Raw genomic sequence first — 144,179 nt, 5'->3', positions numbered from 1 at the left:
ATGATGAATTTAACATTCTGGAAACATTTCCATGGATATGTCTAGATTTTATAAGCATCATGGTTTTGATTATAGGGAAAATAAGTGGCAGGTAATCTACCTTTCCCAGCTATTTGTCTGTCTGCTTTTCCAGTAATCAAGAATTCATCTATGTGTCATGGTAAAAGGTCAAGGTCATGGGCTGCTGGTCAAGAACTGGAGAAAATGCCAGCTTGGTCCACTGCAGGAGAATTTCAGGCTCTTTTGCATTTTGCCTCTTCAAGACCCAAATTCCTTCCCAAGTCTTGGCCTTGAAAGAACACCTGACAGGTCTCAGAATTTACTAACATGGACACGTAAAAGAGGGATTTCCCTTTTCTGCTGTATAGCTCTTCAGTGAAGAGGTCCTGAGAAATGAGTATAGACAAATGGTTCTTGCTATATCAACTTGGAAATCAAAAGGCATTTTTCTACAGAAACATACTAAATAATGCTTCTGATCTAGGGTTAACAAAATGATAATGTAATATTGATTAAACAGCAGTTATTTATACCTGTTTGTATAATCATCAATTTTAATACTTTTCTAAGGGAAAATATAAGTCAAGGTACAATCAAATAACTTGAAGATGGACTTTTGCAACCCAACACATTTAAAAAGGAAGTATCCTTTAATGGGATAATGAATATCCCACAGGGAAAATATTTTATACTTTATATTAACTCTTCATTTATTTCAAAATACTATTCACATTTTTAAAAGGAATTTGAATCACATTTCCACAAAAGGATGAAGACTTGCAGATAAATAAAGGAAGAAAGACAAAGAAGCAAATAGAAAAAAAAGCTTAGAATTTTACGTGAAAGGGACATGATCTCTGTAGTCAGACAATAATAATGAATTTGATGTTGCAAATTCATCTTGTTCCATTTATCAGCTATGTGATTAAAGTATTTTATTTTACTACTGTGTTTCTTCATCTATAACTTGAAGATAATACTGATATCAAAAGGCAGCCATGGGAGTGCAAGGGTAGTTCAGTGGTAGAATTCTCACCTGCCATGTGGGAGACCCGGGTTCAATTCCTGGCCCACGCACTTCCAAAACAAACAAGCAAACAAACAAAAAAACAACCAAACAAAACTTCAACAATGGTGCTGCAATAAGGGGATATGCACATGGAAAAATAATGAAATGTGACCCTGCCATACAGTACACACACACACACACACACACACACATGAAAAAGGCAGCCATTAGATTCAAAGAGAACATGTAAAAATTTTAGCATATTACTTGATATAGAGTTATTAAGAAATTTGAATTCCCTACATCTTACTTTCCCCATGGCTCTTTGAGAGTATCCTCCAAATTCAGTTATTTTGGGGTTTAGCCAGCTTTCTGTTATATTGATGTTTTATTTAGGCACCATTATTGCTTAGTTGTGCTATTCCAATTAAGCATTCTTGATTATTAGATGGAAGACTTACATATGTTTTGCCCTGTTAGCTCAGTTGGCTCACTTACAGAAAACTGACCAAAAACCAACAGAAGACTTACTCATGGGCCAAGCAACAGACTGTTGATAACATATCTCAACTATCTAATATTTTGAGTGACTCAGTATGTATTTGCATCCCAGGAACTTAGTGTTTTATATGAGTAGCAGTTTAGCTGATATCATCACCAAGAAAGATTACAGAAGTAGATCTTTTATCAGAGTCCCTCAAATCTGTGATATTAATATCCATGTAACTTCAGATGGTATAATTTTTGAAAATATGTGTCTTAATATATATTGTCTTCTCTAATATCCTTTTTATGTACGTGGGTATTCTTAATCTTACAAGAAGCAAATCATAGCAATATGGGATAACTCAAGGTCAACCATGTTACAAAGGCTTTTTGTTTGGATTCACAGCAATTCATGAATCTGATATCATGTGATGATCATGACACCATTTGTTTCATTCCAAGGTAAAGGAAAACCATTAGCCTTTCATGGCTCTGCAGAGAACCCCAGAAAGAGCTTTGAGGAGAATAGTGAATATTTGAAAGACTTTTACTCTGAAATATTGGAAAGAAAGTTGCCATGCGCAAGGTAAAATTGCTGGTAATAATTACTGACCAGCCTGTAATAGAGACCCTGAATTTGAAGTAGCTCCAATTTATATGGTCTCAATGGTGCTCAGCAGTCCAGGTGTAAAATGAAAAGTGTTGAATGGATGGATTGATCCAACGAAAAAGTTATAACAACAAGTGTAGTAGTAAAGGGCAAGGAACAAAGCAATTGATTATGTGACAACTGAATAGTTGGGTTGCAACCTGTGATCGGTATTAGACAGGAAAGAAAAGGAGAGATAATAGGTAGGGACAAAAGAGAAACAGAGTTTGAGAAAATCCAGGCTTCAGAGAAATCAGAGCTTTATTTAAAAATATGAATCAAAAGAGATGAAGATAAAGCAAACAGTCATCGCAGAGTTTATGTCCAAGTTTAAACTCACAGAGTTGGAGCAGTTTAGGTTGCTGACAATGTACAGAGTTTCCCATAGTCTGGGATGAAGGGACTGGATGGATATATTTCTGATAAGGAAATTTTGCATGGAGGATTAGATTGTTTATTTTTATTCTGATAACTCAAGGCCTTGAAGTAAATGATGTGAGTTAGATGGCAACAGTCTTTATGAATAAGGGATGAAAGTCTGTATATGGAGTAACATGTAGCAACAGAAGACACTGTACTCTAATGTTGTAACCTCAGGAGCAAAGGGTGTATATGGGAGAATAGTGGAATAACTATCTGAAATGGGAAATAGGAAGCTAGGAGAATGCCAATGTCATCTTGGTCTCCGGTATTCTCTGTAGTCAGTTAGGGTGAAAAGAATGACAAGTTCCTTTTAGGAGAACTGCAGGGGATACTAGGGTGCTGAGGCTAAGAATCAGTCAAATTATGTCAACTCTGTTCAGAGTAAATCTTGCACAGAGGCTTAGGATTTAAGGTGAAGATTATAATGAAAGATGGATATTAGAGGACAGGGTAAAAATTTTTGGAGAGAGAATGGCAGTCTAAAAAAGAAAGAGAGGGCAGTGAGGTGGTGGTGCTGGAGAAAGCTGGGCTAGAACAAAAGGGGAGAAGATAGGTTGTTATTTTGGACTTAGTTGTATTTAAGAAAAACTGCAGTTCAAGGATGTAAGGAGAAGAAACTGGTGGAAAACTTGGGTGGTATTAGAGACTTGAGAAGTTTAGCAATTCTGAAGTCCTGGTTTACCAGTCTGAAGCCTCTAAGCTTTCCCAAGCATGTATCTGCAGTGGTACCAGTAAAATTCTGTGCATGTATGTTCAGCAAGCCAGGAGCAAACAACTGATCCTAGAACACACTGTCCCACCCCCTGGAGACTTCTGGGCTGGCAATCAAAAAAAGTGCCCGTCTATCCCTGGTGGATGAAGCTAAGAAGCTGTGTTCAAGAGCTTGTAGCAAACATAGATTCTGTCACAGGAGCTATTTTACAACTCTGTAAATCTGCAGATAGCTGATAGCAAAGTCAAAACAATTCTTGTCTATAGATTTGCAAAATCTGTCTTCTTCTGTAGAGATTCAATTGACTTCCTTCCCCCAGCTGTGGAAAACCAGTTTTGCCTTCATGTGCCCGTGCATTTCAGTATTCCTGGTCTATAAATGTGTCTGTTCTTCAGACTATCTTTGAAATATTTGCAACATCTGCCTGGTCCCCTCATTGATTAATGGTTTAAATAAAATCTTTAACATGTTTCAATTTTACATCTTGTATGAGAGACAGGATTTCACCTTTTTTTGAAAATTGTCATTGAATTATACAAACATACACACACAATATAGATAGACTTTATGATCTGGCATATTATACTTTCTTTTTTAAACTATAATTTGCAAAGTCTTTAATTTCAGTTCCATATCTAATTGAATGCAGACTCACTATCAGTATATTAAACACTTTCCTCTTTGAACATACAGCATTTTTGTCCCCCCTTTCCCCAAAGAAGTACTGACGTATGTAATAGTCCATAAGTGCTTGAATGTTTGAAATGCTTGTTACCTTAAGGAAAAACACGGATGGGTTTAATTTTCTGGTGGTTCATAGTCTTTCCCTCAGAATGGTTTTAACATCTCTTATTGTCTTCTGTATTTGAGAATGAGACCATTTAGAATCCTCCCCCATTCAATCACTTTCTTAATCCTTTAAGATTAAAAATGTGCAAAGGATGGGTCTCAATTTTTAAAATCTGCACCAATATTTTTGGTTTGCATATTCAGACTTTCTTACACCCAAGGAACTTTTTAAAAATTTAATCTTAGAATGTTTTTGAATAATATGGTTCTGTACTCTGTACCACAAAAGTTAATAATGTGTTACCTTTCTGACACATTTGTATATTTTCTCTAATTACTTTAATCATTTTTTTGCCCTCTGATTTCAATTTGAATTACCTCAAGGCTTTCTTCTCTGAAAGCAATTTGATTTTCAGCTGGGTCTCTTGGTTTCTTCCTCATTCTAATTGAATATCAGTTCTAGTTATGGTGTCAATTTGGTTCATATTCTGTTTCACATACTTTTTCCTCATTCTGTTGTTTTATCATCTTATCTAGGAACTATGATGCATTTTAACTCATGCTTTTATCATGCTTTCTTGGTTTCTTGATATATGTACGCTTCCAGACTGCAATCTTTTTCAGTCAGTTTTAATGGCATGTTCCCTTCTCTTCTTCTATTTTACATTTTCCCTTCTTATACTTTTATGTAAATAGAAATTGATCTTATTTGAGCTAGTAAAATTCAGTTTCATTCTCCTTGACTTTCCTACCTTAGAATTTTTTCATTTTTTTTCTTGAGCTGTAATTGAAGTCTGTACTACTCGCTTTTCTAAAATCTGAGGGTAAGGAGGACAGGGATGCCTTGGAAATTGGTGAATTGATGCTAGGTACAAGCTTTCGATTTATTATGTTTTTAGAACTTAAGCTCTGATATCTCTTTGGGGATACTGTTAATATCCTGAAAGAGAGTTAAATAAATGTACTTAGAGTGCCTCCTATCTCTAAAGAAGATACCCCAGAACCTGGATTATTTTCACCTTGGAGCCCTGGAGATGACAAGCTCCCAGTACTTTCCCCTGCATTTACAGAGATACTGAAAGTCCTGGCAATTGGTAGAAGACTCTTCTTTTTAAGTATTTGTCCATCTATTTATCTAGTTGGTTTTTCTAACAGATTATCTGTAAGTATGTGGGGGGGAGGGGGGTGTTGTTGAGGAAAGGAATATATTAGTGAATATTTTAAGTATGTCTTTTTCTTATCTAATTTCTATAATATGTTTCTGGAATATTTGGGACAAAGACCATTCTTTGGTGAATAAAAGTTGTTTTTTATTTTCCTTTTTCTTTGTTCAGCCACAATTTTAACTAAAACAACTTCATTTTCATATAGAATTTTTGCTGTTCTCACTCTCATATGTTCATATATATCAGAATTTTGTGAAAGAGATTTTGTGATTTGGTTTTATTCTCCTGGCTTCACCAAGAATAATAATAAATAAAAAAACCCACACATTTTAAAATACAGAAAAAACTGAGGCCTAAAGGATCACCCACGTTCACCCAAATTATTCCGCAAGTAACAGAGTACTATTAATTTACAGAAATTATAGAGTTCCTCAGATCAAGTTGGTCTCTTCTAGTGAAACTCTTTAGTGACTACATTTAAGAAAAACATTTCCAGGGTCACTTTGAAAACTATATAAGTTCAGTAGTAAAAATCACTTAAAACTTCTTGAGAGGTACTTTCTTATATTTCTGTGATTTTTTTTACAAATAAGAAATTGAATTCAGTATGAACCTACATATTAAAAGTTTATTTAATTTATTAAATTTGTGTCAAGTGAAATGTAAAAGCTCTAAACAGTTTCTGTTTTTATACCATCACTTAGGCAAATATGCACAAGCTTTACATAGTCTTTACCTGAACTGAGTAACAATTTAAAATAATTACTAGCTGTATTAGTTAGGGTTCTCTAGAGAAACAGAATCAACAGCGAACACTTGAAAATATAAAATTTATAAAAGTGTCTCACGTGACCGCAGGAACGCAGAGTCCAAATCCACAGGGCAGCCTGTGAAGCCGACAACTCCGATGGAGGGTCTGGATGAACTCCGCAGGAGAGGCTCATCAGCCGAAGAAGGAATGGGACCTGTCTCCTCTGAGTCCTCCTTAAAAGGCTTCCCGTGATTAGATTTAGCATCACTAATAGTAGAAGACGCTCCCCTTTGGCTGATTAAAAATGGAATCAGCTGTGGAGGCAGCTGACGTGATCATGACCTAATCCTATGAAATGTCCTCATTGCAACAGACAGGCCAGTACTTGCCCAATCAGATAAACAGCTACCACAACTGGGCCAAGTTGACACATGTCCCTAACCATGACAGTCCACCCCTTGTCAACTTGGCACCTATATATATGTATATTACCTTAAACCATACTTAATTTCCAAATGAAAACAAATAAGCACACATTTTTTTTTCTTTTACCTGACAATACTCAACTGTTCTGCATATAACTGGAAACACATTAAATCTCTCCAGAATAGGGTCCAAATCCTTAGGCAACATTCATTCTTAAACTTGATATCTTACAACTTAAACAGTATAACATGAACAAAACAGTTTACAGTCCTCGTTTCTGTAACAGATCACATGGTCGAAGTTCATATTTCTCACTACCTTCTTCCACTACCCATTCCATGTTCCCTTTCCCCTCAGCAAGCACTTCAGCTGGCCGTGGTTCTTTGCCTGGTGGGGTGACCAAAACCTTCATTCCTGAAGTTTCAGAGCCATTAGTAGTCCTGCCTGGATTGTGTTGCTGCAGTTTTCCATTGATTTTAATCACAGGGCATGGTAGTACTAATAGACGCCCTAAGGGATCTCCTATATTCCAGGAAAACTCTTCTTTACCTCCATTATGTAGTTGCAGTCCTACTTCCTTCTGATAGTCAGGGTCAATTACCCCAGACAATAATATAATCCCCTTCTTGGCTTGTTGATGCAGAGGCATAAGTAGCCCAAAGTGGCCAGGTGGCAATCTTAACTTCCAGTTCAGTGGTATCATTGTTGTTTCTCTTGGAGGAAGCACACCCCATTTGGGAACTAAAACCTGTAGACCAGCAGAACTCAGGGTAGCAGGGACAGGAAGCAAAAACTTTCCTAGTGGATCACTAGGGGTAATAGTGAATGGTACCACACCCATTTCCACCCCTTGGTTCCTGGATCCATGGATCCTGGCTATGGAAGAAACAGCACCATATAGTGGATGCTGATTCAGAGCATACACAGCTTCCTGGAGAACATTATCCCAGCCTTTCAAGTTTTTGCCACCTAGTTGGCATGGTAATTGAGTTTTCAAAATGCCATTCCACCGTTCTAGCAATCTAGCTGCTTCCGGATGATGGGGAACATGGTAAGACCAGAGAATTCCATGAGCATGCACCCATTCCCGCACTTCATTTGCTATGAAGTGTGTTCCTTGATCCGAAGCAATGCTATGCAGAGTACCATGATGATGGATAAGGCATTCTGTAAGCACACAGATGGTAGTTTTGGCAGGAGCATTGCGCGCAAGGAAAGCAAACCCATACCCAGAGTACGTGTCTATTCCAGTTAGAACAAATTGCTGCCCCTTCCATGAAGGGAGTGCTCCAATGTAATCAACCTGCCACCATGTAGCTGGCTGGTCATCTCGGGGAATGGTGCCATATCGGGGGCTGAATGTGGGTCTCTGCTGCTGGCAGATTGAGCACTAAGCAGTGGCTGTAGCAAGATCAGCCTTGGTAAGTGAAAGTCCATGTTGCTGAGCCCATGCATAACCTCCATCCCTACCACCATGACCACTTTGTTCATGAGCCCATTGGGCAATGACAGGAGTTTCTGGGGAAAGAGGCTGACTGGTATCCACAGAACGGGTCAACTTATCCACCTGATTATTAAAATCTTCCTCTGCTGAAGTCACCCTCTGGTGTGCATTCACATGGGACACAAATATCTTCATGTTTTTAGCCCGCTCAGAAAGGTCTATCCACATACTTCTTCCCCAGACCTCTTTGTCACCAATTTTCCAATTATGGTCTTTCCAACTCCCTGACCATCCAGCCAAACCATTAGCAACAGCCCATGAGTCAGTATACAAACGCACCTCTGGCCAGTTTTCCTTCCAAGCAAAATGAACAACCAGGTGCACTGATCGAAGTTCTGCCCACTGGGAGGATTTCCCCTCACCACTTTCCTTCAAGGACACCCCAGAAAGGGGTTGTAATGCTGCAGCTGTCCACTTTCGGGTGGTACCTACATATCGTGCTGAACCATCTGTAAAACAGGCCCGAGTGTTCTGTTCCTCAGTCAATTCACTGTAAGGAACTCCCCAAGAGGCCATAGCTCTGGTCTGGGAAAGAGAAGGTAATGTGGCAGCAGGAGTGGAAACCATGGGCATTTGTGCCACTTCTTCATGTAACTTACTTGTGCCTTCAGGACCTGCTCTGGCTCTATCTCGTATATACCATTTCCATTTTACAATAGAGTGCTGCTGTGCACGCCCAACTTTATGGCTTGGTGGGTCAGACAACACCCACCTCATGATAGACAACTCAGATCTCATGGTAACTTGGTGGCCCATGGTTAAGCGTTCAGTCTCTACTAAGGCCCAGTAGCAGGCCAAAAGCTGTTTCTCAAAAGGAGAGTAGTTATCTGCAGCAGACGGTAAGGCTTTGCTCCAAAATCCTAAGGGTCTGCGTTGTGATTCTCCTATAGGGGCCTGCCAGAGGCTCCAGACAGCATCTCTATTTACCACTGACACTTCCAGCACCATTGGATCTGCTGGATCATACGGCCCAAGTGGCAGAGCAGCTTGCACAGCAGCCTGAACATGTCGAGAGCCTCTTCTTGTTCAGGTCCCCACTCAAAATTAGCAGCTTTTCTGGTCACTCGATAAATGGGCTGGAGTAGCACACCCAAATGAGGAATCTGTTGTCACCAAAATCCAAAAAGACCAAGTAGGCATTGTGCCTCTTTTTTGGTTGTGTGAGGGGCCAGATGCAACAACTTATTCTTCACCTTAGAAGGGATATCTCGACAGGCTCCACACCACTGGCCAGCTAGAAATTTCACTGAGGTGGAAGGCCCCTGTATTTTTGTTGGATTTATCTCCCATCCTCTGACACGCAAATGCCTTACCATAAATCTAGAGTAGTTGCTACTTCTTGCTCACTAGGTCCAATCAACATGATATCATCAATATAATGGACCAGTGTGATGTCTTGTGGGAGGGAGAAATGATCAAGGTCTCTGCGAACAAGATTATGACATAGGCCTGGAGAGTTGATATACCCCTGAGCTAGGACAGTGAAAGTATATTGCTGACCTTGCCAGCTGAAAGCAAACTGTTTCTGGTGATCCTTACTAATAGCTATTGAGAAAAAAGCATTTGCCAGATCAATAGCTGCATACCAGGTACCAGGGGATGTATTGATTTGCTCAAGCAATGATACTACATCTGGAACAGCAGCTGCAATTGGAGTTACCACCTGGTTGAGCTTACGATAATCCACTGTCATTCTCCAAGACCCATCTGTTTTCTGCACAGGCCAAATAGGAGAGTTGAACAGGGATGTGGTGGGGCTCACCACCCCTGCATCTGTCAAGTTCTTAAGAGTGGCAGTAATCTCTGCAATCCCTCCAGGAATACAGTATTGCTTCTGATGTACTATTTTGCTTGGTAGGGGCAGTTCTAGTGGCTTCCACTTGGCCTTTCCCACCATAATAGCCTTCACTGCACGAGTTAGAGAACCAATGTGGGGATTCTGCCAGTTGCTCAGTATGTCTATGCCAATTATACATTCTGGAACTGGGAAAATAACTACAGGATGGGTCCAGGGACCCACTGGACCCACTGTGAGACAAACCAGAGCTAAAACTCCATTGATCGCCTGTCCTCCATAAACCCCCACTCTGACTGGTGGTCCAGAGTGACATGTTGGGTCCCCTGGAATTAATGTCACTTCTGAACCAGTGTCTAATAATCCCCAAAATATCTGGTCATTTCCTTTTCCCCAATGCACAATTACCCTGGTAAAAGGCCGTCGGTCTCCTTGGGGAAGACTTGGAGGAAGATTAACACTATAAATTTGTGGCAGTGTAACAGGTTTCTCTCCCAAAGGGACCTGGCCTCCCCTTCATTCAAGGGGCTCTGAGTCTGTAAACTGTTTCAAGACTGGAAACTGATTAAGGGGCCATGACTCTGTGTTTTTGTAATTCAGGTTAGACTTCTGTTCACTTGACCTAGAACTCTTTTGTTTATACAGCTCCAACAAGAATTTAGTAGACTGCCCTTCTATTGTATTTCTCGGCACCCCATGATTTACCAGCCAATGCCACAAATCTCTGCGTGTCATATAATTTTGATGCCTCCTTTGAGTTTGTTGTCTATTGTAATAGCCGCGTCTACCCTGTCTTTGGTGATTAAGTGCTGCCACCTGGCTTCTGCCAACTCGGGATCCTCTCATCCCCATTGTGTTTAAGGATTCCAGCTCAGTGACAGCAGTTCCTACAGTAATATCTGACCTACAGAGAAGTACAACCACAGAGCTCTTCAGGGATGATGGTTCTAGTCTCACAAATTTATTTCTCACTGTTCTGGTAAAAGGTGCATCCTCTGGACATTCCTGGGGTGTAAGAGCAGGCTTTACATGATAAATCCACTCTAACATCCCAATCTCTCTAAGCCTCTGGATCCCCTCATCTACATTATACTAGGGCAGTTCTGGCATTTCAACCTCAGGTGATGTTGGCTACCTTTTGATCCATGTTTCAACTAACCACACAAACAAGCTGTTAACACCTTTTCTAACCACTTGAGCTATAACATTGAATGCAGAATCTCTGCTTAGTGGGCCCATATCAATAAATTCAGCCTGATCCAGCCTTATATTCCTCCCACAATTATCTCACAGTCTTAAAATCCATTGCCGCACATATTCCCTTGATTTCTGTCTATATAAATTGGAAAACTCACACAGTTCTTTTGGAGTATAATGTACCTCCTCATGTGTGATACTTTGTACCTCACCTTTAGGGGTCTGTTGGGACTTTAGTCTAGTTATAGGTCTGGAGGAAATGAGGGGTGGTGGGGGTGGGTCATGAAAAGAATTAGAAGTATCTTCCAAACCATTTGCTTTAGGGCCTTTATTTGCAGTTTCATCTGGTGAAATAGGATTAATCACTCAAGGGCTAATCCCTTCAGGAGGAGGTTGGGTGGCCAACTCCTCAAGGCAGGCTGGAGGTGGGGCGGCTATGTCCTCAGGGCAGACTATTACAGGGTTATCTAGAGAAGATTCAGCATGGCCTAGGGTTTCAACCTCACCCCCAACATCATTATCAATCCATATGTCACCATCCCATTTTTCAGGGTCCGACTCCTTTCCAATCAATGCCCTCACTTTAACGGTAGACACCATGCAAGACTGAGATTTCAGTTTATGCTGTAAAGTTGCTACTCTAACAACAAGATTCTGAGTCTGATTTTCAAAGATCTCAAGTCTACGGCTGCAGGAAATAAGATATTCCTTCAGGATACTCATAGAAATGTCTACATCTTTCACACAGCGCTTAAGCCTCTCGTTTGAAGCCTTAGGCCCATCCCTTTCACCCTTTAAAGTAGCCAGTGTATCTAACAACAACCAACCAACATCTCTGTACCTCTTATTTCTACAAAACTCTGTAAAGGTGTCAAAAACATTATCCCCCAGAGTCTGGCTTCATACAAGCAAAGCATTAGGAGAATCGAATGATGATATTTTGACTATCTCCTTTGCCAACTCACTCAATGGATTGGGAGTGTCATTCTGATTACAGGAATCAGAGTCCTTAGTGTCTCTGAGTCCAGTCAGAGTAGAAAACCATTCATAAAAACCCATTTTTAAGATTCTGTTTAAGAACCACCCCATTCTCAGTATGATGATGTATTAGTTAGTGTTCTCTAGAGAAACAGAATCAACAGGGAACACTTGAAAATATAAAATTTATAAAAGTGTCTCACGTGACCGCGGGAATGCAGAGTCCAAATCCACAGGGCAGCCTGTGAAGCCGACGACTCTGATGGAGGGTCTGGATGAACTCCGCAGGAGAGGCTCATCAGCCGAAGCAGGAATGGGACCTGTCTCCTCTGAGTCCTCCTTAAAAGGCTTCCTGTGATTAGATTCAGCATCACTAATTGTAGAAGACACTCCCCTTTGGCTGATTGCAAATGGAATCAGCTGTGAATGCTGCTGACGTGATCATGACCTAATCCTATGAAATGTCCTCATTGCAACAGACAGGCCAGCACTTGCCCAATCATATAAACAACTACCACAACTGGGCCAAGTTGACACATGTCTCTAGCCATGACACTAGTACTTTACATAATATTGCTTAAGCTAAGGCCTTGTAAACCCCAAAAAAGAAAGTTAAAGTAAATTATGCTACGACTTCTAGATTTATCAATTTTCTAGATGACTGTCTGGAGCCTTTCATTTTACAGATTATACCAAATTTGTAATGAGTGTGTGTGTTTACTAAAGCAGTTCAAGGTTTACAGAAAAACTATGGAGAAAGCAGAGTTCCCATATACCCCCTTGTTTTCGTTTGCTGAAGCTGCTGAAACACAATATGCTAGAAATGGGTTTACAATGGTGATATATTAACTTATAATTTACTGTTCTTAGGCCTTTAAAATGTCCAAATTAAGCTATAACAGGACAATACCTTCTCTGAAGAAAGGCTGCTGTCATCTGGGACACCTCTGTCAAATGGGGAGGCACATGGCCACGTCTGCTGGTCCTTCACTCCTGGGTTTTGTTGCTTTCAACTTTCAGCTTCAGTGACTCCATCTCTCAGCTTCTCTGGTGCTCTTCTCTGTGGGTTTCTCTTCATTTCATCTCTTATATAGGGCCCCAGTAAGGGGATTAAGACCCACCAGGGGCAAGCCTCAACTGAAATAACCTAATCAAAAGTTCCCACTTATAATAGGGCTACACCCACAGGAATGAATTAAAAGAATCTGGGCTTCATCAAGGGATTGAGAGAGACTTCTTGACCAAAAGGGAGAAGAGAGAAATGAGACAAAATAAAGTGTCAGTGGCTGAGAGATTTCAAAGAGTTGGGAAGTTATCCTGGAGGTTTCTATGCCTTATATAGATATCTGTTTTTAGTTTATGGTGCACTGGGGTGGCTGGAGGGGAGTACCTGAAACTGTGGAGCTGCGTTCCAGTAACCTGAATTCTTGAAGATGATTGTATAACTATATAGCTTTTAAAATGTGACTGTGTGATTGTGAAAACCTTATATATGGACAGATGAGTAAACAAATATAGATAAAAATAAACAAATAATAGGGGGGACATGGTTAAAATGGGTAGATTGGAATACTAGTGGTCAATGAGAGGGAGGGGTAAGGGTTATGGTATGTATGAGTTTTTTCTTTTTTATTTCTCTTTCTGGAGTGAAGCAAAAGTTCTAAAAAATGATCATGATGATGAATACACGACTATTGGATGATATTGTCAGCAACTGCCTGTATACCATGCGTGAAATGTTTGCATGTTAAGAATGTTTGTATAGGGTTCCAAGATGGCGGCTTAGTAAGGTATGTGCGTCTTAGTTCCTCCCCCTCCAAAGCAACTAGTAGGTGAACTGAAACAGTGCAGAACAGCTCCCGGGGCTACGGCAGGGAATGGACACACAGCATACCCCAGTCTGGACTGGCTAGTCTGACTGCGAGACTCGGCTGCGGTGAGATCCCCGAGTGGCGCACGATTTCCCGAGCAGCGGCAGCTGCGGCGGTCAGAGCTACTCCCTCCCTGCTTCCCGGACCGGCTGAGAGTCTCGGAGAGGCAAGTTTCCCAAGCCGAGGCGGCCGGCACCCCTCTTTTGCAGGCGGCTTCGTGTCTCGGCTTCAAGTCCACAGCTACGAGTCTCGAATCAGAGGGCTATCCAAGCCGCGGTGCCCCCCCCACCGCGGGCAGCTTCCTGGTCCGGTGGGGAATTCCCCAGGCCGCGGCAGCCAGTGACCGACGCCCCTCCCCCGCGGGTGACTTCCTGGTCCAGTGGCGAATTCCCCAGGCCCACTGTGGCCGGCAACCAGCCACAGGGTCCCCTCAAGCCGCAGCGGCTGACACCCCCACCACACGCGGCCCCTGAACCAATGGAGAGAATTGGATCGGAAATCCCCAGGTCGCGGAGATCAGTGACTGGGGGGATCCTTTCCAAACACTTGAGACAAACGTGTGCCACGAGAGCCACCTACTGGGCAGGATAAGAAAAACAGAACCCAGAGATTGCACAGAAAAATCTTACAAGCTTGTTGGGTCCGATACCCAGGGAAATCTGACTAAATGCCCAGACGCCAGCAGCAGAAGATAACTGTCCACGCTCAGAAGATTGAGAATATGGCCCAGTCAAAGGAAGAAACCAATAGTTCAAATGAGATACAAGAGCTGAAACAACTAATGCTGAATATACGAACAGAAATGGAAAACCTCTTCAAAAATGAAATCGATAAATTGAGGGAAGACATGCAGAGGACATGGGCTGAACATAAAGAAGAAATAGAAAAACTGAAAAAACAAATCACAGAACTTATGGAAGTGAAGGATAAAGTAGAAAAGATGGAAAAAACAATGGATACCTACAATGATAGATTTAAAGAGACAGAAGATAGAATTAGTGATTTGGAGGATGGAAAATCTGAATTCCAAAAAGAAACAGAAACTATAGGGAAAAGAATGGAAAAATTTGAACAGGGTATCAGGGAACTCAAGGACAATATGAACCGTACAAATATACGTGTTGTGGGTATCCCAGAAGGAGAAGAGAAGGGAAAAGGAGGAGAAAAACTAATGGAAGAAATTATCACTGAAAATTTCCCAACTCTTATGAAAGACATAAATTACAGATCCAAGAGTGCAGCGCACCCCAAAGAGATTAGACCCAAATAGGCGTTCTCCAAGACACTTACTAGTTAGAATGTCAGAGGTCAAAGAGAAAGAGAGGATCTTGAAAGCAGCAAGAGAAAAACAATCCATCACATACAAGGGAAACCCAATAAGGCTATGTGTAGATTTCTCAGCAGAAACCATGGAAGCTAGAAGACAGTGGGATGATATATTTAAATTATTAAAAGAGAAAAACTGCCAACCAAGACTCCTATATCCAGCAAAATTATCCTTCAAAAATGAGGGAGAAATTAAAACATTCTCAGACAAAAAGTCACTGAGAGAATTTGTGACCAAGAGACCAGCTCTGCAAGAAATACTAAAGGGAGCACTAGAGTCAGAACTGAAAAGACAGAAGAGAGAGGTATGGAGAAGAGTGTAGAAAGAAGGAAAATCAGATATGATATATATAATACAAAAGGCAAAATGTTAGAGGAAAATATTATCCAAACAGTAATAACACTAAATGTCAACAGACTGAATTCCCCAATCAAAAGACATAGATTGGCAGAATGGATTAAAATACAGGATCCTTCTATATGCTGTCTACAGGAAACACATCTTAGACCCAAAGATAAACATAGGTTGAAAGTGAAAGGTTGGGAAAAGATATTTCATGCAAATAACAGCCAGAAAAGAGCAGGAGTGGCTATACTAATATCCAACAAATTAGACTTCAAATGTAAAACAGTTAAAAGAGACAAAGAAGAACACTATATACTAATAAAAGGAACAATTAAACAAGAAGACATAACAATCATAAATATTTACACACCAAACCAGAATGCCCCAAAATATGTGAGGAATACACTGCAAACACTGAAAAGGGAAATAGACACATATACCATAACAGTTGGAGACTTCAATTCCCCACTCTCATCAATGGACAGGACATCTAGACAGAGGATCAATAAAGAAATAGAGAATCTGAATATTACTATAAAGGAGCTAGACTTAACAGACATTTATAGGACATTACATCCCACAACAGCAGGATACACCTTTTTCTCAAGTGCTCATGGATCATTCTCAAAGATAGACCATATGCTGGGTCACAAAGCAAGTCTTAACAAATTTAAAAAGATTGAAATCATACACAACACTTTCTCGGATCATAAAGGAATGAAGTTGGAAATCAATAATAGGCAGAGTGCCAGAAAATTCGCAAATACGTGGAGGCTCAACAACACACTCCTAAACAACGAGTGGGTCAAAGAAGAAATCGCTAGAGAAATTAGCAAATACCTCGAGGCGAATGAAAATGAAAATGCAACATATCAAAACTTATGGGACGCAGCAAAGGCACTGCTAAGAGGGAAATTTATTGCCCTAAATGCCTATATCAGAAAAGAAGAAAAGGCAAAAATTTAGGAATTAACTATCCATTTGGAAGAACTGGAGAAGGAACAGCAAACTAACCCCAAAGCAAGCAAAAGGAAAGAAATAACAAAGATTAGAGCAGAAATAAATGAAATTGAAAACATGAAAACAATAGAGAAAATCAATAAGGCCAAAAGTTGGTTCTATGAGAAAATCAATAAGATTGATGGGCCCTTAGCAAGATTGACAAAAAGAAGAAGAGAGAGGATGCAAATAAATAAGATCAGAAATGGAAGAGGAGACATAACTACTGACCTCACAGAAATAAAGGAGGTAATAACAGGATACTATGAACAACTTTACGCTAATAAATACAACAATTTAGAGGAAATGGGCGGGTTCCTGGAAAGACATGAACAACCAACTTTGACTCAAGAAGACATAGATGACCTCAACAAATCAATCACAAGTAAAGAAATTGAATCAGTCATTCAAAAGCTTCCTAAAAAGAAAAGTCCAGGACCAGACGGCTTCACATCTGAATTCTATCAAACATTCCAGAAAGAATTAGTACCAACTCTCCTCAAACTCTTCAAAATAATCGAAGCGGAGGGAAAACTACCTAATTCATTCTATGAAGCCAACATCACCCTCATACCAAAACCAGGCAAAGATATTACAAAAAAAGAAAACTACAGACCAATCTCTCTAATGAATATAGATGCAAAAATCCTCAATAAAATTCTAGCAAATCATATCCAACCACACATTAAAAGAATTATACATCATGACCAAGTAGGATTCATCCCAGATATGCAAGGATGGTTCAACATAAGAAAATCAATTAATGTAATACACCATATCAACAAATCAAAGCAGAAAAATCACATGATCATCTCAATTGATGCAGAGAAGGCATTTGACAAGATTCAACATCCTTTCCTGTTGAAAACACTTCAAAGGATAGGAATACAAGGGAACTTCCTTAAAATGATAGACGGAATATATGAAAAACCCACAGCTAATATCATCCTCAATGGGGAAAAATTGAAAACTTTCCCCCTAAGATCAGGAACAAGACAAGGATGTCCACTATCACCACTATTATTCAACATTGTGTTGGAGGTTCTAGCCAGAGCAATTAGACAAGAAAAAGAAATACAAGGCATCAAAATTGGAAAGGAAGAAGTAAAACTATCACTGTTTGCAGACGATATGATACTATACGTCGAAAACCCGGAAAAATCCACAACAAAACTACTAGAGCTAATAAATGAGTACAGCAAAGTAGCAGGTTACAAGATCAACATTCAAAAATCTGTAGCATTTCTATACACTAGCAATGAACAAGCGGAGGGGGAAATCAAGAAACGAATCCCATTTACAATTGCAACTAAAAGAATAAAATGCCTAGGAATAAATTTAACTAAAGAGACAAAAAACCTATATAAAGAAAACTACAAAAAACTGCTAAAAGAAATCACAGAAGACCTAAATAGATGGAAGGGCATACCGTGTTCATGGATTGGAAGACTAAATATAGTTAAGATGTCAATCCTACCTAAATTGATTAACAGATTCAATGCAATACCAATCAAAATCCCAACAACTTATTTTTCAGAAATAGAAAAACCAATAAGCAAATTTATCTGGAAGGGCAGGGTGCCCTGAATTGCTAAAAACATCTTGAGGAAAAAAAAACGAAACTGGAGGTCTTGCACTGCCTGACTTTAAGGCATATTATGAAGCCACAGTGGTCAAAACAGCATGGTATTGGCATAAAGATAGATATATCGACGAATGGAATCAAATAGAGTGCTCAGATATAGACCCTCTCATCTATGTACATTTGATCTTTGATAAGGCAGTCAAGCCAACTCACCTGGGACAGAACAGTCTCTTCAATAAATGGTGCCTAGAGAACTGGATATCCATATGCAAAAGAATGAAAGAAGACCCATATCTCACACCCTACACAAAAGTTAACTCAAAATGGATCAAAGATCTAACCATTAGTTCTAAGACCATAAAACAGTTAGAGGAAAATGTAGGGAGATATCTTATGAATCTTACAATTGGAGGCAGTTTTATGGACCTTAAACCTAAAGCAAGAGCACTGAAGAAGGAAATAAATAAATGGGAACTCCTCAAAATTAAACACTTTTGTGCATCAAAGAACTTCATCAAGAAAGTAGAAAGACAACCTACACAATGGGAATCAATATTTGGAAACGACATATCAGATAAAGGTCTAGTATCCAGAATTTATAATGAGATTGTTCAACTCAACAACAAAAAGACAGCCAACCCAATTACAAAATGGGAAAAAGACTTGAATAGACACCTCTCAGAGGAGGAAATACAAATGACCAAAAGGCACATGAAGAGATGCTCAATGTCCCTGGCCATTAGAGAAATGCAAATCAAAACCACAATGAGATATCATCTCACACCCACCAGAATGGCCATTATCAACAAAACAGAAAATGACAAGTGCTGGAGAGGATGCGGTGAAAGAGGCACACTTATCCACTGTTGGTGGGAATGTCAAATGGTGCAACCACTGTGGAAGGCAGTTTGGCGGTTCCTCAAAAAGCTGAATATAGAATTGCCATGCGACCCAGCAATACCATTGCTGGGAATCTACTCAAAGGAATTAAGGGCAAAACTCAAACGGACATTTGCACACCAATGTTTATAGCAGCGTTATTTACAATTGCAAAGAGATGGAAACAGCCAAAATGTCCATCAACAGACGAGTGGCTAAACAAACTGTGGTATATACATACGATGGAATATTATGCAGCTTTAAGGCAGGATAAACTTATGAAGCATGTAATAACATGGATGGACCTAGAGAACATTATGCTGAGTGAGTCTAGCCAAAAACTAAAAGACAAATACTGTATGGTCCCAATGATGTGAATCGACACTCGAGAATAAACTTGGAATATGTCATTGGTAACAGTGTTCAGCAGGAGTTAGAAACAGGGTAAGATAATGGGTAATTGGAGCTAATGGGATACAGACTGTGCAATAGGACTAGATACAAAAACTCAAAAATGGACAGCACAATAATACCTAATTGTAAAGTAAACATATTAAAACCCTGAATGAAGCTGCATCCAAGCTATAGGTTTTTGTTTTGTTTTGTTTTGTTCTTACTATTATTACTTTTATTTTTTTTCTCTATATTAACATTCTATATCTTTTTCGGTTATATTGCTAGTTCTTCTAAACCAATGCAAATGTACTAAGAAACGATGATCATGCATCTATGTGATGATGTTAAGAATTACTGATTGCATATGTAGAATGGTATGATTTCTAAAAAAAAAAAAAATGGACAGCACAATACTACCTAATTGTAATGTAATTATGTTAAAACACTGAATGAAGTTGCATCTGAGCTATAGTTTTTTTATTTTATTTTTTTTTATTTTTTTTCTTATATATTTTTGTATTTTTTATTTTTATTTTTATTTTTTCTCTATATTATCATTTTATTTCTTTTTCTGTTGTCTTGCTATTTCTTTTTCTAAATCGATGCATATGTACTAAGAAATGATGATCATACATCTATGTGATGATATTAAAAATTACTGATTGTATATGTAGAATGGAATGATTTCTAAATGTTGTGTTAGTTAATTTTTTTTAATTAATAAAAAAAAAGGGAAAAAACATTTAGTTTGAAATGCTAGTGGTAAATGAAAGCGAGGGGTAAGGGGTATGGTATGCATAATCTTTTTTTTTCTCTATTATCGTTTTATTTCTTTTTCTGTTGTCTTTTTATTTCTTTTTCTAAATCAATGCAAATGTTCTAAGAAATGATGAATATGCAACTATGTGATGATATTAAGAATTACTGATTGTATATGTAGAATGGAATGATATCTTAATGTTTTGTTTGTTAATTTTTTTAATTAATAAAAAAAAGTTAAAAAAAAAAAAGAATGCTTGTATATTTGTATATTAAGTTTTACCAAGAAAAGTGCTTAAAGAAGAGCATGGCCTTTTCTGGAGTAAGTAACACCTTCAAACTACCAAACCTTGTCCCCTAGCCCAACTTTTTTTTAATTGTTAATTATTTCTCAATCAAATGTTTTTTTATTCTTTTCTCAAATATCAAATGAAGGCTCACTAAATCTAACCACAAGACCCAATTATTTAATGTTTTCTTTGGAAAAGTTTTGATGCAAAAGCTTCTCAGAAGAGAGCCATAGATGTTTCAGAAAGGTGTCTAAATAAATTTTCAGTATTTGATTTAAAAAAATATATAATAACCTGACTGTTATGGAAAGAGTTCAAAGATCATCTTTCATGAAAAAACCCTTTAACCCTGAGAAGCTGTATCTCCATGTAGGGTTTTAGGTAGGTTCTCACCTCTCTTCCTCAGTTTTTGGTTTCACTTTTTTTGTTGACTTAATTTTTTTGTTTCTTGTTTTTCTGTTCTTTTTTTTTTCCTCTGCTAGGACCATTGAACCAGTGCTAGCTAATATGCTTGCTATTTAGCTCCCACGGGAAACTTTTGTTCTTAATCGGTGTGTTGGCTGGTCCCCAATATCTTTTTGTTTTGGAAGAAAAAAATGTTCTTTTCCTTTTATTTCCTTGGCTCAGCTGGTCTGCTGTCAGCCAGCCTTTAGACATGACTGTCTTCATTATTATTTTATGTGTATTGGATTTGGCAGATATTGTGACTACAACTGTTGCCTGTTTTGAGTTCCTCTATTTCCCTGACAAGAAGCTGTTGTATCATCCACAGTTGAAAAATGAAGCTCACAATATCTATTTACTGCCTGTTAATTTTCTGAAAAATACTAAATAAAACAAAACTGTGGCCACAATGCTTTCCAATGTTTCCTACATGGTTGCTACTTTATTAAATGGAATACTAACTCATTTTTCTAATTTTAAATAATTTCCATGGATTCTTAGTCATCTCTATCTGACGGTCTCTAAACAGGCAGGTAAATTAAAATGGGATAAACTTGAGATATAAGAATATAGTGAGCATAGCACATTGGAGAAAGTGCTGGGACAGTTTGCTGGCAATTAACAAAGTCATATAAGCCATGTGTATTAGTTAGGGTTCTCCAGAGAAACAGAACTGCCAGGATATATATTTATATATATATATATATCACAAATTGTTTCTTTTACATGCCTTTAGTATGTATGTAGCTTTTACAGTTTACCTTTGCTGTCACCCTACCTGAATTACAGATTTGAAGTCTTGGATTATACGTTACACTGACTCCAATGTATGAACCTCCACTCCTCCCAACAAGAATTTAAGATCTAACCTGACATTGTGAAAACATATAGTACAGTATCAAGATGCTTTATCTGCAATTTTTAAATCAAAACTCTAGAAAAATGAGATGTTTCTCCCTCTCCACCCCCTTTTGCCTAGTGGTGGTGAGGACGGTGTTTGCTGTCGTTGCTATTTTTAATGAAATCGCATTTGGCAGTTGTATTAGTCAGGCTCTCTAGAGAAACAGAACCAACCAAATATGAGATTTATAAAGGTGTCTTATGCAATGGTGGGAATGAAAGAGTCCAAATTCCACAGGGCAGGCTGTGAAGCTGACAGCTCTGATGAAGGGTCGGGGTGGAATTTTGGTTTGGACACCAAAACTTAACCATCACAGCAGTACAGCTAATTTGACAGGAACTCATGTGCCGACAAAACCTAACCAAAAGTGGTATATGGCTAATTTCAGTCTTTATTTATTATATGGTATTTGAAAAGTCATCTGTTATGTGAAAAATGTGTTTAAATATGGGCTGCTGTGGGATATTGGCCCAGTCTCTACCAAAATGTTATGCATCATACAGTATATTCTTCATATTACCTTGCTAAAATCTAAATATTCTAAATTTCCATTTGCATCTACTCCAGGTGGTTTATGTAAGGAATTGTGGATCTGTAGATGTTTAAACAATTTCTGTTAAATTGATTAATTCTATGCATATTCACATTGAAATCAAAAATATTTTGTGCACTAAACAATGTTGTCTATAGCATGCAAACATCAATCTGAATCTCTTCTTCACCTCCCCTTCCTTCTCTTCCTCCTGCTTCCTCTCACTTATTGCCTGACATGCCCAATTATTTTGAAACCATATAATACCCTCTAGGAATAAGTGTCTGCTTTCACTTCTTTCTGTGGCTCCCATTTAAATTGCATGAGGTGATTTTTAATGTATAAAATTGACTGGGTATAATTAAATTTCTCTAGGAATCTGAAATAGAAATGGGAATATTTTTATAAGCTGCTCATAGATTCTCTATAGCAGCACCAGTAAGTTGCCTTAATATTGATAGTTTTATGTAAATTATCACAACATGCCATAAATTTTTTAAAAGGAAATCTTCTAAGAACACATATTGCTTAATCTCCCTTTCACAGAATTTCATCAAGCAGGATCTCTTCTAAAAGCAATTAACTAAATTGTGCATGGATATTTCAATAACTTAATGCCTACCTATTTTCACTAAAACAATTTGTTTCTGTGTATCTTTTAAAAAGTGCTTTTAGGATTTGCAAAAGCAAATAGTTAAAATAATTATTTTTGCAATCAACATACTTAAAATAGCCATTTCACAATTAAAACATTAAAAGAGAATTTATGTTAAGTAATAATCACCTCTGCTATTACCTACTCTGCATTAGATGAGCAATGATGTTTAAATGACAGAAGTTTAAAATATTAAATTATCTATAAGTAAATACAAAATGAATGCAAGGAAAAGTAACTTTGATAATTAGTCAATTCCCTTTGACTAATTCCTCATGTTATCTTGCTAAAATATGAAATATCCTAAATTTCTATTTGCATTCTGCTCCAGGTAGTTTATGCAAAGAATTTTGGACATATAGATGTAAAATCAACTTTTTGTTAAATTGATTAATTTATTAATCAATGTTGTTTATTTTATTTCATTCTGTTTTGGAGTACTAAGTTATTTAGAATTGATATTAATTGTGACACATAAATCCTTTTTTAAAAAGATAGAATGTGCCAATAAATAACCTACACAGATATAAATTTAATGGCTGCTTTAAAGTGAAGAATTAATTTAGTCCTTGGGTCTTTAAGAAAAAGTTGAGCAGCTCCTTTGACCTTTAAGAGAAAAGTCGAGCAGTAAACTCATAAAATATATTTATTCAATTATTTATTCACTAATAAAAATTAATGAGTATTACTATGCACTAGACATTTTTCTAGGAACACCAGATGTGGAAATGAATTAGACATGGCCTCTGGTATTGAAAATCAAAACCAAGTATAGTTAGATTGGCATATAAATTATAAAATGAAATAAAACGTTCTAGATAGAAAATTGTAAAGAGGCTGAAGCAATGAGTTGGAGGTGGAAAGGGGTGGAGAGTAGAAGAAAAGCTTTAGGGAGGTGGTTTGTTGGACTGTTTGATGAAAAACACTTGGTGGACTGAAGGGTGTATGTATGCATGGTGGAGGTGGCTGCTGGTCTGAGGCAGGACATGAATATTTAATTCTGAAGCAAGTGTGAGCACACACTAAGGGCCATAAGACATTGAATGTGGGTTGCTCTGTTAGAACAGAATGTAGAAGTTTGGGATGGAAGCTGATAGGACTAGAAAGGTGGCTGAGGACCACAAGACCATGGAAGCTTTTATGGCCTGCTAAAGAGTTTTGGCTTCGTTCGGTGGAAATGTGGGGCCATTTAAGCCTTATTAGACCAAAGAGAATTAGGATCAAATTTTATTATAAAATGATCAATCCATTAGGATTATACATCAAATTATATAAGACTAGAATGAGAAAAGACCACCCCTGGAGTTCATGTGAGATATAGAGAAAGTCTAAACACAGGTAGTAGCAGTGGGTATGTAGGATATTGTGTATATTTAGGACACTGGATTAAGAAGTCAACAGAATGATTAGAGATATTTGATTTAGGTCTCAGAAAACCCTATGCTTGAGTCCTGGCTTTGTTTCCTACTCACAGTGTGCCATTTGGAAAATGATTTAATTGCTCTACTTTCAGTTCTCTACTTGTAAAATGAAGACAATCATAGCGCATATTCATAAGGTCATTGTGAGGATTAGGTGAAATAATTCTTGTAAAATAGGACAAACTGGTACCTTATAATAATGTCAATAATGTTAACAATTGCTGTTATACTTCAGTAGTAATCAAAACAATGCAAAATAATCACCACCAAGGGATACTTGGCACCTATCAGATTAACACTCAAAGAATGGTAATACTCAGTATGGGCAGAGGGGTAAGACTTTGAACATTCAAGTTTCAGAGGGAAACAGTGTGGTCTTTCTGAAGGGTAAGTTAATCAAAGGCCTTGAAAATGCATATCTTTTGACCCAGCTATTCCACATCTGGAATTTCATATTATGGAGCTATTCAGAGCACACAGAACGATAAATAAAGAAGGACCTCATGTGGGGCATTGTTTATAGTAGCGAAATGTTGGAAACAACCTAAATATTCAACAACTAGGAAAGGTTTAAATAATTTATGTTGTCATTTACAGTGTGGGATAGTTTTCCGCCTTTAAAATGAACTAAATGAATATTTATCGCTGTATAAATATCTAGATGAAGATTAAGCTTTGAAAAAAACAAGTACCAGTGTAAGCTAATTTTGGGTTGTTCTCATAAACATACAATCACATATAGTAAATTGGATAGATCTGACTAAATTTATAGACTTATTAAAAGTTGTTAGAGTGAGAAAATGAGTGCAACATGCAGAGAAATAAGAAGGAAAAACTGATTAATGAAATTCCCTCTGGAAACAAGAGCTCATTTCATGGCATTAGCCTTATGAAAAAGTATCAGTTTTTCTCACAAATTGAAGTAAAGTAGGTGAAGATATATCATCTTATCCAACACTTTTCCTGATGCCAGAGAAAACAACTTCAGTCCTTTGTTTGATTTTACTGTACAGCCTAGACTTCTCCTTTTCCTCTCAAATATTCCAGTATCCTTGCTTTCTTTTTTTTTCTTTCTGCCACTCATACTCTGAAAGACATAAATATGCATGTTTTTATTACATGTTTGGGTAAATAGATGAGAGGCAGGTAACTTTCTATCCTCAACCATCTCTGTTACAGTGTTGGTAAGACCATTTTCTAAGAGAAGGGGACACAGCAGTGAAGGAGTGTTTTGAAAGCATGGTAAAGAGATGTAAAACATACTTCACTGCACATAAATCTATCCAACACCCTTTTCTTGTGGGTCTTCTCCTTTCTTGTTCCCTACAATATTTCTCAGCCTATTTGGTTCAAGTGAGGGTAAATCCTCCCAGGTGATTTCTCAATATTTTCTTACTTGTGGGAAAAGAAAGTAAGGGTAGGACTCTTTTTCCCTCTGAGGGTAGGACTTCAAAAAAGGATATTTAATCCTGGAACTGGTGCCATTTTTTTTTTTCTGTCAAGGATGTCAACAGAGAGGAAGTGTGTGTATGTGTGAGCTTGTGGGTGTGGGTGTGTGTGTGTGTGCTTGTGTGTGTGAAAGAAGAGAGAAAATAGGTATGTTCTGATGATATCTTTGAGCACCTGTATCCAAATTCGTTCAAAGAGCAGTCTACTCTTAGCCCAGTGGGTCTCAAAGTGTGGCACCCACACCAAGGAATATGCTGGAAATGCAAATTATCAGGCCTTACCCTAGACACACTGAATCAAAAATTTTCAAGTAGAGGGCAGTAACTTATATTTTCACATGCTCTGCAGGGGATTCTCATGAATGCTAAAGGTTGAGAATCCTTCCCAGTCTTTTCAAATACATAAGCCACTTAATACCTATTTCTGCCACTTTCAACCGAAGGACCCTCACTATACAGCTACTGTTGTAAAAGATGTGGGTTGGCTAGCAATGGTTGAGCAGTATTGTGGATCCAAGGGCAATGAGTTATTTTTTAGTGTGTGGCACCAAAACATACTGTTGTGATTTCAGGGGGCAACTTTCAGTTGCCTAGACGTATGACTAGGCTTGGGTAATTGTGAGAGTTTTCAGAACAACTGTCCCAGTAAAGCAAGGAGGCAAGGTAATGGGAGTTTAGCTGGCTGACTGGGAAGGAAATGGAGCTGTAAAGGAGGTGATCAGTGGAGATGGAAAGTTGAGATTCAGTGACATCAGTGAATGCGTATAGCAGAGGAAGGAAATGAAAAAGACAGAATTCAAGTTAGAGCAGCTCTAAGGGCCAAAAGTGTCCAAGCTTAGGCTGTAGGAACAGATAGCTGAAGTGAGACTTACTGGTGTGGCAGAGGTCAAAGAACTTTTTTTTTTTTTTAACTTTTTTATTGTATAGTATAGCATATAAACAAAGCAAAGAAATAAAAAACAATAGTTTTCAAAGCATTCCTCAATAAGTAGTTACAGGACAGATCCCAGAGTTTGTCATGGGCCACCATTCGATCCCCTCAGGTTTTTCCTTCTAGATGCTCCAGAATATAGGTGGCTAGAAGGCTAAAATATTCTTTTATCACAACAATCTCTTTATTTCTTTTTTTTTTGTGAAAAATAACATATATACAAAAAAAGTAATAAATTTCAAAGTACAGCATCACAATTAGTTATAGAACAAATAACTTTAAATTTTTGGATTAAATACATGAGTATCCACAGGAGTTTAGCCAGGTAATGTCATGAACAAGAGGATAATCAGGATACCAGTAAAAAGTAGCAATAAGATATGTTGTAAAGTGCAGCAGTTAGATCAAATGAGTCTCAATAATGGAAGCAGTTGTGTGTGAGTAGGAAGTTTTGATCAAGAAGCCAAAGGGTCTGTTATAAGAACTGTACTGTGGTCTGTAGAACAGGGCATGTAGGATTCTGGATCATAAACTGCCTCTACCAGGGAGAACTGAGCAAAAGCAATGCTTGGGAAGTGATTGTAGGGAGACAATTGTCAGTGAAGGCACAGATTTGGGTAGCAGCATCTTGACACGTATTAAGAAATGATGCATCCATTGTTGGGGCAAAGTGCTGTGGTGTTAAAAGATGACAAAGAAGCAGAAATAAGCAGGCTCTGTTTAGCTTCCATTTCTCCACTAATGAGAGTAATATTCTGAATGGAACCAAGTTAAAGAGGAAATTGAAGTTGAAAATCATTTTATGTTCTGTTATTATCCATTAACGTTTACCTTGGTCAATCTAAGATTGTAGTTGATCTATTCCAATAAATAACTTTGCAGAAACTCTTCACAAGAGGCTCATTTTTATGAATAATCAGGCATATTTACTTGCTGTTTAGACAAATTAGCCTTGGCATTTTTCCGTGTGTAGAAAATGCAGCCAGAAAATTCTAACAGTTCTCCCTTTCTCTGCTTGCAGAGGCTGTAGTCTCATGGCTGCTTGGCACCTATGCTTTCCTATGGAGTGCTAAGTTGACCTTCAGCAGGGCACTTGGTTTGTAAACAGAGCTAATCCTGATTGACATTAGAGAATCACTATTTAGTGTTGAGAAACTGGGTTCATGTTGTGAAGGAGAGACTCATTCGAGCAATGTGTAGGTGCCAGAAGTATATAAATTTGTAAGTGTGTCAAGCCATTCTGTGGGTTCATAGTTAGCAATCATTTCTCTAGTCCTTGCCCCAGCAAGGAGAGTATTTTTAAAAACATCCTCAATCAATGATGCAACAACTTAGCCAAAATTTGTACTTTATTTGTACGAATTGATCATTCCCAAATTTAAAAATTACAGTAGAAAATGAAAATAAATAGAAGTTGATGATAGTGCAAAAATATGGCTTTCCATTTTCCCCCCAATGTTAAATAAATTTTTGTACTTGTTTTTGACAGTAATGAATAGTTCCATACTGTGGTGTTATTTTCACAGACTAGGCCAAGAGGATAAATAAAAGAAACAATAAAGAGCATTTTATACTGAAATTGTATTTAAGATTGATTCACTTCTACTACATATTCATGGAAATTGCTTGCCGTTGAACCTCATATTTTCCTTTCCATTTAGGCAAGCACTACATATGTGAGTCTAGTCCCAGCATATTACACATATATTAAGCATGTTAAACATTCTCTTTACATAAAAAAATAATTGTGAGTGGGTCCCAGCAGAGCAAGTCTAGCTCCAGCTAATGAGTTTTAATGTATGATTTTCTTGTACCTCTCATTTCTTTACACATCAATCTGTTCATGGCATCTGTCATGCAAGCAGTTACAGGGAAACCACTGGGGCTGTCAAGGAAATGACACCTTTCTCCTTTACCGGAGTTTAAAAATGGTGCCCAGATTTCGCTGACATTCTCTAGGCAAACTATGTCTTTTAAAACCAACACCATCTGCCCAGGCAGGCATTTGTGAGCCAATTGTCACATAAAAGATTTTAGATAATTTCAGATGTTCAACTTTGTTACACAAGGTTATCATGCTTTCATGTAAGTATATGGCTTACCTCATGCATTCCAAACTTAAGATAGATAAAAAAAAGAATGTAATTCAAGGGTTAATTTTAATCTAACTACAGAATGGGAGCAGAAAAAGTCACTCAATATGTGTTGCAATTATATATATATATATATATATATATGAATTTTTAAGAATTTTACTCAAAATGAAAGTTTAAAGCATATAAAAACATATAAATGGGTACAAATGAAAGTATTCACATTCATGTTTCTTGATGAATTTTAATTCAGATACAAATCTATCCAATATAATATAAGTATAATCTCAATAAAATTCTGAGCAGCAATCAAATGATCTCTTTTATAATAATTTCTAGCTACATAGCTATAGTGGATAGAATTATGTCCCTCAAGATAGACATTTTCTTGATCTTTGTGTTAGTTTAAATGCTGTTAGAATGCAATATACCAGAAATGCAACGGCTTTTAAAAAGGGAATTTTATTAAATTGCAAGTTTACAGTTGCAAGGCCATAAAAATGTCCAAACTAAGGCATCCAAAGAGAGATAACTTAACTCAAGAAAGGCTGATGTCTGTCATATGGGAGGGCACCTGGCCGGCATCTGTTGGTCCTTGATCTGGGTTCCATTGCTTCCAGTTTCTGAATCTAGTAGCCCCCTCTCTAAGTATCTTTGGGCCCTCACTTAGCTGCTGTGGGGCAAAACTCTGGACTTTATTTCTTAGTTTCCCTTCATTCTCTCTAGGTTCTGACTTGCTTAGCAACTCACTGGAAGATACTTAATGATGTTTGCTGGGCTCTGTATCTCCAAACATCTGTGTCTATGCGTCTGCTCTCTCTGTCAGCTCTCCAAACATCTCCAAATCTCTGCATCTATGTCAGGTCTGAAGCAACTGTGTTTTCTCCAAAATGCCTCCCTTTTAAAGGACTCCAATAACCTAATCAAGACCCACCATGAATGGGTGGAGTCACAGCTCTATCTAATCAAAAGGCCACACCCACAATTGGATCTGCCACATTTCCATGGAAGCAATTGAATAAAAAGGTCATGTCCACAACTGAGTGAGTTAATCTCCATGGAAACAATCTAATAACAGGCTTCCAACCTACAATACTTAATCATGATTAAAGGACACATCTTTTTCGGGGCTATGTAACACTTTGAAACCAGCACAGTCTTGATTTTCATTCCTCTATGAGTGCACCCATTGTAAATAGGACCTCTCGAAAGTGTTATTTTGGTTAAGTGTGGTCCAACCGAATGAGACTGGCCCTTAATCCAGATTATTAGAATCCTTTACAAACTGAAGAAATTCAGATTTAGAGAAATAAAGCCATGGGGAGAAGCTGGAAGCCATATGCTACCAAGAGGAAGGAGAGGACTTCACTATGTACAGAGAAATCCAAGGAACCCAAAGATTCTTAGATGACCAGAATACTTTTACCAGGAAGGAAGCAATCACTCCAGCCAATGCCTTGATTTGGACTTCTGGCCTTTGGAAACGTGATCCAATAAATTCCTGTTGTTTAAGCCAACCCATTGTGTGGTATTTGTGATTATCAGCTAAGGCAGAGTTAAGACAATTGCTAATTATTTTCAGCAGATAATTTATTCACAGGAATATTCTAATTCAACTAGTTAATTAGATGAGCGTCATTATTTTTCCATAATCCACAAACTTCCTTAAATATATATATCTTAGAAAAATGTGTATGTGTTTTATATACATATATATTTATTTATGTGTATATATGTGTATGTCCATGTGTGTATATATTTATGGACACACATGTGGAGTACATATGGTGTTGTAAACTTTTCCATTAAAAAATCCTTAGCAGAATTCTGTACAAATTAATATACATGTATAGTATAAATTAGTTTCCCATGATTCCACTGCATGCATGGATCACATATTTTTCCTCTTTCAAGAACTGTTAGAAGTTACTATTGTAAAAGCAGCCTTATGACTACTCTTACACATGTTCATGAAAAAATGCATAATTCTGTTCATTTCATAAGTCTCCAAGATCTATAATTGCTATTTTAAGGATTTTGATATATATTAGGATGTTTTTATACATAAAAATTGTAAAATTAAGGACACTTCAGCAGTACATGTATGTTTTCATTTTAGCATAAAGTTTCTAATATCAGATATCTTAATTATTATCCCCCTTAGTTCAAAAATGATTGTTGTTTTAATAGTTTCTTCCATAACTAGTAAAATTTAACATTTTTTTGCATAGGTTTCTAGAACATTCTATTTAATATTGTGTGATCTGTCTCATCTTCTAGGATATTGTTTCATAAAAGTGTTGATCTCTTTCTTACTCATTTGCAATAACTGTGTATTCTGTACCAATCCTTTATATATTATATAAGTTTTACATTTTTGCCAGCTTCCAATTTGCATTTTAATAAGGTTTGTCACGATATGTTTAGCTTCAAAAATTGTCAATTACTTATATCAGTATTATCTTCTGTGGTTCCTATCTTTGTTACCATCCTTAGAAAATTTCTCCCTTTTCAATGAGCACACAAAACTATTCAACTATATATTATTCTGGAACTTTTACAGTTTTATACTGTATGTTTAATTTTTAAATAGATATTATTTAATAAAACATGCTTCCACCATTGATTTGAAATATCATTATCATATGCTGTATTTGTCTATTTTTGTATCAGCATCAGCAACATACTTTTAAAATTATTTCTTATATCTAAATATATATTCAGGACAAATTCTTTTCCTGGTACTTTTTGCAAATTTATAACTATTTGTTTTCAGGAATTCTATAATTATCCTCACATGTTTATCATTCCAGGTCAATTTGAGAATAGGTTGGTTAAGTTCTCAAAAAATAAATTACATTAATTTTTTTTTTTTTTTTTTTTGCCTGGATGTTCTGGAAACTTCTAATAATCTCGTATTATCTAATCTCCTTCTCTTCCTTTTCTAAAGGAAGACCCAGGATTTTATCTGGATACATGGCTATCTAGCCTTTGCAGTTTTTGTTGTGTCTAATCTATGTGATTAAGGCAATGGTGTAAGTAGTGGGTAACCTTCTAAATCATCTCCTTAAAACCTGTTTCCCTAGACCATTCATCTTTGAATTGATAGTTGAGAGAGAATCAATCATCTCTTTTATTTCAGGCAGTGTTATAGGATTTTTAAAATAGTAGCTTAGTTCAAAACCTTGTATTTTGGAATGCAGAATACTGATAAAAAAAAACTGAGATATGAGGTATTGCCTTAGCAGTTGCTTTATAAATGGAATGGACAGATATTATCATCATGCTGGAATAAGGTGGCCCTTTGCAAACTAAGGTGAAGAATTTGGAAATACTGACTCATTAGAACCCAGAAGGCAGATTTATTTCATGATAATGAGTACAGGGACTGGTAGGGGCCACACAGAATGGTAGTGAGGGTTGTGCCTTGTTGCTTTTAGTCAACTCCCATGAAAGACACATTCAGACAAAAATTTGCTAGTTTCAAACAGAAGTAGAAGAGAAACATGCTCTGATAAGGGAGGGTCTTTCTAGCAGTGGCCTGGAATTTAAATTGATTGAATGTCCAGCATTGTTGAGGTCTCACCAGGTTGGCAGTGCCAGCTATTTCTCTATCAAAAGGGCAGGAAGTAAGATGGCAGCTCGAGGCAGGCCTGGAGCAAAAATCAGATTAAGGGGTTTGCTTTTCCACAGCAACACATGGTTACAGGTGACTCAGGGAGTCCCACTTGTGGAAGAGTGAGGGATGACGGATTAAGCTCAGAAGTCATCCAATTAAAGAAGGAGAGTCAGCAATTTTAGGAACTGTAGCCTAAAGAGATCTTCAACAATGGCTATGCCACATATAACTGACTGGAAGCAATAGAGGAGATTGATTGTTGGTGAGAATGAAAGGCACCTGTGATGATTAGGTTCTGGTGCCAATTTGGCCAGGTGATCATGCCCAGTTGTCTAGCCAGGCAAGCACTAGCTTAACCATTACTGCAGGGATATTTTAGGGCTGGTTAATAAACCAGAAGAATGGTTTATTACATCATCAGTCAGTTGACTGCATCTGTGACTGATTACATCTATGATCAACTAAGGGTACACCTCTACAGTGTGAGAATCCAAGCAGCTGGATTTAATCCAAGTGGTTTTAAGACTTGTAAGGGAAAAGAGAGAATTTTCACTTCTTCTTAAGCTGGCCAGACTCTCCTGTATAGTAGTTGAAGAACTTCATTAGAGTTGCCAGCCTTGAGGCTTGCCCTATAGATTTTGGACTTGTGGATTTCCATAGTTGCATGAGACACTTTTATAAATCTCATTTATAGATATCTCTTGTTGGTTCTGTTTCTGTACAGAACCTTCACTAATAACAATACCTAAAGAGAGGCCAGCCAATCCCAATACAGGAGTCTGGGTCATCAAAAAAGATACAGCACTGAATGGAGCAATGTTTTTCCCATAAAGAGAAGAAACAGAAGAAAGCTTCACTCATGGACTTTGTTCCCATAGCCAGCAGATCTCAGTCTGTGGCCAATGCAGGTAGCAATTCTACATGCCACACTCCTCTCTTGTGTGTATGTGTGGTGTAGTAGAGGAACCCCACTCCCTTCCCACAGGGACAGGTATATGAATAATGTGACATGTCCTGTATAATCAGTCAGAATCCAGTGACCTATATATGCTCAGAACAACAGAGGAAGGAAGGTACCCTACTGGAAGTTCCCTAATCTCCTATAAGATTGCAGTTTTTTCTCTAAGGGCTGACACATCTGGTCTTGAGTATAGGACGTATTTCTGGCTTCCAGAGAGAGGCAGCAGGACACTCTAATATTGTCTCCTACAACAACTGAAATTTGGAGGAAATCATATTGCCAAATAAATTGCAACCTATCCAAAAAAGCCAATATGTAACCAATACTACTGACACCAGAGTCTGCTGATCCCCATTCCAGGTTCGGGGCTGTCATTATGAAAAGAACTCAGAGATGAGAGGGGCCACTAGTAGTAAGTAGTAAAGTTTATTAAAGAGATAGAGAGTGAACATTAAAGAAATTAATGCAGATGTGCTCAAGGTAGAAACACCTGCTGAGTGAAGTGGGTTAGCTTGTTTTATAGGGAGGTCTTTTCAAAGATTTTCCATCTCAACCTTTAAACACCAGGTGTCCTCTTTGTTCCAGAAGGAGATCGCTACCAGTGCTTGTGGTGCCCTGTCACGTACTTAAAATTTGTCTTTGGGAAGATGCTTGACAATCTTTATGACCCCATGCTTTTTGTTATTAACTAAGAATCCATTTTGGGCCCATGATTGCGCAAATTTTACAGTTTGGGGAGGTTTCAGGGCTTTAGGGGAAATTCTTGCTCTAGGGATATAGCAGTCTAACTTAATTCTTTCAGAGCTGAATAGGAAACCAGGGACCTGCAGTTGTCCAATTAACTCTTTCAGAGCTGAATAGGAAACTAGGACCGGCAGTTGTCCTGTTCCATCCTGCTTCACTATCACAACTAAAATTTGGAGAAAGCTATATTGCCAAATACATTGCAACCTAAACCAATAAAGCCTATGATTGTTCCTGCTCCAACGTGATTCTCAGGTCATTAAACCTGCATGTACTGTAATTCCCATTGAAAGAGGGACACGAGGCCCGAAGAATGAGGGAGAACCTGCAAAGGGACTGAACAAGGTTGATAAGGGACAGTGGAAAAGCAGTTTCTTCTAAAGAGAAGATCCAGGTAGAGAGAAGAGGCAATTTGATAAGAATGACTTAACCAAGGACTTCCTCCCTCCCAAGACAAAGAGACTTCTTCCAAGCAGGCTTCACCTGTGATGGACAATTGAATGTTTCCAAATAATAGCTTATCTATTGACGCTTTCTTGTTCCTAAACTTCCATGAATTTTGGTGTGTGTCTTTGATTTAATAGGTTCCCCAGTCCTCAGATTTCATCTGAAGAATTATTGCTGAGGCAAAGGCATTTACTCAGAGATGTCTGAGCTTTGAGCTGGAGGCAGAAAATTAGTGGGACCTTGGGTTAATTTTCTGAAGTATGTGCGTTCACCTTGTGTGTTTTCTGTGTGTCTATGTGTATTTGGGGGGACAGCGTGCTTGAGTAATTAGGAGGCTGGAGGTGTCCTGATACAACAAAAAGTATTTCCCATCTTCTTATCAATCTTCCTTTTAGTAAGCATGACAATTTTAAAATATGGCCCTCAACTTTTTTTTTAACTTTTTTTATTAATTAAAAAAATTAACAAACAAAACATTTAGATATCATTCCATTCTACATATACAATCAGTAATTCTTAATATCATCACACAGTTGCATATTCATCATTTCTTAGTACATTTGCATCGATTTAGAAAAAGAAATAAAAAGACAACAGAAAAAGAAATAAAATGATAATAGAGAAAAAAAAAGACTATACATACCATACCCCTTACCCCTCGCTTTCATTTACCACTATTTCAAACTGAATTTATTTTAACATTTGTTCCCCCTATTATTTATTTTTATTCCATATGTTCTACTCTTCTGTTGATATAGTAGCTAAAGGGAGCATCAGACACAAGGTTTTCACATTCACAGGGTCTCATTGTGAAAGTTATATCATTGTTCAATTATCATCAAGAATCATGGCTACTGGAACACAGCTCTACATTTTCAGGCAGTTCCCTCCAGCCTCTCGGCTATATCTTGAACAACAAGGTGATATCTACTTAATACTTAAGAATAACCTCCAGGATAACCTCTCACTCTGTTTGGAATCTCTCAGCCATTGACACTTAGCCTCATTTCACTCTTCCCCCTTTTGGTTGAGAAGGTTCTCTCAATCCCTTGATGTTAATTCTCAGCTCATTCTAGGGTTTTTCTCAGTCCCTTGATGCTGAGTCTCAGCCCATTCCAGGATCTCTGTCCCATGTTGCCAGGAAGGTCCACACCCCTGGGAGTCATGTCCCACGCAGATGGCCCTCAACTTTTGACACTTCTCCAACTCCATGAATCCATGAATAGTTATGTTTTATGTCCTCTTCCTTGGAATATGGTAGGCCTTGGCTGCATTAACCAATGGAGTACAATAGAAATGGCTCTGAGTGACTTCTTTTAAGGCTTAAGGTAACTTTGACTTCTTAAGGCAATGCAGTTTCTGTGTCACTCACTGGGAAACTCCCCTTAGAAGCCTTTATTTACAAAATGAGAAGTGCAACTTCCCAGAAACCATTAGGCCATGAAAAAAACCAAACTGGCCCATGTGAAGAGAATGCATGAAAAAGTTCCTGGATAACAAGAGCAGAAAATGTCTGATCAGCCACCAATTGCTCCACTGTCCCCATACATTTGCTACAGCTCCAGATACCTTCTGACTGAGAGATGTTTAGTCAAAACCACTCAGCTGAGCCCTTCCTAAATTCTTGATCCACAGAAAGTATGAGCAAAGATGATATGATTTTGTTGTTTTAAGCAAGCAAGTTTTGAGTCAATATATTACTAGGCATATAGAAATCCCACTGTGTGTTTGACTACCCACTGATTTCCTTTCCTAGTTTTCTTTGTAGCTACATGTTACAATGTAAGTAAGTTCCTACAAATGATATCTGTGCAAATTCTGGGACGTCTCATTAAAGATTACTTTCTTTACCCTCTCTATTTCCTCATTCTGCCTTGCTTACAAGTAGGGAAAACTGGAGATGACAGAAGCACCCTGACAGCTCTGGACCTCTCACCTTTGAACTGTTAGATTAGAAAGAAATAAACCTCTTTCTTACCTAAGTCATTATGTTTTGATGCTTGGAAGAGCATCTTAGTCTGCATTGAAATCAATACAAAAAAAATGCAATAACTGTAGGGATGTCTTTTCAATATTGATAAAAGTCATGGATACATATTTTCTCAGAAGCATATTTCACACTCCATTAATCCCATTTATCTCATTTCCCAGCAAAGTGCTAGTGGGTTTTTTTTCCTATGTTGTTGTTGTTAATATATAGTCTTTATGCTTATCTTGACGTGTTTATCCTAGAATCATTTTCTATTTTTTGGTGCTATTATGAATGGGATCTTGCATTTTTCATTATATTTCTAACTAGTTATTGTTATGCTATAGGAACAATTGCTTTTATTTGCTTTTCCTACATGATGAGATAATGCTCATTCTTGATCTCTGGCTCCCCTTGTTATTGAAATGTATGGTTATATAAGATAAGACTTTACTGTGATTATGATAGTGAATGCGTCTCAGGTGTGGGTGTCTCTAGGATGACCGAAAGAGTAGAGAGCACGTGAAATGAGCATGTTTATAGCAAAGATTGGTTTGAAGATAACTAGTCCAAATTAGCTCAGGAAAGGAAGAGTTTCAGAGATGTTTTCATGATTCCATGGTCTGAATTGAGGTTTGAAATTTAGGCATCAATAAATGAATTGCTACATAGTTATTATTCCTTCCCTAGACCACAATGGAAACCTTTGGGATAAAGGCTGAATCAACTATCCTTTGGATGTTTCTCCGGATTTTCATATATGCTTTAGATTTGATTAACATCTTACTTTGAATTTTTGCTTTGTCATTCATGTGATATATGTCCCTAGTAATCCCTTATATATTTTTTTATCTCATTTCTGTTAAGTTTGGTTCAAAGTTAGGGCAGTATTATAAAGAGAATTCTTTCTTTCTTTTGATGCCAGGATATTCTGAATGTCAAATTTCTAATAGCTAGGCAAATTACAAGCTTATTCATTTTCTATTTGCCACATCCCTCTGAGTTCTTCAATATCTGCACAACCTCAACCCAAATGTTAACCTTATATACTGTCTCAATTTATTATCATAGGCTGTTTTATAAACAAACATAAGGGAGGTAATCCATCATGCTGTCTTCTACTGTATCCTTGACAAATGTATGACCAAAGCCTTGGTTTTACTAGTTTAAAAAATAAATCATAAAATAAATCAGTCAATCATAGACCATGAAGCTACTCAAAAGCAGAGAGTACAGAATGGCCACAAAGTTCTTGTGTATATTTGTTTAACATTATCTGAGTGTTTCTTTTGATTCTTCCCTCAAATTTGAAATCTCCATGTTCTTCTGTATGTCTTTCTTGCTAATAGCCATAAATTATTAGAGAGGTACTCATAACTCTTCCATATTTCCAACCATTGTTAAGAAACAATCTTATGCATAGGCACTTTTGATACAGTACATAGTATTAACCACACAAATCCCCAATCCTTCTAATCCTATTTAACTTCATGCACTAAATTTATGTACAGAAATAGGAGAGATATCAGTACCATAATTACAAGGAAAAATTTTACCTAAAGAAAAATATACAACTTTTCTCTGATTATTTCAAGCAATTCTCACAACAATAAAAATTCAGGATCTAGTCAGCCCCTATGGAGATTTTTTTTCCAGCCAAACATTGATTAACTAGTATGAGATATTTAATGAACAGTAATTTTCCTGCAATCAGCTTCTAAGAATCAGACCTATATTATCAGAAAACAAGCTGAAATGTGGAAGTAAGTAGAGAGGAAACACCCTCTGGTGTATTTTCCGGGATAAATATAGATTAATCCTTGCCATCACCTGTAGTCTATGTGATACCTTGCTCACGGTCCTTGGTGCTATACCATCTTTGCAACTGTCAGACAGTGCTTTTGAGAGCTGATTTTGTAGTCCTTGTGCTTTATCTTTTAGCCAAGATAGAAAAGAAAAAGAGAAAGGAGGAAAGGACGGGAGCAAGGGAAGAAGGGAAGGATGGATGGGAGAGAGAGAGGGAGGGAGGAAGAAAGAAGAGAAAAATATAAAAAAAAAAGCAAAAGGAGGTAAGCGTGAAAGTAGTATCTGTTTCAATCCTATTGTACAGTTGAAATCACAAAACATGTACGTATTTCTTGAAAGGGGGAGTCTGTTTCTCATACACTTCTCAATTCTCTAATTAAAATAATGTGCTCATTTTTGAACTAGAACTCAGCAGTTAAAACACTTAGTTTTGTATAGCAAAGTAAAAGAGCCCATATTAAATTCATTATTTGCTTTTTTTAATTTTTTTCTTCATTTTTACTTTAAACATATTCAGGAGAATTTTATTTTATTCCCCTAGATTTGTTTTCATGGGAACATTTGCTTTACATATGCAAAAGTGCCTGCCTATAGCATTCATATGGCTTATTAATCTTCAAAGAAACTGTGTTTTGTTTTTTTTTAATACACTGTTACAACCAAGACTAAAATGAAAAGCTTTCAAGTTTGTTGACTCTGGAGCTGTTTTGATTTTTATTTTCCCACACTTCAGTAAATGCCCTTTTTCTGATTTGACACTGGAAATAAAAAAGCAAATTCTGTCAGCATAAGTCACCTCAAGAACAACATCTGCGCTTGTCTTGTTCACAGTTTTCTAGTACCCTGGATATTCAGAATAACTGAACTCATTGGACCCCTACCAAGTTATCTATCTCTGACGGCTGCTATGCTGTAAATTCATACTGAAAACTATTATATTCTTCTGAATTGCTGCAGCTCCCCAGATAACATGGCAACTTCTCCACAGATTTTTCTGTCAGCTTCCACCTGGAGGTAGGATTTAGGAAGGTTACACGTCTTAGTCCACTGGCAGACAGCTATTTTTTCACCATCTTCTGAGCACCCTTCTCAAGCCCAGAGTTAAAAAATAACACACACATATTTTGATAATCAGCCTTTGCTGTAACAAGTTCTGAAAGGCTGACTTTGGGCACTGTCATTTTTAAAAGTCCCGAGAAGTTGGCTCAGTGAAGACTCAGAGTAGTTTCTCGCTAAGCAGCCTTCTAGCATGCCGTCCCACAACTTGGCACTTCTCTTCTCTCAGCCTCATTAGGTTATGCTTCAAGTCATTCATTTGCAGATTTAATTTTGAGGTTCTGAGGGTGAAAAATAGCATAGATATTATACTTGAGAAAAACCTACAGCTCTTGGAATTGACACTTCATAGGGTCCTGAGGATTGGTTATCACAACGTGTTCTCAAAGCATCCCACAGAGGCGCTCAGAACACTAAAGTCCCATCCGATCAAATACTTATTGATTGATCGAAATGGAAGGTTTTTATATAAAGTATTAAGAACTACATAAGAAAAGAGAAATGCAGATAGAAGAAAAGAAAAGAAGAATGGGTGACTAGCCCTCCCAGCTTGTCTGGGGTCTGAGGGGGGTCCCTGGGTTGGGACTTTAGTGCTAAAACAGGGAAAGTCCTGGGCAAACCAGACTGAGCTGATTATCTCATTCTTAAACACCCTCAATATTAGCTCTAACTCTACTATCTAGATTATACACTTATAGGGGAAATTACTATTGGGTCCTTTAGCAAATAAACCCTCTAGAGTGAATAAAATAATGTTCTTTCTACCAGTTCTGCAAACTGACAAACATTTTATACCCTATTTGTCCCTATTTTAAAATTTACATGCTCTCAAAAAAATATTGCAAATAAAATTGTTGCTAAGCATGTAAAGAACATTGAGAATATGTGACACTCTAGACTTATTATACATCTCAATACATACTCATGTATCACAATCTAGGTTGACTAAGAAAACACTCATCATACCCTTTCCACGATGTCGATTTCCTAATTCAAAAGTAGAGAAGACACAAATTTATTTAAATGCCTCTTCAGGTGGAGGAAAAAAAAGTCTGGATATTTTATAGGCTATCAGTTTTGACAGTAAAAGGTAAAGATTTAACCCTCCCTGTTGCTATTGCCTCAAGCTACACTTGTATAAAATAAACAAAAATAGTGTCCCCAGGTAAAGCTTAGGCAATAAAAAAGAAAGCAACATCTGTGGCAAGAGAAACTCTAAGAAAGTTAAGCCTGGCATTGTTTGACCTGAGAACTACCACAGCTTGTTTGAATTGCATGGCCACCTGTCACAATGGTGCTTGAGATTCTTCTAAAACAGTAGGAGTTTGTCACATATATGGAATGTGCAGGTTTCAAATTATTGGAGACCAGGAGGCCACCCCAATGAATGTGAAACTTTTCAAAACAGAAATGATGGAATTCAGTGTCTCATAAATCCGAGTAACACTCCCCCATCTACAGCTGCCCAGAATTCTTATATAACGAGTAAATATCAAAATGGCAACTGGATTTCTGAGTTACCTTGTATAGATTCAGATTAACTTCTTAAATATCCACTGTGCAGAAAAGTACTTTGCCAAATAGGGTGCATAATCATTATTTTCCTAGAGTCAGATTTCAATGGTGCCATCTGAGAGTGTACTTCATGTTATTTCTTTTAAACTTATTAGCTGTCTTACCAAAACTACCAATGGAGGTTGCATTTCCACAACTAGGGAAACCATCCTTGGTTAAATATTCGCCTTGTCCTATGCTCCTCTTTCAAAATATACCCAAAAACTTGACAGTGGAAGTAACTCACACCCAAGAATGAAATGGAGAATTGGCTTAAGAGAGACCTTGCTTTTTTGTTATCCATTCCCCTTGTGGCCTTCCCAAATAGCACAGCAGCTGAGGATGATAGTACCTATAGGTTATGGCATGAGAAAGGAGGAAGAACTGTGTAATCAGGCGCCTCTAACTGAGACATCTTCTTGCCACACCTCCTGTCACTCTCCATGCCCAATGCCACTGCTTTTCAAAGTCCATTCAAAGTGAACGCACTCCAATTCACTTATCGATTCTCATCCTTGGCAACCTTCCACACGGGGATGTCTTCACTACTCTACAACGTGTCGCAAGTTGAACTTCTTGTCTTATCTACATACAGAGATTATTTCACATTTTATCTTGGCACAGGTTTTTATTTCCAAAAATGCTCTTTTTATTTCTTCACCCCAAAATCTAAAGTTTCTTTAAAGACCAAGATCGGTGTTACCTTACACAGTAACTGTTTTCTTAGCCCTTTCATTAGATTTCTTGCTTCATTCCAAATTTTTAAAAGCAATAAATTTTCAATTCAGAATACTTAGTAAACAATAAAATTGTTTATGTATGCATGTATATTCATACGTGCGCACACACACACACACACATATACTCTGAAGTCTCTCATAAATTCATCACACAAGGAAAATCCCTGTTGACATTTGGTTTGTATCCTCCCAACATATATATAATTTTTCTTTTATGCTCCTTGACAGGCCATGTTTGGGCTGACTGCAAACCTGTTGTCCCCACCATCTAATTCACCTGTGATTTCGGTCTCACAAGTTCGAGTTAGGAGCCTGGGAAATCCAAGACTCCCACTCACTTATTTTACAGGTGACTAAAATGATGACACCTCCCCCCAGATCATACAGCTTGTGGAGTAAGAGAGTCAGAGGTTGATTCAGACAATGCCGGTGTTTTCAGTTGCATTGCTGTGTAATTTACAGAGAGCTGATGTGCCCCATTTGCCATGCTGTGTACCAAGGCTTGGCACTGCATCGTCTGGAGAAGGAGACACAAAAGTACCATCCATCTGCCCGGTACGTGCAGGAGTTCAGGAGTGGGCCAGGGTCGGGGCTGGGAGGAGTTCTAGACTATGGGTGGGGGGCATGGTTCATATTTCAACTGAAATCACTCATCACATAGGCTGGCAAGGGGTCTGAATTTATGCTTGTTATTTCCAAAGATGATGCTTTTTCTGGCATCTATCTTTATTTCCCAATTCCTTATTCTTCCTAATCTGACATATTAGAGGACTGTTCCCAGTTGGCTATTACTCAGAATTCTTTAAGTATTTGTTTCAAACACATATAAAAAGCTCCCAAATCCCATAATTGTTAATTCCTCTAATCCTAGTCCAAATAGAGGGTATAAGCAACATGCAATGGATTGGACTGCTTGATTATTAGAGTACACACTTGGAGAGCAGACCTGGCAGCAAGTGAATAATGAGCTCCTCAAGTTATTAGCCATGATGTTGATCTTTGGGTCTCCTTAACACCCAGCAAATTGCCTTACATTAGTAAGTGCTATGCAAGTATTCATTCAAATTAATCCCTATATCACATAACAGGAGGTACCAGCGTTTGAGAAAAAATATAAAGTAACAGCCTAATTAGTTGCCTCTGGTAATAAAGAATAATTTTGAATAATCAAATTGCAATATGAGTGGCAGAAACGTTTATATTAAATAAAAATTATGGATTAGCATCAAAAGCACAGTTCTTGCAAATTGACAATTCTTGGTCCATTTCTGGACCCTGCTATTTACTAACTATGTGATCCTGATAAAATCCTTTCTCTGTTAACTAGAAATGATAACAGCATCTCAGAACTTGTGCAAGATTATAAAAAAAATAATGTATAGTCTGGTCTGTAATAAGCATTAAATAAATGTTAGCTACTATTCTTATTAAGTTTAGTATTCATAATCTAGGATAGAGTTTTTATTTTCCATATAAATTATGATTCTGTACTGAAAACTAGGAATTTGTTTAGGGAATCTCTTATAAATAACCAAGGAAAAATGGTCTCTTCCAAAGCTTTAGTCCAAGAAGCTTTCCTGGAGGTTTCCATTGACACAGGTATCAGAGTTAATTTTGGATCTTTGAAAGTTGTAAGCTGTTTATCAGAACATAAGGGAAACAGGCCTTTGTCTCCTAAAGTGAAACTAATTGTATAGTTTGAGATCATTTAAAGTGTTAAAATAGAAAGACCATCAGTAAAATGTTTCAATACATTTCTGTATCTGAAAATGGAGTCATCGACATATTCCAGAAAAACAGTATAGCCACGTGAAACTGCATTAGGTAACTTCCAAGGCAGGCAACAACTTGAAGAATTCTAGGTGAAAGAGTCCATTTGAATTTAGAGGCGCGTCAACAAACCACTTCAATGAGTTCAATTACTTTGTGACATCGACACAGTGAGATCCGAGTCAACATACAATAGTAGCCTGTTTCTGAAGTAATGAGATCAGAGCAGGATGGAGACTTCCTCTCTCCTCCTCATAGCTAGACCTTGGGGAAAAAATGATCCCCATATGGGCTAAGTATAGGACTGGCCTTTGAGGGCTGGTTACCAAATTAATTACTCATTCTCTTTTGGGAAGAAACATGTTGGAAGGTCAGAGAGAACTATCAGAAGTGTTCCGCTCATGGGGTAGATAAATTATTGTACATTCAGACATAGAATGTATACCCTTAAGAAAAGGAGAGGAAGCACTTTTGTAAAATTATAGAGTATTTCTTTCTTAGTGGAGAAAGCAAAGAGCAGACCAGTACTATGAAAGCTGCTGCCTATTGCCCCTTTTCTATTTTTTCAAAGTGTCTTACAAAATGGCATGTGTCTTACAGGCTTTCTGTTTCATTGATTTATATAATAGTAGATCCTTCTGAAAAATAAGGTCACATTTCATACTGAGGCCACTGGGAACTATATATAACTCAAGTATTAAAGTTGCATCAACATTTCATAGCAGATTCCTGCTATTTACTTATACCTGCTAGCCTGATGTTTTATGAAGCTTTCTCCCTTTCTGAAGAAACATAGCCAGGGTCTTCCTAGACCTTGAACTGTGATTTATTTCCTTTATCCTACTTTGGCCCACTTCTGCATTTTGGAGACTACTAACGCTATGCCCTTGAGTGTGCGAAAAAAATAAATCCCTGCAGGTTCTTGAATATAAATTACATGGAAGTGAGCAAGATGAGTTCAGTGCAGGAAATCGCCTTCCCTTTTCCTGATGTTAACTTTCAAAGTCTTCCCTTAGTTTTTCCTCTAATCCATGAATCAAAAAATTGAGGACAGAATCATCTTCTTAGCTACTGTGTTATCTGTTCATTTCCTAATATTTTAAAATATTTTAATTTTTTTCTTCAAAGTATTGTTTAGAACAGAAGACATTCAGACCCTAGGGTATCTTGGAATGTGAAAAAAATAGCAAATACTTTCACTTGAACATTTTTGGGAATTTTGCCATCTACATTACCAGGTATATCTGATGGCTCCCATGATCCCTGACACATCACCTTGCTCACATATGCCAGTTTGGAAAGTGGGTTATACATTGGAAAACAGCAGCTTCTGGCATACTACTCATCATGTTGCAAAGTCCTGAGACATAATTTTCTCATGTGATGAAACCACATGTAAGATAGGTAGAAATGGCAGTCATCATAAGTTAGTGGGCAGTTTCTAAGTACCTCCTCTATGTTAGTGATTTTCCATTTATCTTATTTACTCCTCACAAAGAATCTGACACATCATTGGTAGTACTCCAGTTTTGTAGATGAATGAATGAAAGCTACAGTAATTAAATTCCAACTCCAATTTGGGGGAGGGGAGTTTTATTGGCCCATTAACTAGCTTGGATAAGGGAGTTAATCCCTAGAGGGTTTGGGACAAGATCCTGTATTACTCACATGCCTGCTGCAATGGCACACCTTGGCAGATAGTTTGCATGAAAGGTGAGGGGCAGTGGGTTCAAGAGATCCACGAAATAAGTGTAGTACTTGATGATGGATCTCACAGCTGTGAAACTGGTCTCCAAAGCCCTACTCTTTCAATTCCACCCACAATGTAATTCTAGCCATAGCTTAACATGGACCCTCTGCCTGGGAATGAATAATAATGGAAAACTTTTCCCTTTAGAGTTAATGCTTCAGCTCACATTTTAAAAATGAAGGACAATTTAGACAAAAAGGAGAGCTCATACTGGAGAACAAAGAATACATCAAAGGTTTGGAGTTATTAGAGAATATGTTCAGTACATATCTGTTGAACAAATGAATGAACTATGGAAAAACAAGTGTGATTGGAAAAAGGATGATGTGGAGAACAAGTGGGAAATATAGGAAAGAGTTACTTGGCACAGGATTTTATATGGCTGTCAATTTTGGAATTGACAGTGAAGATGAGAGTCATTGTTGAACTTTAAACCCTGAAAGTAAATCATTCATATTTGTTCTTTAGGATTATTCTGAAGTCAGATTACAAAAGGCGAAGATAAGGGCAGAAAGACCATATAGGAAGTAATCAGGTAAGAAGACGTGAGGATGAGTTAAACCATGACAGTGGTAAAGAAGGAAGGTGGCTAAACCCACACAAAAGCAGAGTTAGCAAGGCTTGATCAATCATATCTTCAAGGATGGAAAACTATTTCTTGCCTAGAAAAGAATAGTCCTTCACTCTGTGAATGAGGCCAAGGGGCCAAATTATCCCCTTAATAGAAATATGAATTCCTGTGTGGTAGTTGGGCTCAGGTGTCAACTGGGCCAGGTGATGACACCCTGTTGTTCTGTTGTGTGGACTTGAATCATCAGCATGTGAAACTCATCTATGGCTGATTGCATCTGCAGGTGGCTATGGGGAGCGCCTTCCACCATGAGTGATGTTTAATTTAATAAGCTGGAAGCTTAAAAGAGAGAGGTCAGAAGAGAGATCAACACGGCATATCCCAAGCAGTTCAGCAAACCTCATCCCAGCACTCAAAGCTCAGCCCTGACATTTGGAAATGCAGAAAGGAATCGCCCCAGGGAAAGCTGTTGGAACCCAGAAGCCAGGAGAGAAGGCAACAGACATCACCATGTGCCTTCCCATGTAACAGAGAACCTCTGATGAAAGTTAGCTGCCTTTCCTCTGAAAAACTATAAATTTTTAACTAAATACTATCCTTTTATTAAAAGCTGATCTCTCTCTGGTGTGTTGCACTCCGGCAGCTCTAGCAGACTAAAACACCCTGACCTCACAAATAAATTATAACTTACACAGTTGCAGCACTGATATTTAAGAAAGATGTTTGGAATTTTAAATTTGATATCAATTTTTATCTAATTATAAGACTTGTATTTATCAATCCTGATCAATTTTAAACATGATGTATTATTCTTACTTTGCTCTCTCCAAAAGGTGCATCCAACATCAAGTCCATATCCATTTAAATCAAGAGTAAATTTTCCTAAGCTTACCATTGAAAATACTGTCAGTTAGCTACTTTTGTTCCAAAGAATAAATTAAAAAAGGGAGGGGGAAAGTCATTCCTAAGGTTGTCTGAGAGAAAAACAACTTCACAGATTAAATCATGCCTTCATTTAGATCTAAGAGGAGAGTTATGATAATTCATCTCCATGGAGGCAGACTGCAACTCTGGGACTTTGCTTTGTTAGTTTGTTTGCTGGACTTTTTTTTCCATCTGCTCATTTGCTTTCCTTATTTTATTTATCTATCTGTGAATGGATAATTATTCCCACCCCACCCATTTTGTCCCTTTACTGTTGATGTTCTGTTTTGTCAGATTTGTTTCTCCCTGATTGTTTTCTTACTGCAATCATCATGCAAGAGGCTGATACATTTTTCATTTAATTATAATTTTCTTTATCATGCAAATTTCAAGATAATACTGGCACAAGCAAATAAGTAAAAGTCTCTTTAGACTTTTTGCAGTTTTAACACATAATGACACATTATTTAGGCCAAATCACTCAGTTATTTTACTGATGGATATCAAAGTCATTTGAAAGAAGTTGAATTATCATTTTGGTTGAAAAAAACACAACAAAACATCACGAGGGGCAAGCAGTAAAGTTGGTGTCAAAATATTCACAGTGTTTCAATGAGATATAATTTTCCAGTGAATTTGGACTCTACAATAGTATTTAACTTGTATTTATCATGTCTGAAAAAAATGCACCTCCTGTTAAGATATCAGTTACCTTCAAATCAATTGATAATTCCTGAACCTACCTTTTCCTTTTAAATATTTCAGATATTAAAAATTTTAGCTCCCTAGAACCAACAAAATACTTTTAGGTTTTTTTCTGAAAAACCTAGTTTTTGTATATTCAAAAACAAGTGGAATAACTGAAATCTAGTGACAGAACAATCAATGGGCATTATCCTATAATTTTGGAGACTATCTAGAGATAATTGAAAAAGCCAGTTTTTCAACTATTAAGGAAGTTGATACAAAAAAGGTAATTTAGATATGAAAAGAAACTGTCTATGGAACTTACATATATGCCAGACTAGCCAGGGAAAACATATTATCATTTATGGTGATCCTCTTGATGTAGAAGAATATAAAAATTGCTGTATTTTATGAGGCATATTGTATTACTTTTGATGTAGCTGTAACAAATCACCACAAATTTAGTGGCTTCAGACAACAAATATATTTTGTCTTACATTTCCATTGATTGGAAGTCCAACAAGTATCTCTCTCACTAGACCAAAACAAAGGTTCCTTTATGGAGGTGCTAGGAGAGAATCCAGTCCGTTGCCTCTTCCAGTTTCTAGATATCACTTGCATTCTTTGGCTTGTGGCCCCTTCCTCCATTTTAAAGGCAACAGCAGTGAGTCAGGTCCTTCCTGCATTGCAACACATTGAATTACTGCATTCTCTTCTGCCTCTGCCCTCTACTTTTAACAACACTTGTCATTGCACTGGGCCCACCTGGATATATCATGCTAATACCAAAGCCAGATAAAGATACAAACAAATGAACAGAAAACTACTGACAAATATCCCTTATGAATATTAACACAAATATCCTCAAAAAATCATAGCAAACCAGATGTAGCAGCACATTAAAAGAATTACACAGCGTGATCAAGTGGTATTTATCTCAAGTCTGCAAGAGTGGGTCAACATAAATAAGAAAATCAATTAAAGTAATATACTACATTAATAGAGTGAAGAAATGATGACAAAAATATCTCAACTGATGCAGAAAAAGCATTTGACAAAATCTGGGACCAACCCTTTTTGATATAACACTTAGAAAACTGGTAACAAGAAGGAAAATTCCTCAACATGTTAAAGGATGTATATGAAAAGCTCACAACTAACATCAATCTCAATGGTAATAGACTGAAAGTTTTCCCTCTAAGATCAGGAACAAGATAAGGATAACCTGTCACTGCTGTTATAAAAAATTCTACTGGAAGTTCTACGCAGTGCAAAAGGAAAGAGAAAGAAAAAGAAATAAAAGGAATCCATATTTATAAGGAAAAAGTAAAACTTTCCATATTAGTAGATGGCATGTGCCTATACACCGAAAATCCAGAAAAATCCACAAAGAAGCTACCTGAGCCAATAGATAAATTCAGCAAAGTGGCAAGGTACAAAATCAAGATGCAAGAATCAGAAATCTTCCTATACATTAATAATGAAGAGGCTGAAGAGGAAATGAGGAAAAAGATCCATTTACAACAACTCATAAAATCAAATATCTAGGAATAAACATAACCAATGATAGCTAGGACTTGTACATAGAAAACAACAAAACATTAAAAAGAAATCTTCGGGGACCTCCAGGAAGATGGCAGAGTAGGGTAAGCTGGATTCTCCCCTGCTCTGTGAAACAACAAGGTGACAGAAAAATGACCAGGGCTGCCATTCTGGGATAGTGAGTGACTGGAGAAGGTCTTCACCATTTTAGAGGCAGGTTTTGGATGAGAGTAGTGGCAAGATTGGAATGGGAAGGTTGGGGTGAGTCTGTTTGGCTATAACCCCACTGGGGGTGGGCTGCAGCGCATGGGGAAATTTGGGTCCGAGGGAGCAGATGGTCCCTCCATTCCACCCTGCCTCAGGAGCTAGCCTACGAAAGGCGCCAGCACAGCTCTGCCACTGGCAGCACACTGGGGAGCCCCACAGTACACTTAGTTGCCCACTGTGAAAAGTTGCTCACCGCCAGGTGCCTGAGATCAGCCATCATGCTGATCATCATGTGATCATCCCACACAGCTATGGCCAAGTGATTTTTTTCTTTCATATTGAGATTTTATTGGTTGTTCTGAAGATGTGTGTGCACATATTATGAAGAATTTTTACACAAATCTTCATATTTGCACCAAAAATCTAAAAATCAACATAGCTGTAATTCTTTTCTAAAGTTATTCCAGTGACTTTCCAGCTTAAAATGTGGAGGCAGGTTTTCCCCATGAGGATATCAAGTACCACAGCAATGCTGTGGGTGTCAGTTGCTGTGATCAGCTAGATACTGCTAATTGCCTTTGCTTGCCAAATCCAACCAACATCATTCTTGTTAACTCTTACAAGCATCTAGTTAACTTTTAACTCAAACTCTTTAAAAGTTTCATGCACTGGGTTTACTTTCTTGAAACTTGGTTCCTCCAGGGAGCTCCTAGGCCAGATAAATCCTGAAACCCAGAGAGGACAGCCTCTCCAAGCCTATCAGCTAATTATATCTCCCTATCCTTTACTGTTGACCCCTCTTCTCAATATGAAAAAGTTAGAATGGGCATTCCCCAAAGGCCCCTATAGATTGGGAGTAGGATTAAAGGTGTAGAAGGAGCTATAACAGAGAAAAAAGGATTTAGCAAATGAGTTTGACTGCTGAATCCGTATATTGATATTTTGTTAAGCCTCCAGTGTTTTAGAGCAGCTAGAAGGAAAAAATCTAAAATAGTGGAATGGTAACACATAACAAAGTCTGAAATCTGTTTTGTAACTACTTGTTAGAATATATTTGAAAACATTGCTTTTTCTTTCTTTTTTCTGTATATATGCTATATTTTACAATTAAAAAAACATTTAAAAAGCATAGACCTGATAACCCAAAGAGTGAAACCTAATGTAAATTAAGGATAGTTAATAATATAATTATAATAGTGTTGTTTCATCAATTATAACAAAGTTCCACACTAATGCAATATGTCACTAAGAGGGAAAACTGCCTATATGTTGGGGGATATGTGGGAACTCTGTACTTCTTGCATGATCTTTCTGTAAATCTACAATTTCTCTAATAAAAAAAGAGTGAGGAAAAAAATCATAGAAGACCTAAAAATGAATGGACATTATGTGTTAATGGATTGGAAATCCAAATATTATAAGATGTCAATTCTACCAAAATTAATTTCCAGATTCAATGCAATTCCAAACAATACTCAAACTACCTTCAGTACAGAAATGGAAAAGTCAAACATGAAATTTACATGGAAAGTTAAGAGTCAATGGCTAGCTGAAACTATCTTGAAAATGAAGAATGATGTTGAAGGACTCACCTCCCAATTTTAAAAGTTTTATAAAGCTACAGTAATCACAACAGCATGGCACTGGCACAAGGACAGATATATAAAACAACAGAATTGACTTGAGTGTCATAAATCAACCCACACAGCTATGGCCAAGTGATTTTTTTCTTTCATATTGAGATTTTATTGGTTGTTCTGAAGATATGTATGCACATATTATGAAGAATTTTTACACAAATCTTCATATTTGCACCAAAAATCTAAAAATCAACATAGCTGTAATTCTTTTCGAAAGTTATTCCAGTGACTTTCCAGCTTAAAATTTGGAGGCAGGTTTTCCCCATGAGGATATCAAGTACCACTATCTTCGAATGTTGATAAACTGTCACAATGTAAGTGTCACTAGTTCACAATTAATATCATAGACACCACATACCTTTCCAATCTTTCCCAGCATATAACATAGTTATTAAGAAAATTTCCATGACCAAGGACGTTATGGCATGCACACACTTCAGACAGGGAATGCTGAGAGTAGGGAGCAGTTTTAAGAAACAATTCTACTAAAAATAAAAACATAGGAACAGAAGTAATTTTAAATGTTCAACCTGATGACTGTGACTCCAGATCATCATTTAGCATGCGTCATATTATAGGGTATAAAAACTGCCATCCCCCACATGGAAGCTTAAATTGACATCCAAGACAATCATTGCCTCCCATAAGTCAATATCCCACTACTTTCTGGTTGAATCAAAAATAAACCAGCAAATGATTTTCCCTCTTTAAAAAAAGGCATTTACACTTTAAAAATGGGATGAGGTGGGATTTCAATCTCCTCCTTGAAAATGTTTCTTCTAATGCTACTAAAGAACTTGCATTTACATAATAGTTGATAAAAATACTCCTCTGGATCGTACAGGATGGGAAAAACAGGGACCACTGATAAGACATGATATACGATATTAATCAGATTTGGCTTCTTCTCTCCTGCTTCATTAGAGACTGGACTCTCCTCATTTTTAGTTTCTCCAATTTATGTAGGCAGGTAATCTTTATTTCCTTGTAGCCACTTCAACTTATTTTCTCTTTGCTCCTCTTTACCCTTTAGGTTGCACTTTTTGTCTGAAGACTTATATTTTCCTGCTGCCTTTTTTGGCTCTGTTTCCACATTCCCAGGAGCAGAATTAGCTGACAGTCTTGCCCACCTCCTTTGGGCTCCTCTCTTCCCACACCAGCCGATCTTGGGCATGTTGACAGTAGAGCTGGCATGTGCCAGGTGCTGCAAGCCACAGAGCACAGACCACCTTTGCAAAGATGGGCTGCTGGCCTCTGCCCCTCCTCCTGCCACGAGAGCTGACCAATTGATTTTTTTTTGGTGGGGGTGGTGCATGGTTGGGGAATCGAACCCGTGTCTCCCACGTGGAAGGCAGACATTCTAATCACTAGACTACCTATGCAGCCCAAGACTGTTTGATTTTTGACAAAGCTTCCAAGCCCACTCAATTGGAAAAGAACTGTCTCTCCAGCAAATGATGCTGGAGAAACTAAATAACCCTATGCAAACGAATGGAGGTAGACTGCTACCTCATACCATATACAAAAATGGACCAAAGAACTGAATATTAGTGCCAAAACTATCAAACTCCTAGAAGAAACTACAGGAAACCATCTTCATGATCTTTTGTTAGGTAATGTTTTCACAGACTTTTCTCCAAAAGCATGAGTAACAAAAGAAAAAAAATTAGATGGGCCCTCGTCAAAATTAAAACTTTTGTGCATCAAAGAATTTCATAATGACAGTTAAAAAAAAAACACCTACAGAAAGGGGAAAATATTTGGAAACTACATATCTGGTAAGAGTTTGACATCCAAAATATACAAAGAAATCCTAAAACTTCATAACAGAAAGACAAACAACTCAGTTCAAAAATGGGCAAATGACTTGACATTTCTTCAAAGAAGACACATAAGTGGTCAAAAGCACGTGAAAGATGCTCAACATCGTTAGCTATAAGGGAAATGAAAAACAAAACCACAATTATATACCATTTTACACCACTAAAAGGGCTACTACTAAAAAAAAAGAGGAAAATAAGTTTTGGAGAAGATGTGGAGAGATAGAAAGTATATTCTTTTTTAGTATGAATGTAAAATGGTGGAGCCACTGTGGGAAGAATGTTTTGGCTCCTCTGAAAGTTAAGCATAGAATTATCATAAGACCTGGGCAATCCCACTGCTGCATATAGATCCAAGAATTGAAAGCAGAGACTTGAACAGATATCTGCATACTGATATGAATAGCGGCATTGTTCACAATTGTCAAGAGATTAAAACAACCCAAGTTTCTATCATTTGATGAATGGATAAGAAAATGTGGTATATACCTATAACAGAATACTATTCAGCTCTAAAAAAGAATGAGATTCTAATACACGCAACAGCATGGATAACGCTGGTAGACATCATGTTGAATGAAATAAGTCAGACACAGATGAACAAATATTGTATGATCTGACTGGTATGAAATGGTTAGACTAAGCACATTAATAAATTCAGAAATTATAATACAGATTTTATCAGGGACCAGGGTGTGGATAGGGAACGGGAAGTTAATGCATAATTGGGGCAGAATTTCTGTTTGGGGTGATGGAAAATATTTTGCTATTATTGGTGATGGTAGCACAACATTGTGAATGCAATCTTCACAATTTAATTATATATTTGGATGTGATTAAAGGAAACTTTAGGTTGTTATTATGTATTACCAGAATACATTTTCTGTAAAAGGCTTTAAGACCTTAAAACACAATGATTTGTCACTTCACATCTATTTGCATGCTTTTGTGGAAAAAAAAAGGAAAAAAAAAAAAAACACATGTCTATAAGGATGCAGAAAAATTGAGCCCTCCCACAGTGCTGGAAGGAGGAGAAAATGGTGTAGTCACTTTGGAAAACAGCTTGGCAGCATCTCAAGAAGTTGAATGTACAGCTACCATATGATCCAGCAATTCCACTCCTAGGTAGGTTTATACCCAAGAGAACTTAAAACATATGTTCACTCAAAAACTTGTACAAATGTTCATAACAGCATTAGTCATAAGTGCTAAAAAGTGGAAACAACCAAATGTCCACTAACTGAGGACTGGAAAAAATGTGGCATTATACAGATAATGGAATATTATTGAGCCATAAAAATGAAATACTGCTACAAACATGGATGAACTTTAAAATCATTATGCCAGGCAAAAGAAGCCTGTCATAAAAGGCCACATTACGTAAGATTCCATCTATATAAAATATCTAGATTAGGCAAATCCGTAAAGATAGAAGTAGCCTAGGGTTGGTGTGATAGGAGGAAGAGGAGTGACTACTAATGGTACGAGGTTTCTTTTAGGAATAATGAAATTTTCGGGAATTAGATAGTGGTAATGGTTGCATAATCTTGCAAATGTAATGCACTAAAAACCACTGAACTGTGCAATTAAACATGGTGAATCATATGGTATTTGAATTATCTCAATAAAATGCAAAAGAAAAAAAGTGAAGCATCCAAACATTAATTCATCAAGGGTTTTGCCTCACTAGTTACCCAGATTTCCTGAGCAATATATTTTGGAGAGATTTCACAGATCTAGCAGCAAATTATGTATGAAAAAGTAATCCTTAGCAAAACTGATTAGTGTAGGAATTTTCTTTCATATAGAATTTGAGAATTTGATGGTTGTGATAGAATAACTTAATATAGCTCATATAGAAAATCTTAATTATCTTAAATCAACACATTGAATGAAGTGCTCTGATGAATCAAAAGCATTCATCTTTCATTTATCATGACTCTTTATGGACCTTATATTATAATATTGGTGGAATATTTCACCAATTCTGGGAAAAATACATTTTATATTCTATTCCCAAACTATAACATTTTTGTTGACTCTCTAGCAATTTTTATACCTTTATGAAATAGTAAAATTTGCAACAGAAATAAGTGGAAATGAAAGTAACAGGCAATCTAAAAGATGCTGTCAGCTTCTTACATATGTATCCTCATTTACATAAATAATCATCCTAGAGGGTGATATTTGAAAATATGGTATGTAAAGGATGATGGTTAACCAAAAAGCACTATTTTTGTAGATAAAACTTTTCCTACTGGAAGACCCACGTCTTACTCTCAACCCCATTATTGACCAATGGGTCCAGTAATACCAATGAATCCTGAACACAGCTCCATCAGTCTTTTGTCTGGTCACCCACAGGGAAATCACTTCCCTCATCACAAGTGGACTACCTTAAATCTTTACTAGGTATTGGGTAGACACTTAAATGTATGGAGAGCTTCAAGTTTTTCAAAGAAAGACGTTCAGTAAGGGCAAAATGTGGTATTGAAAATATATTGATACTGCCATATGATGAGAATAAATATTTTTAAACCTCTCAGAGGACAAGCTTGTATGACTTTTTAAGGTCAATCAAAGTCGCATATGCTGTCCCTTCATTAGCTTTTCTCCATCACTGATCAGGTTTTAAGAACATTGTATTTGCCTAACTTTTCTTTATTTGATTTTCTTTAATTGTATTTTTATCAAAATTCATAAGAACGTTGTAAATTATTTTATCATATTCATGGAGCTGTCTATGAGAGTTTAACCAATTACCGACTCCAAAAATTTAAAGCCTTAACACAATAAAACACGAAACAGAAAGTCTTGCTTAGCACATTTTTCTCTTTTAATGTAAAATGAGTGGGCCAAATTTTATGGTCTAATTTGATTTTTCCACGCTCTTATAGACACAGTCACAGTCTCAAAGGGGTTTCATCATATTGAATTAGTGCAAACCAAAGTGCATTAAATGATAGGTATTGCCGAAGTCCTACTTCAGATAAAAACACAGCATTTTCAATAAAAGGCTATCTACTTTCCTGCTCAGTAGGTTCACAGAGAGACAACTAGTAAGCTTCTGGCATTACACCTTAAGGTCTCAACGTCAAAGGCTCTACTCTTGCTCGGCGACATGTTTTAAAATGAAAGAAGAGGGTTTGGGCTTTCAGTAACAATTGTCATAGCATGTTAGAAGTGTTTGAAAATCTAGGGGTAGGCATTCTCACTTGTCTTGTAACAGAATGCAAACTAGACTCTGAGCTTATACTCAAGGTCTTCTGAGTATTGTCACAAGGAGTTTAATTCATATATTTAGAGCAAGAATAACTACAACCTACTTAGGACATGGTAGATTTTTTTTTAATTCAAAAAAATTAAAATAATATGAAGAATTGGGTTTGAAAGGCAGAGTCAGGTATCAGGGAGACAGGGACAAATGGCTGAGTGAAGTTGATGGCAGACATGGAAGAGGTCAGTCCAGGACAGAAAAACCACATGACTTTTTCATTAAAATATATTCTATCTATCTCATGACATTGCCTCTCTTCATTTTTTTTGGGGGGGGGGGGGCGAGTATATGGTTTAGGAATCGAATCTTCATGTTTAGTCCCTTATTCTACCATCATGAAAGTAGAAGTTACCTAAAAAGGATTTTCTATTCTTCCCCAGAACTTTGTCTTTCCACCCGTCACCCACCCCCTGCCTCCCACCCCATTAGATACCTTCAGTGGATTATTGACAGATATCAGATTTACTCTGGTCAGGAATTTATAACATACTACTCTTTACACAGGTAAGATTATGTAGATCAATATCACAAGTGCTCCATGGTTTGACTGTCATAAACCCAGATATTTTATGAATAAACAAAGAGAATACTGGACCCTGTTTTTAGACAGAATAATCTCCCCACCCCCACCCCAAAGATGCAAGTATCATACTCTTTGGTAACTTGGAGTATGCCAAGTTTCATGGCAAATGGAAATTAATGATGCAGATGGAATTGAGGTTGTAATCAACTCGCTTTTAAGTAGGATCATCCTGGATTATCTGGGTGGACCCCAATGTAATCAGTGTCCTTATATGTGGGTAAGAAAGATAGAAGAGTCAGTGTCAGAATAATATAATGTGGGAAAGTCTCGACCAGCATAACTGGCTTTCAAGATGGATGTGGGCCACTAGCCAAGGAATGCAGAAGCCTCTAGAAGTATGAAACAGAAGGAAAATGTTATCTCCCCTAGAGATCCCAGCAGGAGCACAGCTTTGGTAACATAATAAGTTTATGTTGTTTTGAGCCATCAAGTATGTAGTAACTGGTTATAGCAGTAATAGGAAACTAAAGACATCCCAGGGGAAGAAAAACTCCAATCCTACCCAAATCTCATCAATGAGGAGAAAACTGGGAGTTTAATATTTTAAGACCAATTAGCAGGTAAGCAATAGTTAACCTGCCAAATTTGTATTGCCATTTACAAAAGTAATACTGAAACTTAAGATTGAGGGAGTTAGTTGTGGGCATCCAAGAAAACTGTTTTTCAGGAAGGTGATGCATACCTATTCCATGAAAAGTCTATCTTCTTTCTCAGTTTACTTTTCTGACCCTATAAACAAGTGTTCCACAGTATGGCTTTCGTTCTTCTCCTCTTTTTACTTCCTTGTCAATGTCAGGTATTTTAGTATTTCAATTCTCCCTTTAGTAACTGCTATCAAGTGAACACTTCTAGCACCATTTAACTTTTGAGTTTCTGGTGTATATTTCTAACTTTACTTGTTTTTCAAGTATTTACCCCAATTAACATAAAATCCATTCTGTCACAGAACAGGCTAATCCTTTCCCTAAAAAAAATACATTCAGTTGCTCGACTTTCTGTCTTTTCATTGAGTGTCATGCCATACTTCATTTATTAAGTCATTCACTTATTCATTCATTTAACAAATACATATTTAACATCTACCGTGGGACAGGCACTGGAGATGAAATAAACAATGACATAGGCAAAATTGCTGTACTCATGGAGCTAACGTTCATGTCTGATAGAACAATGCATTACATAATCCAGACCTTGAGTGTGTGTGTGTATGCTATGCAGAAATTGACAGGGGGCTGTGATAAAGATCACCAGGGGTAAAACAGGGATTGTCAGGGATGACTTCTCTGAGGGAACCATTTAAGCTAGCATCCAAGACCAGCATGAAACAAGCTCAGGAAACAGGTTTGAGGCATAAGAGACAGTACAAATGCTCTGAAATGGGTGAATGTGTCTTAACCTGTGCAAGGAATAGAAAGAAGGCCAGAATTTCTAGAGAACAGGGAGTGAGAGAAAGAAGACCATGACATAATTGAATGTTTGCAGAATTTAGTACATGAAAAACCTTTACAGATAGAGATTGGGTTCAATTCTACATGCTAACAATGTTCCCTGGAAAAATAAACTTGTGGAATTATCATCAACTAAAGCCTGGTAATAAGTGAAATTGCCTCGGGGGGGGGGGGGGGCATATGATAGAGAATAGCTTCCAGAACAGAGGCCCAATTTTCTCCAATATTTAGAAGTTGAAGTGGAGGAGTGCCCAGAAAAAAAAAAAAAAAAAAGGTTTTCAGTTAGATAGGATGGTAACAGGGAGAATTTTACTGGCAAAGTAAGAAGAATATTTCAAGAAAATGTCACCTGAATCTGATGCTTCTGAGAGCGTTAGCATAAAGCCAAAACGTTGTCTGTTGGATTTGATAAAGGGAGGTCACTGATGATCTTGGTAAAACAATACCTGGTAAAGGCTGAGGCTTTCATTTAAAGTGTCCTAAAGTTGATCTTACATAACTATTTATATGGAAGATGTCCCTATATGGGGCAATATTTTGTTGTTGCTGTTGAGGCAGTGGGTTGGTCAGTTTATTTTTTAATTTCATTTTGCTTTTGAAACTTTTTCATTATCCTTCTCAATGTTGGGCAATATTGTAGGACTTATTGTCTTTCTAGGCATGTTACATACTTATAAACTTGATAAAAAAAGAAATGGGGGCACATTTAAGTTTCAATGAATATGTGGATTACTTTGTGTGATTTTTTTGAAATAGGAGATTAAAACAAGTTGCCTCATTAATAAAAACTCTGCCCCATCTTTTCATAAAATGGTTGTGAGAAGCAAATAAGGTCAATGAAACCATCATTAATGACATAAAGCACCATGCAATTATAATCACTAGTATTAGACTGACTATTACTAATTTGAAAGCCTCATCTCTTTTAATAATTTATACTTTCTATTCTTCGCTGAGGTAGAAATTTCAGTAAACATTTTTAATATAATTAGTCTAAAATAGAAATAAATAATGTTAGGCCAGAGAGGCTCCATATGTTAATTCTTGAAGTCATTGGAAATTTATTTTTAGTAAGCCCCTCTTTCTTGACAGTGCCATAAACTATTGAAGTCTAATCTAACTTAGTCTGACCCCTAAATGACTTCTGGAAGTGGGGATTGCTTTGCTGGATGTTATGTAACAATAGTCACAAAACATTCAGAGCAAACTTACATTTCATTGAGCTATTTAATTCCCAAGACTAGTGAAATAATAAAGAAGTAAGCTAGATAAGTGTCATCTAGTGTGAAATCCTGCTTTTCTAATTCAAGGCATTCATTTCATGGGGGTAGGAGCTTCGTAGTACAGTTTGCTACCCCAGAAAATGTTTTTTTTCAATATTCTAAAAAGAGCAAAAACCCATAATCTAAGTAATTGTCTGAGTAGTGTATGTAATAGATTTTGATTCTCATATTGGTTTGTCAGCATAAAACTTTTTGCCAGAGTTCTTATGAAATGGATATTTTCAAGTATTAATATTTTATTGTAAAGCCAGTATTTGAATATGAATTTTAATATTCACTAACTGAGGAAAATAAACATCTGTTCAATGATTTCCTAAGCATGGAAATAACAATGTAGACCAGAGTTAATTCAAGTTGAGTTTCATGAGCTCAGTGTGCCTTCTTTCTCAGCTTGCATTGCCTCTCAACTTCCCAGTGTAAAATATCTTTAGAGAATTGTAATCCATACAAAAATAATCTAGGGCTTTTTTTGCCAAGAGTATTCAAATCAGTTGTTTACTGACAATGCTATCAGGACTGCAGAAAGATATCAAGCTACAAAATGTGATAACAATTTTGAAATTATTATAAGTAATATTGTTGGAGAGGACATGCATATGTGACATTTAAAACTTCTCCTTCATGTAGGCAAATATGAACGCATCGTCTGAATTTTACAAGGCATACAGTTATAACATTGCATTATTTATTAGCAACTGATAAGCACCCCTGAAGGAAAGTTTGGGTATGTTTGTTTTTTCCAACACCATCAGAGAACCACTCAAAATCAAGCTTTGGAAGCTTCTGCCAGAACTGAATTAACATTTAGAGACCGGCTAGAGTCCTAGGAAAATCTATGGAATCTAATCTAAGTTAAATATTTGTGAAGAAAACCGGAATTGTAGACGGTCTAATATTAACCCATTCCTAGAAATCACACCATAAAATAACTGTCTTATGTGTGAAAGATACTATCAAAATGACTGACCTAAAGGAACTGGACCTCTCACTTGCCTGATTTTTGTTTGTGTGTTTGTTTCAGCAAAGGAAAAAATATATAAAACTGCTGAGGAAAGAATAGACAAAGTCTTTGTTCTGAGCAAACCTAAGCTATCCACAAGTTAATAATACAGTTCTTTAGAAGAAAATGGAGAAGTCTGTGGAAAAGTTACAATAAATGTCGATTTTAAGTTCCAGTGTTAAATACTATGTCTATAATGCACTATGAATTTCTCCTACTCTTAATTATACCCTCTTAAGTTTGGGCATATTTTTCATCTTTATAAATGGGGATCAGAGACACCAATCTTTACAAGATTTCAGAAAAGAACCACACACAACAACTGATGCCTTTTTACCTTTAATTCGACGGCCTAGAAATATGTAAAATGTATTTATAGAACATCTGTTGTAACTCTCTTGTCTTCTTCCATCTGGATATGATTAAATAAATTTTCAGATATGGTTATTAACTTCCATATTTAATTTTTAATAATATCAGCTTTATATATAGATATAGTATACAATAATGTTTTAATAGAAATATGAATGTGCATTCGTACGAATGAATGAAATGGTGTTCAACAGATCTTGTCAGTTGTATGTCACTAATTTTCCGCATAATTCTGAAAAATTACCACCATAAGCAGCTTACTTACCCTCAGCTTATGGAAGGGGAGTAATGGTTAATTTTACAAAATCAGAGTGTGGCAGCTGGAAAATATTTGAAGGAAATTTTTAACATAATTTGTATGCAGCCACAGCTCTTCCGTTCTTATAATATTTGAGTGAAAATTTCCCGTAAGAACTATGTTTCTTCAAGGGGTGGAGAGAAACATTCTATAATACTGAAACAGGTTTGTAGTTATTTCCAAAATAGAAAATGAAATCAATATCCAACAAGGCTATTTAGGTTGAAGAAGAAAGACAATATTTCATAATCTGTGGTGTAATAAAAGAAGAAATAAACCTAACAAATTCCCTTCCAGTCTAAAAACTGGAATTTATAGATTTTAGAATCTATAAAATATGGTCAACAATCGAATTCAAATTTAATAACTACCAAATTAACAATGTAAAATGCTTCTCTATAAATTATTTTCTTTACTTCATTTACCGATTTAAAATATGATAAAGCACATATAGTCAAAATTTTAATGCATTACATATCATAGTAAAATAAATTTAAACCTTTACATAATTTACTTCCCACATTTAATTTTAGAACAAACACCTTAGCTAATGATAATATCACCAGATGAGAGAAAACAGAGCCTTTAAAAAGATTAAGTCATTTATTCAAGGTTGCAACTTGGCTAATAACATAATCAGCATAAAAATGTTCTGAGTAGAAAACAATAAAATAGAAAGCAGAAAAAAAGAGAGGTGGTCAATGAAATCAAAAGCTGGTTCTTTGAGAAAAATCAACAAAATTGATATAAATTTAGCTTGACAAGCCTAGGGGACAAAAGACATAGATTATCAAAACTATAAATAATAGAAAAGTAATAAAAGAAATCTAGAAGATTTTAAAGAAATATTATGATCTATTCTGTGCCAATAAAGTAGACCACTTAGATGAAATGGGCTCATTTCAACAAAGGTGCCAAGAATTTAGTGAAGGAAAAAATAGGCTTGTATAAAATTTTGCTGAGACAATTGGATATTTATATAGAAAAGATGTTGTTTCGTGGTTTCATTTCCTATGTGTTCACTGTAGAATTATAACTTTATGTCTCCAGCAGACTCTCCTGATTGCCAGCATTGCATTTACATCTCTCTAAGCCTCATCTCCTCTTCTCTCCCAATCTTGTTCAACACAACATGTCCAAAACTTTACTCAGCGTCTCCCATTCTTACCCTATCACCCATAAACCTGGCCTTCCTTGAGCTTCCTTTAAGTCACTAAATAACACTATGATCTACTCAATATCAGAACTTGAGAGATTTCTTAGAATACTCTCATACCCTCACTCGCCACATCCAGGCTAACTCCAGGCACATTAGCCTTTTTTAAGTCTCTTCAACGCTCCTTCCTACTGTAGGCTTTTGTACCTACTGTTTGATTAATGTCTTAGTTTGCCATTTACACCATAACAAGTACTGTCCACTAGAAGGCTTAAAAAGAAATTTAGTATCTCATGATGCTTGAGGCCGGAGGCCTGAAGTCAAGGTGTCCTTTTAAAGGGAAGAGTCCATCCCATTCCTCTCTGTTCTCTGGTGAATGGGCAGCAATCCACGGCTTTCCTTGGCGTGTGGCAGCACCACTCAATCTCTGTAACATCCCATCTCTCTCTCTGTCTCTGTCTCTCTTACTCACGTGTATCTGACTTTTCTCTACTTATAAGAACACTAGTCATATTGGATTAGTTTCCCCCATCTTTGCTGATATCTTCAAAGGTCTTATTTACAAATAAGTTCACATTCACAGGACTAGGAATTAGGACCTGAAGGTATCTTTTTGGGGGACACAATTCAATCCTTAACATGTAGCCTAGAATGTTCATTCCCACATTCACCTAACCACCTTCCAGATAATTTTCAGATCCCCAATGAGATGTCTTTTCCTTAGAGAAATTTTCCCAAATCCCCATCTCTGCTGTGTGCTCACCTCTCTTCTGGAGTGCTTATTATAGTCATACTTACCCAATTAATTGAATAACTTATTGGATAATATCTCTTTCTCCTTATAAAATGTGAACTTCAGGAAGCTGAAAGAAGTTTCCAGTTTCCATTCCCCTGTACAAGGAATTCCATGGTACTCTTGGCTGTGATGAGAACTTGCCAAGAGGTTTCACTTTGGGTGGAACGTTAGTTACATGTTGTTTGGTGTCAAGAGACCAGTTCATTGGTACCTTTCCTTATGTGCACTCCAGTTTGAATCCTGGAGCTTCTCACCTAAAGTGTATACATTTCTTAGGTGTTTGATTAGAAAAAGAGCATAATGTAAAAAGTATGTATCTCTATTTATAATGGGCTGCCTAATATTCAGGATGATTTTTATTGACACCAAATTAAAAATAACAGAGAAGACCAATTATTTTTATGCAGTAAATGCATATTAAAACTGATACTTTTATTAGACAAGGAATTTCAGAGATACACCTTACTTCCCATAACTAAAAATATGGTTTTTCAGCAATATAACATCCTGAAAAGTTACAGATTTGTAGAGAAAAAATTTGGCATCTATTTACTATATCCCCTCTGTAAAATGCCTTATCTATAAAAGGCCTTCCTCACAGGTTTATAGTGAAGATTAAATGGGATACCAGTTTCAAATCTCTTCTCTAAACTCTAAAACACCATACATATGTTGGTCATGTGTGTGTGTGTGTCTATGAAAGTGAGAGAGGGAGGAGATGGAATAATCCCACTTTATGTTCCCAGTGGCCATAGACTTGATATATGTTTATGAAACTGTCAACATCTTCCATTGGAGTTTTGTTAGCATAAGGAAATACTTTTCATATCATTCTTAAATATTACTAAACACCATGCATGCAACACCTATAATTGAGCTTGACCTCTCCTATGCACAAGCTGTGAATTTAAACATGTACAACATCGCATAGTCAACTATTTTAATTAAAAACTCAAATAAAAACCTGATGACACATTAAAATTTCATAGATAGATTATAGGTATAGATATAGATATAGATTCTCTTTAACTGACCTGAATCAAAGCATTTTATTTCCTCCTCAAGCTAGGTAGAGGGTGCTGATTGGCCTACACAGACACTTCAACCTCCAGTTGCCCTGTGGGGTATTTAAGCTGTCTGGTTAATGAGAGAGTACCAGCTATGACTGCAGAATCTAATGCTTCCAACTATGAATATCGAATGCTGCGTCATATTAGAGAGCATAGCAACAGCTAAATTAATCACCTATACCAAGTCCTCTGAGAACCAGAAAGATTTATTCTCCAGTCAACCCGAAGAGGATATTCCAGAGACGTGAAGAGAGGAATAAATTTGGGAGCATTATGTCCTCCTCCTCATAAATGCCTGAGCCACTTCAGTTTTATCTGAGTAATGATGCTAGACCAAAGCAGTGGCCAGTCCCACTGCATACAGAATCACTGCAGGAGAAATCTCTGTTTCATAGACCTGTGTCCTGCCTCTGATTTTTTATTGAAGAGGCATCCAGCCATTTTGTGTAAATGTTGATGATACGCTAAGCAGTTATTTTGGGGAGAGAAGCTGAAGGTTTAGAATAGCCCAGATGAATTTAATGAATATCTAGCAGTGAGCAGGGATTATAGAAGATGACAGCAGCAAAATTACAGAATCAGAGAAGCCAGAAACACTAAAGCAGAACTGGATGACATCGTTAGGACCGTGGTTTGAAAGGGAGGCACGGAATACTCTGCATATCAAATTAGTTATCAGGTCAAATTGCAAGTGAATTCACCTTCTATGTAAAACTTTGGAATTCCCACAGAGAGGACTTGGAAAGCAAACGTATCCCTAGGTGAGCAGTCAGAGCACCTGATTCCTGTATAATTACATGGAATGAGAATTTGATACATGACAGTAATTACCTAGCTGAAGGTGCAATTAGCCATTTGTGACCTCATTCTGAGTGGCAACTAATTAACCCTTAATGTCAAAAATGTCAACCTTCATCAAGACACCAAAGAGAAGTACTACACAATCAGCTAATACTTGTTCCAATCCATTAATGGTTGAATCTGTCATCAGAAATGTGAATATATCATTTGTGCATCAGCATTTATGTTAAGATGTGGCGTACACTCCATTTCTTTTCTTTTATGGCTGCAGTTCCCTGCCTTACCTTTGTAAAAATCCTTTCTACAGTAGAAATAAACTCCCATATGCATATATATTATCATCTCTTGGTGAGGGTAAAACACAGTCAGAGAGGTACACAGAGAACTGTAACATGTCAGTGGTACATGAGTTCTCATGGTTATGGAAACTACAGAATACGAAAAGATTTGAAACTATACCATCATTATCTTCATCAACACCCATCACGTATTGGTCTCCTTGGAAATGGATGCTGACACCTCCTTGTCATAATTGCTGAACACACAACAAATTTCCCTGGAATTCTATGATGAAGTAGAAAACCATCCTCCAACCACCAAAAAAGCAGCCTACAATTGTCAGATTCTTCTGTCTCTCTGTTATATACTGGTAGTAAAATATACAAGATTGGAAGATCTACCAAATATGTATGGGTTTGCTTCAGGAGAGGAAAACTGCTGTAGTTTTTTCTTCAAAACACAGATGGTCACAGCTGTAATATCAAACACAACCTTAAAATAATTAGTATGGACTTACAGACAATTGTGTTGAAATAAACCCAATTATGCAATTGGATCAGTGTGGTAACTATATTTATTAAAGATTGAAAACAAAATCTAGCACTGATATTTTATTGTTTTGGATTCATCACTAGAAAAGTATGATAGGTGCTCCTGAAATTTTTTAGGATGCTTGGTCCATCTACTCTCTCTTCAAGGTTGTTTCAAGTATCTAAAGTTAATCTAGATAATTACTTTTTTTTTTTCCAGGGGACCAAACCATTTTCTCAAGCACCTTACATACTTGTCTTTCTGGAACTGCAGGGGCAAGATAAACAAACAGTGCATACAAGTGTAATACCATATACTTTAACTTATGCATGTGGCACAAAGTTCAGATTGCTTTGCATAAAAGTTCAGAAAAGATAACTGTTTATTACGTAGTCAAACTAATACTGACAATTTTACACTTAGAATCATTCTAAAGTCCTATTTTCAGACTTACACTTACACATAAGAGCGAATATACAGCACTTCAATTTCCTTTAATGAACTTTAAGTATCTAAGTATTTTTCTATATTTACTATTTTTAGAAATCTATTTCATAGGGTAGATATTTCCCTGAAGCTGCCAGGGAAAACCACACACAGATATTTCAGTTCCTATTCTCGGTTCAGGAAGATAAGAAATATCACTATAAACTTTCATCTTGAAACCAGAAATAAGGTGAAGCTTTTTCTAAAGAGAGTAAAAACAAGAAGTGATACAACTCAAAATCAAACAAACAATACTAATTGAAAGGAACATAATCCTCTTACTTGACAATGAGATGCAAAGTCACATGCTGGCAGGAGATGCTCTGCTTAAAGGGGGTTATGGCATTCGCTCTGGTCTCTCAGTTGTTCACGTTAGAAATTGAAAGCTCCATGTCACAGATGGTAAACTCAGCAGCCATAGCTGCACAAAGAGCTAGTCATTTCCACAGCCTATTTTAGCTTTCATCTCCTGGCTTCAAGTCTACACAGAGCATACTGCTGCTGCCGGGCACTGACCCTTTTTGCTTTTATTCAGAGATGGATGCTAATTTGGGTTCTCTGTATGTAGACCAAACACCAACACTCAATGTGTAGGGCTAAACTTTTATTCTACATTTTAGTTGTTTATGCAAACCCATATATTTCCAGGTGAAGAGGGAATGGCCAAGGGAGAAATTCACATGCCAACACATATATCAAGGCAGTTGATTTAGGCTTTTCGGATTTAATTATACATGATAAAATCTGTGAAGTCTGTCCACAGTCACACGTTATAGGAGTGAATATAAGTCATTACCTCATCAACAAAACTTTCAATGTAGTGTATTTTATCTATACACTTTTTATAATTGTTTACTGAAAACATATTTTAATAATAAAATAGTTTTAAACATCTGGCTCGATATTTCAAAACACTAGCTTGAATCTGTTTCCTAGCTGAAAATATTTTAACAAGAACGTAGAAAACTTTGTCACTAAGAAATTATAGATTATATTTATGATGATATAAGTAGAGATTAGTGAGCTTAATACTACAAGAGCTTACAAATGAATTTTGCATTATTCCAATTTTCAAAATTCATAGCATCTATGTTGCTAATTGATAATTTAGCTGTCTCTATTGTTGTAGGTTTTTTTTCTTAAATAATGATCACACTTTCCTATGGAATTGAACATGCAAATGCTGGAAATATATTTTACATTATTACAAAACACATTTTAGTATGAAGGGAGCTAGATTTCAAATACAGTGGCTGCAAGTATCTCATTAGCAAATATTAGTAACAGGTAACATTTTTAAAGGACCCCAAATTTAATAAATATGAGACAAGTAACTACCATACTTGAAACATAGTATTTGTCATATTGTTTTCTTTCATGTGGAATCTTTTCCTGCAATCTTGTTTTTGTCTTAGTTATCAGACAAAGTACCAAAGAGCCATTTATATGCAAAAATGATGTAGAAATGTATGTGGTTACATATTTTCCCAATTGCTTTCTAAGACTTTATCATCTGTTACTATATAATTGCTGATATTCAGAAGAGTGAGAATATTTCCTATTGGAAAATAAATATGAAATATGTTATATGTATGTAATCGGACTCTGCTAGATTTTCAGAGAGAAATATTCAAGGAGAAAGTTGATTTTCAGAAAAATTGTGAAGGTCATTCAGATAGAAGCAGTTATGATTTGCAATAGAGGAATGCAAAACATATTCCTGAAGGAAAAATGGTGTGTGTATATGTGCATTGGCACAGAAAGAGTTGGAATACAGAGGGTGAGACACACATACAAAGAAAGAATATTTCCTTGTGGCACAAAAATAGGGAATATAGTGTGAGTTTTACTGTGAACAGATAGTCGTCTATTTGATATTTCTTTTGAGAATATGAGAGGACTATGTGAAATTTCTAGGTAATGAAAGGTAGAGGAAAGTATATATCTACTCTGGGACTTAGAAATCTTCCTTGATTTATACATTGTATCTATTTCATCTACCAGATTATTGGCTTCCAAAAATAAGGAACTATAAATGTTCATCACTGAGTTCTATACAGTACTTAGAACAATGACAGGATACCAAGATAATGGGGAATAGTTACGGGATGGAAGAAAAAAACACGCTTTAAAATTAATTTTATTTTTACAATATCTTTTTGAAATAATTTCAGATTTATAAGAAATTGCAATAATCATATAAAAATGTCCATATACCCTTCTTCCGGCTTCCCCAAATGTCAGCATCTTATAAAAACCACATAAAATTATTAAAACCAAGAAATTAAAAATGTTACTGTACCGATAACTAATCTGCAGACCTTATTCAAATAATGTCAGCTGACCCAATAATCTCCTTTTTCTGGCTCAGGATGCAATCCAGGGTTCATACATTGCATTTGATAATCATGTCTTGTTAGGCTGCTTTAATTTAGGCGCATTCTTCAGTATCATTTTGCCTCTAAAGATCTTAACGCTTCTGAAGGCTACTAACCAGTTATTTTTAGTATGTTCCTAAATCTGGGTTAGTTTCAGGTTTCTTTGTGATTAAATTCAAGTTATGCATTTTTGGCAATAGTAACTCAAAAGTGATGGTGTGCTCTCCATTCCCTTCAAAAGGTACATCACATTGATAAATATCACTAAAGGTGATGCTACATTATTTTGCTCAATTAAGGTGTTTTCTAGGAAAAACCATACTTTGTCCCTATACAATAATGCTAAAGAGATAAAAAATAATAATATTGTGCTTTACTTGTTGAATTTTTTCTTTATGGGGGGTGGGTTAACAATTCTAAAACTACTTCATGTATATTCTAGCACTGAAGAAATATTATGGAAAATGAGACGGGATTTTCAAGGATAGAGAAAGGAGTTACAAATAAGGAAAGATGGAAATTTAAATAAACCCTATGGTTTTGGATTAAAAGCACAGATGGGAGTATAAACTCATGGTTTTTAATATATATATATTAATACATAATTCTATACATATACATATATAATAAGTAATATATATATACTACAGATATTCTTATATGCTACATAGATATAGGAGTAGATAGATTTTTGTGTCTGTTCATATATATGTTATTCCTAGACCTGTCCATTGAGATGGCCTATAAGCAATTACAATTCATTAGCCATGAACATAACCAGGGCTCTGATATTGCTTTCAAAATACCATTTCCCAATAAATGAAACCAGGGATTCTTTGAGTAATAACTGAATTCAGAGTTTGGACAATTAAGACACAAGAGATGACTCTTTAACATATTGCGGTGCCACAAAGTAACAAAGTGATAAACAAATGAGGAGGGCAGGTCAAAAAAAAAGGAAAAAAAAACAAACAAAACAAAATTAGAATCCATCACTGCTGTCCATTAACAAAACTTTTTTAAAAATGAAACAAAGTAAGCAGTTCCATTTGTAATAGAATCAAAACTAATAAAATAATCAGGAAGAAATTTAAGAAAAAAGTCCAAAACTTGTACACTGAAAATTACAAAAAACATTATAGAAATAAATTTAACACCTAAATAAATGTAGAGATAATACTGTATTCATTGATTGAAAGACTTAATATTGTTAAGGTGGTATGCTGTTCTGAAAGGATTTACATGCCCTGGAAAAGCCATGTTTTAATCCTAATCCCATTTTGTAAAGGCAGCTGTTTTTTTCTCATCTCTGCTCAGTACTGTATATTGGAAACTTAAATTGGCTTATCTCCATGGAGGTGTGACTCCATCAAGTGTGGGTATTAAACTTGATTAGTTGGAACTGTGTCTCCACTCGTTCCAGGTGAGCCTTAACTGGAACCCTTTAAAAGAGGAAGCATTTTGGAAAAGGTTTGAGATTTTGAGCGAGCAGAGAATATCGACAGAGCTACAAGATGACAGACCACGAAGCAGAGAGCCCATGCCATCAGAGACCTTGGAGATGAAGAAGGGTAACACCCCTGGGGGAGCTTCGTGAAACAAGAAGCTGGAAGAGAAAGCTAGCAGACTTCACCGTATGCCCTTCCAGCTGAGAAAGAAGCCCTGAACTTCATCAGCCTTCTTGAACCAAGGTATCTTTCCCTGAATACCTTGGATTGGACAGTTCTATAGACTTTCTTTGATTGGCCTTAGAACTGTAAACTTGCAACTTATTAAATTCCTCTTTTTAAAAGCCATTCCATTTCTGGTATATTGCATTCCTGGATGTTAGCAAACTAGAACTGGCGGTATATTAGTTTCCTGTAGGTGACGTAGCAAATTACCACAAACTTAGTGCTTTAAAACAACAAAGATTTATCATCTTGTAGTTCTGGAGGACAGAAGTCCCAAATGAGCCACACTTGGCTAAAATCAAGGTATCAGCAGGACTGCTTTTTTCAAGAGACTCTAGGGAAAATCTGTTTTCTTTCCTTTTCCAGCTTCCAGAGGCTGTAAGCAATCCTTGGCTGAAGGTCCTATCCATCCTCAAGGCCAGCAATGTCCAGTGAGTATTTCCCATTTCCAATATCTAACACTGACCCTGCTGCCTCCCTCTCTACATCTGAACCTACCTTTGTATTTATACAGGGTCCCCATGCATAATCCAGCTTAAGTACCAAATTTTAGGGTCAGCTATTTAGCAATCTTAATTCTATCTGCAAACAGAGTAACTCTTACAACATGTATTGGTTTGCTAAAGCTTCTGGAATGCAATATACCAAAAATGGAATGGCTTTTAAAAAGGGAATTTATGAAGTGGCAAATTTATGGTTCTAAGGCTAAAAATGGCCAAACTAAGGCATCCAGAGATATATACTTTGACTCAGTGAAGGCTGATGGGTCCAGAACACCTCTGTAAGCTGGGAAGCACGTGGTTGGTGTCTGCTGGGGTGTTTGGCTTCTGGTTTCAAACAGCTTCCCTGGGGGCATTTGCTCTGCATCTCCAAACATCTGGGTCTCATGTTGACTCTATATGCTCTGTCACCTCTGAACTCTCCAAAATGTTTCCCCTTGTAAAGGACACCAGCAAACTAATGAAGACACACCTTAAATGGGTATAGTCATAGTGCCATCCAATCAAAAGGTCACACCCACAATTGAGTGTATTCTAGCTCTATGGAAGCAATCTAATCAAAAGTTTCCACCTTAAATGAAAGGTCTCCACACTGGATAAGTATTAAAACATGGCTTCTCTGGGGCACATAATATTTTCAAATTGGCATACCATGTAACAACATATTCACAGTTTCCAAGGCTTAGAACATTTGGGACCATTATTTTGCCTAGCACAAATTGCCATACTCTACAAATTCATCTATGAATTCAAAGAAAGCCAAGTTTTCTTGTCTATCTCCAGAAATTGGTAAATCCATGTATATATACATATACATATTTCCATGTATATATGGAAATGCAAGGTGCCAACATTTCTGAAATTATCTTAAAAATGAATAACTCAGCTGGAGGATCCACACTTATTGACTCCAAAAGTTACTGCAGATCTACAGTGATCAAGACTGAGTGGTCCTGGCATAAAGATAGGCATATTGATTAATGGAATATAATTGCGAACCCAGAACTAAACCTGTACACTTATCGTCAACGGATTTTTTTACAATAGTGCCAACCTAATTTAATGAAGAAAAGGATAGTCTCCTCAGCAAATGATGCTGAGACACTGTATATCTACATGCAAAATAATTAATTTGGACTTCTATATCACACCATATACAAAACTAATTAAAATGGATCTAAATGTCAGAGTTAAGACCTAAATGTCAGAGTTAAAACTACGAAACCATCAGAAATAATTCTAAGTGTAACTCATTGTGGCCTTGGCTTTGATAATGGTTTCTTTGACATGACGCAGAGTGCAAGCAACAAGAACAACAAAATAGCTGAATTAGACATCATCAACAATAATTTATGTTCAAAGTACAACATCACAAAAGTGAAAAGACAAATCGTGGATGAGGAGAAGATATTGGCAAATCATATATCTTATAAAGGTCTCATACAAAGAATATATAGAGAAGTGCTATGATTCAGCAACAAAATAACAAATAATCAAATTTAAAACTGAGCAGAGAATTTGAATAGACATTTCTACAAAGATGCGCAAATGACCAAAAAGTACATGAAAAGGTATCCAACAACATTAGATTTTTGAGGAAATGCAAATCCAAATCATGAGATACCACCATACACACACTTAGGACTACCATATTAAAAACCAAACAAACAAGCAAAAAAACCCAACAGAAAATAACAGGTCTTGGCAAGGATGTGGAGAAATTAGAACGTTCTAATAGAACCTTCTTATATAAAAATGCAACCTCATTGGAAGACAGTGTAGCAGAGCCTCAAAAATATAAACATAATTACATATGATGCAACAATTCCACTACGAGGAGTCTACCCAAGATATTGAAAATATATGCCTGCACTAAAACTTGTACAAAAATGCTTACAGCATTGTGTGTAATGACCAAAAGACAGAAACATCCCAAAAGTTTGGACTTTGATAAATGGATAAACAAATTAATGGTATATGTGCGATTGAACACTATTCAGCCTTAGAAAGAATAAAGCTCTGACACATGTTATAATATAAATAAGCACTCGAAACATTGAGGTATGTGAAAACAGCAAGAAACAAAAGGCTACTTACTGCATGACTCCATTTACTTGAAGACTACACAATAGGCAAATCCATACAGACTGTTCTAGTTTGCTGACTGCCATAATGCAACACACCAGAGATGGATTGGCTTTTAATAAAAGGGGATTTATTTCATTAGTTCTTCAGAGGAAAGGCAGCTAATGAAATACTGAGGTTCTTTCTTACGTGGGAAGGCACAGGGTGATCTCTGCTGGCATTCTCTCCAGGCCTCTGGGTTCCAAAAACTTGCCCGGGGTGATTTGTTTCTTACAGTGCTGAGATGAGGTATACCCAGCTGCTTGTGTTGTACTATTTTGAGCTCTCTCATATAAGCAGCAACCAATTAAATCAAACATCACTCATTGCAGCAGACATACCTCCTAGCTGACTTCAGATGTAATCATCAACAGATGAGGTTCACATGGCATCGGCTCATGTCCACAGCAATAGAACTAGATACCTTCACCTGACCAAATTGACACCTGAATCTAACTACCACACAGACTAAAGGTAGATTAGTGATTGTCAGGGGCTGGAGATTTATTGCTAATGAGTACAGATTCCTTTTGGCATGATGAAAATGTTCTGGAATTAGTGAAAATGGTTGCTCAGCCTTGTGAATATACAAAAACACTGAATTGCATACCTTAAAAGGGTGAATTATATGGTATGTGAATTATACCTCAAAATATTCATGATTACATATGAACACAGATAAAAATAAATACAAAAATGGAGGGGAATTGGAAGTTCCTCCTCACAATATAATTCTAATTAATAAGCATAGAAGGAAAGATAGAAAGAGACAAATCACCATTTGGCACAAATCACAGCAAATAACAATTTGAGGCAATATCATCAAAGGACACTAAAATTAATGATTAAAAATATGATCACAAGTGTGATATTTGCATTGCCTCAAGGTGTATCCCCACCAAAAACATCCAGAAACAAAACAAAACAAGCCCTTTTAAGAGTGCAGAACAAAGATCTACCTTCTTGTATATCTAAAAAAATATAAAAGAACCTCTTCATAAGATTATTGAAAACAACAAATTAATATTAAAATTGGGCCGCCATCATATATGAGAGCTCTAATGATAATGAAATTTTAAAATCAATCATATTCCATCAACTATTACAATGCTTTTACTCACATTATAATTTTTCCTGTTTTACTCTGTCATAGTCCAACTTAGACTTTTTGTTTCATGAGACTTAGTGGTATTTTTTCACATTTTGGAGTCATATTCTGGAATCACCATGGGCACAATTTTCTCTTGACTGATGCCTTTTCCTACAAATTATCTAACGAGATATTCTGCTTATATTGAAATGAAATCCAGTATCCTCACTCACCTTGTGTTTTTCTTTCTTTTTTATTTCTTTGTATGTATGGAATGGGTCACATTTCATTCTTTTTCCATGTGAGTACCCTATTATTGCAGCACCATTTGTTGAATTTTTTTGTGTGGTTTGGTTTTTTGTTTGTTTTCTTGTTTGTTTGCTCGTTTGTTGGGGAAGTCCATGGGCTGGGAATGGAACCCGGGTCTCCCGCATGGCAGGTGAGAATTCTACCACTGAACTACCCTCGCACCCCCTACTCAGTGTTCTTGAAATACATATGTCCTCATCACTAAGGTGGAAATACCACCACATTATCTTTTGCCTGGATAGTTTTTGCAATCTCTTTATAATGTAGGAATAACACACATTTAAAGTATCCTTTTATTTTCCAGAGTCTATATTATAATAAAATTAAAAGGATAGCAAAAGGAACAATCTTATTTTTACTTTTATCCCCAATGATTTTTATGGAGAAGGAAAAGAAAATCTCATGTATCAAATGAAGAAAATTATATGGCTATTAGATAGATTCTTTCTTTCCTTTGTGATCTTTTAAGTAGTTCATTCTAACTTTATTTCATTTTAAAAATAAACCAGCATACTAATATGAAGATAAGATTTAAATTATAAAATTATTTTATAGAATAAAAGTAATAGTAGCAAAATTTGAATACGATGATTGAAATATGTAGTATAGGTGGTGTTTTGACAATTCAATTTGATTGGATTTTATTAAAATGCTTATATAAAATGCACTTACACTTTATATTCTATTACTTAATAGAGATAAAAGAGGAATAAGATGTAGACATAAAGTTGAAGATTTTATAACCTAGTCAGGAGCAATGGAAAATAACTACACAACGTGGAATCACTGTGGCAGTGATGAGTCAGCCTTAACCCTATGCAATCACTAAATCTACTTTACATCTCTATAGATTTGCTTTCTCTGGACTTCTCATACTGATAGAATCATACAGTATGTGGTCTTTTATGACTGAAATTTCATGAACAATTTTTTTGTACAGATGTACACACAGAGTTAATTTGCCAGGTAATAAGGGTGGAGAAATAAGAAGTGATAATTGTATGAAACTCTGTGAATATATTAAAACTATTGAAAAACATACTTTAAATGGATGAATTTTCATGGTATATGAATTATATCTCAAATAATTTTTTAAAATAAATATTAAATGTGACATTAAATTTAAAAAATGACAAACAAAACTGCAAATGTTTTTCCATTTTTTCCAATAGAGAGGATCAATTAAGATTCATCTGAAATGAGAAATTAATAGCCACAACTAAAAATGTTTATTACTTCTGTGAGATAAAGTTCCTCAAAGCCAGGGTCAGATAAAAGTCATAAAACTCGCTTGCCCTTAGAATGCTCATGCATTCTTCCTTTAATGCCCCCCAAACTCCCAATCTTTGATTTATCTCTCCAATTTTTTTGACCACATGACAAATACATTTATTTTCATATCCTGGAATCATCTCTAAGGATGACAACTGACAGTTGTCTCTTTAATCATTGATCTTCTCTGGAAAAACTTAGATGTAGTTTTAATTATTTAGTACATTATATATACTCTCTATATAATGTTACTAAACATTAATGCTAGTGAACAATTATTTAATTTTTAAAGGTATGTGTGTCCTAAAATATATTTTAAACTCTCCAAAAATAGAGAAACTCAGCCAACACAGCAGAGAATAGAGACACACCTAATTTTTTGTGTATTCCATACAAGGGGCATACTAAGTAATAGACAGGTATTTGAAAAATGACTGAACATACGAATGAATGACAAGTGGGTTAAGTGTAGGATTAATGTCATTTGAAAGTTGATTGATTTTTTTGACATCAGATATTGAAGAGCCATTAAACCCTTACCAAACCACGAAGAGAGACCACAGCAGAAATTAGATTGAGACCTATAAATGCTCTATATTATCTCATGTGGCATATCAGTGCACTGGGGAATCTAATGATCTTAGGCAGAGTATGACAGACAACATGACTATAAAACATAAAAAGTGGGTTTTCAGGGCCGTTACTCATAACTTATTCAGGAATGCATTGGTCTTGATATTCATACATTTATCTTGAAGATGCATCCATCATCAGTAGTTGAATGTTAACAAAATAAGCTATGGTCAATCCAACACCTCTCCAACAGTGCTGGACACAGGTCTGGTGACCCCATCATTGAGTGTCATTTTGGCAATGATTGTGGTTACAATTTTAAGCCATCTGATGCTTTTTTGGGGGGTCATTTGTAGCTTAGTTTTGGGAATGAGAGAAGGAAAGTCAGTACCATGTTGAATGAATTTATGGTTTGTAGACCCAGCATTTTACAAGATAATGTAAATGTTCAACAATCAACAAACACATTATAAAGAAGAACTCTAACCTACTTATTCTCTTGTGTCTATTAAATATTTGGTCAACTTCAGCTTACAACAATGCAGTTTTAGAAATAAATGAAAGTAAAAGGATGTCAACAACATAGGATAGGGAGATGAAATTAGTTGATATTCTGGGAGAGCTTAGAGCCTCTGGGTTTCAGGACTTACCTGCCTAGGAACCATCTGGATATTATAAGTTTCAAGAAGGTTAAACTTAGAACATGGAATTTTTGTAGAGTCTCAGATTTAAAGAAGCTAGGTGTTTTTTAGGGTTAACAGGCATGATGTTGTTGGGGGTTTGGCAAACTGTGTCAATTAGAGTATCTAGCTGAAGATTGCATAAGAATAGCCTCTGAAATAGCCTCTTGACTTCATTCGAACTCTCTTAGCCACTGATACTTTATTTTGGTTACATTTATTTTCCTCCTTTTAGTCCAGAAGACATTGTCGAACACTTGTTGCCAGGGCCAAGCTCACCCTGAGAGTCATGTCTCACATTTTCGGGGAGACTTTCATGACTGAATGTCATATTTCACAAAAGTTAGAATAGACATAGCCCAAAGACCCTTATAGATTAAGAGGAGGATTAAAGGAGAAGGAGGAATTATAACACAGAAGATAGAATTTAACAAATAAGTATGTCAGCCGAATGACTATAATGATATTTCTTTTAGCTTCCAGTGTTTTAGAGCAGCTAGAAGGAAAAACCTGAAAATATGGATTTGTAACCCAACCAAACCCTGAAATCTGTTTTGTAATTACTTGTTAAAATGTACTTTGAAAATTATTGCTTTTTTTGTATATATATGATATTTCACAATAAAAAAAGTTCAAAAAAGTGAGAAGACGTCTTCTGAAATACCTGATAAGATTAACATAAAAATAAATTAAATAAATAAATGAAAGAGGTTAGAAAGCTAACGGAATTTAATTTATGATTTTTTCTTTTTTTAACAATGAAACAAAAATCTTAAACTTATTTTAAGACATATATAAGACTTACAGAAGAACGAATAAATGCCAATTCCATAAAACCGTTATATGAAAGTTTCTGTCATCAAGCTGAAACAATTGGTATCTAAGGTAGAAACAGGGTTGGGGATATTTTTCCCTCTTTTATGGATTGTCTATTAAAAGTTTCCATCTAGGCAACACTGCATGATGATAAAAAACACAGTCTCTAAAGCCACACTGCCTGGGATAAATCCTGGCTTTTCCACTGATAAGTGTGGGACTGTGTCAGTCTCTTCATCTGCTAAATGTGATAACAATACAACTTGTAACAAAATCTAAATGTTTCACAAAACCCTTTGCCCTTTCTTCCTTTTAATAGCAGGAACCTGTCAGTGTCAGCTGGTCACATAACCGTCCTACATAGTTAAATTCCCAGTTTCCTTTGCAAGTAGGTGTGGCTGTGTCTGAATTTTCATCCGTAGTATGTGAGAAGTAGTAAGTATTATTTCTAGGTCTTCTATTAAAGACAAATCTTTTGCCCTGTTTCATTGCCACCCCCTCACCCTTATCATTAGTAATTGGTAATAACTGAAGCAGTTGCATTGGAACTGGAGATGAAAGCCAGCTGTTGAGGATGGCAATGCCATTGAATTAGCCAGGATCTCTGGCAGATGTCATAGAGGTAAGGTTATCTACCCACTGTGAACTGTTATACAAGAAGAAAACAGATTTTTTTCCTCCATTAGCCACTGCAATTTTGTTCTCTTTCTTTTAGCAGCTTAGCCTGCGCCTGTACCATAACTAATAAACTACTTCATAGTGCTGTGATGAGAATTAAATTGAATATGTGTAAAGCACATGGCACAGTGTCTGGCAATACTAAGCTCTACAGAATTGCTTGCTATTATGATTTCCATTTTTAGTATCAATTTCTATTAATGATGAAGCAACTTGATAAATACTACTTAAGTAGGAAAGCAGAATGATTTATAAAATTACAAAGAATCCCAATCCCCATCATTACGTATTTATACTTTACTCATATTACATTGCACAGATTCATTTTGTACTCCAACATGGCACAAGTCAGAGAACATAAGATACGGCACTTAAAAATTAGCATTATATATGATTGCTTTTGTTATAACTTTTATCTAAATATTATATGAAATTGAAATAAATAATAATGACCTACTTGAAAGTGTGGTCTTTGGAGTCAGTTTCATGTCCCACCTCTGAAAAAAATACCTGAGTAAATCATTTATGTTTACTGAGCTTCAGATCCTCACCAGTAAAAGGATACTAACAATAGCACCTTGGACAGCTGTCTTTTCGATTGCTTCTCACATCCATGCAGTTTCTATTCCACGGGTTGTTGTCACACAGTATGGATTGGATTTACCATCTCTCACTCCAGCCATGGGGACTGAGTGTCGTAAACCGATCTGGGTTAATTTATAACCCCCTTGCATCAGTGAATGGTTAATGTAATCCAAGCCAATATGCACACAGCATCCCTAGGCCTCTGGGTTTATTTCTAGGGAAGATACAATCAGCATGAAACTCAGTTCTTTTGCATGATGAGGTGTAGAGCCCTATTGCCTTGCTCCCCTCATCTAGCCAAGAAGGTTAAGGCTCTAGCTGTTGCTTCAAGCAATCTCACAGAGACGGTGCAAGGTTCAAACCCACACAATTCAGAGAACAAAGAACAGTATACAAACAAGGCCAGGGTTCTTACTGAGCCAACCAACTTCTGGACTTTTCAATTGTGTAAATCAGCTGTGAGGTTTGAATTAGTTTGATCTTGACTTTTCTGTTACTTGAAATCAGAAGCCTCTTAACTGACTTACACCACATTATTGATAAGTAAAATGTTCAAAAAATATAGTGATTGGCATAATGTAGAAACCCAAGCACTACTAATCATTATAATTAAAAACAAGAATAGTAACAATTTCATGCAAAATATATATTTTTAATAATATTATTCCTTGAGATCATGTTCACCAAGCAGTTGTATAGAATGATGCTATATAACATACTTCTTTTTACAGTTTGTATGCATTCCATTATATTCAGTAAATGAGTTCTAAAGGGGATATCACATGCTGTGTAGAAATATACGAGGGCCTCACCCAACAATTATTTTTCTCTTTTATATATCCCACAACATTGAATCCTAAATCAAATGGACTAATTTTAGTCCATCCACTTTTAGCTGCTATTGGCAGTTATGCACATCTTAGGAACCTCTTGCCTAAACATGGAAGATTTGAAATGGCCAGTTATAAATGTTACTTCTGAAATCATTCAAAAAGAACTCAGACTTGGTAAGAAAAGCACAGAATAGCATTAAATGCATTCCATATTATGGTGAAATATAAGATGAAGAGCAGAAGAGTACTGGGAGAAAAGAAGCTTGGCTTTAATTAAAATGGAGTCTTGAGAGTTAAAATGTGTCTATTTCTGAAAGACAAAATGAGAGAGTGAAATTTCAATGAGGTAAAATCACAATCTTTGATTGAACAGCATGCTAGGAGAATGCTTGAGTAGACTTGACCTACATGGCTGACAGGTACCCATCACACATGGTACAAGTACATCTGCATCAAAAGTATTGTATTTCTGGCATCCCAGTAGAAAAATTCATATACCGTATTGGCTTACCTTTTCTCTTTTGATGAATTGACCAACTCAGTTGACTATCACGAACTACTCTACAAAAGTAGCATTACTTATAGATAAAAAGTACCCCTATTAAGGACAATACATGAAAACGGAAATATTACTTTGCTTAATGAGTTAAGAATTATAAATAATCTTAATAAATGCTGGGTGAGTCAATCATACAGGAAAAGAACATGAGTCCATGACACATTATATAGGATTGAAGTGATATAAGCAACATATTACTTTTGAAAGAAATGTAAAAAAGTGGAAATTATTTCAATTTCAATTTCTATTTGAACTTAATTTTTCCCACAATGAATTACAACCATGTTAAGAGCAGTACTGAAAGCATCAAGGTCTTTGAGGTTGGGGCACCCTGAATTCATAACTATAGGTTTGCCATTTTCTAGCTTAATGACATGACCTCTCTTAGTTTCACAATATTCATTGTAAAATGATTATCTCTTTGGCTAGTTATGAGGATTATATTAAAAAATGCAAGCAAAAAGGTGCACAGATTGTTCAATTGTTAGAATGCTCACCTTCCATGTAGGAGACCTAGGTTTGATTCCTGGACTGTGCAACCCCCAGCCCCCCCCAAAAAAAAAATGCAAGCAAAATCATCTGGATATAAAACACAGTCATGGAATACCTATGTAAAATCTCCATTCACTGAATAGAACAAAAAGTAGTGATTATGTTTGTATTTATCCTGGAAGGGCTGGCTCTAGTAGTCCACTAGTTTAACACAGTAGAATTTATTTCTTAGTCATATAACAGTCCAGAGTGTTGTTCAGGTTGACAGGGTAGTTCTTTTTTATTCAACTATTTAGAATCCAAGCTTGTAGCAGCTGTGTCATCTTCAACAACAGATTTACAAAGTTACTCAGGCATCCACAACTCAATAAGGAAGAAGAAGATAAAAAGCATGAAGAAGCGTCTCAGAACAAAAGTTTATGGGGTAGGCTATGCTCATTCCTTTGGGAGGGCCTACCTGCAAGGGAGCTGGGCTGAGCTTTAGCTATATGATATGAAAGAGGAACATGAAGTTGGCAGAAAGCTGGTGGTCTCTGCCACAGTCAGCCCTTCCAGCACCTTTCTTTCCACCCGGAGAGCACAATCCATCCTTTCCCAGAGGCTTGTCAAGTCCCATCATGTAGCTGCGTCCATATCAAAGTCTAGGGTCTCTAGGGGGCTCACAATTTTCTTTATCAGGTCTGGACTTGGTTCCTCATGGTCCATCAATTTACGAAATAAAATACAGGTTCATTGCTTGCCTCACCATGCCTAAAATATACAGTGCAAGGGGAGAAGCAAGAATGAGGAAATAACAGTATGTACTCCCATTGTGAGAAGGGAAGGTCAGAAGAATATAGCAGTTACTGGATTTAAGTTCTTGTGGACATCTACTGGTAAGCATTGTGGAGACCAATAGGGAAGATTCCTCAATTAGAACATGATTCTACTCCACTAAGACTGTTCTGTCCTTGGTTAAGTACTCTGGGGTATTTTTCATTGCCCATTTCCTAAAGAGACTGTAGGATACATTTTCTTCTTGGGAACGTTACAGATTTAGCTGTCCATTTCCTGATGGTGCATGTTTGTAGCTCAAGGGGTTGTATGTTTTTGGTGTTCAGGTATGTTTTTTCGTAAATTCAGGAATTATTGTTCTTTAGTTTGCTACAGGGTTAAAAGTCTTTTTTGTTTGTTTACTGAGAAGTCAAAGGGGCCTCTGTTTCTCAAAGCACTTTTTCCGTTTTACCTCCCAGTGTTTGAGATCCAATAGTCATTGGTTTTTCAACAATTTGATAGTCTCTAACTCAGAAAAGTTGCATTCCCCTCAATCTCTGGATAAAGATCAGCCAATTCTTGCCTGAGCTTAACTTTTTATACAATATCTTGCCCAAAGTTGCAAGTTGTCAACACACAGCAACAGCCTGGATATTTCCAACCTTCTTTCATAAAGCTATAAGGTTGACTTAGAATTAGACTTAGAATTCCTTTGAAGTTATCTATCACAGGAACAATTTTACAAATGTTTTGCCACTGTATTGCATGGAACACCAGTTTTCTAGCCTCCTATCTATGTTTGCTTACCACTAACTCTATGAACATTAAGTCATTGCAATGCAAGCTTATATTTTTTTCATTTCTTTTATGACAGCTGCACCCTACTACAAGTAATCAATTCTAATGCAGTAGTCAAGTTTTGCTTCAGTAGACTCTGAAATGTCAGTATCTTAGTAATACATAGATTTTTTTTTCTCAGTCCTGGTGGGTCTGTGGAAAATGGGGCATCTCTCTGTATAGACACTCTAGAAACCAGGTTTTTGGCCATTCTACCATCTTTAATACATCACTTCCAGGGTCACTCTGGAAAATCAACAGAAAGGGCAAACAGCATGTGTGAGATCAGCTGGGAGTTTTTCTTCACCTGCATCATATTTCATAAGGGAGAATTTATTAGCTTCTGATACCTAACTACAAAAGAAGTTGGGAAATGCGAAAAAAGTGATAGAATGGGATTGTGATAGCTTACATTCTATGCCACCAAAAAGAAAAGAAAAAGAAAAAAACTGTTAAAATATAGAATTTTTAAAATATTTTCTCACTCACAAAAAGCAGCATCCAAAGTAAGAAGCAGTGGAGGGGAGTGGAGGGAGCAGCAAAGTGAGGTAAAACCAGTAAGAATGACTGAGTGGGAGTAGATTTAACCACAATCACCAGGGCACATGAGGCAGCATGACCTTTATAGAAAAGAGACTTTAGAAGGGCATTGCAGGAATTGGCTGTCTTAATTTTCAGGAACGGAAACCAAGTGTAGTTAATTTAAGCACCAAAAAAGGCATTTTAAAATATTCATTAGCTCATTCAATCTGCAAAAAGATTAAGAAATAGACCAGGAGACTATGCAGTTAGGAACAATTCACTAATTCAAAGCAGAAATGGCCCTGAGAAGATACCTGTGCCTCAGCCAGTGATAGAGACCATAGGTTTCCTGATGAGTCCACCAATATTGGAAAAGGAGGACACCACGAGAGTAGTGTCACTACTAAATCTGGATATTGGATACAGTCGCTGTGACCTCATCCAAACATATTCTCTAGTGCTTGCTTCTTTGGGTCACTAGTGACTGATTCAAACTGTGGAGTGAATGCACCTAACTGTTGGAGAATAGATCACCACTTCATATTGTAGTTAAGAGAGTCTGAGAAAGAAAGTACCAGGTATTTCAAATCACATGAAAGGATATGGAATCTGCCTGAGAACAATAGATTTCACAAATAACACAAATGTGTTCAGATGTTGGATTGTCTAAAAATAAAAAATAAAATAAGGAAAACAAAGACAGTGGATATACCAGACCACATCATTATCCTGATTTAATGATCAATTCAAGACAAAAAACAAAACAAAAGAAAACCGTGTTTAGGAAATAATTTGTGTCTGGCAAAATTTTTTAGGTAGTACATAGAAATTTCCTTTTTATCTAAAAATACAATATTTAATTTAAAGAGACACATCTTTATTTAAGAAAATAAAATAAAATAAAAGACTTCTTCCAGAGAGATCTTAATCTAGAAATGACCCAATGTTTCTTATAAGGTCACTTGTCCATTACAGGGGAATCTGAATAAAAATTCAGAAGCAACTACAATATATTTTTATTCAAAAGAGGGTGCACGTAGTTCCATGGTAGAATGCCCACCTTCCATGTTGGGGACTGGGTTTGATTCCCAGACCATGCACCTCCCCCCCGCAAAAATAAATAAATAAATAAATACAGTTGTATCTCGATATTTACTTTGTCATTTTAATACAATAAAATTTCAACCATCAGATTGACAAATGCCAGTATTAATCTCAAAGTGTTGGGAAAAAAATAAACCTAGCACAGACACAGTTTGGATAAATCCAACAGCAGTTAATTTATCAGTAAAATGCAGAAGAAAGTATGGTCACAATGGCAGCCTTCTTGGAGACAGGAGAAGGTGTAGGGTTCGGGACCCTAGAATGCCGAGCAGTCAGCCTGCGGATGCAAATGGGGATATCTGAGCCAATGAGTGTCACCTCACACTTTCAGGAAGCACGAAGGCCACTCTCCAGGCCCCGACTCCTAACCCAAAGAACAAACCAATCCAGGCCAAGCTTTGCCTGGATGGCAACTGAGAGTCTCAGTCCTGGGCAGGAGCACCTTAGAATTACACAATGCTTGATATAATTACTAGTACTGCACACAGTAAAATTAGGCCTGAACAAATGTCCCATCCATCACTTTCAAGTTAAAGCAGTTTGATCTAGGAACCTCACCCAAACCTCACTTAGGCCCACACAGGAAAAGAGCCAATGAAAAGTGCAGCTCACAAATTCTCTGCATTCAGATCAGAACAAGAATGAGTTACTCAGACGTCTCTGGGAGTCATGGGAGTCATCAGCTATCTATTGATGGTGGGAGTGGGGGTGCCATACACGCTGGTAGGCAAATGAGCAGCTCAGAAATAGCAAGCATTTTAAATAACAAGGTGAGAAATTTACAAATTTATTAACATCTAAACATTAATCAAATACATAATATGTGTATTTGTGTAGTGGTTTAGGTTTCCAATTTGAGGCCCAGAGAGATTTACCAAGCATTAAAAAATAAATAAATAAAATTTTGAGCAAATACCAGAAATACGGTCTCTTAATCACTGACCTGATGTACATTGTACATAGGACACCTCACTTGACAAAGATTATAGGCTGGTAGTCAAAGGATTCTTTAAGGATTCTGAAAAAAATATTAGGATCTCAAATCTAAAAATAACTATTCATTAAAGTTGAATTTACCCCATGGTACAACAAGCGGAAATCTCATGGTCTCCAACTGTGAATTAGGGCAGAGTTAGAACTGTATCAGCTGAAAATAAAAATGTTTGCTATTAAGAGGATGATACATCTAAATTCAAAAGCTGTCATCCATCTGAGCAGAGTGGAGAGAAAATGTATGCTGGCTGATTTTTTTAAATGTAAATTTGAATAGATTTTAGTACAGCTAGGATTTCCTGACTAGAGTTCTTTCCTATGGAAACAACTGAGCATTGATTAAAAAGTAAAATTCCCCTAATAGCTTCTAAATAATTACTAAACAGTCTTCAAGTGAAGACCAAATGGAAGGACACAACAAGAAAGCTAGTTATTGCTCCATAACTCAAGATAATTCAGTTTATCCTTAGGGCCCCCACTTCTCCTATAAATGCCCCATCATCCTCTACCTCCCAAATTGTACCTGGGTCAATATTCCCAAGTGGCTCTAAATTAATCCATGGTCTAGTATTAATCCATAAAGATGTGAAATACCATCATTTTAGCATTATTTGCATTTTTACAATTGGAGACTCTGTAATACCTAAACAAACTGTTCCAAAATTTGAAAACTGAATCAGTGTAACGGAAGATAGTTTTGCTTGCAGGGTCATATAAAGCATGTCTCAAATTATACACCTGAATAGCTGACACTACCTCCATATAAAACTGTTTCCAATTTAGAAAAAGAAATAAAGAATGAACAAAAAGCAGAAATACATGAAAATATTAAGATTTAAATAACCAAATAAGTAGACTATCTTAACATTTTCAAGCTGGGTAAGTTGTTACATCTTTACTAATTATTTTTATGAAGAGTATTCTATTTAATCTTCATATAAACTCGGGAAGAGAAGAAAAAAGGAAGAAAACAGGTGCATCAAAGCAGATATTTGGCAGCTATAATTACCATGATTATTGTTATTATTATTTCCAATTACATTATCATTATTACTCCCAATGTATGGCTGATCAAACTGAGACTCAGACTCATATTCAACAAAAACCTACTGAAAATTTATTACATATTGCCTGTGAGTACTTTTCCATATATTATCAGTGTATACCTTAGGCTAACAGGTTAGATAGGGAAGGAGGGGGGAGAAGTGACCCTAAGAACCATAACAAAAAGTTCCTTTTGGTGCACACACACCAACACCCCACACACCCAGCCCTCACTTAGGTCCACACTGGAAAAGAACCAATGAAAAGTGCATCTCATCGATCTCTTATGAGCATAGCCTGAAGGGAAAGGGCTCCTCCAAATCTTTATAACATAAGGATCCAAGCCTCTGAGGGCTTCTCCTTTGGAGAACACGGGCTCGTCCCCCTTTGAGCATGTTCTTTCACTAGGTACACTGAAGTTTTGAAGGTGTCCACTGACTAGTCTTTGGATTCTTCACCTGTATCTACTGACTAATCCTTAAGTGCTTTCCTGCAGCTGAGACAAGAACCTTCACAGTGTCAGCTCCTGGTCGAGGTCTCACGAAGTCCCAAGGCTCTCCGGTACCCAGCAGAAAATTCCTGGAGCTTTCCAGCATCCAACCTAAAACTCCCTGGGCTCTCCGGCATCGAGTTAATTAAACAATTTGGCTGTACACACTGACTATTTCTTAAATTCTTTTCTGAGATTGAGTGGAGAACCTTCAGAGCAACAGCCTTTGATTGAGGTCTCAAGTTCCCCAAGAACTCCCGGGGCTGTCCGGAATCATACCTTCCAAAGAATTCTTGAGGTAGGTATCATTATCCCCATTTTATAGATGCAACCATTGAGACAGAGAGAAGAAAAAGCACTTCTTAGGGAACAGACCTAAAACTTCTTTAACAATGGAGCTGGAATGCTAGCTCTTACCCCTATTAATCCTCTACATACATCTGGATGCCATTTCTTGAACCTAGAATTAGGCAGTTTGCAAATGAATTAGCAAGGATCTTCAAATCCCCTGACCCTTCCAACAACACTCTTTCTACTACACTTTGTCAAAACAATGACAAACATCCCAGTGAGAAAGAGAAATGTAAATCAGGCTAGCTGTCTGCAAGAGGCCAAACATCTGGACATTTTAAATCACCTGAATGACTGATTTTAAAAAAGAATATTTTACTCTAATGTATTATTACATGTAGAATTGTAACAAAAAAGATGTGATCAGAGTAAACAGCAGAGTAAAGAGCCATTTTTAAGTTGTTCTAGCTATTCTTTATACCAACGAACTAATATATAATACTTTGGGCCAAAATGTTTAAGCTGTAAATAAATAAACTAAAGATACAGAAACATCTATTATGCAATGCAAAGCAAAATTAGAATTGGTAGACAATATTACAAACTCCAGCATCCTTTGCCCACAATATAATTTCTATCAAAAATAAAAGAGGCGCCTCATTGTAAGTACTGAGCCGCAAGGACAGAGAAATAAACAAGGGAAATAACCAGCCTTCACAAAGTAATCTGACTCAGTTCTCTCAAGGATTGTTTTTTCATTTTATTTTAATGACTACTTAATCAAGATGTATTAATTTTTCCCTGAAATGGTCCAAAAAATCAGTATTGAAATTAAAGCAATTTGAGATCAACTGGAGAATATTTTAAGGGTAGGAAATCTTAATAAATATGATTGATGAAACGACAAATACCGAAGTAGTTGAAGTAAAGCAGAATATGAGAACAATTTAAACAAAATAAGTGTTTAGAGCTTTGAAATTTCAACTCATCCACACATGCTTAATTGCATAATAGTCAACTGTTGAGTTTCTGACATCTTCTCATTGTAACTCTAGGGAATTCTAAGTTACCTCATGGGATGCAATGAAACCCCCATAAAATATTATTCAAATGAAATGAATTTCAGTAGATACAAGTGTTGCAATAATATGAAATCACAAAACAAAACAGAGACACCGTTAGTGATAGAATACAAATTTTATTACCTGGCAGAGCACAAAATAGATAACAGTTGTCAACTTAAATAATTATGGCTAAAAAGGATATATTAATTTAAAAAACTCTTGGGTGTATCCAGCTACTATTAGAAATATTACTTTTCATTTCTCTTAGTATTTATATGAAAACTGTATTGACTATTTAAATATAATTTTATTACAGTCTGTTTGCAATATAGTCTAATGTCAAAGAAATTAGCTCCCTTTTAGGAAACATGCTGACCATGAGCACTAAGCTAATGGAAAGGAAAAGATCTACTGAGCATCACAGGTGGACAGAAATGTAACATAGAGGTCCTGGGTTCTGATATCAGACAGATCTGGCTGCAAATCATGAATATGCCACATGTCAATGCAAATTTTTTTAAAGTCAGTAAAAACAAGGTGTTTTCTTTTTCTTTTCTAAAATACATTTAATGACTAAACCTAATATGAACTGAGGTATCCCATTTACTGTTATTATTATTATTAGTGTGTTTGATTCCAAGGCCCTATTTCAACATACTGGGGTCATTGAATATTACAAAGCAAATGTACAGTCTCAGCTTTCTAAAGCGAGAATAATTTTGAATTGCCAAATACATTCATCCATAAGGTTTATAATAAAGGACAGGTTCTTTCTCTTGTTTACTTATGTTTCCTATCACCTTGACCTTGGACAAATGACATAATTTGCCTCCAACCTGTTTTCTGCACTTTATAAATAGGATAATGATCCCTTACAGGGCATTAGGGGGAGTAAATGAGATCATGTGGGTGGTGCCTGGTGCACCTCCTGTACCAGTCCATCATACATATTGCTAATAACTGAATGCCAGAAAGTATGGAGGCCAAGAGGACTACATTCCTGCAAGGATAGAAATTCTTTCCTTAATCCATGCAAACTCTATTTCTTGAGCTCCTGATGGAACCAGGCTCTGAGTTATGTTTGAGGATAACAGAAAAGACCTTAGAGTCAAGAGGTGATGATAGATACATACAATCTGCTATAGTTTGAATTGTGCCCTCCCCACTCCTCAAAACACATGCTCAAGTTCTACCCCTGGTCCTGCAAAAGTGATCTTATTTGTAAAAAGGGTCTTTGAAGATGTTATTAGTTAAGATAATGCTTAACTGGATTAAGCTGGGTCCTAATCTCATATGACTGGCATTTTATAAGAAGATGGAAATTTGGACACAGACAGACAGATGAGGTGAGATAACCATGCCCCTTCTGGGCAGAGGGGAACATGGTTTTCCAGAAACCACCAGAAGTTAGACGAGGCAGGGCAGGACTCTCCCCTACCCATTTAAGAGAAATTATGGCCTCCGCCATCTTGATTTTGGATTTCTAGCCTCCACATCAGTGAGACAACCACACTTTGTGGTTCTTTGTAATGGCACCCCTAGGGAATTAAGATACAATCTATGCTTGGAGAACACATGGGAGGAGCACATCATGCCAAGTGACTTGGGTGTGGAAAAATAAGTTCCTGGGAGTCTCCTGAGCTGAGTTTTGAAAGAAGTGTAGGATGAGAGAAGTAAACTAGGCAAAGAAAAGTCATGCAGTTTTTTAAGCATTGGGAAAATATTAGCAATTGTGCTGAGGGAGAGGGTTCAGCAGAAGTAGGGTTATCAAGAGTCCTGTTTTGCCTGGGAATGTCTTTGAAACCCCACTGTCCCAGGCAAACTGAGATGGCTGGAAGAAGCAAGATATAATTAGAAAAAGTGAAAGATTAGGGTGAAGAAGTTGGATAAATACAATATGTATACTTTTATTTGAGATTGGGTTTGTTCAATGAAAGAATATGTCTAGAGAAAGGACCTGGCTGGTCAGGGCGTAAAAGAAAAGAGCTTAAGTAGCATATTAAAATGAGAGGCTAATGTTAACATCTTTCTGAAAACATCATTTATGGGGAATCTGAAACAAAACTAAGTGGGAGTGGAACCACTGACTACAGACCCAGAGAGAAACAGCAAGAGAAAGTATTTCCTTGAGCTAAAGGAAAAATCTGAAAGGTTTAGTAAAAAAACCTGTTATGAAAAATAGAGGGTATTTTGGTTTGGTTTGGCTTGGTTTGGTTTGGTTTGGTGTTGGTGTTGGTTTCTTGTTAAGTTCACATTGGGCTGTGGATTCTTTTTAGGGGAAGATATTTTATATTGGATACTTGTTTCATATATTACTTTCAGTTATACCATGTGGAAATTTGATTGCTAACATTTAAGAAATAAAAACATTCTTCAGAAATACTATGAAAAATCAGAGGATGGAATGAGGAAATAAGCTAGCAGTTACATGCTACACCTGAGAAGACTACCACATGCCTCAGAAATATACTCTAAAACTTGATTTATTGCAAAAAGCTTTAATATCCAATCATAAGGTCACCTGACAGATGTCCGGAATGTACCTAGAAGATTTAATCTGTTTCACTATTGGCAATATCTTGGTGCCTACATATATTCAATATTATCGTGTAGAATTTACAATAGAAAATATTGTTGCTCTGGACTAGAGTCAAAGCAGCATGAAGTGGGGATGTTGAAGGGATGAAGATCTTCTTTAAAGAATTGCTTCACCCTCTCTCCTCCTGCGCTTGGGTGAAAGCCTACTCTTCTTTTATAAAACAACTTAAATAGATTACATTTTTCACCATAACCCCTACATAATTCCCAACAAGATATCTTCTGCTAATCCTTGCAAAACTCTAGGTTAAAAAAAAATCCATTTCGTTGGTGTGATGGGTGGCAGGACCAGTAGAAGACACAGCTAATGGAAACACTGGGCCCAAATAATTAAGGTTTCTTTCACCAAGGTAAAGGGTATAGATTTTCTCATCTGCAAAATCAGCTAAGGATTTAAACCAGGACCATAATGATTGCCTGAGTTAGGGCGGTAGTAGTGGAAAACAGAAAGGAAAGGCTTAATTTGGAAGACATTCGGATAATAGAATCAATAGACACAAGGGCTACCTGAATGCAGAAAGAGAGGAAAGCAAAGGATCATTCTAGGACCCACCTCTGCCCTAGAAAAATGTTTATCCTCTTCAAAAAAATGTAGAAATGAACATCTGGTTTACTTAAAAAGATACTGACTCAGCTTTTAAAATTGTTAATAGCTGTGGGACTCCATTCACGGTAATGAAAAGCAGTGGTTTTCAAACAGCCGTGGGTGAATCAGAAGTCCCTGTGGAACTCATGAAAAAAATACGGACTCTACTTCTCCAATCTTAGATACTCTAACACAGTAATGTGGTTAAAGTTCTGGTAATCTGTATGTTTTAAAAAAGCAAATCAAAACAAAAAATCTCTAGATTATATAGAAATGCAGCCAATGTATGAGAAAGAGCTATAGTGCCTCTGCCTTTTGCTAGTTAAGCATCTAAAAATTTAGGCAAATTTTGATAATAAATAAGGATGGTGCATAATGCAAAATGAAAAGCTGCAGGTGACAGTCAAAAAGCTTTAGCATGAGAGTATAGTTTTGAGAGAAAAACAAATGGATTTTCTTGGTGCACATAGAGGTCTAATTTAATTTTAGTTTCCATTACTTTTATTTTTTTCAATTTGGAGAAAGCATCTATTTATTTTTTTTCCTCTAAATTTCCTTTGTAGTCTTAAATACTTGCTCTGTAAATGAACTTAGGCTTTTTCTTTTTCAAGATTGTACAAAATAGCTGGGGGTAATTATTTTTTCTGCAGCATAAATATACTGGTTTATTAAATTGTCATTTTAGCAAATGGATTATTTAACATTTATTGAGTACAAGCATTGTGTTGGGTGCTGACAAACTATAGTCCTTTTACAGCAGATATACTATAGTTCTTTCATTTCTTATCTATTCTCCAATTTAAATGTCCTCATCCATTCTTTGGTAACCCAATCAATCCTTCTCTTCATGTTTACTCTAATTTTTTTGGTCATTTAATTCTACTTATCGTGCCATTCAGAACTTTATATTTAAAAATAAAAGGACACATGAAAATGGAAAAATAAACCTTTTACTTCCTTGGAACATGATAAAAATGCTAGGAAAAAGAGGGTAATTAGCAAAGACATTAAGAACAAATTATATTCATTAAATCCCCTGGAATTATTCCAAATAGGAATTATTTTTATAAAAGAAATCAAAGTAAATATTATCCCAGAATTTAAAATATTAGGATGAATCCAAGGGATATATTTAGAGTCAGATGCAGAGAAATAAATAAAATGGTTTACTTAGGACTGAGTATTAAGCTTTTATCCTCTGGCTGCATCCACTTTTGTTCTGGAAATTAAGCAGGTTTCTAACAAGCCACCACATCACCACCCACCTAATAGGAGTCTATGGAGCAGAGAACTTGGACACATTCAGAGCTTTCAGCAGAAATTCTGATAGAATCATGACAGGAGCAGCTAAATGCATGAAAGTGGAAAGTGACCCACACTCACCTCAGAGCTATTTCAAGTTTTCCTAGTATACATCCAAAATTACATCTATTGATCTTTATTTTCAGGGATAGAAGACACTGGCTTTTAGAAACTCTTTAAAATGTGTGGAGTAACTGTAAACAATGCCTTCTGGATAAGTCTTTTTTTAGAGAGTTTCTAAAATGGACAAGGAGGTCTTTTGCCCTCTGACAATATGGCTAAACAGATAGACACTGTGTTACCTGGTTGCCACTGGTCCTTAGTTTTCTCCATCAGGTTGACCAAGTGGACTGAGTCCAGTCTGAAGACAAAGTCACAGTCAGGTTTGAAACAAGCATTCCCTTTGACTTTTCTGTTAACCTCAGATCTGTACGTTAACTTTCAGCAGCAGGCTCCAGCTGAGCGCACAAAGCAGAAGCCCTACCCGATCCCAGAGAGGTGGAATGCTTGGAGCCTATTATTTTTTAACTGATGGAATGTCCAAGAAGATCCCAAAGTTGAATCAAAGGAACAGTATGGTGTGAGTTCACTAAATAACCCATAGAATCATATCTGAAGCTCTATGGGGAAGAAGGGGTGAAGATTAAAGCTGATTAAAGTTTTTATGGCCAGCAACAAAGAACAGCTTTGTCCTCCATTCCATGCAGACTGCCAGGGCAGTGAGGTGTGGGCACTCAGAGAACTAGCATCTCACAGAAGCCACATGGGTGGCAAGGGCAAAAGCAAGGACCCCCCTTCCAAATATTGGAGGGCAGCAGACTTACGAAGCTGCCAGAATACTATAACCTAAAGAAACTTTGTGCTTGATTGCTTGCAAGTCACTCCTGAGAATTTCTTGACACAACCGACTAGATTTAGTGGAAAAGAGTGGTCCTTACTAGCAGAGGTGGGGTTTAGAAATAGCAATATATCTCATTACTACTTAAGGCAGATAGGGCCCAGGACCATTCAGATTAGGGAATTTTGTGGCTGTCCTATAACAATGAAATCATAGTAATAAGTAATTCCCCATGTTGACTTCCAAATGACCTCTCTATTTTGCAATAATTTTAGATTATTCATGCAGTGTTCCCTAATTTTAGCATCTTACCTAAATATTATATTTATCAAAACTGAGAAAATAATAGTGGCAAGTCACTATGAACTAAACTACAGATTCTATTCAGATTCCTTCAGTGTCTCAATAAATATCCTCTTATTATTCCAGAACCCAATATAGAATAACTCATTGCAGTTAGTATGATTTCTAAAACTTACAGAGTAATGAATTAATTTTAAAAATACATACCATGTGTCTAAATAGTGTTCAAGACGTAATCTCCACCTGAAGGATATTTTAGTCTAATAGGGTTAATAAGCAAAACGCAGGCAATTTTAGTATCTTGTGAGAAATACTATGATAGAAGCAGGCACAATTGACCATAGAAGCACACACAGAAGGCTAAGCTGGCTGGGTGGAGATGACATTTACTCTGAGAACCCCAAAAGCAGATAAGCATTAGAAGGCAGTGATTGAAAGTGGGGAAGCTGGTTTCAGGCTGAGAAACACATTTTAGCTGAACAAATCTTTAAAATCAGTAAGCTGTGTACACATATGGACTCTTTGGTTCAGGTTTTCATAAAACGTTATCATTTTCATCCTCTTCTACTTCTGAAAACATTTACAAAGTCATTTATTAAATGTGCCACAGGTCAGCCTTGGTCAATCCATAGGCACTGATATTATTTAGCCCTAATTCATCTTATACATTCTTGGTGCTAGATACATAAACCTTAGTTTTAATTCTAGAAGTCTTGTTTTAATATATGTTGTATGTTCCTTTAACAGTAATATTTTATCACAACCATTTTAAATTGTAAACTCTTAAGAGACCTAATATATGTCTGCAGGTAACTTATTTAATTCTATATGTTGATGATCCTTTAATATATACTATTTAAGTGACAATTTTTCCCTTGGTAAATGTGGCAAACAGACAATCACTAAGCATATGTGTATGTGTGTCGTGGAAAGAGGGAGAAAGATTAATTTCCTTGATTTTTCTTTTGAGAATAATGACAAAATGGAAGAAGATAAAGTCCGAGCTCCTGAAACCATAATTGAATGTTCAATAGAACCATGAAAATTTTGTTTAATAAGGCAGCAAACTAACTCTACTTTAATTTCTTCCAACTTCTCAGTAAAGTGCCCGTGTACTCTTTATAAAGCTATAAGCCTAATCATTACTTGAATGAAATTATGATTGAAATAAACACGCACATACAATCCATTTCTCCAAATGTAGCCTCAAAATAACTCAAACCCTTTACTTTCATTCCTTGAAGACTGCCAGTTAAACACAAATTCCAGAATTTCTCATTTTTCTTAACTTTTGCCTTTCCATCTCACAGTTGCTTTTCTACCTATTTTTCAGAAATCCATCTTCTTAATCAAAACAATTTCACTCACCTGTTAAGAATGCAAAGCATCTGAGATTTGACCCTACTTGCAAGCTAAGAGGATAGACTCCACGATTTTATGGATTCTGGGAGAAGAAAGGAAACTTCTGGGTCACAGATGAAGAATAGTATATCATACATTCAATAGCTAGAGCACTTGCACTATTGCAATCTATTCCCAGAGGATGATGTCAAGAGGTCTATAGGCCAGGCCAGTGGGTCTCACAGTGGAAGAAGAACACTGAATTTGGAAACTAAAATCTTTTATAATGTATGTCTCTCCTTTGCTGTGGAGGGAGCCATTATCTTTATTTAACTGGACACTAGACAACGTTTCTTCACTGTGCTCCTGAGAGAGATAATATCTCTATCTAAGTTATTGACTATATAAATACCCTTGAAAAGATATTCCAGCACAAAGGACAGTTACTGCTTCACTCACACAACATGAAGAAACATGAGAGACCCATAGAGAATTGCCTTCCTGCACCAATCTTTGCCCTACTGTGGTTCTTTCTGTTCTTCCCTTCCACCTCCTTATTAATTATTGTGCAAAAAAAGCTCAGAGCCTTATCTAGCAAGGCCAGATGGTCTTTTTGAAGATTCATGGAGGAGAAGAAATGCAACTAGGCCAAAGATGACTGTGTATATATCTATTTGTGTTTTTGTGTGTGTATATGTTGGAGATGAGTCAGCAGGAGTTTAGGAAGACAGATAAATTAGAACAGTGCATGTATTATAAAGAAAGAAGACAAACTGGGCAATTATAAAGTAGACATGAGTCTTTACAACAATATCTAGGGAAAATTTTTATTAACTATTGTTTTGAAGAAAATATGCAAGTGTGTTTAGAAAGCATGTTTCTTAAAAACCCATAACTTCTGCTAAAAGGTAAAAATGAAGTGTTGGAAACACTTTGACTTATCCATAAGGGTCACTCTCACTCTAAGACCCAAGACAGTGGATCAGATGATGTACTGACCAACAAATCCAAACCACATTATCTTGATACTATGATCCAAGAGACAAAGGACGTCACGCTTAAGAACAAAGTTGTGAGTACAGATTGCTTTCTTTATTATAGGATCTGCCAGACATTGAAACATCCTGTGTCTTAGTGTCCAAACAATAAAATGTGTGTGCTCCCACAGGAAAAATAAGAGGAAATGGAATGGAAGCAATAGTCATTGGTACCGTAGGGAAAAAAAAGAAAAAGAAATATCTTAAATCAAAGAAGTTCAGGTTTGCAATAGAAAAGGTTTTCATGTGATTAAAGCCAAATGTGAAAAAAACAACCAACAAGGTAGAACATGGACATGGCCTTACCAAATTTCAAAATAGAAAAAAAAAAAAAAAACAAAAAAAAACATGGGAATACAATTTTTTTAAAGGAGAGAAATTAAATAAATCACTAGTATTTCAGTCAAGGATCTCCAAATAACCAGAAGCAACAAGATTTTATATATATAAATTAATTGGGTGCTAAATATGTGTCAAGCAATAGTTGTGGCACATTTTACAAAGCAGACAAAATCTCTCCCTTGATTTAGGGAAATGTTTCACATTATTGTAGGGATGAGCAAGTCTGGGATCTGCAGAGTAGACCACCAGGTTAGAGATTCTGGTAAGAATGATGTCACAGCCTAATAACTTAATCTCTTCTCACTAGAACCTTCATTTATTGGCCTTTAAGTCCTCCAAGGATTGAATGAGGGCCAGCAACATTATTCAGGGTCATATTTACTTAAAGCCAACTGATTGTAGATACCAATCCTATCTACAAAGCACCTTTGAACAAACAATGGAACACCATAACCTAGACAGTTTGACACAGAAAATTAACCATCACATGGAGGTAACAAAAATCAAGTGTTCCCCACTGTATTAGTTAGGGTTCTCTAGAGAAACAGAATCAGCATCAAATATTCATAAATATAAAATTTATGAAAGTGTCTCACATAACCGTGGGAATGTAAAATCCAAAATCTGTAGGGCAGGCTGTGAAGCTGATGATTCTGATGGAGAGTCTGGATGAACTCCACAGGACAGCCTCACGGGCCGAAGCAGGAAAAGAAACTGCCTCTACTGAATCCTTCTTAAAAGGCTTCCAGTGATTAGATTAAGCATCAGTCATTAAAGAAGACACTCTCCTTGGCTGATTACTAATAGAATCAACTGTGGATGTAGCTGACATAATCATGATTTAATTCTATGAAATGTCCTCATACAAAAGACGGGCCAGCACTTGCCCAACCAAACAAACAGGTACCACCACTTGGCCAAGTTGACACATGAACCTGACCATGACAGTCCACCCCTTGCCAACTTGGCAGCTATACTTATCACCTTAAACCATACCTAATCACTAAACAGGAAACAATAAGACATACTTTTTTTTTTCTCCTAACAATACTCAACTGTCCTGTACATAAACAGAAACACATTAAATCTCTCCAGAATAGGGTGCAAGTTCTTGGGTAATATTCATTCTTAAACTTGAATATTACAACTGAAATAGAATAACATGAGCAAAACAGCATTATATTCCTCATGTCTTTAACTGATTACATGGTTGTAGTTCATATTTATCATTACCTTCTTCCACTACCCATTCTATGTTCCCTTTACCCTCAGCAAGCACTTCAGCTGGCCATGGTTCTTTGCCTGGTGGGGTGACCCAGACATTCATTCCTGAAGTTTCAGAGCCATTGGTAATCCTGCTGGGATTGGGTTGTTGCAGTTTTCCATTGATTTTAATCACAGGGCCTGGTAGTACTAAAGATGCCCTAGAGGATCCCCTATATTCCAGGAAAACTCCTCTTTACCTCCATTGTGTAGTTGTAGTTGTATTTCCCCCTGATGCTCAGGTTCAATCACCCCAGCCAGTAATGTAATCCTCTTCTTGGCTTGTTGATCCAAGGGCATGAGTAGCCCAAAGTGGCCAGGTGGCAGTCTTAGATTCCAGTTCAATGAAATCATTGTTGTTTCTCCTGGCGGAAGCACTCCCCCTTTTGGAACTAAAACCTGTAGACCAGCAGAGCACAGGGTTGCAGGGACAGGAAGCAAAAATTTTCCAAGTGGATCACTAGGGGTAATAGTGAGTGGTGCCACTCCCATTTCCACCCCTTGATTCCTGGACTCATGGATGGATGCTGCCTATAGGAGAAACAGTACCATACAGTGGACACTGATTCAGAGCATACACAGCTTCCTGAAGAACATTACCCCAGCCCTTCAGGTATTGCCACCTAGTTGGCATCATAATTGAGTTTTCAAAAGCCATTCCACAACTGTATCAATCCAGTTGCTTCTGGATGATGGGGAACATGGTAAGACCAGAGAATTCCATGAGCATGTACCCATTCCCATACTTCATTTGCTGTAAAGTTTGTACACTGATCAGAAGCAATATTATGTGGAATACCATGACAATGGATAAGGTATTCTGTAAGCCCACAGATGGTAGTTTTGGCAAAGGATTTCATGCAGGGAAAGCAAACTCATATCCAGAATAGTGTCTATTCCAGTTAGAACAAATCACTGCCCTTTCCATGAAGGGAGTGGTCCAATGTAATCAACCTGCCACCATGTAGCTGGCTGGTCACCTCAGGGAACAGTGCCACATCGGGGGCTGAGTGTGGGTCTTTGCTGCTGGCAGATTGGGCACTCAGCAGTGGCTATAGCCAGGTCAGCCATGATGAGTGCAAGCCCACTGGATACCTAGAAATTTCATTGAGGGGGAACACCCCTATATTTTTGTTGGACTTATCCTGCATACTCTGACACACAAATGTCTCATCAGTAAGCCTAGAGTAGTTGCTACTTCTTCCTCACTAGGTCCAATCAATATGATATCATCAATATAATGGACCAGTGTGATGTCTTGTGGGAGGGAGAACGATCAAGGTCCCTGCGGAACAGATTATGAAACAGGGCTGGAGAGTTGATATACCCTTGAGATAGGACAGTGAATGTATATTGCTGACCCTGCCAGCTGAAAGCAAACTGCTTCTGGTGGTCCTTAGTAACAGCTATTGAGAAAAAAGCATTCACCAGATCAATAGCTGCATACCAGGTACTAGAGGATGTATTGATTTGCTCAAGCAATGATACCACATCTGGAATAGCAGCTGCAATTGGAGTTACCACCTGTTTGAGTTTATGATAATCCACTGTCATCCTCCAAGACCCATCTGTTTTTTTGCACACACCAAATAGGAGAGATGAATGGGGATGTGGAGGAAATCACCACCCCTGCATCCTTCAAGTCCTTAAGAGTGGCAGTAATCTCTGTAATCCCTCCAGGAATCTCATATTGCTTCTAATTTACTATTTTGATAGATAGGGGCAGTTCTAGTGGCTTCCACTTGGCTTTTCCCACCATAATGACCCTCACTGCATGAGATAAACAGCCAATGTGAGGATTCTGCCAGTTGCTCAGTAAGTCTATTCCAATTATGCATTCTGGAACTGGGAAAATAACTACAGAATGGGTCTGGGGCCTACTGGACCCACTGTGAGACGGACCTGAGCTAAAACTCCATTGATCACCTGCCCTCCATAAGCCTCCACTCTGACTGGAGGACCAGAGTGACACTTTGGGTCCCCTGGAATTAATGTCAATTCTGAACCAGAGTCTAATGACCCCTGAAATATCTGATCATTTCCTTTTCCCCAATGCACAGTTACCCTGGTAAAAGGTTGTTGGTCTCCTTGGGGAAGGCTTGGAGGAAGATTAACAGTATAGATTTGTGGCAGTATAACAGGGCTCTCCCAAAGGGACTTGGCCTCCCATTCATTCAAGGGGCTCTGGGTCTTTAAACTGTCTATCTAAGTCCAGAAATTAATTAAGGGGCTGTGACTCTGTGTTTTTGTAATTCAAGTTAGACTTCTGTTCACTTGGCCTAGAACACTTTTGTTTATACAGCTCAAATCATGGGACACCTAGAAATACAATAGAAGGGAAGTCTATTGTATTTCTAGGTGTCCCATGATTTACTAGCAAATGCCACAAATCTCTGTGAGTCAGATTATTTTGTCTCCTGCTTTGAGTTTGTTGTCTTTTATAATAGCCATGCCCACCCTGTCTTTAGCAATTAAGTACTGCCACCTGACTTCTGCCAACTTGGGACCTGGTCATTCCCATTATGTTTAAGGATTCCAGCTCAGTGACAGCAGTTCCCACATTAATATCTGACCTAGAGAAGTGCAACTATACAGCTCTTCAGGAACGATGGAGCTATTCTCACAAATTTGTTTCTCACTGTTCTGGTAAAAAGTGCATCCTCTGGACATTCCTGGGGTGTAAGAGCAGGCTTTGCATGATAAATCCACTCTAACATTCCAATCTCTCTAAGCCTCTTGATCCCTTCATCTACATTATGCCAGGGCAGTTCTTGTGTTTCAACCTCAGGTAATGTTGGCCACCTTTTGATCCATGTTTCAGCCAAGCATCCCAACAAACTTTTAATGTCTTTTCTAACCCCTTGAGCTATAACATTGAATGAAGAATCTCTGCTTAGTGGGCCCATATCAATAAATTCAACCTGATCTAGCTGAATTTATATTCCTCCCACCATTATTCCACACCCTTAAAATCCATTGCCATACATATTCCTCTGATTTCTGTCTATATAAATTGGAAAACTCACACAGTATTTTTTAGAGTATAACGTACCTCCTCATGTGTGATACTTTGTATATCATCTTTAGGGACCTGTTGGGACTTTAGTCTAGTTATAGGTCTGGAAGAAATGAGGGTGGTAAGGGTGGGTCATGAAAGTAATTAAAAGTCTCTTCCAAGCCATTTGCTTCAGGCCATTCATTTGCAGTTTCATCTGGTGAAACAGGATTATACACTCTAAGGCTAATTCCTTCAGGTGGAGTTTGGGTGGCCAACTCCTCAAGGCAGGCTGGAGGTGGTGCAGCCATTTTTCAGGGTCCCATTCCTTTCCAATCAATGCCCTCACTTTAATGGCTGACACCATCCAAGATTGAGATTTCAATTTATATTGTAAAGTTGCTACTCTAACAACGAGATTTTGAGTCTGATTTTCAGAGATCTCAAGTCTACAGCTATAGGAAATAAGATTTCCCTTCAGGACACTCGCAGAAATGTCTACATTTGTCAGACAACGCTTAAGCTTCTCGTTTGAAGCCTTAAGCTCATCCCTTCACTCATTAATGTGTACAGTGTATCTAACAACAACCAGTCAACATCTCTATACTTCCTATTTCCACAAAACTCTGTAAAGATGTCAAAAACATTATCCCTCAGAGCCTGGCTTCATATGAGCGAAGCATTAGAAGAATCAAATGATGATATTTTGACTATCTCTTTTGCCAACTCTGTCCATGGATTGGCAATGTCATTCTGATTATGCGAATCAGAGTCCTTAGTGCCTTTGAGTCCAGTCAGAGTAGAAAACCACTTATTAAACCCATTTTTAAGATTCTGTTTCTTAAGAACAACCCCACTTCTGGTACCAAGTTGTATTAGTTAGAGTTCTCTAGAGAAACAGAATCAACAGCAAATATTTATGAAAGTGTCTCACATAAACATGGGAACATAGAGTCCAAAATCTGTAGGGCAGGCTGTGAAGCTGATGATTCTGATGGAGAGTCTGGACAAACTCCACAGGAGAGCCTCACCGGCTGAAGCAGGAAGAGTACCTGTCTCTTCTGAATCCTTTTTAAAAGGCTTCCAGTGATTAGACTAAGCATCATTCATTAAAGAAGGTGCTTCCCTTGGCTGATTACAAATAGAATCAGCTGTGGATGTAGCTGACGTGATCATGATTTAATTCTATGAAATGTCCTCATACGAAAGACAGGCCAGCACTTGCCCAACCAAACAAACAGGTACCACCACTTGACCATGTTGACACACATGAACCTGACCATGATACCCACTATTATTTTCTGAAATATTAACATTTGAAAAGGATTCTAGAATTTGTTTTACATTTATTTTACATGTTTCAAGAACTGTTATATATAAGTAATACATGCATATGTTAAAAATTCATACTGGAAATTAAGAGATAAGATGAAAGTGATTTCACTCCTTTATTCTCTTCCCTCATCCCTGCCTTGACAGGAACCATTATTAGCAGTTCCTTGTGTACCTTTCACTAAAACCAGTACAGGACCATATATAAGAGGATCATGTTTATAATAGATAGACAGATAGATACAGATAGACATAATGCATTTTTTCTTAAATGCTTATATAACATTAACTATGTGCCAAGCACTGATCTAAGCTCTTTAAAAGTGTCATCTTAACTTGCATCATTCTATGAATACCACTTTGCAATGTTTTGCTTTTTAATTTCACTAAGATATGTTAGCATACCAGGCCATACAGTTTTGTTTCTTTCCTTTCAACAGTTGCATAATATTTTATGCCCACAGAATTTTTGAGGTCAAATGTTATAGCAAAAATTTTACAGCTAACAAACTTGTCATTTTTGTGTGAAGATAACGTGAAACTCTCTTAAATATGAAAGAACTCAAAAAATGTAGCAGTGGTATAAACTTCTTGGGGAAATTACTCAACAGTCTCCAGTGAAAATAAAGTCTTAAAATAAAAAATCCAGTAAGGGGATTTCATAGTTACAAGTAATAAAGTGAATATTGGGATCAATAATTTTATGAAGTGATTTACATAATCTACAAAGGATGTTATAAAATAATATAAGAAATTTTATAAATTAACACTTTTTAAATAAAATAATTTCATAGATTATGGAAATCTTAAATTAATACCCTTAAAGGACTAGACATGGACACATAAATTGTGTAAAATTATACATTACACCAAAAGGAAGAAAATATCTACCATTTTGCTTCTGCATTTGATAATAAAATACAAGTTTAAGAATGCAGTTGCAGACCTGAGAAAAAATATATAACACATACAACATTAAACCAAAAGTATGAGTTAAAGAAAGCAAGAAGCAATGGAAACAGAAAGCAAATGCAAAAAGTTAAATCATAAAAGAAGCTGACAATACTGAGGTTGAAAACTTATTTTGAAAGTTTAATACCATAATGTGAATGCATTAAATTTGTTTGTCTAAAGTGTGATCTTGGAATTGAATGTGAGAAAGTCTCCCACATATTTCATAAGAGACATGTACAATACAAATTATTTATATGCGTGCCTATAAAACTAAGCCCTACAAATAATAAATCTATTTTAAATACCTGTGAATCTTTTACGATACAAAACCTCAATAAACATTTTACATAGGAACTATAGAGCACACATTTTTGGAATATGGTTCAATAAAACTAGAAATTTTGATAAAGAAGTCATTTAACCTATTGCCAACTCTGTGCCAAATACCATTCTTGGTACCAAGTACCACACACATGCCAGTGTGTGGAGACAGAAAGCAAAGGACCTAAGGAAAGTATACAGGTTGTCAGATGGAGATGAGAATGACAAAGAAAAATAAAGGAAAGGGGAAGGGGAGTACAAGTTTAAATAGAGTGATCAGAGTTGTTTTCCCTGAGTAAATGACATCTCAGGAAAGAAGTAGCTGAAGAAGTCAGAAGATTATTCCAAGCAGTGGGAACACTAAGTGGACAATCTTGGAGAAAATGAAAACTTCCAGAAGTAATTCAAGCATAATAAGAAAAATGGAATAGTAGACCAACTATAGGAAAAACTCAGAAAGGCCTCAAAATATTAGGACTTTAAAATTTATATTTTCAGATAATTTATATTTACAAGAGATCATCATATAATTGATACATGTTATTATTAGATCCTAAGGAGCATACTCTATATAGAAAATAAAAACATATCCATAGTTAAAATATAAATACCAAAATAAAAGTATTACATAGTTAAAATATAAATATCATAATAAAGAAGGAATTATCTAACTGCTTGAACTTCCAGATGACATAAAATTTTCACCAGGATCTAAAGCACTGTTTGATGTTTCCAAAGCTGGTAAGGGGATAATGTCAACCCAGATGGAGGATTTTTAAACACATAATAAGAAAGCTATGTGTACTGTCATGCAACAAAGGTTAGCTATGGTGGGTGTCAGGTAGAAGTCCATGTACATAATTTGGAATCTATTCAAGAATTTAAGGAAGGTTTAGAGAAAAATTCCATTCTTGTGCCCACTATCAGTTTACATTTTCAAAAGATAGTATGAATGTTTGGTTGAAGAGAAGGGAAGACAAGGCCAAGGAAGCTGGAGAAGAAGCTACAAAAATGGTCTTGTTAACTACTTGTTGAAGAGTGCTTTGAAAAGCATTTTTTTTTTATTTCTCTACTTTGTATATATGTTATATTACACAATAAAAAAAGTTAAAACTAAAAAAAAAAAAAAAAAAATGGTCTTGTTGAGTTGATGAGGGTGTGACCTGAAGTGGAAACCAAAAAACAAAAAACATACATATTCACTAATAATGATACCATCTCTGTGGGCACGAAGCTCCACCTCTGCCAGCAGCATCCTGATCTCCTTCTTTGAAAACAGTCAATCACACAAATGTCTTGGGAGTTTTCATTACGATAATCCTCATAGCAGGGAAAGTCATGATAAAAGGACTTCCATTCATTCCTCAGGTAGTCAAACATCCCCATGGGTCACTCGGCCTGTTTAGTCTCCCTTTGTTTCCTAACAATTAAAAAAAGGAATATTGTACACCTATTTGAATGGGCTGGACGACTATTTGAGAGGCCACTGGTAAGCTGACAAAGATCCTAATTTCTTCCCGCTACTGAGAGGTGAGCCCTGGGGTGACATGGACCATCCATCGCATGGAAACTCCTTGGACCCACATTGTTTCTAGGCAAGGAAGGAAACTCCATGATGCCAAAATATCTGGAGTTCTGGAGTGGGAGTGCTCCACAAAAACCAAAGATGCTTAGGGAACCTTTGGGTTATTGGTACAGCTCATGGTTCATGATTCCTTTCACATTGATTATCTAATCAATGTCCCCAAGATGAACTAAGTCAGACCGTGCCACTGCCTTCTAGAGACTGATCCCTGGGTTCACATCCTCTTCAATCCTGAGCACACTTGACCCAGAATGTCCCCTACATGCACACACACACACAGAGAGACACACACAGACACACACACACACACACACACACACACTTTGGGTCTTCCCAAAGATATTTAGGATACACAGAGGCTATATTCCCTGAGTAGGAATACTGTAAAGGAAATGCAAGAATCAAACTAAGAATAGGACAGGATAACCCCTAATGACCCTTCCAGTTCTCTGATTATCTGATAAGCTATCTTTCTCATGAAACAATGAAAATTTTACTCCTTGCATGGTTGAAAGTATATCTACATATATCAATGCCATAATTTTAAAGGAAATAGCAACTGCACAAGCTATGACCAACTCAACATGCCAAGGGATTTAGTATGATGTATGATCAGATTCATTGGACTAGACTAGTTTATTGCATCTCCAATATCAATAGGCCAGTTGTCCTGAGCTAAGACTGTAAAAGCTGCCTGAAGCACAGAGCACTGAATGAGGAAAAGGTTATCTAATCCCCCTAGTTTAACCCTTTCTCCCACTTTTCCTTCTATCTGTCCTTTAACATACACCTGCATTCCCCAATGTGTACCGTTATTACAAGTCTTATATGCTTTACCTTAACACAGGTACTTGTTTTCAGCTTTTCTAATTCTACTTTAGCTTGAGAGTTTCCATTCTTAGTATATGGGAACATTCTTTCTCCTTATGATGCAATAAACATGATTTTTATCAAAGATATGCACACATACAGGTTTAGAAAGTTCAAATCGTTTTCCAAGGCTTACAGTAAAATGAAGCTATTCCCTCTCTTCCTGCGCCCAAGCTGATCTACATTCCCCAGAGATAACCCACTTTCAGCTCCTTTGGCTGTTTCTTCTGGAATCTACTTTTATGTCTGTAAAAAACATGCTTATTGGTGTTTCTCATTTTCTCCTACAATGGAAAACAAGGACTTTGCCTCTTTCCTTCTCCCCTCCCTACATACACAATTCTTTTACTTTATCCCTCAGTGGAATTTAAATCTGTGTTTACAATATTACTATTAGCATTTACTACTTCCTTTCCTGGACAACTTTTTGCATTCCTTAGAGATATTAGTTTCCTTATTTTTGCACCGACTTCTTCTTCTATATAGCTGTCACTTATTCATCCCCCCAACTCTCAGACATGCACGTAAATCTTGATTAAATACCTCAGGAGCTTCTGGGATCAACTTGTAAATAACTGTTTTTAGTACTCTGCATCCTCTCTTTCAGAAATAATTGGTGCCTCTGATTCTTTAGCTTTCTGGTCTTCTTTAGCATGAACCAGCTTGCTTCTGAATTTCCCCTACCTATACTTCCCAGTAACAAATGGCTTTGTTTACAAATTCCAAAATTTCACCGCTCTCAACGTTTTCCTCATCTTCCTTTGCCCTGCTTGATTTAGATTTTAAAAACCCTTCTAAAGTGGACATCTTAAGTTATTTTCTTTTTTATGTGTTTGTAATTGCAAATCTCCTGCCCAGCACATCACATGCTTCGCTTATGCAATAACTGTACACTTTGCATGGCATAATATTTGACTAAACATCTTTGAGCCTCATTTTCCTGCAGCAAAATTTCATTTTAACTGTTTCTTGATTTTTGATGAGTTTAGGTGATTAGAGTGGACAAAATAAGACAATCCACTCTAGTGCCCCTAGTAATTACAGTCCTCTTTACATAAAAGGTTGGATGAAATTTAGTACCAAAAAAGTAATAGCAATAGGTAATAATACAATTGAGCTCTCCCTTTATATTCCAGGCACTGTTCTCAGTGCTTTATAATGATTAATCCATCCAGCAGCATAGTAATCTTTTTTCTCTTCTCTGTTTAATAACAATGACTTCTATAGCCACTGAAAAATAGAACCCGGCCATATTTCTCATGGTTTTATATCTGATTTCCAACATTCACAATTCCTCTTCTTTTGGCAAGTTTGGTAGCTAATTCCCCCATCTTTAATGTCAGCTTTATCCCCTATCCTGGACCATTGAAACAACACCCTAAGTTTCTAAGGTCACCTAATGCCTCAAGGATTTGATAGTTGATGGTATTTGCTCAAAAACATAAATGATATGTCAAAATATCTGATCAGGCAATAAATAAGTATTTATTTAAAATACTTATTCAGAAAACTATAAAACTCAAATTTATAGATGCTGAATATCTTTGCTTTATTATTCTTCTATGTTCCAGATAATTATTTGCCAGAGGCAATAGAGTTAGGTGGTTCAAGTCTCAGCTCTATAATTTACTAGTTAAGTGATCCAGAGCAATTTATGTAGCCTCTCTCTGTTTCAGTTTGCTAATCATAATATAGGGTAAATAACACCCACCTCACAGTGATGTAGTAAGTATAAAGCAGGTTATTATAATATGAGGTGCATTTGGGACCGTCTTACCACTATAGTTACTATTGACCATTCCTGAAAGTATAGACAAGTCCCACAGCATCCCTGAAAGGCAGATCTTCTTTTCCACCTCTTACAGATAAGGAAACTGAGGCTCAAAGGGAGTGCACAGTGCTCCCCAGCTCCAAGGTTACAAGAGTGATATTCTTTGGAGTATTCCAAAAGTGTCAGTTGGATGAGCTCAATACGATATTATTTGGGAGAGATAAGTTGCTTCTCATAATATTCCAAGTCAGCAAATGAGTATGGAAATGCCAGGCTTTGAAGTTTAAGCATAGCCATGCCTAAGCTTTCTCTGTTCTGAACACATATTCTGAAAAACACAGAGCACTATAGGGTGAGGACAATTTATGTGACAATCTTTCTATTCAAAAATTAATTTCAAATGTGAAAGTGAAATGGTATTTTCTGAAAAATGAAATAGGGTTGATTCTCATTATTTGCACTAGTCTTGTTCTATAAAACTCCCACAAACACTGAAGTAGCAGATACTGAAACATTGCTCCTAGAGAAAACAGGGTTAGCTTTCTGACAACCTTTGGTTTACACCAACTGAGCAGCACGTAACCTTGTTCTTTGTGTTTTTCTGTTTAAAGACAACCTCATTCAATATACACTGTTGACACAATGACATCGAACTCACCGCCAACGGCACTATAACCCATGCCTGAAACGAAGCTTATCTGACACGCACATTTTTTATGAGGTATGTCATAGCATTCTTGTGCATATGAATACCAGACAGCACATCAGTATTATGCTCAGAGACCATTTTAACCAGCAAAATGACCCACAAAAATGCCAGAAAGTTATTACTGAATATATTTGAAAAAGATACTTATTTGCAGGTTGAGCACTGAAACAAGATACCAGAGCCTCACCTTGTCCAACCTCAACTGGGAAATGTGTACTGGGTGACTCAAAGTTTTCACTCCCACCACATGCCTATGAATGACCACAAAATATTGATTTGGGGGTCATTATGAATAAATTTTAGAGCGTAAGTGAATTCACAAATAATGGAATCTGTGCATACTGAGGGTCGACTGAACCTTTTATTTAGTCATACCAAGCCATGCTATAAGCACACATTATCACTCCAAGGCCATGTGTGATTTATCCCCTCCTTGTGTTATAGCCTTATATATCACTAGTCATTTTTGCATTATGCATTCTAGTCACACAGGGCTTCTAGGCTTTGTTTTGTTTTTTTCAACGCATAGTGCTGGCCTCAATCTCAGAGTTTTTTTAAACACATACTTTTCCTTCATACTGCAATACCCCATCCTATTCTTCAGGTCTGAAATTTTACCTAATTTATTTGTAAAGGTTGAACTCCAGGCTTGGAAAATTTCCCAATTATACACTCCTATAGTAATTTATATTTCTACTTTATAATACTTTGCATGTTTATCATTATTTAATGATTATGTTTAAGTATTTGCCTTTTCTGCCAACTTGTTAGGACCGTGACTGCAGGGAACCTCTTTGGCCCTCTGATCTTTTTCCCACTGTCTAATACTGAGCCTTTTACCTAATGAGACCCTGATAAATGTTTGCTAATGACCAATTACTTTGAAAAATCAGCTACTTTCAGTGTATGGCCATTTTCTAAAGGAGGACGATCTATTTTTTTAAGAAGATAGGCATGGTGAAGTGAGGGTAATTCAGTAAAAGAAACTGTTCTTCTCCTTCTTTGATAAATTTTCATATTGGGTAACCTGGAAAATTCACCTATTAAAAATCTGAGCTTAAAGTTTTCTCTGTTGTCTCATCTTAAAGTTTTGATTTCACAGAAAGAGAAAAAAAACGTCTTCTTGTCATTAAAGAAGTCAAGATGTTCTTCTGCCTGAGATTATTTCTATACGATTCTTGGAATAAAGGAAGAGTAAGGAGAAAAAAAAATATTTTTACAGAATTATGAGTGAGAAGAGCTTTGTACATTGCAGATGTTATTGAGTTCCAAGTAGCTCCTTCATTACAAAAGCCCACCAGGAAAATCACCCCTTTTCCCGTGTGACAATCTATGTAAGAACATTTCTTTTTTTTACTCACTAATGCTTAAGAGAGAAAGTCATCCCCACTCAGCTTTCACAGTTAACCAATTGTCACTGTTCTGCAGTCTTGTAAACAAGCAGATGCTACTACTAGGATTCATTTGAGAGATCATTAGAAAAGAGCTGAGATGGACTTAGTGAAATTTTAAAAGTCAATACTTAATCAAGAGAACACATGCCAAAAGAGAGACTAGTGTTTTCATCTGTCAAACTAAATATCAGAGCTCTAGGACCCTTATTGTAAAACAGAGTTGATTCTGTAACTCCCAGCTCACTCAGACAAAAATTTACCACCAAAGCCTAATTTGATTTCCTTATCAGGCAATTAGTATATTATTAAAAATTCACATCAGGGTCAATCTCCCGTTGAGTCGCATAATTAAGTTACTTTCTCACAGTTAAATTAAGGAAATTTTGTATTCATTTCTAGGTCAGATTTGTGAGCAGGGAAAAGATTGTTTTCCATACCATAAACCAAGGTACCCTTGGCTGCAAACATTTTTTTTTTTTTTTAACTTTTAAACTTTCATGTAGTTCAAGCTGTCAGATTCTGGTAAGAGATGCCCGATTCTCTCTATTCCCTTCTCTCTCACTTGCTCTCTTAGGCTCTCTCAGAAATATCTGTAAATAAATAGCTATTTTTTAATAATGCTTTCTGAGGAGGCACTTGCTGCCTGTCACCAAGGAAAAAGAGTAAACATTAGTGAAAACTAGCCTCATGGGGTTTATAAGGTTGGTTTAGATAAGGAGGTAAAAAGTGTTTTCTAGATTGTACTTAAATCTCTTGAGCCACCAAGTTTGGCTGCAGGATTCCTCTTTAAGTCTTTTTTTTTTTTTTTTTTTTTGTATTTTTAAAAACTTTTGCAAGTGAAAAGGAGTTTCTTGTGGGACTCTGGCACTCCTGATTTGGACCTTGGTCCAACCCACAAAATGCAGAAGCATAAACCGATTTTTCTTTTAAGGTTAAGTTTAGTGATATGAATAGTTTCTGTTTATTCTTCTTGTTTAGTATCTAGTATTTACTAAAAGCCAGGCAATATAAAGGACAACAAAGCAGATATGAATCCTTCCTAGTGAGTAAACTAAGTGAAATAGATTACATATTTAATTAAGAATACCTGGAAGCACAAATGTGCACCTCTTGGGAACAGTAAGTTGAGACGGTACATTGGCAGGGAATGAGCATTAGTTTTGTGTTACTAAATGGAACATTTAATTTTTTAACATCTGAAGTGTCCAAGTCACCTTCAACTCACCTTCAAGAAAAGCTATTCATAAAAGGGTTCGGCATTTAACACTATTCCTGTTTCAATCTATATCTTACTCACATGTCAGGGGACCCTTGTATTTCTAGGATTGTACAGACCCTTTAGTTAATGTCTGTGGAAGCAAGAAAGAAGAAGGAAAAGGACTATGTTCATGATTTCAAAATTATTTACCTATTTTTTTTTAACTCAGAAAATGCATATGTAAGCTATGGATTTCTTGAAATGGAAAGCATTTGTTCAACGCTAGTCAGTTCATGGAAAATGAATGAGAGTAAAATTACGCTGTTCACCAAGTACACCTCCTTTCTGTATAACCGTTTGATTCATTCAGGAGCAGTTTTCTAAAACGAAGACCTACTTCCCCAATCCCAAACTCCAAGAGCCATCACTAACATAGCTTGTAACACTGTAAATTGATTTAAGCCACCAGCTAGTTTGTTTCACAATGCTGGTAGACTAAATAATATTTCTAGGTTGCTAGCTAACATTTGGTAAAGAAGACATACTTACATTAGAATGCCTTTTTATTTCAGTTCTTTATGTGTGCTTTCATTGTTAACTTCAAAGGTGAAAGCTGTCGGATCTGATCTAAGCTCTCAGTATAAACGGTAATACCTGACCAATACCGACTGAAACCGACCAAAAGTTCGCCAATGTTTCTAAAGCATTTAGAAAGAAGTACAAATGGGAGGGGACAGATAGGGGAAAGAAGAGATTAGAAGTGACCATGTATGGAAATTATTATTAAGAATGCTTCATTACTGATAAAAAAAAAGATCATTTTTGTCCTGTCACATTTCCATTGCGGGGGAGATTTTCCAAATGGTAAAATAAGGACAAAGAATTTTTGATGAACAGTCAGGACACACGTACCTTAAAGGTGCTCTTGGAAGAATGCTCATTTGAGCAGTAAATGATTGACACTCTGCATAAGAGCTTTGAAAGTCAAAGCTTTGACATGTCATTTGTTAGAAACCCTATTATAATAACTGACAGCCATACCCAGCAGATGTACCACAGAGATGTTGTGCCAATTTCTTTCCTAAAAACATTAAATATTGTGAATTTTAATATGAAATATTCATCAGTAGAAACCAGTACTGCTGTTTCCTGTTGACAAAAAAAGGACCAAGCTGCCTGCACCAAACTCTAAGAGGTGTAAAGGTTACAAGTAATAAAACTCATAGCAAAGTGGACAGTTCTTTTCGTTTTTGAGGGACAAACCTTGAAATCAGCACTGAGCATTTACAGAAGACTATTAGCTAATGCAAAGCATTTTATGACACAAGATTAGGGGTGTCTGAGGAATGGACATGCGTCAAATATTCCCAGCTTACTGCTTAAAATGAAGGATTTGTTTATTATTCAAATTCAAGAAGGCAATAGGCAAAAAAAAGGTATTTCATATCTCTTCTACTCACTGAGGTGAAATAAAGCGGCCCCAGAGATGAGATGATACTAAACTTTTCCCAAGAATTAGGTAGACTGGGTAAGCCCTTTATCACCCCTCCTACTTCCAAAACTGCACTCTATACTTATTAATTTGCATAGCTTTGAAAGGGAATGGCTTGAGAAAACAGTATTTAAATGTTGCCACTGCGCCTCAATCTTTCCACTAAAACAGGGAGTACAGGCATTTCCTGAGCAGATGACAGTCCCGTGTCCTGGGCACAGTTGTGAAAGGACACCTGTTAAAACACTCCTCTATGCCCTTTTCCCTTGCTCTGTCTTCTATTTCTGCTCCAAGAACAACATCTGACACCCTGAAGGTAATCAAAAAATGTTTGTCAAATGAATGTAGTACTTTGTTCAAAAATGGCATTACTGCTTTCTGTGACATAGTTCAGTGATGCTTCTACTCTATCTACCCAGAAACTGAGTCACGTGGGGATTGGATGGCCACTGTAAACTGTGTCCTGGGCCTTGCAATTTGCACTTTTTTCCCTATTTTTCTCTCTCTGATAGGATCCCCCATCCCTTGGCTTACACATGGGAACATAAGCTTCAGAGTTAATACTATTTTCACTTCGTTAGTGTGTAACACAAGCAGTGAATGTATGTGCACTCAGTCCATTCTTGTTTCGTAAGAGTGCATGAATGTCAAAAGGTGAAAATATTCTTGCCCGTCTGATAGCAACAACTTAAATTGATACCAGGCACACTGTGAGGAAGGAGTTGTCTAAGGATGACAACTAGCCTCTGATTTCATAGCAAAGCTTCTTTTAATGCCCCTTGCGGTTTTCACCTAATGGCTTAACAGAATCCTTTTCACCCAGCATCAGAATCCCTAGATCTTGGCACCCGGAAGGCAAGCCCAGAAGGCATGTCTCCTATTGATTAACTAATGAATTAGTGAATCCAAGAGTCTGTGTTCTTTACCAAAGAGGTAGGTGTCTCAGGCTCTTGGAACAAAAGAACCAACCAAGCAAATATCACAAAACCCAATAGACTACGAATGACTGAAAACATAAAATCAGTGTAGAAATTCAACCTTATTTGTTTTCTGAAGCCTCCCCTATGATGTCAGGAGCATAACCTCTTTTCTGGGAAAGGTGTTAGAGGTGATTTTGAGAACTTTATTAGCAGTCCTTGTGCCCCTCCCACCCACATGTAATCTCTCCATCAGGGAATTGCCTTACAATACCCCTAATTAATGCTAATTTATGCCCATTTAGTGACCATAAAAATGTGTCACCAAATTTTAATTGCATGGGGAGGGTGGAGAGATGAAAGTACTAAAGGATTAGTGTGTCATTTACTAAAGAGACCTTTAGGAACAATAAAGACCATCTGCCCTGTCAATCTTTATACTCGGGAGACAACACTATACCTTAAAATCCAAAGGCAGATAAAATTTTCCACCGTAACAGTGAGGATAAATGTTGCCCTTCTTCATTATTTGTGTCAAACCAGGATAGGTGGAACTTTTAGAGAGACAGCTTGTTGCAAATGCTGACTGTTCATTTTTAAATTAAGTTTTACCGGTAGCAAAGCAATTTTATAGAACAAAGGTGACATCTATTATCCACTTAGGTCTCAAGAGTATGCTTTTCATAGGTTGTTAATTAAATAGTTCAGAAGGCAGTTTTTGAAAGGTATCAGGTGAGTTCTTTATTTATGTATGCTCCAGATTCCCAATATCCATGTACTTAAATGAGAATTTCACATCAGTAGGGTTTTGCAGACTACAGCAATGCTATTTCTAGATTTATACTAACTTCTCCGTTATATCTAGCACTCTTGGATTAGCTAGCAGGTGACTTCGTATACAACAATGTAAATCTGCTGTCCCAAGCTATGTATAGATTCGTCAGACAACAAAATACATCCCTAATTCCTCATTGCCAATAAAATGCCTGGTGTATAGTAGGGGCTGTAAATATCCGTTGAGTGAAAAGAATGAATGAATGAGTGATTTCAATTGGTCTCTATTTGGAATAATTCCTGACAATGTCACAGGACTTTCTTTCAGACTCCACTAAATGGAGAAAGGAACATCAGTGAATACAAGGAAATAACGATAGTTACACCCAAGACTGGCTAACTCTCACAAGGAGTTAATAAGACTTAATGAGACTATTGCATGTAACCTTTGTTACTCTCACCCCCGAATGCTTTTTTTTTCTTTTTCAATCTTTGTAAGGATTCCAGATGATTCCCAAACTCTCTTGCCTTAGCTGGGCACTGGAAATTGGTAATTCCTCCACCACGGCCTCCCAGCCTTGTCCCCCAGGTTGAACAGTTCCTAAAGCAGTCCCTTCCTGTGCTCTCTGAACACAGCCACCACCTACACAGACTGGACCTGGAGCCTAAGGCTGGCACAGTGCGCATTTCCCTAGCAGTATCAGAAGTCAACATCTCCTGCCATCTGCAGGATGACCCAGGCCACCATGGCAAGCACTTGGGTGCCCAGACCTGGCCTGTAGCCCTGAGAGGTAGAAACAGCCTTCCGGTGGGTGAGAAAGCCCCACCCTGAGGCAATGTTGATGTGCTTCGTGGTCTGATTTCAGTCTCACAGCAGCTGTTCAGGGAAGAGATTTTAGCAGCCGCCCTGCCAGGTACACAGTTCCAGGGAAAGAGGACAGGGGCCAGAGTAGCATGGGGACAAAGCTTCTTCTGATGGGGAGATCCATGTGGAGTGACGCAGAGCGACATAATATGAAAAAAATCAAGGGAAAAGAGTATGCATGGTATGATCACAATTTCATGAAAAACATATTTTCTCCATATATATATATATATATATATATATATATATATATATATATATATAAATATATGTGTGTGTGTGTGTGTATATGCACACATACATACAAATATACTATAAGAAAAAGCAACCAAATTGTAAAATGGCAATCTCTGGGTCCCGGGAATACAAATAATTTTTATTTTCTTTTTAATATCCTTCTGAAATACTTTTTAAACAAATTTACAAATGGGGAGTATAACTTTATTCCAAAAAGTTATCACCACTAGGAATAATAAAAATATTATTAACAATAGTAATAATAATAATAATTGTTGATCAAGAGGTTCAATGATCCTTGGCAACCACCTATTTAAATTTCTGATCTTAGAAAATGAAAGTCATTACTCAGAGATAAGGAAAAGACAACTTTGTTTTTTTCTCTGATAGCCTTGAAATTCAGAAAACACAAATATTTGAAATGGTGCAACTAGAAACAAAGATACTGAATTTCATTAAGTAGCTCCTCTGAATCACCTCCTTTAGAAACAGCAGAATTCTATCAAATTAATCATCTAATGCACATTTATATTTGTACGATTTCTTAAACTCTGCCCTAATCGAAAAATTTTCCTTTAAAAAATTCAAGCAGTGATTGTATTAATTAACCTATTAGTTGGGATGCCCTTCCAATTCATCACACTCTGCTGAAACAGGAATGTTTGTGGAAAACTAAACCAACTCCTGCAATTTTCCCCAAGTCTCCAAAACACAGCGTCTCCCATTTGAGCCCTTTGACATCAGGGCATTTATAAAAGGTACTCTCTGTTCCAAGCATTCAACTCTAAAGAAACTGGCACCATCAAGTCTAAGTATGAATGAGATTAGTGCTATTTTCCCCTTAGTTTAAAGAGAGTCTTTTTTCCTGAGAGGTGAAGTTATAAAATGATGCAATTTACTGTCCAGAATTTTACCTCTATTTAGTCCATTGTATTGGTTCCCATGTGTCCTTGTGGCTGTAACAAAGTTACGAAAGGGACAGAAAATGAAAGTGGTGAAACAAAACATGACCAAGTTCATCTCAAAAAGAGAAAAGGAGAAGAAAATAAAAGGAAGATTTTCTTCCCCTTTTTAACCAAATTCCCTGAGGTATACTCTTTAATGCTTTAGAAGGTTTTAGGAAGGAAGAAAGATTATCTTATTGGCATTGGAAATGCTGTCCTGGGGATTTTCTTACAAGGAAAGTGAAAAGGAAGCCCAGATACTCTATCTGTCCAACTCAGGGTCACCTCTATCTCTAATGTTCCTTATGACTGGGCAGAACGAAAAACATATGGCATCTCAAACTATTTTAATTAGCTAAGGACACAAATAGAACCTGAGACTTTAAAAAATAAACTTTGTATTTAAGTTGAGTAATGGGAATATTTAGAGGACATTTCACTCATAGATCTTTTCTATTACTTTTTTCCTATAAATATATTTATTTTTATCCTATATGCTCTTTTTTCATTCTACCAATAGCAGCTCTAGTCAAAAGGTGCAGGCTGACAATCAGAATTTCACAGTTGCTGGTATAACGAGATTGTGCTGAGGTTATTGGGAGAATATTCATAAGAAAGGAATGCTATGGACTCTGAGCTGTGGAGCTGAGCTATCTGGCTAACTTTCAGTTCCTTGGGCAGGCACCACATTCATTCAATTGCTCATGGCTTTTAAAGGGTGACTTAGGCATTTGGTGCCTAATATTGGTTATCACATTGCATTATTATGGATATATTGATAGCATAATGGCATAAAGTGGCACAACAAATACTAGACATAGATTATCTATGGTTGTGAACACTGTGCAATTTACTTTCTGGCTTGTTTGGAATTAAAAGAAATGTCACTAAGCACATGACGCTGGGATAATTCAACCTTGAGACAAGAAAACTTAAGGAAAAGAAAATAACAGTATCTGATTCAAATGCAAGGAATAAAAAAAATTATACCTATGTAACCATGGCTTTCACTTAGTCATGGAATTCATTCTTTATGGAGTGAAGATGGATGAAGGAAAATGAGTAGACCACAGTTCAGTGGAAAACCTTAATTGATTAGGTTGCCAACAGCTGAAAGAGACAACTGGAAGAATCAGTTAAAGATTAGAGAGAAGCTATTGCAGGTACATCCATTTGAAATTATGCAGCATAGAAAGATACTAGAAAATGAAATGGGAACATCTGAGAGCCTTTTGTAAAAGGTAGTGCATACGGCAAGCAGTTATATCCATTCTGATGGTTCTGTTTACTGAGAAACTGGTTCTGATTTACCCACCGAACTATACTGATAACTCGCTCCTCTTGCTCTCTTTCTTTCTCTTTCTCTCTCTTACACACACAACCATGTCAAAATTAATTACATTTTTGTCCTTCAGCTTGTTCTTGGGGGTGGGTAGAGAATGCTATCTCTAGCTATGAAAAAAGAAGAGAAAGAAGAAAACACTAAGAAATATTAATGTTGTTTATCATAGATGCTTCTCTAAATGAAACTTCTGAAAGTGACTGTGCATTCACATTAAGCAACCACAATAATTTCAATTCTCAATCATGAACATGGTGGAAGGGATCAGAAGTGTGAGTTGGTCAAAAATGCTGTTAATTCTTTTTTTTCATTCAATTTTAGCTTGTGCTTTATGCTTATGTCTGAAAGAGAAGTAAAGGATACTTATAAATACACTTCAATAGTATGTAAACACTGGACTTAGAAAGAGATGGAACGTGTGTACTGTTCTTATCAAACCTTTCCACAACTTGATCTGTCTATCCATACATCTAGATATATAGATAGATAGATAGACAGATCAAGAAAATGGAAAGATATGTATATATATATATATAGAGAGAGAGAGATCGATCTATCTACCTATATATAATATTTCACTCGCTTAGGTAATTGTCATACATCAGCCTAAGAAGACCTGCCTCTTTCCTTTTTCTGAATTTTTCTGGGAAAGACATAACATGTTTACATTTCAAAGATTCTTTTCTGCTAGAAGGTAGGCAAGTAATAATTAAGTAAAAAGATGGGAGAAGTGAGTGATGGTTTAGACAGAACAGGCAATATTGTTGTAGTCAACCCATAAAGTATTTCTTACACATCTACTAACTACCAGCAATAGAAGAGATACCACAATAAAAACTCTTTCCGGATTCTCTAAACCTAAACACCTAGTGTTCTAATTTAAAACCTGCCAGGATACAAAATACCAGAAATGGAACAGCTTTTAAAAAGGGGAATTTATTAAGTTGCACATTTACAGTTCTAAGGCCGTGAAAATGTTCAAATTAAAGCAAGGCTATGAAAATATTCAATCTAAGGCATCCAGGGAAAGTTACATTGGTTCAAGAAGGCTGATGATGTTCAGGGTTTCTCTCTCAGCTGGAAAGGCACATGGCATTATCTGCTAGCTTTATCTTCAATGGCTTCCCTGGGGCTCTGTCCATTCTGTTGGTTCTGTTGGTTCTGGTGGTTCTAAAGCTTTTTCCAAAATGGTGCACTCTTAAAGGGCTCCAGTAAGCAACCCCACACTGAATGGGTGGAGACACATCTCCACAGAAACCATCTAATCAAAAGTTACCACCCACAATTGGGTGGGTCACATCTCCATGGAAACTATAAAAAAGATTTCACTCAGCAATATTGAATGAGGATTAAAGGACATGGCTTTTCTGGGGCACATAATATCTTCAAACTGGCACACCTAGTAGGTAAGGAAATGAAAAAAAGTATAGAAATGACTAGATAAAAAGACAAAAAAACATTCTTGAAAAAGGTTCAGGGAGTAGCCCTGGAGCATAACTGTATCTTCATGAATAGTTATGATTTCATAGGTAAAGCATTGGGGGTCCAAGGAAAGTATAGGATTTAGGCAGCATGAGAAATGATTGGGCAATAGTTAGAAGTCTAGTTCATTAAATTATTGAAAATATATAGGGAAAGAGGAAGAGGGAGATAGAAAAACACATTTATGATTCCTGTGGAAGGCGTATTTATACTAAGACATTCATGGTAAAATTATTTTTTGCTTTTCTCATAGTTCTCTAAACAGATTTTTTACAGTCTCGTTATTGGGCTGCTGTTTTTTTCTTATATTCCATGGGGTTCTAACCTTAATGCAATTTTTAAGACAGTCCTTACAGGCTTATGTTTTAATCTTTGGCTCTTGATTCTATCTCTCCAGTTTTAATATCTGAACCCCTCCCTTCAACTCCAGATCCCTGTTTCCAACTTCATTTATGACTCAACTCAAACATTCTAACAGCACCCCCCAAATCCATATGCCACTTGCTCCTTCCCTAGATTTAGTGACACTATCACTCTCTTGCTATGAAAGGAGAACCCTGATTAGCATACTCTTTGGCCAAAGCAGGAAGCTGATCTGCTAGTGGAGTAGCATAGGAGACCATCTTCTGTACTGGGCAACCTCCTCCTCTGCTCATAGGAGATGAAACGAGTGGTCACCTGACCCAAGGGCAGTGACCTTTGAGGCAGGCAGACAAAAAGCACTAATCAAGAAGGGAAAAGACTGAGCAGGCCATTTAGATGATTTCTCAAGAAATGGAACTTGAGATAAGAAAAGGGAATTAAACAAAAGACAATGTTAGCAAAAATATGAAAGGTACTAAGGGACATTAAAGAAGGCACAATATTACAAAAGGTGCATTGGTGGTGAACTAGTGTGTTTTGGTTTGCTAAACTTGTCAGAATGCAATACACCAGAAATGAAACGGCTTTTACAAAGGGGGTTTATTAAGTTACAACTTCATGTTTCTAAGGCCAGACCAATGTCTAAACTATGGCATCCGGAGGAAGATACCTTGACTCAAGAAAGGGCCAATGATGTTCTAGGTTCGTCTCTCAGCTAAGAAGGCACATGGCCGTGTCTGCTAGCTTTCTCTCCAGATGTCTTAATTCTTTTAAAGAGCTTCCCCAGGGGTATTTTCCTTCTGCTTCTCCAAAGGTCTCTGGTTGTGTGGGCTCTGAAGTTTTTTCCAAAATGGTTCCCTGTTAAAGGACTCCAGTAAGCAACCCTACCTCAAGTGGGTGGAGACACATCTCCCTGGAAACAACTTAATTAAAAGGATCTTACCTAACAATATTAAATAAGTTAAAGAACATGGCTTTTTTCTGGGGTATGCAACAGTAGAATAAAGACGAGGCAATTCCTATCCCCTAGTTTCAAGTCTCTATGATCAGCACAGTGCTTGGCATTAAGGGGTTACTCAATGGATGCACTGACTTCTTTGTTTTGGATGCAATTAATGACCACTGGAATTTCTAACTTTCTGGACATACAAAGAATACAGAAGAAAGGCTACTAGATTAGAGACGAGAAATAATTAGGGCCTGGATTAGAGTAAGAATTGAAAGGAAGGCTAAATGTGAAGGGAAAATTTGGAGGTAGACTCTCCAAAACTTAATTATACAGATAAAGGAGAACCAAAAGATGGCTCCACATAATTGAGCCCAAATGTCATATGAAAATGCTATTAATTTGGAGAACGAGGTAGTTTGGTGATGTTGTGGATGAGTTTGGTTTTGGAAGTCAAGACAGAAAACAAAGATTAGGAAGTATCCCTTATGTAAATGTCATAGAGTATACTACTAAATATTATGAATAGGAACAAATACAATATAATTTTTATTTTATGTATAAAATGCATAAAAATGTGTCTATTACTTTTCAAGTCACTTTCTATATGTTCCCTGGCAAGGAATCTGGGATTAACATCTGTGAAGTGAATTTAAATATTGTTATAAATTCTGCCTCACAGTATTGTTTTCTCTCATAAAATTATAGTTTCCTGATGGACTCCTATATTTCAATGTTCCACCATTCAGCTGTGTTTTCTTATCTAGATGATGTGATGTGATCAATCATTAACTCTTTCAGGTTAGTTTTCCCCCAGATTAGTTGTCTTATTTCCTAAAATGAATAGCAGGATTTATTTTAGAATTTGCTGAAATATACTCATATGTATTTTTATTACTCTGTTACCACATTAGAAATTTTTCCATAATCATGATTGTAAATCACTACATCAAGTACTTTCCCCCTCCCACTCATAACCTAAGGCTTCCTATTTGGACAGCTATTTTGATCAGATTGTTGTTTTTAAACATAATTCTTTGTAGCCATCTATACAAAATATGATATAATTATATACTGTTAATTTCTGCAATTTATTAGAATATCAAAGAACTCCTGGAAGCCTACAAGTCTTTGGCACTAAGCACATTTACTAAATTAGGCTGTGGTCCTTGTGTTTGCAATTTTTCTTATTTAAAATTTATAAAAATTATGATACAATTTTTCCCTTAAGCTTCAGTTTCCTTACATTCAAAATAAGGGTGTGGGGCTTAGTGATCTTTAGTCTCTCCTCAGATCTAATATTGGTTAATTCTTTGACTCAAGTCTAAGAGAGTTGTTTATGTCTGATACCATGGTTGCATAATTATATGCTATTCTTTTGCTCATTATATCACATCTGCAGTGTTATTGATATTAAATATTGAGGTTGCTTGAGTAAATACTGACATCTCTAGTACATCACAAAAGTCCTTTGGTTATGGTTCTTTTAATTTACTCTTTTTTAAAAAAATCTCTGTGATTTTTGTACTTACTGAGGGAAATGCAAACAATAGAGTAGGGAGAAAAGCATTTGGACAAGGGCATTTCCTTGGCCTAATAATGATGTCACTTATGAAAATATACTGAATATATGATTTTCATTTTTGGCATTTTTATCTATGCTCAATTGAAGAACAAATCATGTAATTTTCTTAGCGACAATTGCCCTCTTGGATGAAAGAATGGCATGCTCTCCACAGATGCTTGGTATATTATGTTTTGCTTTACACACCACTCTTAAGTAGCTGATTTATACCAGTAGAAATGCCATTATTCACAGTTTGAGAATGATGCTTCAACTACAAGTTTCTTGGAGATTATTTCCAAATCCAATTGAAGAAAACTAACTCAGGTCTTTATTTTCAGTCAACGTTATGGAAGGTTTTTTAGATTTATTTTCAAGCTTATTGTACAGCCAAACTTTGCCATTTTTATTCTCCTTCCATTATCTAAAATACTTTGTATTCAGTAGATATATAAAGTTAATCCTAGCTTTAGGCAAAGAAATAGCATGTTTGTTTCAATTTTTATTTTACAATGATCCCTCTGCCTGATCATGGGATAAGTACAGGATAAGGGACAATGAGAGCAAGAGATGAGTATTAGAGGTGATATATGGTAGCAACCTGAATTAAGGAAACAATAATTGGGTAAAAGATTTATGTGGATTTGAGAATTATTTGGACGATAAAACCAATAGTGTGGGTTGAGGAACAAACTAATGATATTTTCAGGTTTCCACCTTAAGTAACAGGGTGGACTGTGGTTCCCATTTGTTCAGATTGAGAATAACAGAGGAAGAGTAAAGGATGGTAGTTTTAATACAGTGAAAAATGTTTGAGTGGGAATATGTTGGCTATGTTTATACATATAGAGTTTGAGGTACCTTTCAGAAAACTAAATACTTATCCAGCATGAAGTTTGGACTTTATCATAGCCAGCCTTCAAGATGGCCACAGATGATCCCACCTCCTGATATCCGTGCCCTTTTGCAATACCCTCCCATCTCATGTCAGCATTGGCCTACGTGGTCAATAGAATGTGTAAGAAATGATAATACATCAGTTTTGAGGCTAGACCCATAAAGACATTGCAGCCTCCTCCCTTGCTCTATCTTGGATTATTCACTCCAGAAGAAACCTGCAACCACATGTGAAGGAATCACAGCCATCTCTAGGGAGAGGGCTACGTGGCAAGCAACTGATGAGTTTTGTCAACAGCCAAAGGAGCCATTTTGGAGGAAGATTCTCAAGCCCCAATTAATTCTTTAAATAAATGAAATCCTCACAGGCAGATTGACTGTAATATCTTGAGAGACTTTGTGCCTTAATATCCAGTTAAGATACTTTGAAATTGAGGACCCTCAAAACTGGGAGAGTTAATAAGTGTTTTTCTTTTAAAATGCTAAGTTTTGGTTAGCAAAACTTTGGTTTTTACATTGGTCTTGCAACAATAGATAAGTAATATAGACCTCAAGAAAGAGACTTAAACTAGGAATCATTGGCATCAAACGCATAGTTATACATGAGTTTAGCTTTGATGATTTTTATAGTTAGAAGAGGGTAAAGATGAGAATCTTTAACATAGCATTATTTAAGGGTCAGGAAGTAGGAAGAAAATTCAAAAATGATTAAGAAGTGACTACAGCTATATGAAGAAAGTAAAAATGTGAAATATCATAAAGGCCAAGGGAAGAGAATAACTTGGCAAATAAGGTAAAGTCAAAGGAGCATTGTAGAACTGAGAAATGCTGCTAAGAGGTCAAGCCAAAGAAATACAGATATAGTGACAGGCAGTAGGTCATATTTATCAAAGTCAGTTTAAGGAGAAAGGTTAAAGATACAAACAAACAAAGGGAGCTGAAACTAGGCACAGGATTATACTCGGGCAGGTGTCTATGATGCCTACTGTCACAGTTCAATACTAAACTTTGTTAATTCAGCAACTTTTAAGCCTAGAAGTTTGCTGACGTGGCCCCAGATCTGCAGTGTACCCTCTGCTCACAGCAGATGAAATACAGAAATTACCCAGAGAAAACTTCCCTATCTGGAGTCTTAGATTTACAACAGGATAGATCTATGAGCTCAAAGGATCAGCAAATGTCCAAAACTATAAACCACCATGAGTGAGCATCAAAAGAAGAAATCTAAGATTCTTAAAAACTTCAAATATTAAACATTTTCAGAGAAGAATGGCTAAAAGTTCAAATATGGAGCCATGAAATGAATAAACATCAAGACAATTCCAAAAGTGAATAAGCAGAATTGAAAAACAACTAAAGCAGAACTTTAAAATTCAAACTAAAATATTTGAAATTTAAAAGTAGATGTTAAACAGAAGATTATATATGTGTGCTGAAAGAGTTAGTAGTGAATTGTTGTAAGCTGTTTCAATAAAATGCTGAAGGTGGAGCCCAAAGGGGGGGGGGGGGGAGAGCTTAAATTAGAGCAGGTAAAAAAAAAAAGTAGAAATTTAGAAGCGATCCAAGGTTCAGCATAGAAAGACAAGAATATTTAATATAGACTATATATTTTTTAAAAATGGCTGTCACATGGAGAACAGAAAAAGCCCAATGGAACAGAATGAAGAACAGACCAATATTTGATGAAGAAAAATAACATATCACCACAGGAGTTCTTCAGATCACTTGGAATAACTCCCAAATTATTATCCACATGGAAGAAAAATAAAATTGTATCATTCTCACTCTACACACAATACATTTCACAAAATATGAGTGGACAGTTATGCCAAGCCTGTATTAGGCGTTAGGCATTCAACAATGAGAGATGTATTTTCTATCATCAGCAGCTCACTTCCATGTCTTTCTCTTGTCCCATTTGGATTATGGAGCCATCCTCCTAAGTGGTATTTCTTCCAGTGTGGCTAATCTCCACACTCTTTCCTTCCCAAATAACCTTTGTAAAATATAAATCTGATATGTCCTGCTTTAGTGATTTCTACTGTCTTGAAATAAAATAAATACTCCTTTGTGTAGTGTGAAGAGAACTTTGCCATCTCCATCTTCCCAGCCTCCTGTCTTACACATATACATACTATTTTTAAGATTATTGACTACTTTCTGCATCTGAACCCCATATTTTCATGTGATCTCACTCCTCAAAGTATTTGTCCATATGATTTCCCTATGAAAAGATGTATTGCGACATCTAACTTATCCTCACGCAGAAGTCATTTTTCCTCTCTTTGAGACACATTTCAAGCATCGTCTCTTCTGTGAAATAAGTAGAGGCTGCACCTCCTCATTTACTATATAGCTGTCATAACACTTAAAACATTGACTTACAAATTGTACTTACTTTTCCATCTATCCACTGAAATTTAAGCTCATTGAGGAATATCCTACATCCCTAAGATTTGGAACAATGCTTAAAATTTTTAGATGGAGAATGGAAACAAAGATAACCATGGATCCAAAACAAACACAAACTTAACATATTGATTGATTCCTTTTGAAATTATTCTAAATTTAAAATATAATTTACTCTAAATGTGAGATTATGCCAAATGTGAGATTATGGTCTGGGTTTGTAAAATAATCTTGTTTAAAAACACAAAGTTCCAAAACATCAGAACAGTAAGATGAAACAAATGATGTTCATGGAAACCTTTGCCTTGAGTCTTGGTCATGTGCCTTGCATTAGCCAATAGGATCTTACCTGGCACACCTGAAATGTGCTAGAATGGCAGGTTTTGTCTTCTTATGTACCTTCTATAATAATTAGAAGAACACCTGGCTAGTCCAATTTTTTTTTTTTTTTGCTTGCTTGTTTGCTGTCCTTTGCAAATGTAGGCACTTGCATAATAATTCCTTGCAGGTAATAAGATTCAGATTGAAAGGCTCTATTGAACTATGACTTATCTCTTTATTTGGAATTTGCAAATGTTAATAAGCTTACATATTTTCCTCTATGCCTCACAGACATCCACTTCACTTTACTCCCACCTGATTGCCAGAAAAACTAACAGTCTATATCCCATGACTGTCCCATAGTAGGGCTCATTTACTTAGCCAAAAATGTCCACCTCTTGACAAGTGCACCTAAGTTCCCACTGAAGCCACGTTCGAACTCGGACATAAACGATGCCTCTGAGATGCGCACTCACAGTATTTATTACTCACAGTTCTACAGACAGGCAGAAACCTCACTGAAGCCATTTGAATCAGCCTGCAAGAAATTGAAAAAGTTTGGTTTGACTCCCAGGTGCAACATAAAGAAAAAGACAGCTCTGAGTAAAAAAAAAAAAAACACAAGAAGGTCACAAGAAGAAAGGGTTCTACTCAGGTTACTCAAAACTCTCAAACATCATAAAAAGTAAATCAAAGAGCCATAACAGGATTTCTGGAGACCTCAGTGACTAGACAGCTTGATTTGTTAGAGCAGAGAGATAATAAGGCCACACTTTAGGGTCCTGAGTGGACCATTTACTTTGGCTGTGCTGCAAGGCCACAGACTTCGCCCTTAACCCAAATAAGTAGCCAGGAAACATGTGCTGTCATTGACAACAGGGCCTGAGTGAAACAGTTTTGATGGAGTCGTGCAAATCCATCACTGCGCACTGAAAAACCCTGCCAGAGGAGAGACTCAACTGATGGAGTGTGTGAGAGTCAGTTGACTCATCTAAGGATAAGAAAGGCAACGTTACAAAGCTGAATATTTATTGGTTGTTGGGTTTGCATCCCTGTTTTTTGTCAATGTCAATGTCATTCATGATTCATTAGCCAAAAAACCAGTTTTGGTGGCTGATTCCTTGGCCAGTTTCACGCAGTTCAGATGAAACTGAGGTCTGACTGCCCACAGGAAGGAAGGATACTTTTTGACCAGTAAATCGTAAATAGATAAAGTTGGAAACAGTTCTAGTAACGCTGCCATAACTGTATCTGGGGCTATTAGCTGAATACAAAGACTCTATGCGCAGAAGTGCAGGGACATGGCTTTAAATGGTAATGTATAAAACATATTGGGTTTCATTATCACTATTGGTAATTCACTGTAGGATCCTCTGTGAGCTTAATCACTAAGTTTCCTAAGAGAGGGGACCACAAATGTTCCATATGCAAGGCCTCAAAAATGGTTGCTTAATATGAAATACTTTATTATCCAAGATATTCTGATGAGAAATGATAATGATAATGAGAGAGAGATTCATTTTCATATATCAAATTAAATATTTAATTCTAAGTATTTTCCTCTTTGCTAATTGTATGCATAGCCTTATAAACTGTTACATAAAGCAAAGTTTAACCCTCCATCCTAACATATAAGGCACCACTAAAGGTGGAGTAAAACATTTGGCCAAGTAAAATGACTTGGTCACCTCCGAATGTGTTCATTACACCCTATAAAATAGAGATTTCTGTGAGAGTTTGGGGGAAAAACATTAAGTTACACCAGGCATTCACAATTCTGTAGAGAAAGGAAGTTCATAAAAAGGATTTTCAACAAAAAGTACTACAGAAAAGTAATTGAGAGTCTTAATAATAACGAGGAGAAAGAACTAAATCACTTTCTTAAATAGTTTTCCTCCAAAGGGGAGCTGGTCTAATAATCACCCAAATCTAAAATGAAAGCACAAACCAATGGGATATACCCCAATATTCCAGTAGCGACACATTTTTAAGCATCCAATAAGCAAAATGTTTCCCATGAAAATGGGCCACCAAGGGAAGGAATTTAATTGATGCAAATTAGTATTATCGAGTTCCATAATTATGAGTAGTTGTGAAAGCAAAAACATTAACTCTAATGATTACAAATTAGAAAATGAAGATGAATTCTAGAATGATATAAAAACAAAGAATGGCTATAAAATAATGAATGAAAACCATTACAAGCCACCAATGTTCCAAATATTTGAAAAATATTTTAATAAAACTCTAATGGGTGTGTTAGGTATACTAGTCTTGTATCAGGAGAATATACCAAAGATAAACATTAGAAACATATTGAGTTTCATTGAATTTATTTCATACTTAAATAAATCATCATACTTGCTTGACTTCAGTCAGAGCAACGTGTTGACAAAAGAACAAATAAGCCAAGAAACATTTTCATTATTAAGAAAAAGACAGCATCCAGGCACCAATGTCAATATTTAATAAATGCTTGTAAGGGAATATATGACATATGAGCCTGAAAAAGGAAACAAATTTTTAAAGTATCAACAAATGTAGAAAAGATACAAAAAGTTTTATTCCTTATAAAATGAGAAATGATCAAATAGACTGAATAATATAATTGCCTAGGTAATTAGTCTCCATAGACTAGCAACTTACATGAAAATAAGCTAATGAAAATACCCAAAAGAAATTAAGAGCACATTATAAACAATTACAGATAGAAAATGGAAACCAAAATAGGGAACGAAAAGTGACTTCTCACTCAAAAAACAACAGTACTTTCAATGGCAAAATACACTTTAAACCTGCAAATCAAAAGAATCGGTAATTCCAGAAAAGGGTTTTCAAAGTTGAAGACATGTTAATTGAGGCAGAGAATAAATACAAGAAAGGAAAATTCCTAGGTACAGAATTAAGGCGTCACCTTTTATATGTATCATTGAAGGGAGAATTGTTTGTCACATTCTGAAAATATATTTTCGTAAGAATGTAAGTCCAGTTTAGTATATATTCGGTGAAATTTGTTAAGTGAGAACCCTACATTTTAAAATGGTTTAGAGTCTAGCTAATAAAATGAGCAAGAAGAAGAAGAATGGAGAGGAATCATCTTCAGGATTACTCACTTTTCTCTTGAATTCAACCAGAATGACTTGGGCAGACTTTTTCCATCCTCTTTACACTATTTCTGTATTTACATAGAAAGAAATATGGTGTCTTGACCTTCTTCACAGGAGTTTTTTATGCGCCATATTGGGAGCATCTTTTATTCTTGTTGTTCTCAAACTGTCCAAGGTAACAGCCAGCCCTGTATAGCCTCCCCGCCTCTCTGCCAGGCCTGCAGCTCCTACAACCATGTTTTACCTTCTCACCCAGATGTACAAATCTAAACTCCGCCCTTACAGAATCTCAGAGCCTTATTAACCTACCCATGCCACTCCAGACTGAAAGCACTCATTCCAAGCAGCTTGAAACTTACTCTGGAAGGACAAGAGTTTGAAACAGAGCCAGAGTCTTGCTAAAGGTTTCCTTTAATAAGTCCAGAGACAAAAATGAAAACCAGACAGTGTTGCTAAAAACTGAAGTGTGAGAGAAGACGACCATTTGGCACTTTGAAGGTAAAAAATAAACAAACAACAAAAGAATGCCTGCCTAGAGATGTCATACTGACATTTTTAGAATAACATATCAATACAAATGTAAGAGAACACTGAACTGTTGAGGTTGATTATATATGATCTCACGGCAAATCAAGTGAAAGGGGTTACTTTGTTTTCCTCCAGCCTTTACAATTCTCCTGCTCACTCTATCCTTATTGAGAATATTAAAACAATTCACTCTATTTCAGTTTGTGTGGAGATGAGACTAGGATAGAAGTACCACGTAGCTGACAGGTCATACTTTAAATTAGGTTTCCCAAATAAGAATTTAATCTAGTTTCAATAAAAGAGTTATTAACCACTTTTAATTAGGAAAAGCTGAGCTGAATCTGGGGTACTTTCTTCAGCCTCCCCAGGCAAAGACTGATCATTAGTCACTGATGGTATCAGGGCTTATCTTCAAAGGGTTGTGGTGCAGAGGTCCACCAAATAAACCTTAGGGGCAAGGAGAGGGCTAGAAATGCAGTTCTGGAATATTCCACAGATCTCAAGTCTGACTTGAATTGCAAAGTCTTTATCTTGGCTTCAATAAACAGAGGGTCCTTTTGTGAATGAATTAAAACTTCTGACAGTCACAAAATAAGATATGGAGACACTGCTAATGAAATACACATGTTCATCATGACCAACAGAAAGAAAACTGTTTGTTCTGTACAACCATGCACATTATCAGGATAGATATTTTGTAACTTCTGAATTTTATTGTTTTGACACATCTGTTTGATATTCAGTAACAAGGAGTTTTCTTATTTGTCAGGAAACAAATCAGTAACAGACTTGTCACAAATTCGTCACATGGCGACAGGCAATCAACCATTTTTCACCGTTACACACCCTTCCAAAGCCCAACAGGTAGAGTCAATGAAATACAAAAACACAAATCATATATCAGCGTCTAAAACTTAGAAGGATCTCTGCCTTCCACATTTCATAAACCTCGAGGCAAGTCTGCCAATTTGGGTACAGACAGAACGGTGGTCAGGAAAGAATGAGCCACCTTGTCTTATTAAAGAACTTGGAAAGTAAGAGAGGGAAATTTGGCAAAGGCTCACAACCATTTCTTAATTCTAAAGGGAAAGCACAGGCAACAGAAGGAAACCAGTATGGTAGCAAGGCTTCTTTTCTTACAAAAAAATGAACAGAAAAGCCACATGACAGGGCTTCTTCCTAAAGAGACCATATAACAGTTTGGCAGGGCACCATTTGAATAAGGCGGGTAGCAAAAAATCTGTGTGGTCAGAATTCACCTGACTGGAGTGATAAGTACATTAAAGTCTTCAAAGTCCACCTGGCTCTCTAGAACAGGTGCTGGCCACATGCAGAGATGGGGACCTGGGAAAACGTGCCCAATCTCCCTAGCAAGTGTGTGAGCACAGCTGGGTTTCTTCCCAAATACAGAAAATCATCAGGCCTGCGAAAAGGTATAATAGTGTAAAAGAAGGGGCTACCCTGAAGAATCAAAGGAAATGTCACCGTCTGAAATAGAGCACGGCAGAGTGGTTCAAAAATATCTGTTCTGGATTTTCTAAAATTTGGCACAGTCACAGTGCAAAAGGATTGAGCTATAATCAGCCAAGAGTATTTAAAGATAAAAATAATGGCCGTGAATTAAAATGTGACAGACAAAGAGAAACATGGTAAACTCTAGAACTAATGAAATGAACTGAATAACATACACAAGGAATTCATCCCAAATTCTAAGGAGACAGATGAACATTTGAAAAGAAATAGGCAGACCTGACATAATCAGATTTCCAGTGTGGGAAAACACACACACACAAATTTTCAGAGCTGAATAAATAACCTACCTGCAGATAAATAGAGAGGATTTTCTAAGTACCAGGGGCACTTGATAAAAAGACCAACACATATTCAGATAAAAATTTAGAATTGCAATAATAGAAAGATGAACAAAATCCGAGGAGAGGATAAATGAAATTGTTTAAAACTATACTGTTATTTTAAATGTTTCTACCCAGCGACAATAGCAAAAGGCAATAGTGAAAAGTCCACAATATTTGAGAAGGGAAAGAAAATACATTTTTTTTTTCTCAAGAATCTTCTATCAGCTTGTCTTTATGCTTAATGGCTGGTTCAAAATAATCATAGACATAAAGGGCTAGAAAAGATTAGCACCCGTGTATATGTTTATAATGTACCTAAAGACCAAGCAATTCATCAAAACAAAGAATCTAAACAATGAAAAAGTACAGGATGATGATGGTCAGTAAAAACTCCTGAAATAATTATTTAGTTTTTTAAAGTATGGCTATTTTGATTATAACTTAATGCAACTTAAAAAAAGAAAACCTTGAACTAGGATATATAATATGCAACAAAATAAAACGTAATCACACTATTCTGAGTCAAATGTAAATTTGATCAGTAAAAACTATAAATTCGGGAGTAAAGATTGGAAGAGATTTAGTATCAGTTGATGTCTTAGGCAGGAGAAGAACCAGATGCTGTTGTTGGTAAATAGAAAAAAAATAGGTATGTTTTGGAAACATTTGCAGACAAAGGTTAGTCGAAAAAAATGGAAAGTTGCCCTCTGTGCTGGTTTGAAAGGAAGTATGCCCCCTAGAAAAGCCATGTTTTAATCAAAATCCCATTTCATAAAGGTAGAATAATTCCTATTCAATACTGTATGTTTGAAACTGTAATCAGATCATCTCCCTGGAGATGTGATTTAGCCAAGAGTGGTTGCTAAACTGGATTAGGTGACGACGTGTCTCCACCCATTTGGGTGGGTCTTGATTGGCTCATTGGCGCTCTATAAAAGAGGAAATATTTGGGAGAATGAGAGATTCAGAAAGAGCAGCACCACAAAGCAGAGAGTCCACCAGCCAGCAATCTTTAGAAATGAAGAAAGAAAATGCCTCCCGGGGATCTTCATGAAACAGGAAGCCAGAAGAGAAAGCTAGCAGATGATGCCGAGTTTGCCATGTACCCTTCCAGCTGAGAGAGAAGCCCTGACTGTGTTCGCCATGTGCCTTCTCACTGGAGAGAGAAACCCTAAACTTCATTGGCTTTCTTGAATCAAGGTATCTTTTCCTGGATGCCTTTGATTGGACATTTCTATAGACTTGTTTTAATTGGACATTTTCTTGGCCTTAGAACTATAAACTAGCAACTTATTAAATTCCCTTTTTTAAAAAGCCATTCTGTTTCTGGTACATTGCATTCCGGCAGCTAGCAAACTAGAACACCCTCCAAATCAATAGACAAAAAAGGATGAAAACAATAGGAAATGAGAGAAAAGATAATGCGAGTTTGGAAGACTAAGCATACCTATTTACCCAATCAAACTAAATTCATTATAGCACCAAATAAAGACACAGACTCTGAGAACATGGCAGAGAAAATCAAAATCCAGCAATATGCTCTTTTTAAAAAACACATACCTGAAATAAAGCCACAGAGAAGGGCTAAAAATGGTCAAAAATACATAACGCAAATCCAAAACAAACTTGTACTTGAATGCCTATCACCGTGTAAATAAGAATGAAATCCTCGATATGATTTTCATATATCCATAGACCTTTGTTAAATAATTCGAGACATTTCCATTTGAATGGGCATTATTTTTAAAATCCCCTTTTAGCATACTACAGAGATACAAGAAAGTCAGAAAAGATATTAAATCGGAAAAGCAGATTACAAAAATCATGGTCAGACTGCTCTTGATTTCACATCTCCTTAGTTTCATCTGGGTGGTGGATATAGGAGTCATTTTTTTATTTTTTTCTGAGATAGATTAGATAGGTACATAGATATAGATAGGTAGGTAGATAGGTAGATAGATAGATAGATAGATAGATAGATAGATAGATAGATAGATAGATAGATAGATAGATAGAATATACAGCTTTCTTTGATATAAGGAAAATTAAGTAAGGGGAAGGTAAGCATTGCCCATAACAAAAGAAGTGTGGAAATTCCTGGCTAAGATTTCTAGGATGAGTAGTTCTGGAGCTATTCCAACAAGAGCAACTTCAAATAGAGCAAATATTACCATTTTATTTATAGGTTTGTAAGTTCCAGTCTCATTTTCTCTCTCTTTCATTAATGTTATATTCAGCCACTAAAAGTGAAGGAAAGTGAATAAAGGTAAATTTGAAATATAACAACAGCTCACACAAAACAGTTTAAGAGCAACCTCAGAAATTGCTTTGTATAAATATAACACCGCATACTTAATTGTCTCCTGCCTCTTAATGTGCAACTTACACTATTAAAGCCAATTGCTTCCTATATCCCTTATAAAAGAGAAATGTTGCTTTCTCCTCTCCAGGGACTAACCCGATAAAAAGTTTCCAACCTCAGAAATTTTCATTTATGCCTTTCTTTAAAAATCCCTCTTCTTAAACCTCAGATAGCATTTAGCATATAATAGAAATAAAAAGAGCCAAAGCACTCACTAAATCTAAACAGGTTCCATGCCCACAAAATGTCTCAACATTTTATTCAAAACACACAGATGGTAATGAGAAGAGATGATACAGATAATGCGTACACCCTGATATAATTGGAAAGTCTTTTATTTTGCCTAAGAGAGTGCTGGGAATTAAAGAGATCATTTTTGTGAATGCTCAGATTAACATGAAACAACCATCAGATGATCATTTCCTGGAAAAGTTAACATTTAAATGGCAACAATCTTTCATGGAGCTGAGAATCAGAATTAACATTTGCAAAGATATTTTTTAAAATGAAATACTGTTTTGTTTTGTTTTTTTACCCATATACAGAGGAAACCCTAGTCCTTGGTTCCTTGGTTCACAGCACATATTTGCTCCTGTTTATACCATGTCCCTCTCATAGGTTCATGGTATCATCCCTTTTTATCTCCCTTGATAAAGACTCATCTAATGTAGTTGGGGTATTACGTTAAAATGCATGTGGCTTTGTATAACATGTAGTGTCGTTGTGTGTTTTCAATTCATTCTCTTTCGATTTTCATTAAACGCTATTTCTGAGTCTATTTTTGTAACTTAAACTTCTGCCTGTAAACACCATATATTATTCCACCTTTTAGTAGTAGTGCATAACTTAGTGGTAGACACTTCAAATCTTACAGTCATCATAAATGAATGCCATAATTCCTATCTTTCTAGAGACTTGGTGGATATTTATAATTATTCCCTATGTCTCTAAATATTTAATATACCATAGGTATCTATCTATCCCTCTATCATCTATCCGTACTGTATACTTTAGACGTATAAGTAATATACATACATACAGTGCATATATATATATATATATATATATATATATATATATGTATGAACAAATACAGCCACATATGATTAAAGAGAAGAATTGTTGGTTAGAAGCATAAGAAATATGCATTCTGCATTCCACTATATACTTAAACTGCCTGATCACTTAACAGCATGTCATATTGTTTGCAGTTACACAGTGCAATGGATTTTCTTTCTCTCTACCTCTTTGAAAATAAATTTGAAAAGCCCCTCCTTTCCAATTTTTATGATTCTGATATAAAGACCATAAGGGTTATTTAATTTGCATTTCTCTTATCACAAGTTCAAGCATATTTTCAGATATTTACTTGCCTTTAAGCTACCCTTTCTGTGATTTGCCTACTCATAACCTTTTCCCATGATTTACTGATTATTTTAGTCGTTGCATTTTTTTTTAGTCATTGTATTTTGAATTGCCAGAGTTCCTCATATATTCTAGGTACCAATCTGTTTTAGGTACTGAAAATATTTTATTGCAGTACATGATTCATCTGTAAATTTAGTGGAACATTTTATAAATTTGCCTGCTGTAAAATGTGTCATTTTTTTTTTAATTTTTTTTTTTTTTTTTTTTTTTTTTTTTACATGGGCAGGCACCAGGAATCAAACCCGGGTCCTCGGGCTTGGCAGGCAAGCATTTTTACCTGCTGAGCCACTGTGGCCCGCCCAAATGTGCCATTTTTTAATTTTCTGATTTGCGCATTACAAGGCTTATCAACAAAATGTATTCCAACCCGAACTCATAAAGGTACTTTCTACCATTTTCTTCTGTTAGCTTTTTTGTTTTACTTTCACAATTAGATCTAATCCATCTGAAGTTCACCTTTCATATGGTGAATAGGTTCTCCATTCTCTATGTAATAAAATAGTTTTTCAGACACTATTCAACAGTTCATCCTCTCCTCCAATAGTTTGCAGTGTCACTATATTTCAAATTCTTTTATTCAAGTGGCTCTATTTTGAGCTCTATATCCTTTACTATTGCTCTATCCATTAGTTACTAAGCCTACACAATACTAATTTTTATTACAATAACTATAAACTGTGTCTTAAGGTCTGACAAGATAAGCCCTACTTTCTTGGTTCTTCTTTTAAAACATGTCCTAGTTCATTGTTGATGCTTATTAGGCCCCAAATTTAGAATGATTGTATTGGGTTCCTTTAGGAATCCAGTCGGATACTTCCTTTAATGTTCACTGTGTATTTCTTCCTTATAAGAACAGTAATAGATTTTTAATATTTTTCTATGAATACATTTATGCATTCTTGGTTAATTCCTAAATAACTTTTAAAAATTGTATTTGCTATCATGTACTATACTTTATTTTCTATTTTATTTTATGGGTGAAAGTTATAATTTTTGTGTTGAATAAATCTGCCAAACATATTATTCAGTCTAATTTTTGCTGAGTCTGTTAGATTTTCTATGAAGATGAAATCTATATCTGAAAATGAAAAATTCTACCTCATCCAAGTATTTCAATTGTGTTAGCAAGTTAAGGAACTTCCCCTCTATTTCTAGATTATAAAGCATTGTTTGAAATCAGTCAAATGTTTGCTTATATTTTTTTGAGATAATCATGTGAAGCTATGGGCATGATAAATTACAGTAACAGCTTTTCTAAAACTAAATTATCTTTGCATTCATGATCATCCCTACTTTATGAGAACACATTATTGTGTAAATACTGTGGATTTAATAAACTAATATTAAATTTAGAGTTTTTTGCAGCCATGTTCATAAGTGAAATATACCCAGAATTGATTTTCTTATGATGTGTTTTATAGTTATAAATAAAGTTTATACTAGACTTATAAAATTGGCTGTTAGAAATGAATTATTTTCTTATTATTAATAATGGTACATATAAGCCACAGATTAACTCTCTTTTTTATTTGTTGAAATTTACATATAAAAGAAACTAAGCCCTGAACTTTTGTGAGAACAGTAAGGGTGGGTAGTGAAGTTTTTACTCTTTTATTATATGATTTATTTTTCCTCCAAGAGTAGATTTTATTTTTCTTCTAGTAATTTATCCATTTTTGCTAGAATGAGGTCTAGCCAATTCTTAGTTACATTATTTCATTTTCTGTATCTCTGATGTCAATAGTTCTTTGTTATTTCCCATCAATAATCAATTATAATCAATCTCACAGGAAATTTATAGTGGAAAAATCTGCAAACCTTAATTCCCTTTCCATAGACATAGCATAAATTAGCTGTTCCTCATAATTATAACCCAAAATATAATTATTGGAAACATATTTTCCAAGTTAGTAATTGTATACAGCTTCCTAAATGTCTGGGCATAATATAATATAATAAATATTTGTATTATTTAATAAAAGAAAAATGACTCAATGTATATTGGCTAAATATTATTTATGTGCCATATCTTTCACAATAGTTGCTCAACTATTTCTCCCAACAATTTTGAGAGAAGCATTTTCTAAAGGATAAAAATGGAGGCTCAAAGAAAGCTGCCATTTCCAAAATCATACTGGCTCTATATCCTGAAATTAGGATTGTTAACACTTGTCTATTTGATTCTAAGCCAAACTTCTTTTCACGACATTATCATTTCCTAAATTATATATTCTATAGATGTTACTATATGTGACATGCAAAGGACACAAGTTTCATTGTTTAGTCTTCTTGGAAGTGATCCATTAATACCTACCCTTTCCTGGATTCAGCTTTTCTTGATCTCTTACCTCAAATTCGGATTACATGTCAATAAATTTTGTGCTTTCTCATTTAAACTCTAGAGAGAAATCATCTGATTCATAGCCAAGCTTGTGTCTTTGTTTCCCTTAGATCAGGGATGTACCCCAGAAGTAGTATCTGAAGCTTTTAAAAAATATTTTTATTAATAAAACAACATAAAAACATATAAGTATTCTTAACACATGAACATTCCATACATGGTATACAATCAGTGGCTCACAATATCATCACATAGTTGTATATTCATCACCATGATCATTTTTTGAACATTTGCATCTCTCCAGAAAAAGAAATTAAAAAGAAAAAACTCATAAATCCCACACCCCTTACCCCCCCTCTCATTGACCACTAGTATTTCCATCTACCCAATTTATTTAAACCTTTGTTCCCCCTATTATTTATTTTTAATTCCATATTTTTTACTCACCTGTCTATTCCCTAGTTAAAAGGAACATCAGACACAAGGTTTTCACAATCACACAATCTCTCAGCCATTGCCGCTTTATTTCGTCTCATTTCTCTCTTCCCCCTTTTGGTCAAGAAGTGTTTCTCAATCCCTTGATGCCGGTCTATCTCATCCCTGGATTTCTGTCTCACATTGCCAGGGAGATCTACACCCTTAGGGGTCATGTTCCACGTAGGAGGGAAAGCAGTGAGTTCACGTGCTAAGTTGGCTTAGAGAGAGAAAGGCCACATTTGAGCTACAAAAGAGGTTCCCTGGGGGTGACTCTTAGACAGTCTTTTCTGAAATTAAAAAAAAAAAAAAAAAAGCTGTAAATGCTTGGAACATGCTTTTACATCCCAAGGTAATGCAAAGGAGCCAAATAAAAAGTTGTTTGTTGGCCAGTTTTCCTTAATTACATTAGGACCCAGTTTTGCCAATCTGCCACACAGAAGAGCAGATAAGAAACATACATTTCATCAAGTAAAGTAGAATATATGTTGGCAGAGAAATAGCAATGCAATTTTAAGTATATTAGCAGATTATCTACCCTGTCAAAAATGAGAAAAGTTAATCTAAGAGAAAGAGAGTGATGAGAAATGTTACGATATATGCTCATTGATACCTATAATAATTTCAAGTCAAAAAGAGTCTAATCATGAAATGTGAACTTCCTGATAGTCACAGGTAGATTGTCTATAAAAATAGATTCCGTGCCTTTCTTCTTTAAGTTACCAATGAGATTAGTTTTCCAGTGAGATCCAATTGCCATAAATTCTGCTCATTGCAGGAAAAAAATCTCTTCCACTTTTCCTTTTAAGAGCCTTCGTGGAGTAAATATGTTTAAAAATTGCCTAGGATGTAGAGAAAAAGAAATGGACATATACATAAAGAAGGTAACTAATAGCTGAATACTGATCCTATCTATGTGCTTTGGATTTTTACCAAGCATCCCTTAAAAAGCAGAGGTAGCCCACTTTTTCAGTTTTAGTAAACTACTGACATTGTACTTTATATCCCCCCAATATAAGCCATTTCACAACTTTTCTTTCTTTTTATGTTATTAATCTATAATTTCCTTAAGTAAAATTCAACCATTTGGTATTCAGATTAGAAATTAAGAATTAAAATTATCTGTATTAGCAAGCAGCATTTTCCAGGTAAACAGAAATCCCTAAGAAATACATACACATATACACACAATTTTTCTCTAATAAAAGGATTTTGCAAGATTCAGGATACTAAATAAATATAAAAAATCATTTATGCTTCTATACCATTTCTATTTAATTACATAGCAGAAATTGACAAAACGATCATAAATTTCATAGGGAAATGGAAGAGACTCACAATAGTCAAAATAATCTTGAAAATGAAGAACAAATTTGGAGGACTCACATGTTCCAATTTAAATACTAGGATATCAATGGAGGAAAAAAGATTCTTCAACAAATGACGTGGGACAATAGGATAATCATATGCAAAAGAATGAGTTTCGGCCCCTACTTCACACAATATACAAAAATCAAGTCAAAATGGACAAAAAACCAGAAGAATCCAAATGATAAAAGTGTTAGAAGACAAATGTAAATCTTCATGACTTCGGATTAGGCAAAGGTTTCTTGAATATGACACCAAAAGCACAATCAGTCAAAGAAAAATAGATAAATTGGACTTCATTAAAAAACAAAAACTTCTGTGCTTCAAATGATACTATTAAGACAACGAAAAATCAACCCAAAGAATTGGAAGAAATATTTTAATACAATTTTGATAAGAGTTTGTATCCACAATATATAAAGAACTCTTGCAGCTTCACAATAAAACAATAAAAATTCAAGGAAAATAAGTGAGTGAAAATTTGAAGAGACATTTCCCCAAAGAAGATATAAAATGGTCCATAAGCATATAACAAGATGCTTAACCTCATTAGCTATTAAGAAATGCCAATCAAAACCACAATGCATTCCATGTGAGAGCCCTGGGCCAATTCCCAGCCCAAGCACCCCCAAAACAAACAAACAAACAAAAACACCACAATGCAAAACATTATACCATTTAGTATGTTTAGAATAATAATAATAGTAGTAGTAAAATAAAAAGCATGGTGAGGAGGTGAGAAAAATGGAACCCTCACACATGGCCAGTGGGAACATAAAAATGGTGCAGCCACTTCGGAATATGATTTGGCAATTCTTCTAAAGTTTAAACTTAAAGTTACAATACAGACCAGCAATTTTGCTAATAGATATATGGCTGAGAAAAATGGAAACATTTGTCCAAACTAACCTTTGTACACTACAATCCAATGCAGCATTATTCACAACAGCAAAACATTGGAAACAACCAACATGTCCATTAACTGATGAAAGGATAAACAAATTATTGAATGGACATACAATGGAATATTATTGAGAATAAAAAAGAATGTCATACTGAGACATGCTAAATCATGGATGAACCTCCAAAAACACTATATTAAGTGAATGAAGCCAGACACAAAGGTCCACTTATTGTATGTGAATTATTCAGAATAGGCAAATCCAGGGAGACAGGAATTAGATCAGTGACTGCCAGGAGCAGAGGGCTGGGGAGAGGAGGCAATGTGGGGTGACTGTTAATGGGTACAGGGTTCATTTTGGAGGTGATAAACAGATTCTGGATTGAGATAGTGGTGATGTTGCACAACTGTGTGAATATACAAAAACTACTGAGTTGTATGCTTTCAAAAGGTAAACTGTATGGTATGTGTTATAAAGCAATATAAAAACAAAAATTTCAACCATTTAAAAAGTACAATTGAATTAGTTTAACAAAGATTTAGAATCATATTAGTGGTAGAGAAAAAGGGAAGGCTGATGGAATTGAGTCAAACATGGGAGAACTGATTCATTCAATCATGCCTATGTAATGAAGTCTCAATAAAATCTCTGGACACCAAAGTTCAGGTGAGATCTCTGGTTGGTAATTCCCATTGACTACTGCCATACATTGAAGTTCTGGGGAGGGTTCACTTCCTGACTCTGTAGGGAGAGAACAATGGAAGGTTTGCATTTGGGAACCAGATTAGGGTTCTCTAGGGAAACAGAACCAATAGAGATATTTCTAAATAGTATGAGATTTAATTAAATTGTCTCATGCAACCGTGGCAGTGCATGATTCCAAATCCTGGAGGGCAGGCTGCAAGTTGGAGATGAAAATTCTCTCTCCCTGACTGCTGAAAGCATCAATTCTTCTTTTAAAAGAAGAATTTTTTCTTCTTTTTCCTTCTTTAAAGCCTCAATGGATTGGATGAGACATCTCTCTTTGCTGAAGGCAATCTCCTCAGTTACTGTACATGTAACCAGTCATAAATGCAATCAACCTAATGATGATTTAAGTCCATGAATTGTCCTCACAGTAACAGGTAGGCCAGTGCTTTCTTGATCATGCAACTGAGCACCATCACTTGGCTAGGTTGACACATGAACCTCCATTCCTTCCTGTACAAGTAAGTGGACATCTGACATTTTCCTTCATACTGAAGAATTATCTTTGGCATTTTGTGTAATGCAAGTCTGCTGGCAGTGACTTCCAACATTTGCTTTTTATCTTCAGATAACAGCATTTCTCTAGGTATACTGACACTTCTAGCCATGAGCCTTCAACTTCTGCCACTCAAACTATGCACAGTTGGGGAATATAATCAGTTAAGAAAATCATGAAATTCATAGATATGGCTCTGTGTAGCTTTATCTTTCAATAATAGAATGCTTTTTGATCCTGATCTGCTTTCTCAGTGTATCCCCTAGGGGCTCCCCTGGTCCCATGTAGTTTAGTTGCCAGCCATGTATTTGGGCAGTTTGTGCCTTGAATGTGGATCTCATTCTTTCTTTGTGCTGCCGTGATTTCACTTTCAATTTCCAGCAGCTTCCCCAGCTCTGATATCTAATCTTATTAATTTTAGCTGGTAAGGCTACAGCTTTTCGCAAAGATGTTTTTGGCAGGTGTAGCCAGCACCCTCACCTTCGGGTCAGAGTCATGAATATATTGCTTCTAGTTCCAGATTTTTTTTTAGATTAAACTTCTTGAGGTGTTCTGCTTTTTGATACTTTCCAGTCTTCAAATAGCGTTTTTCTTAATTTAGTTTTTATAATTACTTTCTGCATTGGGTTACGGTAACCATGTCAGTCCTAAGCTGTTAATGTGAGCCCCTCTCGTCTGGGTTTTTGGATCATGTTTTTGCTAATATCCCTCTAGAGCTGCCAAAGGCTGGGACGGGGCTGTGCAAAGGGCCATAGCGTAATCGATTGTATCTTTGGATGCAATAAGGTATCTTCTTTCCAAACTTCACTTGGGAGAATGGACCAGAACTGCACGGCAACTTTAAAGCTACCTTATAACAGAAGTATCACCCTATTTCTTCTCTAAGGGCTGTTGATTGGATGGGCACTGGAGAGTACCATGACATTTTCCAAATCTTCCTGTTCTTCCAAACACTGATGTTCCTATTATCAAAAGATCTAGTTTTGCCACAAAACAAAAATTCTAATTTAAGTAATTTGGTATATCAGTGCATTTTGATTAGGCACAGAAGCTGACAGTAGAGATGAAATGATTTCCCTAAAAAGTTTATAGATAAATATTGTTGTTTTCGTACTGGCTTCTTGATAACATGGAGGTAGAGTCCCCAAGTCAGGTATTCAGTGTAAGTTCTAAAAGCCACAGGACACTACATATGGAGCGAACTCACCTTTGCATACCACAGATTCCTAGACTCAGATCATAGGTAAAGGAATTCCCATTGGCCCCCACTATAATTTCACATTCAACTCTGCATATTCTTTGCTTATACATCACTTGTTTTCCATTACTCACATCATTTTAGCTTGTTAAAGTTTTAACATTTGCAAAGCTAAATATCATCTACCCAGCAAAACTCAACTAAAAAGGAAAGAAGTGGAACATAAGGGCAGGGCAATCCTACCTTCTAGGAATTGAAACCAAAAAAAAATTAAAACTAAACAATCTAGAATACTTGTATCTATGTAATCTCTGCCTTTTCACTCTTTCTCATGTATTCCATATATTTTCTCCATTCCCTCCTTTTCCAAGTTGATCACCAGGCATTACATCTTCTTCTAAGGCCAATCTAGCTTACACTGTCATAGGGTAGAGACATTCTGGAATCTCTGAGGAATCTATGTCAAATTAAGCCGAAGGTATATGGAAAATAGGCAGCCTCTTTTAATGGTCTCTACAAAGGAGCCGCTATTAATGGTTTTTCAAACAAATGCTTACAGCTTGTATATTCACATCAAATCATCTGCATATGCACATCAAAAAATAAGAAATGGCAAAATAATAAGGGCATAGAAGTTGATTAATTGGTTATTAGCTCCAGTAATTGGAAATTTATTTTGAGATAAAAAAATGACTGGATATTTTCTTATTGAGATCACTATTTAGAAATATCTTCTCAATGTTGAGAAGTTTCATACCATAATTTGTATTCTAATTTAATTTTAAATTGGTCCTAAAATATAGAATAATTCCTTTTCATTGCCTTCAGTTTAATTTTCACCTCCATCTTGCATAGTTGACTATACTATGCTCTTATTTTGTCGTACTTTGTAAAACAAAGGCACATTATAAAAATGTGAGAAGTCATTATCATGTACTTACTATGCAAGACTGTGCAGTGCCCCGAGCAGCAAAGGGAAGGGAATTCTCTATACAGAGGAATTTTTGCGTGTTGCTGATACATTTCTCAAATCACAATCATTTCCATGGCAACAGACTGCGGTATCCAAACGACAAGCCCCTGTCTTCTAAGATCTTCCAGAAAAATAATTTTGTCTCTGAATTCAAAAGCCTCTTAGTCAATCACAAATATTGTCAATAATTAGCAATAACAGCAAGGGGATTTCAATTAAAGGCAAAGCAAATTGCTTTTTATTTAAATGTTCTCTTTTTAATGCATCCCAGTGTGAAAGTCCCTCTTTAAATTAGTGAAAGCATGTATAATCTCAATGCCTCCACTGGGGCTTAGAGAAATATATGAAGTCTCACTCTTTGGTTGGATTTACAAATTTAGGCCAAAATCATACTGTAGTAGGTACTTTGTAATGGCAGATAGCAATAGTAATTTAGATAATTCAGTGTATTCCATCTTTATTTAAACATCCTCCAGCTGTAAAATCTTGTCTACTAGCTTAATATATTCATGCTTATGTAAATTTAAATATAATCATAACCCTTCTAAGGTCATTTTCAAAGCAAGGATATATGCCATCTCCATTTCATTTTCTGACACCTTTTAACCTTATGGAAAAGTCCAATAAATATTCTACTAGAAAAGAGCAGAGGTCTCATCTCATTTTGGTTCTTGTCAGCTGGGTTTAATTTTTTCAATAAGTATCATTTTTGCCAATAGTAGAAATGGGAAAAATTTATGAACAGGAACAGAAGCATCTGGAGGAAGAACTCAAAGATGTCCACCCTCCAGTAAGCTCATTAAAGAAATGAGAATAAAATAATTCATTTTGGGAATCCTGGGGAAATTTCCCTTGGGGTCAAAGTTTATCAACTGGCAAGAACTCTTCTTTATATATCCCTTAGCTTCTCTTCTGTAAAAAGGAGTATTATTCCTAAAAATGGCAGTTATAGCCACTGATTTGTAGCTTGACACAGAAGCATAGGATATGCAGATCAGATCAATAGCAAAGCTGAGAAATTCAAAGTAGGGGAAAAAGCAAAGCTATGAGCAACGTTCTCTTCTGAGGTGTAAATTCCAGTATTTTCAATCCATCCATTTTGTAGTATATTTCTAGTTGATTTAATCTTTGTGAATATTAGCATGTGGCTTGTAGCCACATATGGACAGGTTTTAGTGAGGTTAGCTCTTAGCATTTAGGTAATTTTTAAACATATTTACCTCTTTTAACATTATGTTATGTTACATCTATCTAAACAATTAAAATTTCTTTGATGTTAGAAACTCTTGCTGAACATTAAAAACCCATTTCCTAATTTAACATACATTGCATACAGCAAAAGTTGAGAACAGTAGGGCAGTGAGATGGTGGCTCACAGGCAGAATTCTCACCTGCCAAACTGCAGACCTGGGTTCGATTTCTGGTGCCTGCTTATGCAAAACAAACAAACAAACAAACAAAAAGTTGAAAGCACTAGATTATAGATGGCCCCAAAGAAT

General features: G+C 36.3%; 1 long non-coding RNA gene across 1 annotated transcript; it reads right to left on the bottom strand.

The window, feature by feature from the left end:
• Nucleotides 1–25,089: 25,089 nt before the first annotated feature.
• Nucleotides 25,090–142,729, bottom strand: LOC143679311 (uncharacterized). The gene is made up of 3 exons (XR_013173642.1): nucleotides 142,649–142,729; nucleotides 78,499–78,538; nucleotides 25,090–25,376 (listed from the first exon to the last, which is right to left on the bottom strand). It is a non-coding gene; the product is annotated as an uncharacterized LOC143679311 (long non-coding RNA).
• Nucleotides 142,730–144,179: the final 1,450 nt, after the last annotated feature.

The sequence above is a fragment of the Tamandua tetradactyla genome, chromosome 4 (genome assembly GCF_023851605.1).
Source record: "Tamandua tetradactyla isolate mTamTet1 chromosome 4, mTamTet1.pri, whole genome shotgun sequence".
Classification (NCBI taxonomy): domain Eukaryota; kingdom Metazoa; phylum Chordata; class Mammalia; order Pilosa; family Myrmecophagidae; genus Tamandua; species Tamandua tetradactyla.
This window is presented reverse-complemented; position numbering and strand designations above follow the sequence as displayed.